Source organism: Carcharhinus amblyrhynchos, chromosome 31, assembly GCF_965287045.1.
Source record: "Carcharhinus amblyrhynchos chromosome 31, sCarAmb.v2.hapA, whole genome shotgun sequence".
Lineage (NCBI taxonomy): Eukaryota > Metazoa > Chordata > Chondrichthyes > Carcharhiniformes > Carcharhinidae > Carcharhinus > Carcharhinus amblyrhynchos.
The window spans coordinates 23472659-23596269 of record NC_137354.1 but is presented as its reverse complement, the minus strand read 5'-3'; the positions used below and the strand labels follow the sequence as shown (position 1 = coordinate 23596269).

Below are 123611 nucleotides of genomic sequence, written 5' to 3'. Positions count from 1 at the left end.
CTCTCCGCGCCCCCCCTCCCTCTCTCCCGCGCCCCCCCCTCTCTCTCTCCCCTCCGCCCGCCCCCCCTCTCTCTCTCCCGCGCCCCCCCTCTCTCTCTCCCGCGCCCCCCCTCTCTCTCTCCCGCGCCCCCCCTCTCTCTCTCCCGCGCCCCCCTCTCTCTCTCCCGCGCCCCCCTCTCTCTCTCCCCGCGCCCCCCCTCTCTCTCTCCCGCGCCCCCCCTCCCTCTCTCCCGCGCCCCCCCTCCCTCTCTCCCGCGCCCCCCCTCCCTCTCTCCCGCGCCCCCCCCCCCTCTCTCCCGCGCTGCCCCCCCCCCTCTCTCCGGTGCCGCCCCCCGTCTCTCCCGTGCCGTGCTCTCACCACCCCCCCTCACTCGTACAGTTCTGGCCCCCTCGCTGGTTCCCTCTCCCCGGTGGCCACCTCCCCCACCAAGTCTGCCCCCGCCAGTTCTGCACCCCTCCCCCTCCCTGGTTCTGCTCCCACCCCCAGTTCCTCCCCCCGTCCCTGTTCTGCCCCACCACCCCGAGTTCCGCCCCCATTCTCCTTCAACCTCTTCTCATCCCCCCCCCCGTCCTTCCCCTTCCCTGTCCTCCTTCCCCCATCCCCCCTCCACCCCATCTTCCTTCCACCCCTGTCTCCCCCCCACTCCTCTCTCCTTCCCCCCCCCCCACTCCTCTCTCCTTCTCCCCCCCACTCCTCTCTCCTTTCCCCCCCCACTCCTCTCTCCTTTCCCCCCACTCCTCTCTCCTTCCCCCCCCCACCTCCTCTCCTTTCCCCCCCACTCCTCTCTCCTTTCCCCCCCACTCCTCTCTCCTTTCCCCCCACTCCTCTCTCCTTTCCCCCCACTCCTCTCTCCTTTCCCCCCACTCCTCTCTCCTTCCCCCTCCCACTCCTCTCTCCTTTCCCCCCCACTCCTCTCTCCTTTCCCCCCCACTCCTCTCTCCTTCCCCCTCCCACTCCTCTCTCCTTCCCCCCCACTCCTCTCTCCTTCCCCCCCCACTCCTCTCTCCTTCCCCCCCCACTCCTCTCTCCTTCCCCCCCCACTCCTCTCTCCTTTCCCCCCCTACTCCTCTCTCCTTCCCCCCCACTCCTCTCTCCTTTTCCCTCAACTCCTCTCTCCTTCCCCCCACCACTCCTCTCTCCTTCCCCCCCCAACTCCTCTCTCCTTCCCCCCCCCACTCCTCTCTCCTTTCCCCCCCACTCCTCTCTCCTTTCCCCCCCGACTCCTCTCTCCTTCCCCCCCCGACTCCTCTCTCCTTCCCCCCCCCGACTCCTCTCTCCTTCCCCCCCCCACTCCTCTCTCCTTCCCCCCCCACTCCTCTCTCCTTCCCCCCCCCCCACTCCTCTCTCCTTTCCCCCCCACTCCCTCTCCTTTCCCCCCCACTCCTCTCTCCTTTCCCCCCACTCCTCTCTCCTTTCCCCCCCCACTCCTCTCTCCTTTCCCCCCCACTCCTCTCTCCTTTCCCCCCCCACTCCTCTCTCCTTTCCCCCCCCACTCCTCTCTCCTTTCCCCCCCCACTCCTCTCTCCTTTCCCCCCCAACTCCTCTCTCCTTTCCCCCCCAACTCCTCTCTCCTTTCCCCCCCAACTCCTCTCTCCTTTCCCCCCCAACTCCTCTCTCCTTTCCCCCCCAACTCCTCTCTTCTCCCCCCCCCCAACTCCTCTCTCCTTTCCCCCCCACTCCTCTCTCCTTTCCCCCCCACTCCTCTCTCCTTTCCCCCCCACTCCTCTCTCCTTTCCCCCCCACTCCTCTCTCCTTTCCCCCCCAACTCCTCTCTCCTTTCCCCCCCAACTCCTCTCTCCTTTCCCCCCCAACTCCCTCTCTCCTTTCCCCCCCCCCACTCCTCTCTCCTTCCCCCCCACTCCTCTCTCCTTCCCCCCCACTCCTCTCTCCTTCCCCCCCCACTCCTCTCTCCTTCCCCCCCCACTCCTCTCTCCTTTCCCCCCCCAACTCCTCTCTCCTTTCCCCCCCCAACTCCTCTCTCCTTTCCCCCCCAACTCCTCTCTCCTTTCCCCCCAACTCCTCTCTCCTTCTCCCCCCCACTCCTCTCTCCTTCTCCCCCCCACTCCTCTCTCCTTTCCCCCCCACTCCTCTCTCCTTTCCCCCCACTCCTCTCTCCTTTCCCCCCCAACTCCTCTCTCCTTTCCCCCCCCCCACTCCTCTCTCCTTTCCCCCCCCCAACTCCTCTCTCCTTTCCCCCCCCCCAACTCCTCTCTCCTTCCCCCCCCACTCCTCTCTCCCCTCCCTGTCCCCCCAGCTGTGCTGTGTGTTAGAGAGCTGGGTGGATGCTCTGTCTAACACCTCCCTCTCCGTCTTCTCCTTGCAGAATGTCGAGCGGCCCAAGATTGGTACAAGATGATGTTCAAACAGATTCACAAAATCAGCAGAGGTACAGTGCTCCGGGACGAGTGAGGGTCCTCACTCCCAGTGCCTCCGTCCCTCATTCTGTAACACCTCGTTCACCGTCTCCCAGTACGATGACTCGGAGGAGAGCTCGGACACTCGATCCGGTGCCGAGGCTTCTCTCTGGAAAAGAGTGATCTGGAGATCTTTCTAGAAGCTTCGATCGGGCAGCCAGTGTGGGAGAGACGAGGGTTCACGAATATGTCTGTGTGGAGTTGGCACATTCTCCCCGTGTCTGCGTGGGTTTCCTCCGGGTGCTCCGGTTTCCTCCCGCAGTCCAAAGATGTGCGGGTTAGGTTGATTGGCCGTGCTGAGAAATTGCCCCACGGTTTGCACATTCTCCTCGTGTCTGCGTGGGTTTCCTCCGGGTGCTCCGGTTTCCTCCCACAGTCCAAAGATGTGCGGGTTAGGTTGATTGGCCGTGCTAAGAAATTGCCCCTTAGTGTCCAGGGATGTGTAGGTTAGAGGGATGAGTGGGTAAATGTGTAGGGATATGAGGATAGGGCCTGGGTGGGATTGTGTTCGGTGCAGACTCGATGGGCCTCTTTGTGCACTGTAGGGGTTCTGTGATCTAATATAAGGTGATGGCTAAAGAAAATCCAGCAGTGAGTTGGGGAGAAAGGGCTTCCCCAGAGGGTGTTTAGAACGGGGAACTCTCCCAGTGTGAGTGGCTGACTCGGATGTGAGAGATATATTGAAAGGGAAGCTGGATAGGGAACGGAGAGAGGATTAAAAGGATGAACCGGGTGATGTGGTTAGAGGTCATGTGAGCACCATCACCAGCACTGACCCGATGGGCTGAATGGCCTCTCTGCTATTTAACTGGAGATTTTTCTCCACCTTACACAGATGATAATATTTGTCCGGTAGCGGCAGTTGGGATGTTCTCACTCTCCTGAGTTCCCCTCACCTCAGCCCTTACCCCTGCTCCTCAAACTGTGACCCCTCATTCTGGAATCCCCCTCCACTTCCATTGGGAACATTCTTTCTGAATCTACCCTGTCTAACCCTGTGTGAGTTTTATAAGTTTCTAGGAGACCCCCTCTCACTCTTCTAAACTCCAGTGAATGTAATCCTAACCCACTTAGTCTCTCCTCGTCCAACAGACCTTCCATTCCAGGGATCGGCCTGGGAAACCTCTACTTGGAACACACTGAGACCCTCCCCCACAGGGGGAGACACACTCGGAGCGAGACCCTCCCCCATGGGGTGAGACATACTCGGAGTGAGACCCTCCCCCACAGGGGGAGACACGCTTGGAGTGAGACCCTCCCCCCACGGGGTGAGGCACACGAGGAGTGAGACCCTCCCCCACAGAGTGAGGCACACTAGGAGCAAGACCCTCCCCCACAGGGTCAGACACACTCGGAGTGAGACCCTCCCCCACAGGGGGAGACACACTCGGAGTGAGACCCTCCCCCACAGGGTCAGACACACTCGGAGTGAGACCCTCCCCCACAGGGTCAGACACACTCGGAGTGCACTGAGACCCCTCAGTGTTCAGTTAAACTGGCCCCAGCCTGTGTGATGTGGTTGTGTAGAGTCTGCCCTGTTACTCTGGGATGCTGTTCGCTGAGTTATACTGGGTTTGATTCCGCTCTGTTCACCTTTTCCTTCAACCACTCGCGTCTCCCTTATCCGAACGCTTTCTTTTCTGCTCCCTTTTCAAGTGACTTCTTTCCTGCTGTTTGTCTTCCCATTTCTCAGTCTTCATTATTATTTTCTCCTCTGTGTTTTGTGTCTCTCGTTTTGCTGTCTTTCCACTCAGACACTCCTGAGGAGAATCCGTACCATCCCACATACAGCTTTCCCGAACTTCCTGATCGCCAACAGAAAAGCAAAGGTATCGTGTGTGTGTGTCTGGGAGCGTGTGTGTGTGTGTGTGTGTGTGTGTGTGTGTGTCTGGGAGCGTGTGTGTGTGTGTGTGTGTGTGTGTGTGTGTCTGGGAGCGTGTGTGTGTGTGTGTGTGTGTGTGTGTGTGTGTGTGTGTGTGTGTGTGTGTCTGGGAGCGTGTGTGTGTGTGCACGCGTCTGGGAGCGTGTGTGTGTGTGCACGCGTCTGGGAGCGTGTGTGTGTGTGCGCGCGTCTGGGAGCGTGTGTGTGTGTGTGTGCGCGCGTCTGGGAGCGTGTGTGTGTGCGCGCGTCTGGGAGCGTGTGTGTGCGCGCGCGTCTGGGAGCGTGTGTGTGTGTGCGCGCGTCTGGGAGCGTGTGTGTGTGCGCGCGTCTGGGAGCGTGTGTGTGTGTGCGCGCGTCTGGGAGTGTGTGTGTGTGTGTGCGCGCGTCTGGGAGCGTGTGTGTGCGCGCGCGTCTGGGAGCGTGTGTGCGCGTGCGCGTCTGGGAGCGTGTGTGCGCGCGCGCGTCTGGGAGCGTGCGTGCGCGCGCGCGTCTGGGAGCGTGCGTGCGCGCGCGCGTCTGGGAGCGTGCGTGCGCGTGCGCTTCTGGGAGCGTGCGTGCGCGCGCGCGTCTGGGAGTGTGTGTGTGTGTGTGTGCACATATCTGCATCTGTGCGAGAGTGGGATGAGGCTTGGAGTGTTTAAACCCTGAATCCACAATTGTTCCAAGCTGCTTTTCTATCTGATGTTTCATGTTTAGCTGGTTTACTCTCAGCTCCTTGCTTGGTTGTGATTTGTCTGTAGATGATGCATTTAACCTATAACTCTCCAACGAAATGGAGTAATCTTAGCGGAGCATTGCTGTGTGACAGTGAGATCTGTCTGGTTGAGTAATGAGCTTCCTGACTGGATGTACAATGACTGGGATGCCGACCATGCTGGCTGAATGAGAAGCCGTGTGAGAACTGGGTGGGCTCCTGGCATTGGGATGGCTGCTTATGAAAAGGACAAACAGGGATTAGATGGGATGAATGGCCTTTTTCATTGCTGCCGTTTTTATGCAATTCTATATTTACTCGTTTCCCTTCCCCCGAACAAACGTAAATGGGTCAAAATGAGGAGATACCAAAGGGTTTGGGGAGGAGAGGGTGGTTCACTGCTTGAGATATCTGTATCTGAATTTCCTGGGTCCAGTGCAGCTAAGTGACACGGTGTTACAGTAGTTAGCACTGCTGCCTAACAGTGCCAGGGACCCAGGGCAGCACGGGTAACATAATGGTTAGCACTGCTGCCTCACAGCGCCAGGGACCAGGGGCGGCACGGTGACACAGTGGTTAGCACTGCTGCCTCTCGGTGCCAGGGACCCAGGGCAGCACGGTGACACAGTGGTTAGCACTGCTGCCTCTCAGCGCCAGGGACCTAGGGGCGGCATGGTGACACAGTGGTTAGCACTGCTGCCTCTCAGCGCCAGGGACCCAGGGCAGCACGGTGACACAGTGGTTAGCACTGCTGCCTCTCAGCGCCAGGGACCCGGGGCAGCACGGGTGACACAGTGATTAGCACTGCTGCCTCTCAGCGCCAGGGACCCGGGGCAGCACGGGTGACACAGTGATTAGCACTGCTTCCTCAAAGCACCAGGGATCCGGGTTCAATTCCCAGTTTGGGTCACTGTCTGTGTGGAGTCTGCACATTCTCCCCGTATCTGCGTGGGTTTCCTCCGGGTGCTCTAGTTTCCTGTCACAGTCCAAAAGACGTGCTGGTTAGGGTGCATGCTAAATTCTCCCTCAGTGTACCCTAACAGGCGCCGGAATGTGGCGACTAGGGGATTTTCACAGTTGCTTCATTGCAGTGTTAATGTCAGCCTATTGTGACACTAATCGATAAACTTTAAAACTTCTTCTCAATCGGGCAAAGAGGGAAATAGGACAGCGTTTGACACCCATCCCTAATTGCCCTTGAACTGGGAGTCTCGATTAGTTAGGCTGTGGTCTGGAGTCACGTGTAGGCCAGACCAGGTAAGGGTGGCAGATTTCCTTCCCTAAAGGGGCACTCGGGCCTCTGAAGACCTTCTTGTTTTCGTTGAATTAACTGAATTCAAATTCCGGAGCTGCCGATGTGGGATTTGTTTGGGCGATTTGTCCAGACGTTTGGATTTTTGGACTCTATTTTGGTCTCGGTCAGAGTTAGGGCCGACAGAATTCAGCCCCCCCTGGGATTGGGAGGGCAAATAAAATGAAGGGTCAGGGCCAAGGAGGGTGGGGGTTGTTCCTTGCCAATGCTAGTGGCTGTCGCTGGGTATTGGCTGTGATTCCTCGTGCAGTTGAATAGCCCGCTCTTCTTCTAACTTGCCTGTGCATGGCTGACCCTCGTGCTTTGAGTCAGGAAGCAGTGGTTTGTTCCAAAGAGTTTCAATCTCCTTTCTTTCCCCTGCCCGCAGCAGATGAAAATCCTTACCGACCCAGCTACACATTTCCCGAGACGACACCCAGCCCAAAGTCTGAAGGTAACAGGGGAGAATGGGCGCTGCCATCCATTACACCTGCCCCCATCGCCGTCCCCTCCCCATGGGTTTCGTTAAGTTGCTAACTGAGCTGGCCTTCGCTGTGCTTGCATCTAACAGATGTGGTTGTGCTAACATACTAACGGTGGCACAGTGGTCAGCACTGCTGCCTCGCAAAGCCAGGGGGCTGGGGTTCGATTCCAGTCCTGGGTGACTGTCTGTGTAGAGTTTGCATGTGGTTTTTCTCTGGGTGCACCAGTTTCCTCCCACAGTCCAAAGATGCGTAGATTGGATGGATTGGCCATGCTAAATTGCCCCTTAGTGTCCAAAGATGTGCAGGTTAGGCGCATTGGCTGTGCTAAGTTGTCCCTTAGTGTCCAAAGGTGTGCAGGTTAGGTGGATTGGCCATGCTAAATTGCCCCTTAGTGTCCAAGGATGTGCAGATTAGGTGGATTGGCCATGCTAATTTGTCGCTTAGTGTCCAAAGATGTGCAGGTTAGGTGCATTGGCTATGCTAAGTTGTCCCTTAGTGTCCAAAGGTGTGCAGGTTAGGTGGATTGGCCGTGCTAATTTGTCCCTTTGTGTCCAAGGATGTGCAGGTTAGGTGGATTGACCATGCTAAATTATCCCTTAGTGTCCAAGGATGTGCAGGTTAGGTGGATTGGCAGTGCTAAATTGTCCCTTAATATCCAAAGATTTGATTTGATTTGATTTATTATTGTCACACGTATTAGCATACAGAGAAAAGTATTGTTTCTTGCGCGCTATACAGACAAAGCATACCGTTCACAGAGAAGGAAAGGAGAGAGTGCAGAATGTAGTGTTACAGTCATAGCTAGAATGTTGAGAAAGATCAACTTAGTGCAAGGTAGGTCCATTCAAAAGTCTGACAGCAGCAGGGAAGAAGCTGTTCTTGAGTCGGTTGGTACGTGACCTCAAATTTTTGTATCTTTTTCCCGAAGGAAGAATGTGAAAGAGAGAATGTCCAGGGTGTGTGGGGTCCTTAATTATGCTGGCTGCTTTGCCAAGGCATCTGGAAGTGTAGACAGAGTCAATGGATGGGAGGCTGGTTTGTGTCAGGGATTGGGCTACATTCATGACTCTTTTGTATATCCTTGCAGTCTTGGGCAGAGCAGGAGCCCATACCAAGCTGTGATACAACCAGACAGAAAGCTTTCTATGGTGCATCTGTAAAAGTTGCTGACATGCCCAAATTTCCTTAGTCTTCGGAGAAAGTAGAGGTGTTGGTGGGCTTCCTTAACTATAGTGTTGGCACAGAGGGAACCAGGACAGGTTGTTGGTGATCTGGGCACCTAAAACCTTGAAGCTTTTGACCTCGTCCTCCTCATGGAAGTAGACAGGGACATGTTCTCCATTATGCTTCCTGAAGTCGATGACTATCTCCTTCGTTTTGTTGACATTGAGGGAGAGATTATTATTGCCGCACCAGTTCACTAGATTCTCTATCTCATTCCTGTACTCTGTATCATCATTGTTTGAGATCCGACCCACTACGGTGGTGTCATCAGCAAACTTGAAAATCGAATTGGGGGGGAATTTGGTCGCACAGTCATAGATGTATAAGGGGTATAGTAGGGGGCTGAGAACACAGCCTTGTGGGGCACCAGTGTTGAGGATGATCGTGGAGGAGGTGTTGTTGCCGATCCTTACTGGTTGTGGTCTGAGAGTTAGGAAGTTCAGGATCCAGTCACAGAGGGAGATGCTGAGGCTCAGACCATGGAGTTTGGAGATGGGAGAGATGTGTAGATTAGAACATAAGAACATAAGAAATAGGAGCAGGAATAGGCCATCTAGCCCTTCGAGCCTGCCCCGCCATTCAATAAGATCATGGCTGATCTGTTGTGGCTCAGTTCCACTTTCCCGCCCTCTCCCCATAACCCTTAATCCCCTCTCTTATCAAGAACCCATCAACCCGCTTCTTAAAAATATTTAGCGAGGCAGCCTCCACCACTTCAACGGGCAGAGAATTCCAGAGATTCACCACCCTTTGAGTGAAGAAGTTCCTCCTCAACTCCGTTCTAAACCGCCTCCCCTTTATCTTGAGGCTGTGCCCCCTAGTCCTACTGTCTTTTTTGAGCGGGAAGAGTCTCTCCACCTCTATCCTATCCATCCCATTCATCATCTTATATGTCTCAATGAGATCTCCCCTCATTCTTCTAAACTCTAACGAGTACAAGCCTAGTTTATTCAGCCTCTCCTCATAGCTCAATCCCCTCAACTCCGGTATCAGCCTAGTAAACCTCCTCTGCACTCCCTCCAGGGCCAAAATATCCTTGCGCAGGTGCGGCGCCCAAAACTGCACACAGTACTCCAGCTGCGGCCTCACCAATGCCCTATACAGCTGCAGCAAGACCTCCCTACTTTTATATTCAATCCCCCTCGCTATGAAGGCCAGCATCCCATTCGCCTTCCTGACCACCTGCTGCACCTGCAAGCTGGGTTTTTGCGACTCATGCACAAGGACCCCGAGGTCCCTCTGCACCGTCGCCTGCTGCAGTTTTTCGCCCCGTAAGTAATAGTCCTTCCTACCATTCTTCCTACCAAAGTGGACCACCTCACACTTGCCAACATTAAATTCCATTTGCCATTTCCTGGCCCATTCGCCCAGCCTATCTAGATCCTTCTGCAGACTCTCCACACCCTCCGCACAATTTGCCTTTCCCCCAGTCTTGGTGTCATCAGCAAATTTCGACACCCTGCACTCGGTTCCCTCCTCCAGATCATCTATATAAATGGTAAATAGCTGAGGCCCCAGCACCGACCCCTGGGGCACCCCACTAGTCACCAACCGCCAATCCGAATAGCACCCATTGACCCTCACTCTCTGCCTCCTATTTGACAACCAATCCTCTATCCACGCTAACACCCTACCCCCAACTCCATGTCCCCTGACCTTCTGCAATAACCTCTTGTGAGGTACTTTGTCAAACGCCTTCTGAAAATCCAGAAAGACCACATCCACCGGCTCTCCTCTATCCACTGCCCTAGACACATCCTCATAGAACTCCAGTAAATTTGTCAGACACGACTTCCCTTTAATGAAACCGTGTTGCGTCCGCCCTATCAAGCAATTCCCTTCAAGATGCCTCGCAATTTCCTCCTTAATGACGGATTCTAACATTTTACCTACCACAGACGTTAAACTAACCGGCCTATAATTCCCCGCCTTTTGCCTGGCACCCTTCTTAAACAACGGCGTAACATTAGCCGTTTTCCAATCTTCCGGCACTTCCCCGGAATCCAGCGACGTCTGGAAAATAACCACCAAGGCATCCACTATCACCTCCGCCATTTCTTTCAGAACCCTCGGATGCATTCCATCCGGTCCTGGGGACTTGTCCACAATCAGCCCCTCCAGTTTGTCGAGCACCACCTCTCTAGTAACAGTAATGTCATTAAGACCCTCCATACCTACCACCTTTCCATCGCTAACACCCGGTGGACTGGCCATTAGGTGGATTAGGTGGATTGGCCATGCGAAATGGTCCATTAGTGTCCAAAGATGTGCAGGTTAGGTGGATTGGCCATGCGAAATTGCCCCTTAGTGTCCAAAGATATGCAGGTTAGCTGGATTGGCCATGCTAAATTGCCCCTTAATGTCCAAAGATGTGTAGATTAGGTGGATTGGCCATGCTAAATTGCCCCTTAATGTCCAAAGATGTGTAGGTTAGGTGGATTGGCCATGCTAAATTGCCCCTTAGTGTCCAAAGATGTGCAGGTTAGCTGGATTGGCCATGCTAAATTGCCCCTTAGTGTCCAAAGATATGCAGGTTAGCTGGATTGGCCATGCTAAATTGCCCCTTAATGTCCAAAGATGTGTAGGTTAGGTGGATTGGCCATGCTAAATTGCCCCTTAGTGTCCAAAGATGTGCAGGTTAGCTGGATTGGCCATGCTAAATTGCCCCTTAGTGTCCAAAGATGTGTGGTTTAGGTGGATTTGCCATGCTAAATTGCCCCTTAGTGTCCAAAGATGTGTGGTTTAGGTGGATTTGCGCTGTGGGGATTCTTTATTCCCAGGTAATCAGCAAGTAGTTACAGAAATAGGGGCATCTCGGTTAAGCAAATCACACAAGGATGGGATTTCTCTTTGAATCCCAGCTCTGTTAGTGGAGGTTTTGTTCTAAGGAATCAGCAAATATTGCCGGATAAAAGCAAATTACTGCGGAGGGTGGAATCTGAAACCAAAAGAGAAAATGCTGGAAAATCTCAGCAGGTCTGGCAGCATCTGTAAAGAGGGAAAAGAGCTGACGTTTCGAGTCCAGATGACCTTTCGTCGAAGCTAAAAGGCACAGAAAGTGGGAGCTATTTATACTGCGGGGGGAGGGAATGAAAGATGAGTCATAGCCACAGAAACCAGGGAAAGCAGTTAATAGCTGTCCCCAGAGAGAATACAGAGTGTGAGTGGCCGAGAAGATAAAATGAAGGTGTTGGGGGCGAGGGGAATGGATGGGACAGAGGTAAGATTTAGAAAAGGAGAAGCAAAGGGGGAGAAAAGGGGTGCATTTTCTCTTTGTGGTGGGAGCAACATTGCTGTATCATTTGGCCGGGTAATGCTAAATTAAGCTGTATGAAGTTGGCCGAATTCGGGTAACGCTGTGCATCTTGTTGGCTTTGGTTCTCTGCGCACACGCGGTGAGACACAGCGAGCGTGTGACAGCGGTTGAGTGCTTCCCTTGACCTTTCCCCTGGCGTGGACTGTATTTCATCTTGATTCGACTAGTTTGAAGGAATTAACTTTGCTGCTTGGAAATATAAGTTCAGACCCAAATAACCCAACACGAGATCGGGTTGTATGTTTAACGATAAAAGGGGCCTTGATTAACCAATCCACGTTGCGTGATTGTTTTGTTATTAATGGGTTTAAGCATCACGTGGTCCTGATCTGCACGGGGGGTGGGGGTGGCGAGGGTGTGCCCTGTTTTTCATACTGGACTGGGAAAGGAAATGGGTCAAATTTAAGGCCTTTTTCCCCCCCCACTTCCTTGCTTGAATGTGTGTGTACGTGCAGAAGGAGGGGAGGATCGGCCTTGAGTGTGAGGCCCCTCCGAGCCGAATAGCTCGCAGGTGGAGTGCTCCCTTTTGTTGTGCACCCGGGAAAAGCCCCTTGGCTTTAGGTGGGAGAAGGGGTTTCTGTGTGGGCTCCATGTTAGCACAGCTGTCCACGTTCTCCGTTCATTTCCGCTTCTCCGTGTGTCCCTTTCTCAGATGTGTGTTCCTCCTTTTCGATTAGCTGCTGCTTGTTCTCATCATCCATTTTCGTTCCTTGTTTCCCATTTCTTCCTTCAGAAAAGATCACTTACACCCCAACCTATGTCTTCTCTGAGGTTGCCCAGAGGGAGATTCTCGAAGGTACCTTTTTTCCTCCTCTTCTCAGCTGCCTCGCGTGCCCCTGGAGTCCCCCCCCCCCCACCCCTTCCCGTAATCTCCTCTGCATCGTGATCAGAAACTGTTGCCCAACCTTAGGGGTAACGGGGGTGAGGGACTTCACTCCCGTGGAGAAGTGCGGGTGGGGAGTGGGGGGGGGTAGCTGGAGCAGCCCTCCTAAGAGCAGAAGCGGTCAAGGGGAGATTTAATATTGGTGTTCAAAATCGGGGGCCCAAAGGAGAAACTTAGTCGGTAACTACGAGGACACGGTGGCACGGTGGTTCGCACTGCTGCCTCTCAGCGCCAGGGACCTGGGTTCGATTCCCAGCTCGGGTCACTGTGCGGAGTCTGTGCCCTCTCCCTGTGTCTGTGTGGGTTTCCTCCGGGTGCTCTGGGTTTCTCCCACAGTCCAAAGATGTGCGAGTTAGGTGGATTGGCCATGCTAACTTGTCCCTTAGTGTCCAAAGAAGTGTAGTTAGGTGGATTGGCCATGCTAAATTGCCCCTTAGTGTCCAAAGATGTGTAGGTTCAGGGGAATTGGCCATGCTAAATTGTCCCTTAGTGTGCAAAGATGTGTAGTTAGGTGGATTGGCCATGCTAAATTGCCCCTTAGTGTCCAAAGATGTGTAGGTTAGGTGGATTGGCCATGCTAAATTGTCCCTTAGTATCCAAAGATGTGTAGGTTCGGGGGAATTGGCCATGCTAAATTGTTCCTTAGTGTGCAAAGAAGTGTAGTTAGGTGGATTGGCCATGCTAAATTGCCCCTTAGTGTCCAAAGATGTGTAGGTTAGGTGGATTGGCCATGCTAAATTGTCCCTTAATGTCCAAAGATGTGTAGGTTAGGTGGATTGGCCATGCTAAATTGCCCCTTAGTGTCCAAAGAAGTGTAGGTTAGGGGGAATTGGCCAGGGTAAATTGCCTCTTAGTGTCCAAAGATGTGCAGGTTAGGTGGATTGGCCATGCTAAATTGTCCCCTAGTGTCCAAAGATGTGTAGGTTAGGTGGATTGACCATGCTAAATGTGCAGGCTTATGGGCAGGTGCGGGTGGGTGAAGTGGGCCTGGGTGAGGTGCTTTTTTTGGAGAGCCAGAGCAGACTGGATGATCTGAATGACCTCTTTCTGTACATTGGGGATTCTACGACACTGATATAGGGTTGCCTGGAAAAGAACCAGATGGGAGATGAGGGAACTGTTTTACTCAGCAGGTTTGGATGAGAATGCCTTGGCTGAAAGGGAGCTGAATGGATTCAGGAATAACTTTCAAACAGGAATTAGACATTTGACTAGCGAGTGAGAAAAGATGATTGACTGGCTGTAGTGATGCAGGGGATTTGCTGGTGATACTGTGAAGAGGGCAGTGAGGAAGTTCAGAAGGACGTAGACAAGTTGGTGGAGTGGGCTGGCAGGTGGCAGATACAGTTCAATGTGTGAGGTGATGTATTTTGCTAAGAGGATCATGGAGAGACATCATCATCTACGGGGTAAAATTCTTAAGCGGGTGCAGAAGCAGAGGGAGCTGGGTATAAATGTTAATCACTGACGGAGAGAGCAGTTAATACAATATATGATATTCTGGGCTTTACTAATAAGGGTGCAAAGCACAATAGCAAGGAGGTTATGCTGAATTTGTACAAGATGCTAAACCTCAGCTGGAATATTTTGTATATTTCTGGGTGCCACACTATAGGAAGGATATGAACACATTGGAGAGAGGGCAGAAGAGGTTTGCAAGAATGGTTCCAGGAATCTAAAGCTTTAGTTACATAGATTGGAGAGAAGGCGGCTAAGGGGAGATTTGATAGAGATTTGGGTGGCACAGTGGGTTAGCACTGCTGCTTCACGGCTCCAGGGTCCTGGGTTCGATTCCCGGCTCGGGTCACTGTCTGTGTGGAGTTTGCACATTCTCCTCGTGTCTGCGTGGGTTTCCTCCGGGTGCTTCGGTTTCGTCCCACAGTCCAAAGATGTGCGGGTTAGGTTGACTGACCAGGCTAAAATTGCCCCTCAGTGTCCTGAGAGGTGTAGGTTAGAGGGATTAGTGAGTATAATATGGAGAGATATGGCTTGGGTGGGATTGTGGTCAGTGTGTGTTCGATGGGCCGAATGGCCTCTTTCTGGACTGTAGGGGTTCTGTGATTTCTAGATGCCCCACATTGTGAGGGGGCTGGACAGGGAGAAACTGTTCCTGTTCGATCGAGAGTGAGAGGGCACAGATTAAAAGTGATTTGCGAAAGAAGAAAATGTGATGTGAGAAAAACGAGTGGTTGGGTTCTGGAATGTTCTGCCTGGAGGAAGCTTCAATCGAGGCATTCAAGAGGGTATTAGAATGATTATTTGGATAGAAACAATGTACGGGGGAAAAGGCAGGGGAATGGCAAAGTCAACAATGGTCTTCTGGAGAGCTGGTGCAGACCTGATGGGCTGAATGGCCTCCTCTTACACCGTAACAATACCGTGACTCTTTCAAAGGGCTGGTACGGGCATTGTGGGCCGAGTGGCCTCCTTCCCCACGATGTGAACCCAGCGAGCTTGGGGCGGTTAAGCCTCCTGTCGAAGGAGACTTGGCTTTAGGTGAAGCCCAAAGTAAGTCAGGTCTCGGGGAACGGGTAAGGGGTGGGGCCAACTGTGGGATCACAGCTTCAATCCGGAGTTCAGCCGGATAAACACCGAGCAAAGATAAACATTCCTCGTTCGAGCGCAGGCGGGAAGTGGAAAGGCGATGGCGGGAGGCGGCCATTTTCCAAAGACGTGCTTGGCTGGGGAATCTCCAGCTCTGGGAGGTTTAGAAGTTTCTGGAAGGTCCAGGGCTAATTGCACGGTTGGTGACCCCTCTGATCTTTCCGCTTTGTACGCAAGGCCGTGTGTTCAGGTAGTTTGCACGCGTTTTCCAGTGGGGAGCAATGGCCAATTTTAAATGACCCAGGAGATGAAGGGAAGGTCTTGGGGGGGGAGGGGGGCCATCAGTTAGTCAGGAATGTGTGCGAAATGCTCCAGTTCACGACATCGGTCTTCTCATTATCATTTGTTTTACTTTCAGATGACGATTTGGAGTATTACTCCCCACGCTACCATTACTCTGAGGACAGTGAGTATCATCCTCCTCGTTCAATCTCCGAGCAGGACGAGGCCATTCGGCCCCTTGAAGAGGCCCCCCCCCCCCTACTGTTCAGTACAATCGCAGCAGCCTCAGTAATCCCAATTCATTGGGATTGGGAATTATCCACGATTAGTTTGCACGTTAAGTTGGAGACCATCGGGAAACTGATAGAATTGGGAAGACTGTTAGCTTGACGCTGTGCCCAGTTTCACAGCCAATATTGAGGGAGTTGCAAAATTGCCAATCCCGTGGGTTTTGTTTTACTCATTCATGGGCGTCGTTGGTTGGCCCAACATTTATTGCCCATCCCTAGTTGCCCGAGGGCAGTTGGGCGGCTCCAGATTCACATTAGGCCAGACCAGGTAAGGACGGCAGATTGCAAAGAACAGCACAGCCTGGGAAACAGGCCCAACGAGCCCGCGCCGCCATTTTAACATCGAGTCCCCCCTCCACCCATGATCCTTGTCTATGCTTATGGCGTTCCACATTGAGGGGAGACTAATTTAGGGACAATTTGTTAACACCAATCAGCCTAAGAGCACATCTTTGGGGGTGTAGGAGGAAACCCACGCAAGCACGGGGAGAATGCGCAAACTCCCACAGACACCAACCCAAATCCATGTGTCTGCACAGCAAACAGTGATAGTCACTGAGCTGTCGTGCGAACCATTTGGGTTTTTCCGACAATCAACAATGGTTTCGTGGTCATGAGTAGAATCTTGTAAATAGACTGAGTCTGTACTCGTTGGAGTTTAGAAGGCTGAGGGGGGATCTTATAGAGACGTATAAGATAATGAAGGGGATGGATAGGGTAGAGGTAGAGAGATTCTTCCCGCTTAGAAAGGATAGCAGGACTAGAGGGCACAGCCTCAAGATAAGAGGGGGGACAGTTTAGATTGGAGTTGAGGAGGAACTTCTTCACTCAAAGGGTGGTGAATCTCTGGAATTCTCTGCCCGTTGAAGTGGTGGAGGCTACCTCGCTAAATATATTTAAGTCGCGGGTAGATAGGTTTCTGATAGACAGGGGAATTAAGGGTTATGGGGAGAAAGCGGGAAAATGGAACTGATCCACTTCAGATCAGCCATGATCTTATTGAATGGCGGGGCAGGCTCGAGGGGCTAGATGACCTACTCCTGCTCCTATTTCTTATGTATTTTTTATTGAATTCAGATTCTACCATCTGCCGTGGTGGGATTCGAACCCGGGCCTCTAGAACATTAGCTGGTTTTTCTGGATTAATAATCCAGTGATAACACCACTCGGCCGTCGCCTCCCCACTTCTCTGGTAGAATCATAGCACCCTTACAGTATGGAGGGAGGCCACTCGGCCCATCACCCTCCACTTCTCCACCCAGGCCCTATTTGCCATGAAAGTTAAAGGGTTTTCTGATTGGTTTATTGGAAGCAACCAATAAGAGGCTGCAGTCTGAACCGATCACACCTCTCGATATAATTTCTCGAACTGTCCAATCCCTTATTGCGTTCCGGCTCCAGTGAAAATGCAGTGAAAGCGCACAAAGGCACGGAAATCTCTTAAATTTACGCCAACTTGGAATCATCTAGTGATGTGCGGGTGAGAGAGGTTTTTCCCTCTTGTGAGGGAATTTGGAGTTTGTGGGGAGTGGGTTCACTGTTTTAAAAATAAGGGGTTGCCTATTTAAGACGGAGATGAGGAGAATTTGCCTCTCTTGAGGGTTGGGGAGTCTCCGGAACTCTCTTCCCGGAGAGGCAGTGGAAGCTGTGAATTTTCTGATCTGGATATATTCTTGATTAACAACGGGAGGAAGGTGAGACTAAAATTAGATCAGCCCCTGATTTTGCTTGAATGGTGGAATGGGCTCGAGGGATTGAATGGCCTATCCGAGTTTGTATGTTCACACCGAACAGATGGAACTCGATTTGGGATTTCTTTTCCCTTCCAGTTCCCATGAAAATGTATTCCCCAAAGTTTAACCCATGTCACGCGGCAGGTCAGGCAGCCGAGGATGGAGAAATAATCATTTTCCCGTATTTTTATGCCAGCCCGTGAATAAAAAAAATGAAGCCAGTGGCTTGCTGGAGATATTCTCGAGTGTAATGCTGAATTTGAGCATTCTGGGCCTACCCCGGAGCGCGATGACTGCCCAACTGCTGATGGCACTGGTCGTCAGAGACATGTCAGTGGGAAAGGCCACTCAGCTCATAAGAACATACGAAACAGGAGCAGGAGTAGGCCATCTAGCCCTTCGAGCCTGCCCCGCCATTCAATAAGATCATGGCTGATCTGTCGTGGCTCAGTTCCACATTCCCACCCTCTCCCCATAACCCTTAATCCCCTCTCTTATCAAAAACCCATCAACCCGCGTCTTAAATATATTTAGCGAGGTAGCCTCCACCACTTCAACGGGCAGAGAATTCCAGAGATTCACCACCCTTTGAGTGAAGAAGTTCCTCCTCAACTCCGTTCTAAACCGCGCCCCCCCCCCTCTATCTTGAGGCTGTGCCCCCTAGTCCTATTATCCTTTCTGAGCGGGAAGAGTCTCTCCACCTCTATCCTATCCATCCCATTCATCATCTTATACGTCTCAATGAGATCTCCCCTCATTCTTCTAAACTCTAACGAGTACAAGCCTAGTTTATTCAGCTTCTGCTCATAGCTCAACCCCCTCAACTCCGGCATCAGCCTAGTAAACCTCCTCTGCACTCCCTCCAAGGCCAAAATATCCTTGCGTAAGTACGGCGCCCAAAGTGTCAAAGTGTCATCAGTGTCAAAAACTAGGGTCTAAACATTCAACAGGAGGAAGGAAGAGAAATATTGCACTGGATCAACAGGGGGTGCTGTTCTGGGAGGGGGTCGATGAACCACATTCTGTAAAAGGGACAGGGGTAGACCACTCGGCCCCTTCGAGCCTGCTCCAGCTTTCCTGATGATCGCCATTAGAACACCTACAATGCAGAAGGAAGCCATTGCCTGCACTGACAACAATCCCACCCAACCCTTTCCCTGTAACCCCCACATATTTGCCCGACTAATCCCCCCGACACTAAGGGGCAATCAATCTAGCACGGCCAATCCAGCTAACCTGCGCGTCTTTGGAGTGTGGGAAGAAACCGGAGCACCCGGAGGAAACCCACGCAGAGAACGTGCAAACATCTCACAAACTGTGGTTCAAGGCAGGAATCGAACCTGGGAGCCTGGAGCTGTGAGGCAGCAGTGCTAACCACTGTGCCACCGTGACGTGACTGTGGCCGCCACAATGCCATGAAGCTTGGAATGAAACATTGCCCCGCGTCAGTGTGCAGTTTTGGTCACCGCACTTGCGGAAGGATATATTGGCCTTGGAGGGAGTGCAGAGGAGGTTCACTAGGCTGATACCGGAGATGAGGGGGTTGGACTATGAAGAGAGACTAAATAGACTGGGTCTGTACTCATTGGAGTTCAGAAGGATGAGGGGGGATCTTATAGAGATGTATAAGATAATGAAGGGGATGGATAGGGTAGAGGTAGAGAGATTCTTCCCGCTTAGAAAGGACAGCAGGACTAGAGGGCACAGCCTCAAGATAAGGGGGGTGCAGTTTAGATCGGAGTTGAGGAGAAACTTCTTCACTCAAAGGGTGGTGAATCTCTGGAATTCTCTGCCCGTTGAAGTGGTGGAGGCTACCTCGCTGAATATATTTAAGTCACGGGTAGATAGGTTTTTGATAGACAGGGGAATTAAGGGTTATGGGGAGAAAGCGGGAAAGTGGAACTGATCCACTTCAGATCAGCCATGATCTTATTGAATGGCGGGGCAGGCTCGAAGGGCTAGATGGCCTACTCCTGCTCCTATTTCTTATGCTCTTATGTTCAGTACTATCTGGTTATGTGAAATATGTACCATTCCCCATTGCGTTTCCTCACTCTGAATTTGAGGAAAGTATGAGACAGCATGCAATAACAGAACAAATTAGCTGTTTAATTAATTTCCATCGCGAGTGGCTTGACGTAGCTGACTTCAGCCGTAATGATTTAATATTTTGGTTTCTTTGAGACGTGTCAAATGGAAGTTAATCCTGTTGCCAGAGTATTGTCACTAGCAACCCAAATATGCATGGCAAGACCTGGGGCGGCACAGTGGGTTAACACTGCTGCCTCACAATGTCAGGGACACTGGGTTCGATTCCCGGCTCGGGTCTGTGTGGAGTTTGCACATTCTCCCCATGTCTGCGTGGGTTTCTTCTGGGTACTCCGATTTCCTCCCGCAGTCCAAAGACGTGCGGGTTAGGTTGATTGGCCATGATAAGTTGACCTTAGCGTGAGCGGATTTGCACATTCTCCCCGTGCCTGCGTGGGTTTTCTCTGGGTGCTCCGGTTTCCTCCCACACCCCAAAACCGTGCTCTTAGGCTGATTGCTGTTAACAAATTGTCCCTAAATTGGTCTCCCCTCAATCTGGTTATAATTCTGTAAACTTGCACACCTTTATTGTGGAGTCCAATAGGCGTAGACAATGGTCATAGGTAGAAGAGGGTGCTCACTGAATGTTACAATGGCGGCGCGGGCTAGTAGGGCAGAAGGGCCTGTTTGCTGTGTTGTTCTTTGAATAGAGCGTGGGGGAGGATTGTGGTTGGCGCAGGCTCGATGGGCCAAATGGCCTCCTCCTGCACTGTAGGGACTCTACGATTCTGTTCTCTCAGCAGGAAAGTGAATTTGTTGCAATTGGGCACGCTGCCATTTCCTGGTTCCTCCCCCCCATCCTGTTTCCCATTAGCTTTTATCTTTCCTTCGTTCTCTTCATTAAGCATCGATTCCCTGCTTTGGCATTACTCCACGGTATCTTGAGACCAGGCCCAGGCTTATTTATTAGTATTAAATTAACATAGCTCTGTAATGGAACCATCGCTCTCTCCCTCCCTCAAGCAGTCACGGCCTCCTTATTTACAGAGATTGTCCAAAATTAGTTTTCTCCTCGGACTAACTAATTCTCTGAAAAGCGAATGCGTTCTTAGCGAGCGTGGGCTCCGGGGAGTGCTGTAGAATCAGGGTCTTAAGTGTCTTTTCTCCGTTTGTGACAGAGTGGGTAAACTGGGGCTGTTCTCCCTGGAAAGACGGAGAATGAGGGGAGACTTAATAGAAGGGTATGGATAGGGTGAACAGTGGGAAGCTATTTCCCAGGTCGGAGGTGACGATCATGAGGTTCAAGGTGAGAGGGGGGCGAGGTATAACTCAGATATCAGAGGGACGTATTTTACACAGAGGGTGGTGAGGGCCTGGAATGCGCTGCCAAGCAGGGTGGTGGAGGCGGACACGCTGGGATCGTTTAAGACTTACCTGGATAGACACATGAGCAGACTGGGAATGGAGGGATACAGAAGAATGGTCTAGTTGGACCGCGAAAAACTGCAGCAGGCGACGGTGCAGAGGGACCTGGGGAGTCCTTGTGCATGAGTCGCAAAAACCCAGCCTGCAGGTGCAGCAGGTGGTCAGGAAGGCGAATGGGATGCTGGCCTTCATCGCGAGGGGGATTGAATATAAAAGTAGGGAGGTCTTGCTGCAGCTGTATAGGGCATTGGTGAGGCCGCAGCTGGAGTACTGTGTGTAGTTTTGGTCGCCGCACTTACGCAAGGATATTTTGGCCTTGGAGGGAGTGCAGAGGAGGTTCACTAGGCTGATGCCGGAGTTGAGGGGGTTGAGCTATGAGGAGAGGCTGAATAAACTAGGCTTGTACTCGTTAGAGTTTAGAAGAATGAGGGGAGATCTCATTGAGATGTATAAGATGATGAATGGGATGGATAGGATAGAGGTGGAGAGACTCTTCCCGCTCAGAAAGGACAGTAGGACTCGGGGGCACAGCCTCAAGATAAAGTTGGGGGGGGGGGGGGAGCGGTTTAGAACGGAGTTGAGGAGGAACTTCTTCACTCAAAGGGTGGTGAATCTCTGGAATTCTCTGCCCGTTGAAGTGGTGGAGGCTGCCTCGCTAAATATTTTTAAGATGCGGGTTGATGGGTTTTTGATAAGAGAGGGGATTAAGGGTTATGGGGAGAGGGCGGGAATGTGGAACTGATCCACTTCAGATCAGCCATGATCTTATTGAATGGCGGGGCAGGCTCGAAGGGCTAGATGGCCGACTCCTGCTCCTATTTCTTATGTTCTTATGACCCATGAGCGGTGCAGGCTTGGAGGGCCGAAGGGCCTGTTTCCTGTGCTGTATTGCCCTTTGTTCTTTGAACTTAACCTATGGCTCAGTGACAGGAACGCAATGGGTTAGACCATTCCCGTCAACATCACGTGTCACCAAGCAGTTAGTGCGGCCAATTGAGTTAAAGTTTTTTTTAAAGTTTAGCGTCACAATTCGGCTCGCATTAACACTGCAGTGAAGTTCCTGTGAAAATCCCCTAGTCGCCACACTCCGGCGTCTGTTCGGGTACACTGAGAGAGAATTTAGTATGGCCAATGCACCCTAGCCTGCATGTCTTTGGCGGGGGGTTTAGGAGCATCCGGAGGAAACCCACACAGATACGGGGAGAATGTGCCAACTCCACGCAGACAGTGACCCAAGCCGGGAATCGAACCTGGGTCCCTGGCGCTGAGAGGCAGCAGTGCGCTGCAGTTTGAGTTCTTTCTAACCCAGAAGAATGAAGACTATTTATTGCCCCTTTTGGTTGCCCCATTGAAATAGAGTCAGAGAGATTTGCAACATGGAAACAGGCCCTTCGACCCAACTTGTCCATGCTACCCCTTTTTCTTAACCACTAAGTTAGTCCTGATTGCCCACGTTTGGCCCATATCCCTCTATACCCATCTTCCCATGTAGCTGTCTAAATGCTTTTTAAAGACAGAATTGTACCTACTATCTCTGGCAGCTCATTCCAGCCACTCAGCACCCTCTGTTGAAAAAAAACTGCCCCTGGACCTTCTTGTATCTCTCCCCTCGCACCGTAAACGTACAAGATCAGTTAACTCCAGAGACGAGACCTCAATTTTCTTGGTCTGTCGAACTGGCAGCTGGGAGGGGGGTGTTGGCGGAAGGGAGGTGTAATTACTGCTGAGCTTTCTCCCCCTAACTGATTCCGTCTCCTGTCTGCAGTGAAAAGTCAGACCATTGTCCCTCGCTCCAAAAGTACCGGAGACACCATCGACTCGGAGATGCTTGAGCGAAGGTCAGCCACACTGCCTCTACCCACCCGTTCGTCATCGCTGAAACCGTTCTCTGAAAGGTAGAGTCTGCACTTGTCACTGTCTTACCCTTCATCTGGCTTCTCTTGCTTGTGAAAAGTCTGACAACACCAGGTTTTAGTCCAACCTATTCATTTGATAATATACTCGCAAGCTTTCGGGTTAGTCCCTTCGTCAGGTGAATGGAGAGTTCTGGCCTCAGACAGAGCATATAAAGCACAGACAGTTTAGAGATTACTGATTAGAATGCGAATCCTTACACCTAACCTGCTGTTCAAGACCTGAAGTGGCTGATAATGTGAGTGGAAGGAGCACTGATCACAGTTTAAAGAGATGTGTATTGTCTCCAGACAGTACAGTAAGTGAGGTTTTGCAAACCCAGGCAAGTCACGGGGGTTACAGATAGTGCGTCTTGCTTGGTCAGCTAGCACGCTCACCTCCTGAATCAGTTCAAATCCCACTCTAACCAGGGCTCTCTGCTGCCGGGACTGCAGAAATATTGTGATCTGATTCAACTTATTGTTGTCACGTGTATTGGGATACAGTGAAAATTATTGTTCCTTGTGCACTATACAGACAAAGCATGCCATACATAGGGGGCAGAATGTAGGGGTACAGCTAGGGGTCTGATGCTTGTTTGAGGTCTTTATCCATTCAGTTAAACATAGTGAGTAACCCGTCAGATCTACAAAGGCCTGTTGCAGACATCCAACAGAAAGGTAACCCTTGAATAGATGTACTTACCTGAGTGTGGAGCCAAGAGGGGCAGGAGCTGGCCTTTCTCTGCAATGCTGATGACAAACACTGATACAATCCCTCTCACACCCAACAGATCTCACACTTCCTCCTGATCCAATCCCTCTCCCAATTGTCCCCCTCTCACTCATTCCTCCCAGTCGCTCCCCCCCAATTTGATTTATTATTGTCACGTATTGGGATGCAATGAACAGTATTGTTTCTTGCATGCTACACAGAGAAAGCATAGAGTACGTAGAAGAGAAGGAAAAGATTTGGTGCAGAATTTAGTGTGACAGTCATAGCGAGGGTGTAGAGAAAGATCAACTTAATGCGAGGTAGGTCCATTCAAAAGTCTGACGGCAGCAGGGAAGAAGCTGTTCTTGAGTCGGTTGGTACGTGACCTTAGACTTTTGTATGTTCTACCCGACAGAAGACAGTGGAAGAGAGAATGTCTGTGGGGTTCTTAATTATGCCGGCTGCTTTTCCCGAGGCAGCGGGAAGTGTAGACAGAGTCAATGGATGGGAGGCTGGTTTGTGTGATGGGATTGGGCTACATTCACAACCCTTTTGTAGTTTCTTGCAGTCTTGGGCAGAGCAGAAGCCCATACCAAGCTGTGATACATCCAGAGAGGATGCTTTCTATGGTGCATCTGTAAAAGTTGATGAGAGTCAGAGCAGACGTGCTGAATGTCCGTCGCCTTTGTTGTCAAGGGTTGACTTCCCATAGAACCATAGAAAATTACAGCTCAGAAACAGGCCTTTTGGCCCTTCTTGTCTGTGCTGAACCATTTTTTGCCTAGTCCCACTGACCTGCACTTGGACCATATCCCTCCACACCCCTCTCATCCATGAACCCATCAAAGTTTTTCTTAAATGTTAAAAGTGACCCCGCATTTATCCGGCAGCTCATTCCACACTCCCACCACTCTCTGCGTGAAGAACCCCCCCTAATATTCCCTTTAAACTTTTCCCCTTTCACCCTTAACCCATGCCCTCTGGTTTTTTTTCTCCCCTAGCCTCAGTGGAAAAAGCCTGCTTGCATTCACTCTATCTATACCAATCTCATCTTATACACCTCTATCAAATCCCCCCTCTACGCTCCAGAACCATAGAACCATAGAAATTTTCGATATTTAAACTGAGGGGCCTGTTGGCCCTCTAGAGTGAATTGAACAGGCCTGTGGTGTTTTCCCTCACGTCCTGATCATTATTTACCCCTTAACCAACATCACTAAAACAGATAATTTGTCGCGTTGCTAGTTGTTGGATCCTGCTGTGCTTGAATTAGTTGCCTCGTTTTCCCACACTTCAGGAGGAGTTCATTGGCTCTCCTGATGTCATGAAAGGCTCTGTGTAAATGCAAGTGTGTCCATTTTTTAAAATAAAACCTGTAAATGTAAGCTCTACCTACAAGACGATCAAAGGATTAGATAGGGTGGACAGTGAGAGCCTTTTTCCTCGGATGGTGATGGCTAACACGAGGGGACATAGCTTTAAATTGAGGGGTGGTAATTATAGGATGGATGTCAGAGGTAGGTTCTTTACTCAGAGGGTAGTAAGGGCGTGGAATGCCCTGCCTGCAGCAGTTGTGGACTCGCCAACTTTAAGGGCGTTCGAATGGTCAGTGGATAGGTATATGGATAACATTGGAATAGTTTAGGTTAGAGGGTCATTAGACTGGTTCCACTGGTCGGCGCAACATCGAGGGCCGAAGGGCCTGTACTGCGCTGGAATGTTCTATGTTCTACCTGGATTGTGTAATGGTGTTTGCAGGTGCAGCAGGTGATCAGGAAGGCGAATGGGATGTTGACCTTTATAGCGAGGGGGATAGAATATAAAAGCAGGGAGGTCTTGCTGCAACTGTACAGGGCACTGGTAAGGCCGCAGCTGGAGTACTGTGTGCAGTTTTGGTCGCCACACTTGCGCAAGGATATTTTGGCCTTGGAGGGAGTGCAGAGGAGGTTCACTAGGCTGATACCAGAGATGAGGGGGTTGGACTATGAAGAGAGACTAAATAGACTGGGTCTGTACTCGTTGGAGTTTAGAAGGCTGAGGGGGGATCTTATAGAGACGTATAAGATAATGAAGGGGATAGATAGGGTAGAGGGAGAGAGATTCTTCCCGCTTAGAAAGGATAGCAGGACTAGAGGGCACAGCCTCAAAATAAGTGGGGGGGCAGTTTAGATCAGAGTTGAGGAGGAACTTCTTCACTCAAAGGGTGGTGAATCTCTGGAATTCTCTGCCCATTGAAGTGGTGGAGGCTGCCTCGCTGAATATATTTAAGTCACGGGTAGATAGGTTTCTGATAGGGGAATTAAGGGTTATGGGGAGAAAGCGGGAACGTGGAACTGATCCACTTCAGATCAGCCATGATCTTATTGAATGGCGGGGCAGGCTCGAAGGGCTAGATGGCCTACTCCTGCTCCTATTTCTGATGTTCTTATTGCTCATATTTTGCGCTTTTGGACTGGCTTTAGCTGCTATTGGTTTATAAACGAATCATAGAATTTCACAGCACAGAGGGAGGTTGTTTAGTCCATTGTGTCTGCACCGGCTCCCGAAACAGCTCATCGTGGAAATCCCTACAGTGCAGAAGGAGGCCATTTGGCCCATTGAGCCTGCAAGGCCACCCAGCTCGTCCCGTTCTCCTGCCCTTTCTTCATAGCCCTCTAAGTTCATCACTTGCAATAATAATCAGATAATATAATCAAAAACCTAGAATAAAATGTAGAGGGACAATACCACTTTCGTAAAATCCCCCCCTCCTAACGTAGTAAGACATCAGTTGGGCCTGTATATGTGCAGTAACTTCCAAGTCCTAATTGCAAGAATCATCTCCACAATGCTGAGAGATTTCCCCACTGGAGAAACAGACTTGTTAGAACGAAGAAAATTACAGCACAGAAACAGGCCCTTCGGCCCTCCAAGCCTGGACCGACCATGCTGCCCGACTGAACTAAAGCCCCCTACCCTTCCGGGGAATGTATCCCTCTATTCCCATCCTATTCATGTATTTGTCCAGACGCCCCTTAGAAGTCACTATCGTATCTGCTTCCGTTACCTGTCCCGGCAGCGAGTTCCAGCCTCTGTGTAAAAAAATCTGCCTTGTACATCTCCTTTAAACTTTGCCCCTTGCACCTTAACATAAGAAATAGGAGCAGGAGTCGGCCATCTAGCCCTTCGAGCCTGCCCCACCATTCAATAAGATCATGGCTGATCTGAAGTGGGTCAGTTCCACTTTCCCCCTCTCTCCCCTTAATTCCCCTGTCTATCAGAAACCTATAGAACATAGAACATTACAGCGCAGAACAGGCCCTTCGGCCCACGATGTTGCGCCGACCAGTTTTTTTAAAAAAAAACACTGACCCACTAATCTAAACCAATCCCTTTTCGTCCATAAACCTATCCACAAATCTCTTAAACGCCCCCAAACTAGGCACATTTGCAACTGCAACAGGCAGGGCATTCCAATCCCTCACCGCCCTCTGGGTAAAGAACCTACCCCTGACATCCGTCCTATAACTACCACCCCTTAATTTAAAGCCATGCCCCCTCGTGCTAGCATTCTCCATCCGAGGAAAAAGGCTATCACTATCCACCCTATCTAAACCTCTAATCATCTTATATGTTTCAATAAGATCCCCTCTTAGCCGCCTTCTTTCCAGCGAAAACAACCCCAAATCCCTCAGTCTCTCCTCATATGACCTCCCCTCCATACCAGGCAACATCCTGGTAAACCTCCTCTGCACCCTCTCCAAAGCCTCCACATCCTTCCTGTAATGTGGGGACCAGAACTGCACACAGTACTCCAAGTGCGGCCGCACCAGAGTAGTGTACAGTTGCAACATGACGCTGCGACTCCTAAATTCAATCCCCCTACCAATAAACGCCAAGACACCGTACGCCTTCTTAACTACCTTATCTACTTGATTCCCAACTTTCAGGGATCAATGTACACATACACCTAGATCTATCTACCTACCTATCTATCTATCTACCCGTGACTTAAATATATTCAGCGAGGCAGCCTCCACCACTTCAACAGGCAGAGAATTCCAGAGATTCACCACCCTTTGAGTGAAGAAGTTCCTCCTCAACTCTGATCTAAACTGCCCCCCCCCCCCCCCCCCTTATCTTGAGGCTGTGCCCTCTAGTCCTGCTGTCCTTTCTAAGCGGGAAGAATCTCCCTACCTCTACCCTATCCATCCCTTCATTATCTTATACATCTCTATAAGATCCCCCCTCAGCCTTCTAAACTCCAACGAGTACAGACCCAGTCTATTTAGTCTCTCTTCAAAGTCCAACCCCCTCATCTCTGGTATCAGCCTAGTGAACCTCCTCTGCACTCCCTCCAAGGCCAAAATACCCTTCCGCAAGTGCAGTGACCAAAACGGCACACAGTACTCCAGCTGCGGCCTCACCAGTACCCTGTACAGTCGCAGCAAGACCTTAAACCTGTGCCCACCCACCCCCATTAACCCTGGGGGGGCAAAAACTTCTGTCTATCCACTCTGTCCATGCCCCTCATAATCTTATCAACACTGTTGACCAGTGTTTGCATGCACTCAGATAATATATCACCCAAATATTTATCCAGCTTGAAAGAGCGTGGGTTTTTCACATGGTGGCCTTGTTGTTTTACAGCTACAGGGTCTTGGAAAGATCCAGTTTCCATTCTGGCTGCAGCAGGATTGTTTCTGTGTAGCCAAGGAATCCCCAATGAGTTTGTGTAGCCTCTGCTCGAGATCAAAGGGCAGCTTTTCTAAGGAAGAATTAAAGAGGGCCAAAAACAGGCCAAGGATGTTCTTCGTTTCCATAGATACCACAGTTGAGTTTTTTTTCTTTCCCCCCTCCTTGTTTTCCAGGAATGACTGGACACCACTAGACAAGAAGGCAGATACAAGGCGGTACCGCGCGGAACCCAAGAGCATTTATGATTACGAACCCGGAAAGTCTTCAGTGCTCGCTCACGAGAAAACGGTACAACGCCGAGCGCTTCTGATCCTTGCTGCTTAAATCGCAAACGCGTTTCTCTTGTCTCTGCCCCCTGCCTAACCCAATAACAAATTTCAAACTTTGTTAGTCTGCATGTCTAGAGGGTAAAGTAAAACTGCATGGGGTGGAATGAAATCTCGATCGGTTCAAATACCCTCGTCTTCAGCCACTGGAAAGAAAATTGCGCACTGTCATACAGTGCAAAAAAAGGCCCTTCAGCCCATCGAGTCTGCTCCTATAATAACCCAAGTTTAAGTTTTTTGAGTTTGTTTATTTGCATCACAAGGGTTTGAGACCAGGGAGAGATCAGCACCGGTCTGATTGAACGGCATAGCAGGTTCGAAGGACTAAATTTTCCTCCTCCTGCCCCCCAGTTCCTCGGTAGGTTACATTAACACGGCAATGAAGTTACTGTGGAAATCTCCCCGTCGCCACACTCCTGTTCGGGTACGCGGAGGGAGAATTTAGCATGACCCAGCAAGTCTTTCGGACTGTCGGGGGGAAACCGGAGCCCCCGGAGGAAACCCATCCAGACGAGGGGAGAACGTGCCGACTTCACACAGGCAGCGACCCAGGCTGGGAATCGAACCCGCTTTCCTGGTGCCATGAGGCAGCGGCGCTAACCGCTCTGCCGCCGTAACACTAACTACCTCTAAAGTGGCGCTAATCCCATTTTCCTTGTCCCATAATTCCTGAAATTTACGGTGGTTCAGGCGCTCACCAGTTAAAGGAGCCATGCTGATTGGTCCGTTTTAGTCATGGGGGCACAGGTTCAACCAATCGTAAATTAGGGGACAAAAGCAAAATCCTGTGGATGCTGCGAATCTGAGCTCAAGGCTGGGAATGTTACCAATAAAAGCTCAGTCAATCAGGCAGCACCTTTAAGGTCAGTGACCTCTCCTGTACTAATATTTATTGGCTTAAAAAGGCCACCAATAAATGGCCAGCTACAGTCTCCAAAAAAAAGCCAATCTGAGAATCTTCTTGCCCACGTTTTTGTTTTTCAGTGGTCGCTTTAAATGACAATTATAACACAAAAGCCACATTCTGGAAATCCTCTCCAAACTGAACAACAAGCCCGTCTTAGATCCATATGGCCAAAAATCTGCCCTTTTGTGTGAGTCCAGATTGTACGGGGACTTGGGTCCAGATGGTTCTTCAGGAGGGCAGCAGCTTTGGCGCAGGGCCCAGATGGTGATTCTCTCAGAGTGCCCACTGGCAGAGACTCACTGCCGTCAGCAATCAGATAACCAACCAGCCAGGTATCAGCCATCCCTTCCAGCCACTGACCGCAAGCACAGAGAAGGTGGCTAACAGTTTCTCTAAATGGCATACATGTGCCCAGTGCCTGACTGGGTGTCCTTTACCATGGCACCTTCGTTACCAGAAGCAGACTGCAAGGTCACACTTATAAGCTACCATTGTGGGACATCACCTGATTTTTAGAACCGTAGAATCCATGCAGAGCAGAAAGAGGCCATTTGGCCCGTCAAATCTGCACCGCCTCTCCAAAATAGCCCTTACCCATAACCCCCCACAGTTACCATGGCCAATCCACCTAACCCAGAACGCTACTGGGACTTGATGGTTTGAGTTACAAGGAGAGGTTGGGTAGATTGAGATTTTTTTTTCCCCTGGAGCGTAGGAGGCTTACGGGTGATCTTATCAAAGTTTATAAAATAATGAGGGACACAGGTTGGCTAGATTGTCAATATAACAACATAAGAACATAAGAAATAGGAGCAGGAGTAGGCCATCTAGCCCTTCGAGCCTGCCCCACCATTCAATAAGATCATGGCTGATCTGAAGTAGATCAGTTCCACTTTCCCGCTTTCTCCCCATAACCCTTAATTCCCCTGTCTATCAGAAACCTATCTACTCGTGACTTAAATATATTCAACGAGGTAGCCTCCACCACTTCAATGGGCAGAGAATTCCAGAGATTCACCACCCTTTGAGTGAAGAAATTCCTCCTCAACTCCGATCTAAACTGCACCCCCCTTATCTTGAGGCTGTGCCCTCTAGTTCTGCTATCCTTTCTAAGCGGGAAGAATCTCTCTACCTCTACCCTATCCATCCCCTTCATTATCTTATACGTCTCTATAAGATCCCCCCTCAGCCTTCTAAACTCCAATGAGTACAGACCCAGTCTATTTAGTCTCTCTTAATAGTCCAACCCCCTCATCTCTGGTATCAGCCTAGTGAACCTCCTCTGCACTCCCTCCAAGGCCAATATATCCTTCCGCAAGTGCGGCGACCAAAACTGCACACAGTACTCCAGCTGCGGCCTCACCAGTGCCCTGTACAGTTGCAGCAAGACCTCCCTACTTTTATATTCTATCCCCCTCGCTATAAAGGCCAGTATATCTTTTTCAAAGGTAGGGGAGTCTAAAACTCGTGGGTGTAGGTTTAGGGTGAGAGAGGAAAGGATCCAGAGGGGCAATTCTTTCACACACGGTGGTGAGTGGAACAAGCTGCCAGAGGTAGTAGCAGAGGCAGGTATAATTTTGTCTTTTCAAAAGCATTTAGACAGTTACATGGGTAAGATGGGTATCGAGGGATATGGGCCCAATGCGGGCAATTGGGACTAACTTAGTGGTAAAATCTGGGCAGCATGGACAAGTTGGGGGCCCTGTTCTGTAAACCTTTGAGTCTATCTGTGGACACTGAGGGGCAATTTAGCATGGCCAATCCACCTAACCTGTACCTCTTTGGACATTAAGGGGCAATTTAGCATGGCCAATCCACCTAACCTGTGCCTCTTTGGACATTAAGGGACAATTTAGCATGGTCAATCCACCTAACCTGCGCCTCTTTGGACATTAAGGGGTAATTTAGCATGGCCAATCCACCTAACCAAGCATGTCATTGGAACTGTGGGAGGAAACCCACACAGACATGGGGAGAACATGCAAACTCCATACACAGTCAGTGACCCAAGGCTGGATTTGAACCCTTGGACCCTGTGCCTCCCCAAACCTGAGGAGGATCTCGCCCCTAATCTGTTCCACCATCGAACAAATTATCGCGAGCCATAACCTCGCCCCACACTGATCACAGCCATGGCTTTGGAATCTTGATCTATTTCTCCTCTGGAGAAAAAGGATGATTATACTTGAAATGGAGCTTATTTTTTAAACGCGCTAGCCTTTACTGGTAGCCAAGGAAAAATTCAAAGTCCTCCGCTTTGCAGAAAGGAGTTCAATGGTAATGGGTTCACGTGCAAAAATGAAACTTCGAAACCACATTGAATTATAAGTTCTCATTCCATTTAACAATTGCACTATTCATTAGATCAAATCCTATTCCGAACGCAGCCCCCAAAAAGAAATCACGTGCAAATATTTTGCACACGTGTCTCATATTGAGTTCCAAATTCTGCAAGATCTTGTCAATAAGCTGCGCTGTGAAAGATCAGTAAAGAAGTGGCTGATAGGAAGACTTGGGGGATCATTCCCTGTTACAGGAGCATGGCCACCATTCTGGGACTTTGGATTTTCAGAGGGGAGACCGTTTGATTTGCACCATCTTTGCCTGCCCGCTGCTTGTGGACGTTGGTGCTGGGATCGAGGATTTCCTTTGATGCTTGTCACGGTGATTGGATCTTCCTGTTTTGCATGCAGCACACCCACACGGACGCAAGCTCTTTGTCTCACATTCTGCCTTCTGTCCTGAATGAAAGCAGCAGACAAATTCTACAGACGCCAGGGAGTGAAACTCTGTACAACGTGAGGGCCGGTTTCACCATCCTTCTCCCACCCACCTCCCCACCCAACACAATTCCCCAGACACTGACTCTCACTGGGTCCCACACACGCTGACTCTCACTGAGTCCCACACACACTGACTCTCACTGAGTCCCACACACACTGACTCTCACTGAGTCCCACACACACTGACTCTCACTGAGTCCCACACACACTGGCTCTCACTGGGGTACGGGTCCCACACACACACTGACTCTCACTGGGTCCCACACACGCTGACTCTCACTGAGTCCCACACACACTGACTCTCACTGAGTCCCACACACACTGACTCTCACTGAGTCCCACACACACTGACTCTCACTGAGTCCCACACACACTGACTCTCACTGAGTCCCACACACACTGACTCTCACTGAGTCCCACACACACTGGCTCTCACTGGGGTACGGGTCCCACACACACACTGACTCTCACTGGGGTACGGGTCCCACACACACACTGACTCTCACTGGGGTACAGGTCCCACACACACACTGACTCTCACTGGGGTACGGGTCCCACACACACACTGACTCTCACTGGGGTACGGGTCCCACACACACTGACTCTCACTGGGGTACGGGTCCCACACACACACTGACTCTCACTGGGGTACCGGTCCCACTCACACACTGACTCTCACTGGGGTACGGGTCCCACACACGCTGACTCTCACTGGGGTACGGGTCCCACACACGCTGACTCTCACTGGGGTACGGGTCCCACTCACACTGACTCTCACTGGGGTACGGGTCCCACACACACTGACTCTCACTGGGTTCCACACACACTGACTCTCACTAGGGTACGGGTCCCACACACGCTGACTCTCACTGGGGTACGGGTCCCACACACACACTGACTCTCACTGGGGTACGGGTCCCACACACACTGACTCTCACTGGGGTACGGGTCCCACACACACTGACTCTCACTGGGGTACGGGTCCCACACACACACTGACTCTCACTGGGGTACGGGTCCCACACACACTGACTCTCACTGGGGTACGGGTCCCACACACACTGACTCTCTCTGGGGTACGGGTCCCACACACACTGACTCTCACTGGGGTACGGGTCCCACACACACTGACTCTCTCTGGGGTACAGGTCCCACACACACTGACTCTCACTGGGGTACGGGTCCCACACACACACTGACTGTCACTGGGGTACAGAGGTCCCCAGTGGCATTCACCAGAAACAGCGTGTGTATCTACTTTGTCCAGATCCCACTCTGTTCATCTGGCTTCCATCTTGCAACTCTAGATATTTCTGCATGCCTTCTTGTCTCGCAGCACGTTGGGTTCAGCCCCTTTTCGGCTTTGAACCCTGACCCCTCCCCCCCCAAGTGCATGATGGTAGATAGACCGAATCGTGACCTCGATTTGACTGAGATTTTTACACCAGAAGATGGCCGATGATGGCGACAGAGACCCAGGGCAGTCTTCCATCCTGGCTAACGTCACAGCCCACAATAATAAGCAGAATGAGTATCGTTCCAAGTATGACGAAGGCCAAGCAGGAAGAGACGTAAGTGGACTTTGCATTTGCGTGATCTTTGGGTATAGTCTTCACTGGACTCCTTCATCATTCTCCCAACAACCCATGTTGTTAGCTTGCTTACGTCTCCATTGCCCCATCATGTGTGGGGGTGTGATTATTTGAACCTTGCTTCTCAATTGGTAAGTAGGGTAATTGAATGGGTAGAGTTGGTGAGTTTTGTATTGAACTGCCTCGGAATTGATTGATCCTCTTCGCATTGAGGGGTTGGATCGCTTCCCCCATCTCTGTGTCGCCTCGCTGATGGTTCAGTTGCAATAACTTGGGGAAACATTCGAGAGGAATTGTGCGATGGATTGTGGGTTAGAGAGCCCTGAACCCCCCCCACTGCTCGAAGCTATGGTGACAATGTTTAAAGTTGATTTATTGGTGTCAAAGATAGGGTTACAGTAACACCTCAATGAAGTGACTGCTCCTTTGTCTCGAGTTCCTGGTTCTTGGAAAACCTCCTGCTTAAAACCTGTTTCTGTGCTGTTAGACGTCCTCGCAGAGAGGAGAGGAACGGTTCGCAAAGGCCGAGGGGTCTCGACAGGGAGGGTGAAGGAGAAGTTGCGGAATTTGCCACCGAGAATTTCCGCTGCAGAAAGCGAACTCGTGCAGGACGGTGGCTGGAGAAGGGGAACAGTGTCCTGATCTCCATACAACATGGGTTGAGCTACAGGGCAGAGTTGTCCTATCATTAAATCTCAATGTGGGCCTCACCCCCACCAGGAGGATGATGAAACAATACTTAAAGGGAGGGGGAGATCTGTGGAGGCCAAGGAAACACCTGTGGGTGCTAAGCGCCCGAGATAACGTGGCAATGGAGTTTTATAAGACTATTAGATATTGGAGCAGAATTAGGCCATTTGACCCATTGAGTATTACTTACTTACGTGGCGAAAAACTGCAGCAGGCGACGGTGCAGAGGGACCTGGGGGTCCTTGTGCATGAGTCGCAAAAACCCAGCCTGCAGGTGCAGCAGGTGGTCAGGAAGGCGAATGGGATGCTGGCCTTCATGGCGAGGGGGATTGAATATAAAAGTAGGGAGGTCTTGCTGCGGCTGTACAGGGCACTGGTGAGGCCGCAGCTGGAGTACTGTGTGCAGTTTTGGTCGCCGCACTTACGCAAGGATATTTTGGCCTTGGAGGGAGTGCAGAGGAGGTTCACTAGGCTGATGCCGGAGTTGAGGGGGTTGAGCTATGAGGAGAGGCTGAATAAACTAGGCTTGTACTCGTTAGAGTTTAGAAGAATGAGGGGAGATCTCATTGAGACGTATAAGATGATGAATGGGATGGATAGGATAGAGGTGGAGAGACTCTTCCCGCTCAAAGGACAGTAGGACTAGGGGGCACAGCCTCAAGATAAAGGGGGTGCGGTTTAGAACGGAGTTGAGGAGGAACTTCTTCACTCAAAGGGTGGTGAATCTCTGGAATTCTTTGCCCGTTGAAGTGGTGGAGGCTGCCTCGCTAAATATTTTTAAGACGCGGGTTGATGGGTTTTTGATAAGCAAGGGGATTAAGGGTTATGGGGAGAGGGCGGGAAAGTGGAACTGATCCACTTCAGATCAGCCATGATCTTATTGAATGGCGGGGCAGGCTCGAAGGGCTAGTTGGCCGACTCCTGCTCCTATTTCTTATGTTCTCATGAGTCTGCACTGCCGTTCAATCATGGCTGATATATTTCTCAACCCCAGTCTCCCTGTAACCTTCGATCCCCTTATTAATCAGGAATCTATCTCTGTCTTAAAGCTACGAGAGGACACAGGTTTAAGGTGCTGGGGAGCAGGTACAGAGGAGATGTTAGGGGTAAGTTTTTCACTCAGAGGGTGGTGAGTGAGGCTGCCGTCGGTGGTGGTGGAGGCGAACTCGCTGGGGTCTTTTAAGAGACTTCTGGATGAGTACATGGGATTTAATGGGATTGAGGGTTATAAATAGGCCTGGTAAGTAGGGATATGATCGGCGCAACTTGTGGGCCGAAGGGCCTGTTTGTGCTGTAGTGTTCTATGTTCTAAGTACACTCAATGACCTGGCCTCCTGTGGCAATGAATTGCACAGATTTGCCACCCTCTGGCTGAAGAAATTCCTCCTCATCTCTGTTCTAAAAGCCTTTACTCTGGGGATGCGCCCTTGGATCCGAGTCTCTGCTACTAATGGAAGCATCTTCCCCACGTCCGCTCCATCCAGGCCTTTCAGTTTTCTATAAATTTCAATGAGATCCCCCTCATCCTTCCAAACTCCATCGAGTACAGACCCAGAGCCCTCAGATGCTCCTCGTAAATCAAGCATTCATTCCCGGGATCATTCTCATGGACCTCCTCTGGACCCTCTCCAGCACATCCTTATATACGGGTCCAGGATTGCTCACAGAATTTCCCATGTGATTTAACCAGAGCCTCAGGAAGATTTAAGCTTGTGGATGTGGCTTGTGATGGATCTCCTGGACTTAGGGCTGTGTGAGAGTCTGAAGGGAACACCAGCAGTGGGTCAGAATGGGACCGAGAATGATGGCCTTGAATATATCTGTGTTTCTGACATAAAACACAACATCAAAAATCTCCTCCCCATCCAACCATCTGAGGAGGATTCCATGAATAAAACACTCTTACAGACAGTCCAGTTGAACTAAGAGATGCAAAATTGAATCAAAGTAGTGGCCTCACACTCACTCATTTATTGATTAGTGTCACAAGTAGGCTTACATTAACACTGCAATGAAGTTACTGTGACAATCCCTTAGTTACCACGCTCCAGCGCCTGTTCGGGTGCACTGAGGGAGAATTTAGCATCTAACCAGCACGTCTGTTGGACTGTGGGAGGAAACCGGAGCCCCCAGAGGAAACCCACGCAGACACGGGGAGAATGTGCAAACTCCACACAGGCAGTGACCCGAGCTGGGAATTGAACCCAGTTCCCTGGCGCCGTGAGGCAATAGTGCTAACTACTGTGCCACCCATAGTTAATGTTGAAGTCACTCATAGTCATCGTTGAAGTTAAGGCCCTGAATGTGGGATCGAATAGTAGGAATTTCCTGGAATTTGGGATTGGAAAGCAAATTCAGAAGATGCTTCGACCTCAGACTTACGAAAATATCTTTTGCCATCGGAGAAAGCTTTCCAGGTTTTGAACCAATCATAATCTGGAACTTGCTGCCTTCTGAGCATCTTGTGTGCGTGGGTTTACTCCGGGTGCTCCGGTTTCCTCCCACAGTCCAAAGATGTGTGGGTTAGGCCATGCTAAATTGCCCCTTAGTGTCAGGGGGATTAATGCATGAGGTTATGGGGATGGGGCCTGGGTGGGATTGTGGTCAGAGCAGACCCGATGGGCCGAATGGTCTCCTGCACTGCAGGATTCTGTGATCTACGATCTCCTGTTGGTAAACACCAAGTGATTGGCTGAAAAGAGACATATTAGCCTTGTCACTTAGAGGAGACGCTGTCTCGAACATGCCTGTGTGTGGTCCGGGGGACACTACGCAAAAAACATGGAGCTTGAATATAAAACTGCGCCATAGGATGGTTTTATGGGAGTGGAGCAGAGTGGGGTGACGATTGGTTCAAATGCTGGGATCTCTCATTGAGTGAGTTTCCACACTGCGGAGTGAAGATAGTCGGGAATGTTTGGGTCCCAGTGATGTGGTGGTGGTGTTGTGTAAGGTGCAGTGTGATCCCCTGTTGGTGAGCGATGTTAGGGAGGGCTTGCCTTGGCCCACTGGCTTGTTTCAATGCTTTGGGCTGGCGGGTGCCCGAGGCTGGTGAGGATGGCAGCTCGGGACGTGGCGTTTGCCGTCTCTGCTCACCACTACTCTCTGCGGCGGTGATGAACTGCTGAGTGGTGTACTCCCAACAAGGGGTGAAAAGATCATCAGCACTTTGCAAACTCTCGGAGCTTTGCAATGAAAGATCCTGATAGAAAATTGAAAGGCTCGGAGCTCCAGTTTACAAGGAACGATGTGACCCAGACACCTGATGGGAATTTTGCATCCGGTTTGATAATTGGCCATCCTGGACATTTTCCCACAATGATTCCTTCCTTGGCTTTCCAGAAGGTGTTGAACTGGGCAGTGGTGTGGTTTCATAGGCATTTGCAAATGTAATTTGATTTATTATTGACGCATGTATTAATATAGTGAAAAATATTGTTTCTTGCGTGCTAGACATACTGTTCATAGAGTACATAGGAGAAGGAAAGGAGAGAGTGCAGGAGTTACAGTCATAGCTAGGGTGGAGAGAAAGATCAACTTAATGCGAGGTAGGTTCATTCAAAAGTCTGATGGCAGCAGGGAAGAAGCTGTTCTTGAGTTGATTGGTATGCGTTCTCAGACTTTTGTATCTTTTTCCTGACGGAAGAAGGTGGGAGAGAGAATGTCCGGGGTACGTTGGGTTTTTAATTATGCCGGCTGCTTTACCAAGGCAACCGGAAGTGTAGACGGAGTCAATGGATGGGAAGCTGGTTTGTGTGATGGATTGGTTTGTGTGATGGATTGGGCTACATTCACAACCTTTTATAGTTCCTTGCGGTCTTGGGCAGAGCAGGAGCCCATACCAAGCTGCGATACAACCAGAAAGAATGCTTTCTATGTTGTATTTGTAAAATTTAGTGAGAGTTGTGGCGGACATGCTGTATTTACCTAGTTTCTGAGAAAGTGTTGGCGTTGGTGGGCTTTCTTAACTATAGTGTCAGCACGGAGGGGACCTGGACAGGTGATCAGGACACCTAAAAACTTGAAATCGTACCCGTGGCTATGTGACCTGGACAGCAAGTATTGTGAGAACAGCCAGATGAGGAGGTTATGACAATGGAATCCAAACCTTCTCAAACAACAGGAGGTGATTATAGTGAGGAGTGAGCGGGGAGTCTGCCTGATTCTCTCTCCACTTTCACTTTGTTAACAACCTGTGGGCAAAGGAGCTGCCCGCCCAGAACAGTATTCGCGTTGAATATTCGATGGGTGTGGGGTGTGACAATATCATGTAGCCACTCGTTCTCGGTGAGCTGCACAGATTTTCTGTGCCGTTCCAACAGGAATGGAGCCTCTCTCCAGTACCTCTGATATCTTTCAAATCATCTCGCATTCCAGAATATCAGCCTCTGTTTCACTCACTGCTTTCTCCCCGCTGTGCATTAACCCTTGATCTCTCCGTCCGTTTGAGTGGGGTATGACGTGACCTCTGAACAGTGCATTTGACATCACCAAACATCACTGATGTAAATTTGAACCAGCAGTTTTTCTTTCCTTAAGAAATTAGATCCAACTAAGTTATTTTGTAAATTTTATGTTAACATGAGGGATGGCAGTGCTGGAGATTGGAACAGTTTCCATGTATCAGCATCAGACAGGATGGGTCTGCACGGGGTTAGATACAGAGTAAAGCTCCCTCTACACTGTCCCCCATCAAACACTCCCAGGACAGGTACAGCATGTGGTTAGATACAGAGTAAAGCTCTCTCTACACTGTCCCCCATCAAACACACCCAGGACAGGTACAGCATGGACTTAGATACAGAGTAAATCTCCCTCTACACTGTCCCCCATCAAACACTCCCAGGACAGGTACAGCACGGGGTTAGATACAGAGTAAAGCTCCCTCTACACTGTCCCCATCAAACACTCCCAGCACAGGTACAGCACGGGGTTAGATACAGAGTAAATCTCCCTCTACACTGTCCCCATCTCAAACACTCCCAGGATAGGTACAGCACGGGGTTAGATACAGAGTAAAGCTCCCTCTACACTGCCCCCCCCCCCCCCCCCCCATCAAACACTCCCAGGACAGGTACAGCACGGGGTTAGATACAGAGTAAAGCTCCCTCTACACTGTCCCCCATCAAACACTCCCAGGACAGGTACAGCATGGGGTTAGATACAGAGTAAAGCTCTCTCTACACTGTCCCTCATCAAACACTCCCAGGATAGGTACAGCACGGGGTTAGATACAGAGTAAAGCTCCCTCTACACTGTCCCCCATCAAACACTCCCAGGACAGGTACAGCATGGGGTTAGATACAGAGTAAAGCTCCCCCTACACTGTCCCCCCATCAAACACTCCCAGGATAGGTACAGCACGGGGTTAGATACAGAGTAAAGCTCCCTCTGCGCTGTCCCCTCATCAAACACTCCCAGGATAGGTACAGCGTGGGGTTAGATACAGAATAAAGCTCCCTCTACACTGTCCCCATCAAAACCAGAGACAACTGGGCTCAGACAATTTAATTTGTTTTATTAAAGAATTCACAGATCTATTGGCCGATTCTGATGTGTGTTTGGTCTCGAATGCCCGTGAGGAGGTTTTTGCAGACTCATTCCCACTCCTGCTGGCCTCTGTATACACCATGCTGTTCTCTCGTCTTTATTCAACCCTCTTCTTTCTCCTCCACTCCCAATGCTGTTACCTCCTTCAGAAGCGGGATATTAGTCCGGAAGAAATAGATTTAAAGAATGAGCCTTGGTATAAATTCTTTTCGGAGCTGGAATTCGGAAAACCGGTAAGTTACCAAAGGTGAAAATCAGCCGAGTGTTCGCTCTCTCTCTCAGCTGCAGTTGTTGGAATCATTTCACCAGAGTCAAAGTGTTATTCAGACACAGAATGAGTCATTTTATTCATTTAATCAAAACTATTATCAATTACTGGGGTGTGTTCTGGGTCAATCTCAGGTGCTGACTTGACTTTGCCTTAGGACCCCAGGGTGAGGGGTGAAGTGGAGTTTGCCATGTGAGAGTGTAAGGTGAGTACTCTAACTCGTTTTACCCTCTGCCTGGTCCACACTTTACAAGAAGGTGAGGTGTTTATTTACCACCTGGTGCCCAACATCGAAGGGTCTGTGAATTCCAGTTCCATAGAATCGTAGAAACCCTACAGTGCAGAAAGAGGCCCTTCGGCCCATCGAGTCTGCACCAACCACAATCCCACCCAGGTCCCATACCCATATATATTTTACCCACTAATCCCTCTAACCTATGCATCTCAGGACACTAAGGGGCAATTTTTTAGCATGGCCAATCAATCTAACCTGCACATCTCTGGAGGAAACCGGAGCACCTGGAGGAAACCCACGCAGACACGAGGAGAATGTGCAAACTCCACACACAGACAGTGACCCGAGCCGGGAATCGAACCCAGGTCCCTGGAGCTGTGAAGCAGCAGTGCTAACCCACTGTGCTACCGTGCCGCCCGAGACGGGGAGATTCTGACAGGCGGTTGGATTTATTTCTGTCCAGAATGGTGCTGGGAAACCAGCTCAAGGTGGTGTTCAAATACTGAGCTCCCCCCATCCCTGCAGTCACTAACGCAGCCTCATTGTAGCTCACTCTCGGCTGCGCTCACACTCTGGTCAAAGCCCGGATGTGGAGATGCCAGCGTTGGACTGGGGTAAACACAGTAAGAAGTCTCACAGCACCAGGTTAAAGTCCAACAGGTTTATTTGATAGTTTGAAGGTTTCGGAAACGCTGTTCCTTCGTTAAGCGTGTGGAAAGTTCTGATCGCAAACAGAGCATATAAAGACACACACACACGGTTTACAGAATACTGATTAGAATGTGGGTCTTTACAGCTAATCAAGTCTTAAAGATGCAGACAATGTGAGTGGAGATAGCAGTAAGCATGGGTTCATGTCTTGGGTTCATGTCACACTATCTGTAACCCCTATGACTTGCCTGAACTTGCAACATCTCACTAACTGTCCTGTCTGGAGACAATACACATCTCTTTAATCTATGCTTAATGCTATCTCCACTCACATTGTCTGCACCTTTAAGATTTGATTACCTGTAAAGACTCACATTCTAATCAGTATTCTGTAAACTGTGTGCGCCTTTATATGCTCTGTTTGAGATCAGAACTCCCCACTCACCTGACAAAGGAGCAGCATCTCCGAAAGCTCGTGGGTTTACTATCAAATAAACTGGTTGGACTTTAACCTGGTGTTGTGAGACTTCCTACTGTGACAAAGCTGGGACCAGTTAGAACATAGAACATTACAGCGCAGTACAGGCCCTTCAGCCCTCGATGTTGCGCCGACCAGTGGAACCAATCTAATGACCCTCTAACCTAAACTATTCCAATGTTATCCATATGCCTATCCACTGACCATTTGAACGCCCTTAAAGTTGGCGAGTCCACAACTGCTGCAGGCAGGGCATTCCACGCCCTTACTACCCTCTGAGTAAAGAACCTACCTCTGACATCCGTCCTATAATTACCACCCCTCAATTTAAAGCTATGTCCCCTCGTGTTAGCCATCACCATCCGAGGAAAAAGGCTCTCACTGTCCACCCTATCTAATCCTCTGATCATCTTGTATGCCTCAATTAGGTCACCTCTTAACCTTCTTCTCTCTAATGAAAATAACCTCAAGTCCCTCAGCCTTTCCTCGTAAGACCTTCCCACCAAACCAGGCAACATCCTGGTAAACCTCCTCTGCACCCTTTCCAATGCCTCCACATCTTTCTTATAATGCGGCGACCAGAACTGTACGCAATACTCCAAGTGCGGCCGCACCAGAGTTTTGTACGGTTGCAACATGACCTCACGGCTCCGAAATTCAATCCCTCTACCAATAAAAGCTAACACACCGTACGCCTTCTTAACAACCTTATCAACCTGGGTTCCCCTCTGTGCGAGGTGGGCACAGGCTCGATGTGAAGGGCAGTGAGGCTGGCTGCAGTGTAGGACCATCCCGAGTTTGGAAAATACCCCGTGTGTTTCCCCTGAACCCCATGATGACGAGGGGGATGAGCCGGTGAAGGGGTTGTGGGGCAGGGTTCACTGCCAGGGTCTGTGTAGGGCAGGGGGTGGTGGGTCTGATGGCCAGGGTTAGAAATGAGGAGGGTGGGGATTAACACCCACCAGGCTACCGAGTTATACTCCGCATATTTGACACCTTCAGGGGAGAACTTGTGTGCGTTCGAACAGCACCTAAGCTGGGGCTGAAATCCCCCTGTGTGTAATGGTCCCTATCTGGGGTCCCGCAGTGCACTCCCAGCCACTGTGGTAGATACCGGAATTCATTCAAAATCCAATTGGAGCATTCGGCTGCCAGTGGCATCACGCAGCATCCGGTTAAGAAAAAAGAAATAAATTCCTATGTTTCCGTTTGGAAAGATGCTGATAAACGCAGCCTGGAGAGACAGTTACAGTGATTGTGGAATGACCTTGTCAAGCTTTCCTCTGTGTTAGTGAGTTCTCCTGTCTGTTCTCGCCAGCATAGATAACTCTCTTTAATATTTCTTCCTTGCCTGTTCTGAATTGCCTCTGTATAAAGTGGGAACCAGGAGGTCAAAACCATTGCCCGGCACCTTGCTTTGCCGATCGTGGTAACTCTGCCCTGACCTCTCAATGTGTGCCACCAAGCAATGGCAAGGAAGTGCCCTCATGCAGTCTGAATGTTAAAATATCTCAGTGTGATAAAATACAGCTTTCTCTCTGTCGCTACCCCTGTCCCCACCCACTGCACTTCAAACCCAGTCACTCGACACAGAACTAAACCCGGGTTTCTAATCTCTGGGCCACAGAGAAAGATCACAATCTCTGGCTAACTGGATACTGCACTTGCGATGTGTGCACATACGTGTGTCTGTGCAGAGTATGGTGTGTCTGTGTGTGTGTCTGTGTGTGTGTATGTGTGTGTGTGTGTGTGTGTGTGTGAGGGCAGGGGGCGTGTGTGTGTGTTTGAGGCCAATTGGGGGGTGTGTGTGTGGGCTGGGGGGTGTGTGTGTGTGAGAGAGGGGGCAGGGTGTGTGTGTGAGGCCAACGGGGGGGGGGGGGGGGGTGTGTGTGTGTGTGTGTGTGTGTGTGTGTGAGAGAGGGATGGTGCGTGTTTGGAGTGCACACGGTGAGAATTCTCACTGTGCTTTTAACGGGTTCTGCCAATGGTTACTCAGCTGAGACACCGCAGTGAATTTTGCTACAGACGGGCACTGTGATACCACCAGACCTGTGCCGCTTTCTATTTCTCTGATGGTAGCCATGGGTCACCATCCTCGCCCCAAGTGTGAATGTCAGGGAGCTATTCGACCATGGAGGCTTCACAGCAGGAAGGTTGACCTGTCCACATCCACCCACAGAGACACCACCTGCCCCCTCCCTCCCTTCCCTCCCCCTCCCTCACCTCCCCTCCCACCCCCACCTCACCTCCTCCCCCCCCCCCCCCCCAATTAAAAATCAGGCTATCAGTGTCCCCTAGACTGAGACAGCCAAGCTCGACCAGGTATCCTATCAGTCGCCCCCCCCAGTGAGGCTGGCTCTGTGTCTCCCCCACGCCACCCCAATGCACCATCAGTGAGCTCTTTTTGATTTTGATCTCCTGGATCCCACCTATCTTTGTGATGCTCTGTCCTGTTCACCTTCTTCATTTCCTTCCTTTTGCTCTTCATCAGCCTCCAAAAAAGATTTGGGATTATACGCCTGGAGAATGCTCTATCCTTTCTGGAGAGGATAGAAAGGTAACTCGTGCGGTGATTTCTCTGCTGTGTTGACCCTCCTTTTGTCCCATTGCTCTAACTCAATGCACAGCCTGTGAGAGGGGGCAGGTTAACTCCCCATCTTGTGGCGTTTTCAGGGGCTGGTAATCCTTCCTTCTCCTCCAGGGGCTGACTAACCTGTCCTTTCCTGATTTCAGCTTGGGTTTCCGTTCTAACACGTACACTCAATGTTGTGTCTCTGGTTCTCCGATCCTTCCAGATACTGACAGAATGCTTTGATATAAAACTCCTGTGGCTGTGTGTCTATAATACATAGAATCATCGATTTGGTAAGATGTAGGTGGAGGCCATTCAGCCCATCAAATTTGCACCGACTCTCCAAAAGAGCATCTTCCCAGACCCTCCCCTGCCCTATCCCTATAACCCTGTACATTTAAGAACATAAGAAATAGGAGCAGGAGTAGGCCATCTAGCCCTTCGAGCCTGCCCCGCCATTCAATAAGATCATGGCTGATCTGTCGTGGCTCAGTTCCACTTTCCCGCCCTCTCCCCATAACCCTTAATCCCTTCTCTTATCAAAAACCCATCAACCCGCTTCTTAAAAATATTTAGCGAGGCAGCCTCCACCACTTCAACGGGCAGAGAATTCCAGAGATTCACCACCCTTTGAGTGAAGAAGTTCCTCCTCAACTCCGTTCTAAACCGCCTCCCCTTTATCTTGAGGCTGTGCCCCCTAGTCCTACTGTCTTTTTTGAGCGGGAAGAGTCTCTCCACCTCTATCCTATCCATCCCATTCATCATCTTATACGTCTCAATGAGATCTCCCCTCATTCTTCTAAACTCTAACGAGTACAAGCCTAGTTTATTCAGCCTCTCCTCATAGCTCAATCCCCTCAACTCCGGTATCAGCCTAGTAAACCTCCTCTGCACTCCCTCCAGGGCCAAAATATCCTTGCGCAGGTGCGGCGCCCAAAACTGCACACAGTACTCCAGCTGCGGCCTCACCAATGCCCTATATCCGCCTAACCTACAATCTTTGGACACTAAGGGGCAATTTAGCATGGCCAATCCACCTAACCTACACATCTTTGGACACTAAGGGGCAATTTAGCATGGCCAATCCACCCTAACCTACACATCTTTGGACACTACGGGGCAACTTAGCATGGCCAATCCACCCTAACTTACAATCTTTGGACACTAGGCAATTTAGCATGGCCAATCCACCCTAACCTACACATCTTTGGACACTAATGGGCAATTTAGCATGGCCAATCCACCCTAACTTACAATCTTTGGACACTAAGGGGCAATTTAGCATGGCCAATCCACCTAACCTACACATCTTTGGACACTAAGGGGCAATTTAGCATGGCCAATCCACCCTAACCTACACATCTTTGGACACTAAGGGGTAATTTAGCATGGCCAATCCACGTAACCCCCCACACTTTTTTTTAATTAGTGTCCCAAGTAGGCTTACGTTAATACTGCAATGAAGTTGCTGTGAAAATCCCCCAGTTGCCACCCTCTGGCGCCAGCTCGGGTGCACTGAGTGAGGATTTAGCTTGGCCAATCCGCCGAGCCAGCACGTCTTTTGGACTTGCGGGAGGGAATTGGAGGAAACCCACGCAGACACGGGGAGATGTGCGGATTCCGCACAGTCGGTGACCCAAGCCGTGAATCAAACCCGGATCTCTGGTGCCTCTGAGGTAGTGCTAACCACTGTGTCACTGTGCTTTGGACTCTACAGGGCAATTTTTTAGCATGCCCAAGCCCCTAACCTGCACGCCTTTGGAGTGTGAAACTGGAGCACTCGGAGGAAACCCAGGCAGACACGGGGAGAATGTGCAAACTCCACACAGACAGTCACCCAAGGCCAGAATTGAACCCTGGTCCCTGGAGCTGTGAGGCAGCAGTGCCAACCCCTGTGCCACCCCTAATCGCAGGCGCATGATGCATCCCTTGTGCTTATCGACTGTGGAAGCAGCCCTCGCCAACGGGAGATGGCAGATGAGCTGGGTGCAACTGGGCTAATTGGTGCCCTACACCGGGGACTTGCTGGGGGTGGGGCAGTTGATGGCGATTGCCTCCCAGAACGGAATCCCCTGCGTTCTGGAATGTTCTACCTTGATGAAGTGTCGGGATTGCCGCGTGCTGATCGTGTGTTGCTGGGTTGGATGGGAGAACAGAAACGGAATAAAATGCTCCATAAACGGAGACACGGCCTTGTAGAAATCTCGGTTATATCCGTTAAATTATCGTTGGGCGTCGGTGATTTTTATAAAAGCAAGATCCCGCGGATGCTGGAATCTGAAAACTAAAACGGAGAACTGCTGGAAAACCTCAGCGGGTCTGGCAAGCATCTGTGGGGAGAGAATAGATGTGGAGATGCCGGTGTTGGACTGGGGTAAACACAGTAAGAAGTCTCACAACACCAGGTTATAAAGTCCAATATTTGGTCGCAAAATCTTTGTAAGAGCTCTGACGAAAGGTCACCCAGACTTGAAAAGCTGCCTCTACTCTCTCCCCACAGATCTGTCAGACCCGCTGAGATTTTCCAGCAGTGTTTATATGTCATGATGTGTATTTGCTTGTATGTGTGTGTTTTTCCTTTCTTCAAATGTTGAGGGTTTGAGAACAAAAGTAGGATTTATAAGCCGCAGTTATTTTGCACTGAGGTTATCAGCTGGGTTTGATGTGTGTGCGGACTCATTTAACACTCCTCCCGTTGTCTCGTGTTACTTTCCCTGCGCAACTTCTCTAATGTGACAAGGCTGTAGCGGGACCCTAGCCCACTCCCCCACCTCAATTCTCTCTCTTCCCTCCTGTCTCCGATCAGAATCAGCTGGAGAAGGACCTGTACCTGTACCAGGCAGAGCTGGACACAGACTTGGAGCAGATGGAGAAGATATTCCGGAACCAGGAGAGCCGGATCTGCAAGGTATCCTCAACTTTCTCCAGGATCAATGGGTCACTGCGTGCATTAACCCCCCCCCTCCTTCCACTGCTGAGACTGAATGTCACACCCTACCCCTCACACACGTACACACGCTCACACACGTACACACGCTCACACACGTACACACTCACATACACGTACACACTCACACACACACTCACATACACACATACACTCACTCACACACACTCACACTCTCATACACACACTCACATACACACACTCACATACACACACTCACGTACACACACTCACGTACACACATACACACACACACACATACACTCACACACACACATACACTCACACACACACTCACACTCACACACTCACACACACTCTCACATACTCACACTCACATACTCACACACACACACTCACTCACACACACACACACACAAAAATCAATCAATCAGTGTGGGATCTGGAGGCAGTTGAAGCTTAATAAGCTTCTAATCACTTGATAATTGGCATATGATTGGCCAAAGCACAGTGGTTAGCATTGCTACCTCACAGCGCGAGGGACCCAGGTTCGATTCCGGCCTCGGGTCACTGTCTGTGTGGAGTTTGCACGTTCTCCCAGTGTCTGCCTGGGCTTCCTCTGGGTGCCCCAGTTTCCTCCCACTGTCCAAAGATATGCAGGTTGGGTTGATTGACCATGCTAAATTGGCCCTTAGTGTCAAGGGGATTAGCTGGGTAAATATGTGCAGTTAGTTAATTAGTCACAAGTAAGCCTTACGTTAACACTGCAATGAAGTTACTGTGAAATTCCTTGAGTCGCCACACTTTGGCGCCTGTTCGGGCCAATGCACCCTAACCAGCACGTCTTTCAGAAGGTGGGAGGAAACCGGAGCACCCGGAGGGAACCTGCGCAGACACGGGGAGAATGTGCAAACTCCATATTGCCAGTGACCCAAGCCGGGAATCAAACCCGAGCCCCTGCTGACCGCTGTGTCACCGTGCCTTGGCCCAACACGTGCCAATTAGGGGAGTAGGGCGTAGATGGGATTGTTGTCATTGCAGGCTCGATGGGCTGAATGGCCTCCTTTGGCACTGTGGGGGATTCTATGGAGAATCTGGGTGGCACAGTGGTTAGCGCTGCTGCCCTCACTGCGCCGGGGAACTGGGTTCGATTCCCAGCCTTGGGTCACTGTTTGTGTGTGTGTGGAGTTTGCGCATTCTCCCCGTGTCTGCGTGGGTTTGCTCCCACATATAAGACGTGCTGGTCAGGTGCGTTGGCTGTGCTAAATTCTCCTCCAGGCCACCCGAACGGTGGGTTCCCTCCCACAGTCTGAAGGCGTGCTGGTTCGGGTGCGCTGGCCGTGTTAAATTCTCCCAAATGGGCGACTCGGTGATTTTCACACTCACTTCATTGCCGCGTTAACGTGAGCCGACTTGTGACACAGTAAATAAGCTGGAGTCGGCTATCGTGAGTGCCTCCTGTTTGGACGGTGCTCCCCTCTCTCTGCACCAGGAGAAGGATTAGAACGCAATTAGATTTGTTTGTTTGTTTTGCGAGTGACAATTTGAACCTCTTGGTCAGCGATATGAAACTGCTCTTCCTGCGTTAGTTCCCCGCAGGAATGGGCTTCCAGCCCTTTTGTTGGCTGCGTTTCAGAGTGGAGACTGGCTCCAGATTTTGTTTCCACTGTATCGCAGATGCAATTTTGTACGACCCTGTGTGTGTGCGCGTACATGCTTGTATGTATATTTTTTTTTTCCCTCAACTGCTTCCTGTTGTTTTTCTTGCTCGTGGGCCAGTCCCAGTCCCATCCACTTACAAACCTCCCCCCACCCCACTCCTCACTTTTCCACCAAAACTGGGTTTACTGCGCCAGCTTGACGTACGAGTGGAGAGTGAGAGGTTGCCGAGATGGAGCTGCAGATGGTAATTCTCCCCCCCCCTGTTATCCCCCTTCCCCACCCCCCTGCCACTTGTCCGTGTAGCCTGTGCGATTAGGACTTTCAGATGAGTGGAGCTGAGCTAAGCTCTCTTTCCCCCCCCCCCCATCTCCAAGTCATCATTTATTCAGTGAACAGCAGCAGCAGCTGTTGAGAACAATGTTTGTGTGTCGCTTTTCCACCCGGTTTCAGCTATCAAACTGAACTCTGCTTTGGAACAAAGAGCCAGATCTGATGTGTTCTGTGAAAGGGCAAGGATTGGGTGCGGGGAGGGGAGGTTGCATTCGGAGACCGCGTAATATAACCTACGGCGACAGGCGCGATCTCTCCGAAACGAGGACAGCGACTCCACCTCTGTGTTTTAAGCGGGGGACAAGTTGTTCGACAGCGGAGATTTTAGTTTTTAGAGGAAAAACGTCCTGGCTCTGAGCCCTTGCGCTGTGCAAGTGCTCCAAATCCTTCCGAGGGTTTAGCTCAGTGGCATACAAATGATTCATTCCTGAACAAAAGGGGAGAGAGACAGAGAGAGAGAGAGAGAGAGAGAGGGGCCAGGCAACACACTGGCTGTTGTTCAATCTGTCACACCCACTCTCCCCACTATCCACCCATCACCCACCCTCAAGAAACTTCTCAAGACACTGGGTTCATTCAGCCAGGCTGGACTGTTAATGTGGTGGGTGAGTTCGGAAGCAACGCTGCACTCCAACCGGTGAAGTTCACTCTGATCAGGGCAGTTAATTTCCCCCTCCTTGCCACTTTCTTATCTTTGGCTTTATTGACGGGCGTCTCTCTGAGTTGACACTAACCCTCGCTCGTTGTGTTGTTGTTGTTCTTGCAGAGCGCCGCACTGAATTCTCCCCTGGAAATCTCACCTGAACGCTCCAGTTAGTAAGTAACCCGGAGTGATTCGAGCGTTCGTGTTTTCGCCTGCGTCGCTATTGTCACCCTGAATCTGAGCCGTACTATTTAATTAACTGAATTCTAATTGCACTGAGCATCCCCCAGATGCGATGAGAGGTGTGTGTAGCTGGGCAAACCCTCCGTACTCTATGAACAGTATGCTTTGTCGGTATAGTGCACGAGAAGCGATATTTTTCACTGTATATACTAATACACGTGACGATAATAAATCAAATCCGAGACAGCTCTCCTCTGAGCCTCCCCCAAACGTGATGAGAGGTGTGTGTGTGTAGTTGGGCAAACCCTCTGTACTCTATGAACAGTATGCTTTGTTGGTATTGCGCGCAAGAAGCGATATTTTTTACTGTAATATACCAATACACGTGACAATAACAAATCAAATCCGAGACAGCTCTCCTCTGTCGCTTACTGCTGGGAACAGAACTGGAGGAAGGTGTATTTGTGTGTGTCTCTCTCTCTCTCTCTCTCTCTCTCTCTCTTCCCGCCACTGTTCTTCTGCTTTGCATTTTGCAGGGTTGGGAATTTGAGGGGAGGTGGAGGTGACCCACTCCCCACCCCCCGCCACCCTCCACACCACCCCCTCCCCTCTGTCCCCGGGGATGCCACCAAAAAGAAGCTGGTAAATTTGCAATGCAAACTCCAGTTTGATCCTAAATTTGCAACAGGGCGCTGCTGGAACGCCATTAGTCTTTCCCTCTGTGGCACAATGAGGTGATGCCTTCACATCTCTCCGGCTCTCTCTCTCTTTCTACTCCCCACTCCAAGACTGTCCCTCTTTAACGAGCTGCTTTCTCAGGAGAATGTGTCTCTTGCCAGACGAACTGTGGCAATCTCCAACTCTTTCCTGTGCTGCGAAGGAGCTGTTTATTTTTGCTGGAAGGCTTAGGGATTATAAGTAAACAGGGTGGGACTCGTTCTGCTCTCAAAGGGGTTGCTTTTCTGCTTTTGAAGTGTTTCCGATTCATTCCCCAGAAGAGAAAAACAAAACAGGGGAAATGAGAATACTGGCCTGAACTGGTCTTGTATACTTAAGAACATAAGAAATAGGAGCAGGAGTAGGCCATCCAGTCCTTCGAGCCTGCCCCGCCATTCAATAAGATCATGGCTGATCTGAAGTGGATCAGTTCCACTTTCCCGCTTTCTCCCCATAACCCTTAATTCCCCTGTCTATCAGAAACCTATCTACCCATGACTTAAATATATTCAGTGAGGCAGCCTCCACCACTTCAATGGGCAGAGAATTCCAGAGATTCACCACCCTTTGAGTGAAGAAGTTCCTCCTCAACTCTGTTCTAAACTGCCACCACCTCCCCCCCCCACTGTATTTTGAGGCTGTGCCCTCTAGTCCTGCTGTCCTTTCTAAGCGGGAAGAATCTCTCTACCTCTACCCCATCCATCCCCTTCATTATCTTGTAAGTCTCTATAAGATCCCCCCCTCAGCCTTCTAAACCCCAATGAGTACAGGCCCAGTCTATTTAATCTCCTGAACTGGTCTTGTATATTTAAAACGGGGAATGAGTCGCAAAAACCCAGTCTGCAGGTGCAGCAGATGATCAGGAAGGCGAATGGGATGCTGGCCTTTATAGCGAGGGGGATAGAATATAAAAGCAGGGAGGTCTTGCTGCAACTGTACAGGGCACTGGTGAGGCCGTAGCTGGAGTACTGTGTGCAGTTTTGGTCGCCGCACTTGCGCAAGGATATTTTGGCCTTGGAGGGAGTGCAGAGGAGGTTCACTAGGCTGATACCGGAGATGAGGGGGTTAGCTTATGAAGAGAGATTGAATAGACTGGGTCTGTACTCGTTAGAGTTTAGAAGGATGAGGGGGGATCTTATAGAGACGTATAAGATAATGAAGGGGATGGATAGGGTAGAGGTAGAGAGATTCTTCCCGCTTAGAAAGGATAGCAGGACTAGAGGGCACAGCCTCAAGATAAGTGGGGGGGCAGTTTAGATGAGAGTTGAGGAGGAACTTCTTCACTCAAAGGGTGGTGAGTCTCTGGAATTCTCTGCCCGTTGAAGTGGTGGAGGCTACCTCGCTGAATATATTTAAGTCATGGGTAGATAGGTTTCTGATAGACAGGGGAATTAAGGGTTATGGGGAGAAAGCGGGAAAGTGGAACTGATCCACTTCAGATCAGCCATGATCTTATTGAATGGCGGGGCAGGCTCAGAGGGCTAGATGGCCTACTCCTGCTCCTATTTCTTATGTTCTAATACCATCGTCTGATCTGGTCTTGTACATTTAAAACTAGGAATTAAAGAGGACAGGCCTGAACTATTTTTTTCTCTTCTGGCCCTGATTTTAATAATCATTCATATTTGAGAAAAGTAGCCTAACGGGAGTGCACACTGTGACAATGCTGTTGCTCTGTGGTACATTACATAAAGCTGGAACAGGCCTGCTTGGAGAGCTTGAGCAAGTCCCTTTGTAAATCAGGTCAGTCGGTGCCTGGAGCAGAGAATAATGGCACAAATATTGCCTCTACACGGAGTACGCTTTGTGACATTTTATTACACTGATGGCGCTTTATAAAATAAGTTGTTGTTGAAGGCCTCAGGCCTGACTCGCAGTCTGCACTGGAGTATAAACTAACCCAGCAGAGCACTGCTGCTACACAGAACTGTGGGATTAAATATAGGAGAGGATAAAATCATCCTTTTGCCATTCCCCACTCTTAACCAAATTAGACTCGAGCTAGTTAAAGACAGCTAGATATGGCGGCATGGTGGCGCAGTGGTTAGCACTGCTGCCTCACAACGCCAGGGACCTGGGTTCGATTCCAGCTGAGGGTAACTCTGTGGAGTTTGCGTGTTCTCCCTGTGTCAATGTGAGTTTCCCCCGGGTGCTCCGATTTTCTCCCACAGCCCAAAGATGTGCAGGATTGGCCATGTTAAACTGCCCCTTAGTTTCCAAAACTGTGTAGGTTAAGGGGATTACTGGGGAAAATCCATGGGGTTACAGAGATGGGGCCTGGGTCAGATGCTGTCCCGGAGAGTGTAGCCTCGATGGGCCGAGTGACCACCTCCTGCACTGTTGGGTTGCTATGAGATGCATCTTCCATTGCGTTGCACTCTGTTGTATTACCTAACGATAGACAGAATAAACAGGCCATTCGGCCCAACAGATCTCTGCTGGGATTTATGCTGCACATCTGCCTCCCCTAACTGGCGGCATGGTAGCACAGTGGTTAGCACTGCTGCTTCACAGGGTCCTGGGTTTGATTCCTGGCTCGGGTCTGTGTGGAGTTTGCACATTCTCCTTGTGTCTGCGTGGGTTTCCTCCGGGTGCTCCAGTTTCCTCCCACAGTCCAAAGATGTGCGGGTTAGGTTGATTGGCCATGCTAAGAAATAGTGTCCAGGGATGTGTAGGTTAGAGGGATTAGTGGGTATAATATGTGGGGATATGGGGGTAGGGCCTGGGTGGGATTGTGTTCGGTGCAGACTCGATGGGCCGAAGGGCCTCTTTCTGTGCTGTAGGGTTTCTATAATTTCTATGGACCTTTATCCACACCATGGTAAATAACCTGCTGACATTTAAAGGGTTAACCACGACTTGGGGTGAGAACTGTGAACCGAGTGACAGAAGAGAGACAAAGTAAGGTCAGCGAGAGGGAGGGAGTGCAGGGTGGAGGGAGCAGTGATGTTGAACGTAAGACGCTGTGTTAATGATGTTGATCCCAGTGTGTGCTGGATTGGAGAACAGTGCTGGAAAACCTCAGCGGGTCTGACAGCATCTGTGGAGGGAGAACAGAGCCAATGTTTCGAGGCTGGATAACCCTTTGTCACTCAATAAACCATCCTTTAACTCCTGGAGATGAAAGGTGTGGCTGTGGGTACCCACATGGGTTCCAGTTTGCCTGTCTCTTTATAATTTGTGTGGAGCATTCCCTGTTCCAGTCCTTTTCCAGCCCCTTCTCCTCCTTTATCTATACATCGACCACTGTTTAGTTACTGCTTCATCCTCTTGTCTGAACCTGTAAAAAAAAAAAAATTTACAGGAAAGTTTATTTATTAGTGTTGCGAGTAAGGCTTACATTAACACTGCAATGAAGTTACTGTGAAATTCCCCTGGTTGCCACTCTCTGGCACCGAGGGAGAATTTAGCACGGCTAATTCACCTAACCAGCACATCTTTCAGACTGTGGGACGAAACCCATGCAGACATGGGGAGAATGTGCAAACTCCACATAGACAGTGACCCGATTGAACAGGATGTTGCCTGGTATGGCGGGAAGGTCTTATGAGGAAAGGCTGAGGGACTTGAGGTTGTTTTTGTTGGAGAGAAGAAGGTTAAGAGGTGACCTAATTGAGGCGTACAAGATGATCAGAGGGTTTGACGGCGAGAGCCTTTACCTTTGGATGGTGATGGCTAACACGAGGGGACATAGCTTTAAATTGAGGGGTGGTAATTATAGAACGGATGTAATGCTGCAACTTTATAAGACCCTTGTCAGACCCCACTTGGAGTACTGTGCGCAGTTCTGGTTGCCTCATTACAAGAAGGATGTGGAAGCTATTGAGAGGGTGCAGAGGAGACTTACACAGATGTTGCCTGGATTGGGAGGCATGCCTTATGAGGATAGGTGGAGGGAGCTCGGTCTCTTCTCCCTGGAGAGACGAAGGTTGAGAGGCGACCTGATAGAGGTTTATAAGATGTTGAGAGGAATAGATAGGGTGGATTCTCGGAGGCTATTTCCCAGGGCTGGAATGGTCGCTACGAGAGGACACAGGTTTAAGGTGCTGGGGAGCAGGTACAGAGGAGATGTCAGGGGTAAGTTTTTCACTCAGAGGGTGGTGAGTGAATGGAATCGGCTGCTGTCGGTGGTGGTGGAGGCGAACTCGTTGGGGTCTTTTAAGAGATTTCTGGATGAGTACATAGGATGTAATGGGATAGGGAGTTATAGATAGGCCTGGTAGGTAGGGATATGATTGGCACAACTTGTGGGCCGAAGGGCCTGTTTGAGCTGTAGTGTTCTATTAAAACCCTCTGCTTAATTGACCATGGCCTGTTGAAGTTTTTCCCAGGGCTGACCTCTATCAGGGGCCTGTGTTTTGGGATCAGCTTGTCCCTCTCTGTCTCTGTTATACTTGGCTTATTCCGACTCCATGACAGACATGGTCAGCATTAACCACCCGGCTATTTTAAACCATTGGTTGATTTACTCCTGAAAAGTTTGGCATTTGGTCCTTTGCCATTTGATGAGCGATCTCTTACACCTTACCCCCGACAAATCTTAACATAATCCCACGTGCGGCCTATCGTACAAATGAGGAATAGAACATAGAACACTACAGCACAAACAGGCCCTTCGGCCCACAAGTTGCGCTGATCATATCCATACCTACCAGGCCATAGAACTATCTGTAACTCCCAATCCCATTAAATCCCATATACTCATCCAGAAGTCTCTTAAAAGACCCCAACGAGTTCGCCTCCACCACCACCGACGGCAGCCGATTCCACTCACTCACCACCCTCTGAGTGAAAAACTTACCCCTAACATCTCCTCTGTACCTGCTCCCCAGCACCTTAAACCTGTGTCCTCTCATAGCGACCATTTCAGCCCTGGGAAATAGCCTCTGAGAATCCACCCTATCTATTCCTCTCAACGTTTTATAAACCTCTATCAGGTCGCCTCTCAACCTTCGTCTCTCCAGGGAGAAGAGTCCCAGCTCCCTCAACCTATCCTCATAAGGCATGCCTCCCAATCCAGGCAACATCCTTGTAAATCTCCTCTGCAGCCTCTCAATAGCTTCCACATCCTTCCTGTAGTGAGGCGACCAGAACTGCGCACAGTACTCCAAGTGGGGTCTGACAAGGGTCTTATAAAGTTAAATGAACATTATAAAGTTAAATTAACATTATGAATGTTATATGAATTTCGATGCTGGTGTGATGCCGGCTATATGAGCACCATGTCCCAAACACTGTTAGATTGGATCAAACAGCACGTCCTTTTACCTGTTCACGATAGGCAAGGCCCTACACCCGACCAGACCACACTTGACAAAATTCAAAGCATCGACTGCGATTTTCTGAACCCCTCCCCTCTGTCTCGCCCGCCCCACTGCTGGAGAGCCTGCACCAGGGTGGGTGACTCCAGCAGGACGAGAAGACCCACTGACGGCAGTGGTCGGAAGATTCTGCCCAAAACCCCCAATGTTAGAAGCGATTCTGCGAGTGGGCAGCACTTGTTAAACAATCCTGACTGTGCTAAGAATTGGTTGGTGGGGAGCGGTACAAAATGAGTTCAAAGGACTAAACGTGACCTACTTAAATTTAGGGTGACACGGGGGCACGGTAGTTAGCGCTGCTGCCTCACGGTGCCAGGGGATCCAGATTCAATTCCAGCCTCTGGTCACTGTCACTTGCACATTCTCCCCGTGTCTGTGTGGGTTTCCTCTGGGTGCTCCTCCCACCGTCCTTAAATTTGCAGGTTAGGTTGATTGGCTATGCTAAATTGTGCCTGGGGAACTGGCAAGGTGAGGTCCCAGGATAGAGCCTGGGTGGGATTGTTGTCTAAATTGCCTTTTGAGTGTGTGGGTTAAGGAGATTAGTGGGGTAAATAAATGTGGTTAGAACGATGGGGCCTGGGTCGGGTGACCTGTCGGAGGGTTGGTCTAGATTTGATGGACTGAATGGCCTCTTTCTGCACAGTCGGGATTCTGTGATCATAATGAATGGGAGAGCATGTTGGATGGGCGGAATGGCCTCGGGCTGCTTCTTGGATCAGACTTCTTATGGCCAGTCCACCGTTTTTGAGGAAAGATAATCCCTGTAGTTAGTACCCAGCAGGAGCCATCGAGTGAGGGAGATGCGTTACCCAGTTGCGGACCACGTTTTTACACTTTGTCACTTTTATTCAGAATTGAGCATCGTAATACAGGGAGGATAGTGTGTGACACTGGTGGCAATTATTATCGGGCATTTTGTCCCTTCTCAGGGTCTGACTTCTGTTCAGCAAAGTGTTGTGAGGAAATGTTGGTGATAAACAAGTTATATGTCAGTAATGTGCTCGGGAAAAGCTTAGTTGCGACAGTAATGAGATTCCACGGTTGCAAAGCAACTTGAGCCTGTAATCAGATTCAGAGTCGCTGAGTTTAATGGTGAGAAAATCTAATACCCCCATCAGATGGCGGGGGCAGAGGGGGGGCGGGGTTAGAATTGATTCTTTCTCCTCCGGGCTCCGAGTCTCAGATACGGCCCCGGGAGAGGACTAAGTGGAAGGAGTCTCGGCAATTTATATTGTATGAAGGATCTGTGATATTGGCCTTACGTAAGCTGGGAGGTCCGGCATCCTCTCCAGAGAACGGTCTACAATTGATGTTTTTGCCCGCACGTACAGTGAAAATCAAACCCAGCTAAATCCCCATCAAACCTGTAAGGAAAACTTCCCAACGCTCTTTGTCCCCACGGGAGAGAGTTTGTACTAGTGCGTTCTGGGTGAGGGTTAGGGCCAGTCCCAGATTACACTCAAAACTGTGCGGGATGTTATTACCAAAGGGTGGCACAGTGGGTTAGCACTGCTGCCTCACAGCACCAGGGACCCCGGTTCAATTCCAGCCTTGGGTCGCTGTTTGTGTGGGGTTTGCGTATTCTCCCTGTGTCTGCGTGGGTTTCCTCCAAAGATCTATCGTTTTCAGTCAGGGAATAGATACAAAAGCCTGAGATCACATATCAACCGACTCAAGAACAGCTTCTTCCCTGCTGCCATCAGACTTTTGAATGGACTTACCTTGCATTAAGTTGATCTTTCTCTACACCCTAGCTATGACTGTAACACCACATTCTGCACTCTCTCCTTTCCTTCTCTATGAACAGTTTGCTTTGTCTGTATAGCGCACAAGAAGCAATACTTTTCATTGTGTATTAATATACCTGACGATAAATCGAATCAAATGTGAGGGTTGGGTTGAGTGGCCATGGTAAATTGACCCTAGCATCAGGGGGAATTAGCAGGGTAAATATGGGAATAGGGCCTGGGTGGGGGTTGTGGTTGGTGTAGACTCGATAGGCCGAATGGCCTCCCTTAGTAGAATCCCCACAGTGCAGAACAAGGTGGAATTTGAATTCAGTAAAAAATAAAATGTACTGATGGCCATGAAACCTTTGCCGATTGTTGGAAAAACCCACCTTGTTCATGAAATGTCCTTCAGGGAAGGAAATCTGCCATCCTTACCTGGTCAGGCCTATGTGTGACTCTAGACCCACAGCAATGTGGTTGTCTCTCAACTGCCATCCAAGGGCAACAAGGGATGGGCAATAAATGCTGGCCAACAGCGATGACCTGTCCCATGGATCCTATTGACTGAATGGCGGAGCGGGCTTGATGGGCTGAATGGCCTACTCGCGTTCCGATCTGAAGTTGGTGATGGTGGCTGATTTTGACTTTGGATGTATGTCACCATGGAGGCATGGGGCTGAAAATATCCCGTTCCAGAACCCACAGAATCCAAGCAGGATCAATCCAGTGTATTCATAAAGCCTGGGCCTCAGAAGAAAAATAAGGGGCTTGCATTTATATTTTCATACACTTTCCAAGTATATGAAAATGTATTTTACTAGATGTGGCCTGGTAGAATGAAACCCATCAGAAGGCCCTCCTGGGCACCTTGGCCGCACGAGGGCTTTGGGGGGGAGGGTGGAATGCAGAGACGGGGCAGGTGGGGGTAGGAGGTGTGGCGTTGAGTCAGCCTGCGTTGGAGTAAACAAAATCATTCATCCAGCGAGGGGGGGGGCAGGGTGCCGGGAAGGAAATGTTGAAGAAAAGGCAAACTCTGGAGTCCCACTGGCAATCCCCCCCCCCCCCAAAACCCCGATGGACAGTACCCAGACCTTCTGATGACCCCCAACTCAATGGTTTACAGTCCTGGTCAAACAGGGACGGAATGGGACGGTAGCACAGTGGCTTAGCACTGCTGCTTCACAGCTCCTAGGTTCGATTCCCGGCTCAGGTCACTGTCTGTGTGGAGTTTGCACATTCTCCTCGTGTCTGCGTGGGTTTCCTCCCACAGTCCAAAGATGTGCGCGTTAGGTTGATTGGCCAGGCTAAGAAATCGCCCCTTGGTGTCCAGGGATGGGTAGGTTAGAGGGATTAGTGGGTGTAATATCCCTGGGTGGGATTGTGTTGGGTGCAGACTCGATGGGCCGAAGGGCCTCTTTCTGCACTGCAGGCTTCTAGGATATGCTTCTGTGACGTGGAACTACAAGCGTTAAGTCTTCTTTGAAGAAAAACTGGATTAAATGACTCGCTCAGAATTGGATTAGTTGGCAGGAATTTCAGTTTCCAGTGTGCCATCCTCCTGGTGCCCACCGTTAGTGATATAAATAGTCTGAGGATAATGCCCTCCCCTGTAATGTGTGCCCATCTGCTCACGCATTTGAATGGCCCTGTCTTTGGAGACCAAGGCTGTCAGGACTGTTGATCAGCTGGATCCCTCCCTGCTGATATGCTCATGACCCCATCCTTGTACACATCCCTTCTCAAAGCAGGTGGCAGAGGCGGTCACTCTGTATCGAAGCTCTTTTGAATTGTCCCTGCCCTTCAATCACCAGAAGGCCAGCCAGGCACACAACAAGAACATTGCACAGAACTTGCATTCGTCTAGCACCTTTCACAGCTGCAGAGAACCCCCCCCCCCAAAACTCTCACGGATTTTAAGGCGTGTAGCAATATCCCACATCAATGTGATAACGGGCCTTTGGTTGACAGGGAGAGCGCCCTGCTCCTCGAAAGAGAGTAACAAGTCTCACAACGCCAGGTTAAAGTCCAACAGGTTTATTTGGCAGCACGAGCTTTCGGAGCACTGCTCCTTCATCAGGTGGGGTAAGGGCTCACTCTCCTGCTGAAGGAGCCTGAAACTCTGAAAGCTAGTGCTAGGGCGGCCCGGTAGCACAGTGGGTGAGCACTGCTGCTTCACAGCTCCAGGGTCCTGGGTTCGATTCCCAGCCTCGGGTCGCTGTCTGTGTGGAGTTTGCACATTCTCCTCATGTCTGCGTGGGTTTCCTCCCACAGTCCACAGATGTGCGGGTTAGGTGGATTGGCCATGCGAAGAAATTGCCCCTTAGTGTCCAGGGATGCGTAGGTTAGAGGGATTAGTGGGTATAATATGTAGGGATATGGGGGTAGGGCCTGGGTGGGATTGTGTTCAGTGCAGACTCGATGGGCCGAATGGCCTCTTTCTGCACTCTAGGGTTCTATGATTCTATGAGTCTGCACCGATCCTTTGACGGAGCATCTTACCCAGGACCATCCCCTGTCCCATTCCCTTAACCTTCTGCTAATCCACCTAATCTGCACACCGTTGGACATTAAGGGACAATTTAGCAAGACCAATCCACCTAACCTATACATCTAATGTGTTCAAGTTTCTATCATGAGTCTTGAACCCTTGACCTTCGAACCCTGGTGTTACTGACCAAGGCAGAGTTGCTGTGTGATGGGTTTGTGCTAATCATTTTGGTGGCTTCCATTTATTTAGAATCCTACGGTGCAGAATGAGGCCATTCAGCCCATTGAGTCTGTCCTGACCACAATCCCACCCAGGCCCTATCCCCATAACCCCAACCATTTACCCTACTAATCCCCCCTTGACACTAAGGAGCAATTTAGCACAGCCAATCCACCTAACCCGCACATCTTTTGGATTGTGGGAGGAAATCTTAAGAAACCCACGCAGACATGGGGAGAATGTGCAAACTCCACACAGACATTGACCCGAGCTGGGAAAGGAATCCGGGTCCCTGGTGCTGTGAGGCATCAGTGCTTACCACTGTGCCACCGTGATGGTAGTTATTGTGTTTAATTGTTTTGTTTTCTGCTTGTGTGTTCCTGGGCAACGAGTGCCTTAGTTGAAAAACGCGGGCCAGGTTCTCTCTGTGCCTCTTGCCCTCGCTGCAGAGGGCACTGGCTGTAGTGCCCCAAGTGTTATGCCAGTGAGGAAGCTCAGTGAGTTGGAGCAATGGTGTACTGGCCTTCATTAATCGAGGGATTGAGTTTGGGAGTCGGGAGGTAATGCTGCAACTTTATAAGACCCTTGTCAGACCCCACTTGGAGTACTGTGCGCAGTTCTGGTCGCCTCACTACAGGAAGGATGTGGAAGCTATTGAGAGGGTGCAGAGGAGATTTACGAGGATGTTGCCTGGATTGGGAGGCATGCCTTATGAGGATAGGTTGAGGGAGCCCGGTCTCTTCTCCCTGGAGAGACGAAGGTTGAGAGGCGACCTGATAGAGGTTTATAAAATGTTGAGAGGAATAGATAGGGTGGATTCTCGGAGGCTATTTCCCAGGGCTGGAATGGTCGCTACGAGAGGACACAGGTTTAAGGTGCTGGGGAGCAGGTACAGAGGAGATGTCAGGGGTAAGTTTTTCACTCAGAGGGTGGTGAGTGAGTGGAATCGGCTGCCGTCGGTGGTGGTAGAGGCGAACTCGCTGGGGTCTTTTAAAAGACTTCTGGATGAGTACATGGGATTTAATGGGATTGGGAGTTACAGATAGGCCTGGTAGGTATGGATACGATCTGCGCAACTTGTGGGCCGAAGGGCCTGTTTGTGCAGTAGTGTTCTATGTTCTAAGACTGAGCAGATCCTGCCAGCTTGGGGTTAATGCTGAGACTCTGAATTATAAAAGGCCCTTGACCCATAATCCCGGGAAGTGTTGTTTAGACCGCGGTGTCTTGTTTTAATTTTTAGCTTTGCGACATTGAAGACACTGATGGTAATCTTTTGACTGCATTCCAAGATTTTTTATTTACTGGGTTAAGTGGACCAATTGTTTGAGTTACTGTGTCTCTCATTTGTTTGGAAACATGACCTATTAGCTGCAAATTACACCCTCAAATGAACCGCAAATTGGACAGGGGCCATGACAGTGACTGCTCGCAAGATGAATGTTGTTTGTACTCCACCTAGTACTTTAGATGATTAGAGGGGTCCTTGTGTCAAAGGCACTGTTATTTGCGTGTGTAGCAAAACACAAGATCTGCTCAGGACTCTCGCCCTCAAGAAGCTGAAGAGATTGCGTGTTTGCAAGGAGTAGCTTCCCAATGTGACACCAGTTGGATCTGAGTGGCTCTCCCTCTGACTCGCATGTTGTCAGTTCAAGTCCCGTTACAGACGTTGAAAATAAAGAAAGGCGTGTCTCACCCCCCCTTCCCCTCCCTTCCAGAACCCCCATCCTCATTTTCACCCCGCCTCCGCATTCAAAGGTCCACCCTCTGCCATGTCCGCCAACTCCAGCGTGATGCCCCACTCCCCTCCCCTCACCTCCCCCTCTCCGACAGCATTCCACAGGGATCCGTCTCCGTGACACCCTGGCCCAGTCCTCCATAATACCAAACTCCTCGTTCCGATCCCACGACACCGTCCCTTGCAATCGTAGAAGAGAACAATGCACAGTACAGCACAGGATCAGGCCCTTCGGCCCACCAAGTCTGTGCTATCACAGATGCCTCTCTAATCTAATATTTTCTTGCCTCTATGTGATCCGTATCCCTCTATTTCCTGCCTATTCATGTATCTATCCAGCTGCCTCTTGGACATTGTTATAGAACCTCCTTCCACCACCACCTCCGGCAGACATTCACCACCCTCTGTATGAAAAACTTACCCCTTACATCTGTTTTAAACTTTCTCCCTCTCACTCTCAATCTATTCCCCGAGTAATTGACCCTTCGACCCTGGGATAAAGACTCTGACTATCCATTCTATCCAAGCCTGTCATAATCTCGTAAACCTCTATCAGGTTCCCCCCTCATCCTCCGACGCACCGATCAAAACAATCCAAGTTTGTTCAATATTTCTTCATAGTCCATATCCTCCAAACCAGGCAACATCCCGGTAAATCTCTTCAATACCTTTTCCAAAGCATCAACATCCTTCCAGTAGTGTGGCGACCAGAATTGTACACAATACTCCAAATGCGGCCTAACCAAAGTCTCATACAACTGGAACATGAGTTTCCAATTCCAAAACCCCCCCACCCAACCGATGAAGGCCAGCATGCCTTACGCCGCCTTGATCACCTTGTCCACCTGAGTTGCCACCTTCAGGGAACTGTGGGTCTACACGCCTAGATCCCTCTGTGTGCTAATATTCCTAAGGGCTCCACCATTTACTGTATACTTTCCTTCTGCAGTAGACCTTCCAAATCGCATCATCTCACATTTGTCTGGGTTAAATTCCATCGGCCATCTTTTGGCCCAGGCCTTGGTTTATATCCTGTTGTATCCTCTGACAATCCTCCTCACTATCCGTTACTCCCTCAATTTTTGTGACATCTGCAGATTTACTAATCAGACCACCTACGTTTTCCTCCAAATCGTTGATATATATTACAAACAACAGAGGCCTCAGCACTGATCCTTGTGGAACACCATTTGTCACAGACCTCCAGTTAGAAAAGTCGACTGCTACCCTCTGCTTTCCATACCCAAGCCAGTTTTGAATCCACCTTACCAACTCACCTCCACTCCCCGCCTCAACCTCTGTATCAGTCTGCCATAAGAAACCTTACCGAAAGCTTTACTAAAGTAGATGTAGGTGCCCCTTTGCATCCTCGCTGCGTTTCAAAGTGACTTGGTGCAGACTCGATGAGCTCGATGGCCTCCTTCTGCCCTGTAGGGATCCTACGGTTCACTTTATTTAAAAAAAACAGATCATCTGGTAATTATCACCTTGCTGTTTGTGGGATCTTGCTGTGCACGAAACAGCTGCTGCGTTTCCCACATTACAACAGTAACTGCACTTCAAAAAGCATTTCGTCGTTGGCGACTGCTTTGAGGTGGCGATTGGTGCAGTCGTAGAACATTACAGATGTTGTGCCGACCTGTGACGCCAATCTAAAGCCCGTCTCACCCACACTATTCCAATGTCATCCATGTGTTTATCCAATGGCCCTTTGAACGCCCTTAATGTTGGCGAGTCCACCACTGTTGCAGGCAGGGCATTCCACGCCCTTGCTACCCCCTGAATAAAGAACCTACCTCTGACATCCGTCCTATAATTACCACCCCTCAATTTAAAGCTATGTCCCCTCGTGTTAGCCAACACCATCTGGGGAAAAAGGCTCTCACTGTCCACCCTATCTAACCCTCTTGTATGCCTCTATTAAGTCACCTCTTAACCTCCTCCCCTCTAACGAAAACAGCCCCAAGTCCCTCAGCCTTTAGAGACTCTTTTTTTTTTCCCTTTCTGACTGCTTTTTGTCCTTGGTTGCAGTTCCTCTCACTTGGGAGGTCAGATCACAGAAAGACGCCAGTGATTTTCCAAGATGCATTTCCGTTACTCTTCCTGCCGCTCATTATATTCCTCTGGAGTTTACAGGGATGCGCAGTGACCTCAACGAAACCTGTGAAATTCTGAAGGGGTTTGCCAGGGTGGACGGAGAAATTGTCCCCGCTGGTCAGGGGAGCAGTCTCAGGATAATGGGGTGATCGTTTACGACTGAGATCAGGGAAAAAAAATTCTTCATTCAAAGTGGTCTGAATTTTCGAGTTATGTGCTGAGTGTGTTGTGGATGTGTCATTGTTCCCACAGAATCCCAACAGTGCAGAAGGAGGCCATTTGGCCCGTCGTGTCTGTACCAACTCTGCGTATGAGCACCTTACCCATGTCCTGTCCTCTGCCCTGTCCCAGTAACGCTGCGCATTTACCATGGCCTATCTTGGACACTAAGGGGCAATTTAGCATGGCCACCTAACCTGCACCTCTTTGGACACTAAAGGCCAATTTAGCCTGGCCAATCCACCTAACCTGCACCTCTTTGGATGCTGTGGGGCAATGTAGCATGGCCAGTCCCCCTAACCTGCATATAGAACCATAGAAAATTACAGCTCAGAAACAGGCCTTTTGCCCCTTCTTGTCTGTGCCGAACCATTTTTCTGCCTAGTCCCACTGACCTGCACTTGGACCATATCCCTGCACACCCCTCTCATCCATGAACCCATCCAAATTTTTCTTAAAAGTGAGCCCGCATTTATCCAGCAGCTCATTCCACACTCTCCCCACTCTCTGCGTGAAGACCCCCCCCCCCCTCTAATATTCCCTTTAAACTTTTTTCCTTTCACCCATGCCCTCTGGTTTTTTTTTCTCCCCTAGCCTCAGTGGAGAAAGCCTGCTTGCATTCACTCTATCAAAATCTTATACACCTCTATCAAATCTCCCCTCATTCTCCAGGGAATAAAGTCCTAACCTATTCAATCTCTCTCTGTAACTCAGCTTCTCAAGTCCAGGCAACATCCTTGCGAACCTTCTCTGCGCTCTTTCAACCTTATTGATATCCTTCCAGTAACTAGGCGACCAAAACTGTACACAACTGTGTATCTGGACGAGGGGAGGAAACTCCAGCACCCAGAGGAAAGCCATGAAGAGAACATGCAAAGCCCATGCAGTCAGCCAAGGTTGGAATTGAACCTGGGTCCCTGGCTGTGAGGCAGCAGTGCTATCCGCTAGGGCACTGTGCCGCCCTGTCTGGGATAGGCCGACCTTTGGGTGTATCTGGGAATTTAGGTGATGGGGAAAATGGAGTTGAAGCAGCCACGATCGTACTGGAGACACACCGGGCTGGGTGGGTGGCGCTGTCCATATCCGCTCCTATTGTGTCCATGCGAAGAGGCTTTGTGAGAAACATCAGCTTCTTTATTCTTTCCCAATACCTTTCTAAGTCACTGATGCTTTCTTGGCTGGAGAATTGCGGTCAATCCTGGGTGCCACACTTCAGGAAGGATGTCAAGGCCTTAGAATGGATGCAGAATATACTTAATGGACTGGAACCAGGAATGAGAGCTTCGGTCATCCGGAGAGACTGGAGAAATGGTTCCCCTTAGAGTGGAGATGGTTAAAAAGAGATTTAATACAAATTTTCAAAGTTAGGAAAAGTTTTGATAAGTGTTAGGGGAGAAACTGTCTTCAGTAGGAGTGGTAGTAATGTGGAAACTTTTTATTCATTCGTGGGACATGGGTGTCGCTGTCTGGGCCAGCATTTATTGCCCATCCCTAGTTGCCCTTGGAGGGCAGTGGAGAGTCGATCACATTGCTGTGGCTCTGGAGTCACATGTAGGCCAGACCGGGTAAGGACGGCAGATTTCCTTCCCTAAAGAACAATATTGAACCAGATGAGTTTTTCCAACAATGGTTTCATGGTCATCAGTAGATTCTTTTTTTTAATTGAATTCAAATTCCACCATCTGCCGTGGCGGGATTCGAACCCGGGTCCCCAGAACATTCGCTGAGTTTCCGGATTAATAGACTAGCGGTAATACCACTAGGCCATCACCTTCCCATTAGGCCATCGCCTCCCCTAGATGCAGGAGTGAGCCATTCGGTCCTTTGAGCCTACTCTGCTATTCAATAAGATCATGACTGATCCTTGGCCTCAATGCCATATTCCCACTTTCTCCCCATAGGGTGACAGGGTGGCACAGTGATTAGCATTGCTGTCTCATTGCGCCAGGGACCTTTGTTCCAGGGACCTTGGTTCAGTTCCTTGGGCCACTGTCTGCAGAGTCTGCACGTTCTCCCCATGTCTGCGTGGGTTTCTTCTGGGTGCTCCGGTTTCCTCCCGAAAGGTACATTGTCCGTGATAAACTTTCCCTCCGTGTAACCGAACAGGAGCCGGGGTGTGGCAATGAGTAGATTTTCACAGTAACTTCATTGCAGTGTGAATGCAAGTCTGTTTGTGACACTGATAAATAATGTCTTAAAATATCCTCAATGCCATTAAAATCGGGGGGAAAATCTATCTCTTTCTTGAGTGCTGTGTTTGTAATCAGTGACTCTATCTCACTGCATCTCATCCAGTCCGGTTAGAATTTTATACATCCTTCTAAACTCCAGTGAATATTAGAACATAGAACATTACAGTGCAGAACAGGCCCTTCGGCCCACGATGTTGCGCCGACCAGTTAAAAAACAATGACCCACTAACCTAAACCAATCCCTTTTCATCCATAAACCTATCCACGGATCTCTTAAACGCCCCCAAACTAGGTGCATTTACAAATGCAGCAGGCAGGGCATTCCAATCCCTCACCACCCTCTGGGTAAAGAACCTACCCCTGACATCCGTCCTATAACTACCCCCCCTTAATTTAAAGCCATGCCCCCTCGTGCTAGCTTTCTCCATCCGAGGAAAAAGGCTATCACTGTCCACCCTATCTAAACCCCTAATCATCTTATATGTTTCAATAAGATCCCTTCTTAGCCGCCTTCTTTCCAGCGAAAACAACCCCAAATCCCTCAGTCTCTCCTCATAGGACCTCCCCTCCATACCAGGCAACATCCTGGTAAACCTCCTCTGCACCCTCTCCAAAGCCTCCACATCCTTCCTGTAATGTGGGGACCAGAACTGCACACAGTACTCCAAGTGCGGCCGCACCAGAGTTGTGTACAGTTGCAACATGACGCTGCGACTCCTAAATTCAGTCCCCCTACCAATAAACGCCAAGACACTGTATGCCTTCTTAACAACCTTATCTACTTGATTCCCAACTTTCAGGGATCTATGTACATATACACCTAGACCCCTCTGTTCATCCACACTATTCAAAGTCCTCCCGTTAGCCCTATACTCAACACATCTGTTATTCCTACCAAAGTGAATTACCTCACACTTCTATTGGCCCAGTCAAACCAACCCCTCCTCATCAAACAGTCCCACCGACCCCTGTGTCAGTCTAGAGAGTCTCCAGTGCACTTCCCCATGGCAAAAATACCCTCCCTCAAGTAGGGAGGCCAAAACTGCACACACCACTCCAGATACTTGGCAGAGGAATCCCAAGGGAATAAAGGCTTGATTTTGCCACGTGCAGTGAGTTGGGATCTGGAAGGTGTGGCCTGAAAGCAGATCCGATGGGAATTTAATTGGATAATCATAGAAACCCTAGAGTGCAGAAAGAGGCCATTTGGCCCATTGAGTCTGCACCGATCACAATTCCACCCTACCCCCATATCCCTACATATTTACCCACTCATCCCTCTAACCGACACATCTCAGGGCACTAAGGACAATTTCTTAGCACAGCCAATCAACCTAACCCACACATCTTTGGACTGTGGGAAGAAACCCATGCAGACACGGGGAGAATGTGCAAATTCCACTCAGACAGTGACCCGAGCCGGGAATCGAACCCAGGACACTGGGGCTGTGAGGCAGCAGTGCTAACCCACTGTGCTGCCACAGGGAGAATGTGCAAACTCCACTCAGACAGTGACCCGAGCCGGGAATCGAACCCAGGTCCCTGGAGCTGTGAGGCAGCAATGCTAACCGCTGTGCTACCGTGCCGCCCAATAACTACTTGGAGAGGAAAAGTTGAAGAAAATGGGGGAAAGAACAGTGAATTGAGTCTAATTAGATGGTTCTTTTCAAAGGGTTAGAACATGATTGATGGGCTGAATGGTTTTGTGAACTCCAGGATTCTATGATGCTAAACCCTCTGGGCATTTTCCTCTCCCCCTCAGTTTACAGAGAGAGTGCTCAAACATCTTAGCTTTGTGCATTGAACCTGAAAAGCCACAAAATAAATGCCTTTCGGTCCTTGATAATGTGCTGAAACCTTGAGTTGTTTATATCATCGGCTGTTTCTAACTGCCTATGCTGTGATTATACCCTCAGGCTTAACTCTTGCTAAAACTTCCCCTAGGGAGAGCCTAGGGGGCGGCACAGTGGGTTAGCACTGCTGTCTCACAGCGCCAGGGACCCGGGTTCAATTCCTGGCTTGGGTCACTGTTTGTGTGGAGTTCGCACATTCTCCCCGTGTCTACGTGGGTTTCCTCCGGGTGCTCCGGTTTCCTCCCGCACTCCAAAGATAAACAGGTTAGGTGGATTGGCCGTGGTAAATTGTTCCTTATTGTCCCAAGAAATGCAGGTTAGGGGTGTAAATATGTGGGGTTATGGGGGATAGGGCCTGGGTGGGATTCTCTGTTGGACAGTCGGTGCAGACTCAATGGGCTGAATGGCCTCTTTCTGCGCTGTAGGGATTCTATGATTCAATCAAAAGTTTTTGCTGACAGACTGACATCTTGGTTTTAAAACTCTCATCCTTGTTTCTTCCCATCTCCGTAATCGTATCCCGCCCCACAACTATCTCTGACACGATGGCACACTGGTTAGCACTGCTGCCTCACAGTGCCAGGGACCCGGGTGGAGAAGGAGGCCATTCAGCCCACCAACCATGATCCCACCCAGGTCCTATCCCCTGAAATCCCATGCATTTACCCTAGTTTGTCCCTCTGATATAAAGGGGCAATTTAGCATGGCCAATCCACCTAACCTGCACATCTTTGGACACTAAGGGGCAATTTAGCATGGCCAATCCACCGAACCTGCACACCTTTGGACACTAAGGGGCAATTTAGCATGGCCAATCCACCGAACCTGCACATCTTTGGACACTAAGGGGCAATTTAGCATGGCCAATCCACCTAACCTGCACATCTTTGGAGACTAAGGGGCAATTTAGCATGGCCAATCCACCTAACCTACAGGTCTTTGGACTGTACAGTCCTTTGGAATGGAAGACTCTACAGAAGTACAAGCTTTGTCAATCTTCCCAACAAGCTGACGGTTTTAGCTAGAACCATAGAACCCTTCAGTGCAGAAAGAGGCCCTTCGGCCCATCGAGTCTACACTGAACACAACCCCACCCAGGCCCTACCCCCATATCCCTACATATTTTACCCACTAATCCCTCTATCCTACTCATCCCTGGACACTAAGGGGCAATTTCTTAGCATGGCCAATCAACCTAACCCCCACATCTTTGGACTGTGGGACGAAACCGGAGGAAACCCACACAGACACGAGGAGAATGTGCAAACTCCACACAGACAGTGACCCGAGCCGGGAATCGAACCCAGGTCCCTGGAGCTGTGAAGCGGCAGTGCTAACCCACTGTGCTTCCGCGCCACCCTATTTTAATGTTATTGACTGTGAGTAGACATGGAAACTGGAAACTCAAGTAAACTCCTGAGTCATTCTGGCAACCTCTCCCTCCCATTGATATTGAAAGGTCTCTACTGAGACTAAACACAACTCAATAAATGCACCAGTGCACCCTCCAGTTTTTAGTTCCACAGCAGAGCTCATAGATAAAATCTCTGTTGATCCGATAATTGTTGTCTTGGCTGAAACAGAAATAGGCGCACAAGTGTGGAAAACATAAGAACATAAGAAATAGGAGCAGGAGTAGGCCATCCAGCCCTTCGAGCCTGCCCCGCCATTCAATAAGATCATGGCTGATCTGAAGTGGATCAGTTCCACTTTCCTGCTTTCTCCCCATAACCCTTAATTCCCCTGTCTATCAGAAACCTATCTACCCGTGACTTAAATATATTTAGCGAGGCAGCCTCCACCACTTCAACGGGCAGAGAATTCCAGAGATTCACCACCCTTTGAGTGAAGAAGTTCCTCCTCAACTCCGTTCTAAACTGCTCCCCACCCCCTCAATCTTGAGGCAGTGCCCTCTAGTCCTGCTATCCTTTCTAAGCGGGAAGAATCTCTCTACCTCTACCCTATCCATCCCCTTCATTATCTTATACGTCTCTATAAGATCCCCCCTCATCCTTCTAAACTCCAACGAGTACAGACCCAGTCTATTCAGCCTCTCCTCATTGTCCAACCCCCTCATCTCCGGTATCAGCCTAGCGAACCTCCTCTGCACTCCCTCCAAGGCCGATATACCCTTCCGCAAGTGCGGCGACCAAAAATGTGGAGGACTTTGAGAAGAGAAAAGGAAAGGACCAACTGTTAAAAGGTCAAGTTGCAAATTGCCACCAGGGAACAGGGAGTCATTCCATTTCTCTTTTCCCCCAACCCTTGGGGAGGGTCAGTGGCCTTGATGTGAGGAACGGAATGTGGCAATCTGATTTTGCTGTGTGCCCAGGGAGTTTTCTAAGTACTTTGCTGTTCAGTGAATGAGTCATTTGCAATCATACCACCCACCACCCCCCTTCTCACAGTATAGCCAAGCTCCACACAATCAAACCACTGACTGATAAAAGGTCATTCAGCGTCTCTGCTGAAAATCCCAAAGCACCCGTGAGTCATGCCACATTTGGAAGGAGCCGGTTTTTTGTCATTTGCACAAATGTCAGAGGTTGGGTTTTGTCCCTTTGCTGATGGGTGGCACAAGAGCAGAACTAAACGGTCGCCTGTGTGTGCCTGTGCTTTGTTTCCCAGCTTTGGCAGTTCCCATGCCGTGCGGAGGCAGTCGGAGACGGGCACAGGGGAGCCACTCAGCCAGGAGAGCGAAAGGCAGATCTACAAGACGGTTCTGGAGGGCGGGGATATTCCCTTCCAGGGGCTGAGCGGTTTGAGCAAGAGAACCTCCAGCTCGTCGTCAACCAAAGGTGAGAGAACGCCGTGCCAGAGTTCAGCAAGCCTTCACCCACAGGGACTGGCTGATAACTTCATTGGCAGTGGGTATGAGATGTCCACTAGGTTCCCAATCCAGGTACTCGCTCCTGGTTTTGGGTTACGTCCCCCTCCGTTGGATTCACTCTCAAACTCCTGCTCCAATCATTTGCTCCTGGGAAGACCCCAGAAGAACCAATCCCTATTGCCAGGAGCCTGGCAGTTTCCATTTGCCGCACCCTCACCTCACCCCTCCCCACCGAGTGGCACAGCCAATTAGTGTCGCAGGGTGGGGTTTTCCAACAGCACTCCACCCCAAAACCGGGAAATCCTGCCCGAGGGTCAATGGACCTTTGCATGGTCTGCACCCCCCACCCCACCAACCAACCGACCCTCCCTCCTCTCCCCTTCCCTGACCATCCCCTCCTCTCTCTCCTTTCCCTTCCCTGTCCCTGACCCTTCCCCTGCACCCCCCCCCCCCCCCCCCCGGCCCTCTCCCTCCTCACCCCCCCCCCCCCCCCCACCCCCCGGCCCTCTCCCTCCTCACCCCCCCGGCCCTCTCCCTCCTCACCCCCCCCGGCCCTCTCCCTCCTCACCCCCCCCCCCCCCCGGCCCTCTCCCTCCTCACCCCCCCGGCCCTCTCCCTCCTCACCCCCTCCGGCCCTCTCCCTCCTCACCCCCCCCGGCCCTCTCCCTCCTCACCCCCCCCCCGGCCCTCTTCCCCCAACTCCTGGCCCTCTCCCCCACCCCCATCCCACCACCGGCCCTCTGACCCTCTCCCCCTCCCCAGCTGCTGGCCCTCCCCCACCCCCTGGTCCTCTTTCTCCCTCCCCCCCCCCCCACCCCGGCCCTCTTTCTCCACCCCCCCCCTCCCCCCCGGCCCTCTCCACCACTCCCCCTCCCTCCCACCTACCCCCGGCTCCGTCTCCCTCTCCCCCCGGCCCTCTCCCCCCGCCCACTACCATTCCCACGGTAGGCAGGATGAGAAAATTCTCCGCGTGGAACCTTACAGCGGAGAAAGAGGCCCTTCGGCCCATCATGCTTGTACCGGCCATCTATTCTAACCCCCATTTTCCAACACTACGGTAGCTTTAAGTTCTCGTGTAAAATGTTGTGAGGGTTCCCGCCTCCGCCACTCACTCAGGCAGCGAGTTCCAGATTCCCACCACCCTGTGGGTGGAGAAGCTTTCCCTCAAAATCTCCTTTCCTCCCCCCCTCCCCTGACCGTAACCCTGTGCCCCCCTGGTTATTGACCCCTTTGGGAAAGGTTTCTTTCTTTCCCACCTGTGTCCTGCGTTCCTCATAATTTTGTGCGCCTCGATCAGGTCCCCTTCTCTGCCGGAAGGGAACCCCCCCCCCCCCCCCCCCCCCCACCCCCCCAGGCCCCCCAGCAGCCCCTCTCCATAGCTGAAGTTGTCCGAATGTCCACGTGAAATGGGACTAAAGACTTTTTTTTTAACGTACAGTTCACTCACCCCGCCAGATCTTTCCCAATCCACTATATGCGGAGACCATAAGGCCAAGAATGGGGGTTTGAATCCCAGGACTCGGTGACAATCCGTTCGCGCCTGGGTCGACCTTACGCTGCCTTCCGACTTGTGTCCTCGGAAAGCCCTCCCACCTTTTACTTTGGCGCGCTTTTTGCCTTTGCCCGGTGTCGCGAGGGGTCACGCGTGCCTCGGATGTGTCTAAAGTTGGTGACTGATGCTTGACCCCCCCCCCCTTTTCTAACGCTTGTTTCTGTTCTGTTACTCCGCACGCCTCCCCCCCAGTGGATTTTAAAGGTGGGAAATACCACAGCGTTTCAACTACTTCACTTTATTGTACGGCGGGTAACTCTAGTAACATGCTAGGTAATAGATGTAAGCATAAAAAGCCTCTCTCGGCAGCCAAGGCCTGCATTTCCGAAATCCTCCCTTCCAAATTCAAACCCAAGCTACTCGTAGAGAGTATCCGCGCCCCGCGTCGAGAGGGCGACAACTCCTCGCCGCAGAAAGCCCAGAGCTGCGAGAACCTCCTCGAAGCCCACCGCGCGCTAGCCAGCGAGCGAGTGCTGGCGGCGGAGACTGGACGGAGTGTCGAGTCCCTCTTGCTGACGGGGGACCAGCAGCCCGGCCTTTGCCCGAGCGGCCACTGGAGGCCGCAGGAGCCGCCCGTCGCCCCCAGAGTCCACCAGCCCGTGCAGCGGGGCGGCCGCCCCCCGTCGGCAGGAGTGCCCCCCACCTCGGCGGCGAGCGGCGCCGCGCGTCGGTTGGACTGCGAAGCGAGAGGCCGCCGGACGCGGGATTCCAGCCGACCCGAGCCGGACGGCGCCCCCGAGTGCTCGGTCTCCTCCAGAGTCAGCGAGTTTGAGCAGATAATCCAGAGGTCCCGCTCGCTGCCCGCGCTGGACGCGACCTCGGGCTCCGCGCCGTGCAGAGGCCCGGCGCAGCCTCCCTCCAAGTCTTTCCTGCAGCCGGCGCACTCTGCGGAATCTCTCCTGGAGCCCCCGCCGCGACGCTACGCCAAGGAGGAGCCCCTCGTCCGCATTACGGTCCGCAGCCCTTCCGCCTCTTGCGGCGAGGCAGAAGGCGCCACGCCGGAGCTCGTGGAGTCGTCGCCGCCGCCGCCGCCAAGCCCGGTCGACTGCCTCTCCGTCCTGTCAGCCGGCAGCTCCAGCAGCAAGGAGGAGCCGCCTGCGGGCGCCCGCAGGGCGAGCCAGTGCAAAGGGCCGTGCCCGGCCTCCTACACCCGCTTCACCACCATCCGCAGGCACGAGAAGCAGACGGCGGCCTCCTCCTCCTCCTCCTCCTCCTCCTCCTCGGACCCCGGGCTGGCCACGCAGCACCTCCCTACCTCCCTCTCCAGGAACCTGTACCTCCTGAGCCCGAGGCCGTTCCGACTACAGAAGGCCCTCCCGCACAGGCCCAGACGGCCTTTAGTCCAGACGGACTCCGCCAGCCAGACCCAGGCAGAGCCCAAGGAGGGAAGCCAGCCGGCCAACCGGGGGCCGCCAACCGCTGACGTGCCGTCCCTCCCCCGGCGCACGTCCTCCTTCCGCGTTTTGGAAAAGCTGGACCACTCGGCTGCCTCCGGACAGTGCCACGATAACGGCGTCTTCCAGCCTGACCCCTCGGGCGGGACGGCTAACGGGAATCTCGCTACTTTCCCCGCCCGCGACGGGGTCGACTCAAACAACAATCGGCAAAACGGACTTGAGACGTGCCCGAAAGGTGGACTTTCCAGTGATGGACTGGCGTCCTGTCTGCTGTGGTTCCCTCGCTGTGTTTCTCCTCCCTCCCCCCAGTTTGTGCACTTTGTTTCTGTGACGTTCTAGTCTGTCCTTTTCTCCCTCCCCCCCCTTCCAATCCCTGTGTGACATTTCACTGTACAAATTGGTGCATCGGTTATTGGCCGCCTGTTAGATAGTTTGTCCAGGAGGAATTAGTCACGTGTTATTGAGAAAGATTCAGAGTCAGACTTTTGAGTAGAACATAGGAAAAACTACAGCACAAACAGGCCCTTCAGCCCACAAGTTGCGCCGATCATATCCCTACCTACTAGGCTTAACCCTCAATCCTATTAAATCCCATGTACTCAACCAGAAGTCTCTTAAAAGACCCTATCGAATTTGCCTCTACCACCACCGACGGCAGCCGATTCCATTCACTCACCACCCTCTGAGTGGAAAAACTTACCCCTGACGTCTCCTACTCCCCAGCACCTTAAACCTGTGTCCTCTCGTAGCCACCATTTCAGCCCTGGGAAATAGCCTCCGAGAATCCACCCTATCTATTCCTCTCAACATCTTATAAACCTCTATCAGGTCGCCTCTCATCCTTCGTCTCTCCAGGGAGAAGAGACCGAGCTCCCTCAACCTATCCTCATAAGGCATGCCTCCCAATCCAGGCGACATCCTTGTAAATCTCCTCTGCACCCTCTCAATAGCTTCCACATCCTCCTTGTATTGAGGTGACCAGAACTGAGCACAAGTGGGGTCTGACAAGGGTCCTATAAAGTTGCAGCATTATCTCCCGACTCCTAAACTCAGTCCCTCGATTGATGAAGGCTCGTACACCGTACGCCTTCTTAACCACATCCTCCGCCTGCGAGGCCGATTTAAGAGTCCATCTGTAGCTCTTACCCCTGCTGCTTGCAAGGCGTACAACTAAATAGCTTAATCCAGAGAGAAAACAGAGCTGAGAATTCTGACCATCATTAGTACAGACACTTACAGAAGCAACCCCCCCACACACGCCAATAAACATGTGCACATAAATCCATGTGCCCAGAGTCATGCATATGTCATAGTTGACTCTAAATCAGCCATAACAGGGTGTCTTCTTTGAACCATCTGTTCGTGTTGAGCTGTGCTGGACACATTCAGCCACACATTCCCTCTCAACAGACAACACAGATATATACACAAGGACACACACACACACTGGGAGCCGCACACTCGCACAGAGACAAGGTTACACTCACTTTCGCTCTCCCAGACGCATGTGCGCACACTCACATGCACACTCTCATTCGCACACACGCGCTCACACAGGTGAATGCACTAGCACTCGAACACAGAGGCAAGGTTACATTCACTTTCACTCTCCCAGATGCGCGTGCGCACACACACACACACACACACACACACACAAGCACACATTAATGAACTCACACATACACATACACACACAGGCATACACCCACACAGGGACACGGACACACACACAGAGGGACCTCGATGCTTGCACACACACCGAGACATTGACAATCTCATACTTACATATGTACCTTGAAACACACGCACAGACACAGACATGCATATACACATTGACACACACATGCACTGACATTGACATGTGCGCGCACACACAGACATTGGTCGGCACGGTACCACAGTGGTTAGCATTACTGCTTCACAGCCCCAGGGACCTGGGTTCGATTCCCACTTGGGTCACTGTCTGTGTGGAATTTGCACATTCTCCTCATGTCTGCGTGGGTTTCCTCTGGGTCTCCAGCTTCCTCCCACAGCCCAAAGATGTGCGGGTTAGGTTGATTGACCGTGCTAAAAAATTGCCCCTTAGTGTCCAGGGATGTGTAGGTTAGAGGGATTAGTGGGTATAATATGTAGGGATATGGGGGTAGGGCCTGGGTGGGATTGTGTTCGGTACAGACTCGATGGGCCGAAGGGCCTCTTTCTGCACTGTAGGGTTCTATGATTAACACACGCTTACACACAGGCACATGGGGCCACATTTTCAGTCCCAGTTTGAGTAGTCAAGAGTCAGAAAATGTTCTAACTCTGCAAACCTCTCTCAAGTGTGAACTGGAGTCAGGCCTGCATGGAACAGCATGGAGGCAGGCACAGGGGCTACTGGGTGGAGTGGCCCATTTCAGTGCTATAGGACTCTGTTCCAATTAGCATCAAAATAGCCAAACAAAAAAATGGCCCTCTAGTTCATGCCCCTCAACAGCACTCACCCAACACTGCCAATGCCCCATGTGTGTTAGCACAACCCTTTGCACCCTCCAGCTCACCCCACTATCCATCCATTCCCGTGGCCCCTCATATCCTGCATGCCAACTTGGGCGACTCATGCCAGTCCTTTCCCCACACTCGCCACTCTTTACCCTTGCATCTTCCATACTTCTCCATCTGGAGGCAGCTCCTTGGTACGTTTAATTGAAGACAGTCTATCCAATCCACCCTCCTTATCAAAGAACAAAAACAGCCCAGGAAACAGGCCCTTTGGCCCAACGAGCCCGCGCCGCCATCTTAACACCACCAGGCCCCCCCTCCACCCATGACCCTTATCTAATGTTTTATGGAAATCTTCAAGTGTCTGAATCATCCCCTCTTTCACCAGGGTCTGGCTACCATCTTCTTCCTTTGCCAAGACAGTTGCCAATTATTCTGAACTTTTCTTCCTGATTCCAGGCGTAAATCCCCCTTTTAGCTCCCTACTCATAGAACCCTACAGTGCAGAAAGAGGCCCTTCGGCCCATCGAGTCTGCACCCAACACAATCCCACCCAGGCCCTACCCCCATATCCCTACATATGATACCCACTAATCCCTCTAACCTACACATCCCTGGACACTAAGGGGCAATTTCTTAGCACGGCCAATCAACCTAACCCGCACGTCTTTGGACTGTGGGAGGAAACCCACGCAGGCATGAGGAGAATGTGCAAACTCCACGCAGACAGTGACCCGAGCCGGGAATCGAACCCAGGACCCTGGAGCTCTGAGGCAGCAGTGCTAACCCACTGTGCTACCGTGCCGCCCATCAACCCTACTCCTCCTTTTTCCACCTTTTTAATATTTAAATGCCAATAGAAGACTTCGGGATCCCCCTTTATTGTTGTACCATAGACTCCCTACAATGCAGAGAGAGGCCATTCGATCCATCAAGTCCGAAATGGCATCCCGACCACACCCTTTTCCCGTAACCCCGTGCATTTAACATGACCAATCCGCCTCACCTGCACATCTTTGGACCCTACGGGGCAATTTAGCATGGTCAATCCACCTAACCTAACATCTTTGTGGAGTGTAGGAGGAAACCAACCCCCCACCCCCCTGCAGACATGGGGAGAATGTGCAGACTCCACACAGACAGTGACCCCCCCCCCCCAGGCTGGAATTGAACCCGGTTCCCTGGCGCTGTGAGGCAGCAGTGCTAAAACCAATGGACCACCACCTCTCTGTAACTTCCTGGCACATTTCTCCCTCTGCATCCACCCAACCCCCCCCACGAGTTGGTGGCCTAAGACTGAGGAACGTAACCGCAGATTAATCGTTCCTGAGCTCTTATTTACCACACTCTGTACATTCACACACATGCGCCGTAACCTAGAGTTAGACCTCACGGCATTCTCCTGCACTGATCCCATCTAACAAGTACTCAGCGCTAGCTCCCCCAGTATTAGTGAATATCTTGGCTTTTCGTTTGACGTTGGCAGTAATGGCATTTGTATAGCCGTTATACTCTGCCGCGTTGCAAAGCATTTAAAACACTTCTCGGGAGTGCCCTCAGACAGGCATGATACTGAGTCACGGAACGAGAAAGACATTTGGAGAGGAAACTCAAGGAAGGAAGTAGGTTGCTGGGAAGCTCTTAACAGAAGAGAGAGATGGAGAGCTTGAAGAAAGAAATTTCAGGGCGAAGGGTTTTGACATTGCAGCTGCCCAATGGCAGAGTGATTAAGATCCAGGAAGCTCGAGAAGGAATTGGAGGAGGGCGGAGAAGGAGATGCTGGAGGAAGTTACAGAGATAGGGGGCTGGCGGGACCAGGGAGGGGTGCTCCGGTTTCCTCCCACAGTCCATAGATGTGTGGATTAGGTCGATTGGCCATGCTAAATTGCCCCCCCGAGTGTCAGGGGGATTTGTAGGGTGAGCAAGTGGAGTTACAGGAATATGGTCTGGGTGGGATTACATAAGAACATAAGAAATAGGAGCAGGAGTCGGCCATCTAGCCCTTCGAGCCTGCCCCGCCATTCAATAAGATCATGGCTGATCTGTCGTGGCTCAGTTCCACATTCCCGCCCTCTCCCCATGACCCTTAATCCCCTCGCTTATCAAAAACCCATCAACCCGCGTCTTAAAAATATTTAGCGAGGCAGCCTCCACCACTTCAACGGGCAGAGAATTCCAGAGATTCACCACCCTTTGAGTGAAGAAATTCCTCCTCAACTCCGTTCTAAACCGCCCCCCCCCCCCCCTTATCTTGAGGCTGTGCCCCCTAGTCCTACTGTCCTTTTTGAGTGGGAAGAGTCTCTCCACCTCTATCCTATCCATCCTATTCATCATCTTATACGTCTCAATGAGATCTCCCCTCATTCTTCTAAACTCTAACGAGTACAAGCCTAGTTTATTCAGCCTCTCCTCATAGCTCAACCCCCTCAACTCCAGTATCAGCCTAGTAAGCCTCCTCTGCACTCCCTCCAAGGCCAAAATATCTTTGCGTAAGTACGGCGCCCAAAACTGCACACAGTACTCCAGCTGCGGCCTCACCAATGCCCTGTACAGCTGCAGCAAGACCTCCCTACTTTTATATTCAATCCCCCTCGCGATGAAGGCCAGCATCCCATTTGCCTTCCTGACCACCTGCTGCACCTGCAAGCTGGGTTTTTGGGACTCATGCACAAGGACCCCGAGGTCCCTCTGCACCGTCGCCTGCTGCAGTTTGTGGTTGGTGCAGACTCGATGGGCCGATGGGTCTCCTTCTGCACTGTGAGGATTCAATTGAAAAGATAGAATCCCTACAGTGCAGAAAGAGGCCATTCAGCCCATCAAATCTGCACTGACTCTTCGAAGGAACAGCATACCCAAGCCCTATCCCTGTCACCCCCACATATTTACCCCACTAACCTACACATCTTGAGGCACCAAGGGGCAATTTAGCACGGCCAATCCACCTAACCCACATGTCTTTGGAGCACCCGGAGGAAACCCATGCGGAGAGAACGTGCAAACTCCACACAAACAATCGTCTGAGCCTGGGATTGAACCCGGGTCCCCGGCACCGCGAGGCAGCAATGCTAACCACTGTGCCACCCTATAAGAGCGAGGATTTTCGAACTGAGGCGTTTCCCCTACGTTTCAATCTGTGTCCCGAGCTGAGTTTTTTTTTCAGTTTGATGCGAGCAGTGTGGACAGTCAGCAGTGGATCAAATGAGAGCTGTGTAATCCAGGATCTGACCCAGCCTGAGCCCTGTTTAGCCCTCTCTGCTACACCAGATAGGCCCTGGAGCTTTGCGGGCGAGTTAGAGTAAAGCCAGGGATCTGCGGAGAGGCGGAGGAGAGAATTTTCGTGAAGTGAGAGTCTGTAGCAGGAGGCAACTGGGGAAGGGGAGATTGAATGTGAAAGTAGCCACGGATAATTATTAAACGATTCCTGTGACATATCATAGAGAGATCAGGGCCTGACATTTTGCAGACAATAATATGCGAGGTGGAAGGGAGTGTTTGGTGGATTAATTCTTAATTCTCAAACATTTGCATGCTTGCACTAAGTTTTGCCCTCTCAGTGCTCGCGAGCTCAAACCTGCTCCTAATTTTTACTACTTAACTGGTCGACAACGACAAGCTCTTGAGGCTTTGAACAGTTTGCAAGGGGTTTAAGTTCACGAGCACGCACCTTTTGTAAAGGTTTTTCTTCTCCCCCTGTCACGTAAGCTTAAACCGACGCCTCCTACTAACGGCACGGGTGGATTAACCTTGCTCTGTGTTGTCTTCAAGTAGAGTCAGACTCCCCAAGGCTGTCCGCTCCGGTCGAGCGCATGGAGACCCCGGAGGAGATGAGCCGCCGCCGGCAAGAAGACAAGGAGGTGGGTCCCCGACCTCCGGGTCAGAGGTCAACTGAGCGTTGCCAAAAAAAAAATCCTAATTTCTTGTTGAAAAAAGTTAAATTCCTCTGAACTGGTCTTTGTGTTTGGAAAGGGCGGCGGGGGGGAGGCCTGGATGAGAAATATTGAACTGTGAGTTTGCAAACAGGGTAAGCGACCACTTTCTATTCAGCTTGGTAGCCTCTTTTATAGCAGCAGGTCGCTGATAACTGGCCCTGTGTTGTACTTGTTGCCTCAAACAGGGTTGCAACGTGCAAAGGGATGGATGGTTGGGTACATGTGATGGGACTCGCGGACGCTGAATCGCTCCCACCACAGTTGACCGTCTTGGAAATGGGAAATATTGAATAGAGTGGACACGGAGAGGATGTTTCCACTCATAGGAAAAAGAACTAGAACCAGAGGGCGCAACCTCAGGCCAAAGAGATGACCCTTTAAAACAGAGAATTCCTTCAACCAGAGAGTGGGGAATCTCTTTGCCACAGAAGGCTGTGGAGGCCAGGTCATTGAGTGTCTTTAAGATAGATAGGTTCTTGATTAATAAGGGGGTCGGGGGCAATGGGGAAAAAGGAGGGGGGAGAATGGGGATGAGAAAAATATCAGCCATCATTGAATGGCGGAGCAGGCTCGATGGGCTGAATGGTCGAATTTTGCTCCGATGTCTTATGGTCTTGAATTGAAAACGGTGCAAAAAATATTTAGCGGAACTGAGAGGTCCTAATTATAAGGGAAGGATGAATGGACTGGGCTACTCCCACTTAAAAGAGGGGTAACCGAGTAGAATTCTGTAAAGCTATTGTGAAATATTTTGGAAAAGTAGAGAATATTTCCACTTGAGGAGCAAACGATCTATAACAATATGTTACGTAATTGTGAAGAAGCTCGGAAGTAGCCCCTTTGCTCAGAGAACATGGAATTTGCAATTCAGTAAACAGTTAAGGTGAATGCTATACGGGTGGCACAGTGGTTAGCGCTGCTGCCTCACAGCCCCAGGGACCCGGGTTCGATTCCAACCTCGGGTCACTGTCTGGAGTTTGCACATTCTCCCCATATCTGCGTGGGTTTCCTCCGGGTGCTCCGGTTTCCTCCCACAGTCCAAAAGACGTGCAAGTTAGGTGATTGGCCGTGACAAATGCGCAGGAATACTAGGATAAGGTCTGGGTGAGATGGTCTATCGGAGAGTCAGTGGGCTGAATGGCCTTCTGCAATGTAGGGGTTTGCCTGGTGTTTAATATCTTCCTAAAGAATCGGCCACTGGGAGTCTCACAGTCTTGGTGACACCAAGTGAAGGAAAGTAGGTGTTTGGAAATTGCAGGAATGTTTGGGAATTGGACAGTGTAACGTCATTGTAGCAACATACTAATTGATTCACTCTGTGACAACAAGAAATCCCAGGAGGGATTATTGCGAAAATATGAAGAAAATGATGTGTCTGGGAAATGACGGAGAAATTGGGAGGGAGTCCTAATTGACATTCTATTGAATACTTGGAGCAGCGAGTAAATTAGATATTGGGATAGCGGTCGAGGTTAGTATTGAGCTGACATAACGAGGCAATCCTGCCACGTCATCAATCATTAGTGAGCACACATTTAACATAAGAACATAAGAAATAGGAGCAGGAGTCGGCCATCTAGCCCTTCGAGCCTGCCCCGCCATTCAATAAGATCATGGCTGATCTGAAGTGGATCAGTTCCACTTTCCCGCTTTCTCCCCATAACCCTTAATTCCCCTGTCTATCAGAAACCTATCTACCCGTGACTTAAATATATTCAGCGAGGTAGCCTCCACCACTTCAACGGGCAGAGAATTCCACAGATTCACCACCCTTTGAGTGAAGAAGTTCCTCCTCAACTCCGTTCTAAACTGTCCCCCCCTTATCTTGAGGTTGTGCCCTCTAGTTCTGCTGTCCTTTCTCAGCGGGAAGAATCTCTCTATCTTATCCATCCCCTTCATTATCTTATACGTCTCTATGAGATCCCCCCTCAGCCTTCTAGACTCTAACGAGTACAGACCCAGTCTATTCAATCTCTCTTCATAAGCTAACCCCCTCATCTCCGGCATCAGCCTGGTGAACCTCCTCTGCACTCCCTCCAAGGCCAAAATATCCTTGCGCAAGTGCGGCGACCAAAACTGCACACAGTACTCCAGCTGCGGCCTCACCAGTGCCCTGTACAGTTGCAGCAAGACCTCCCTGCTTTTATATTCTATCCCCCTCGCTATAAAGGCCAACATAGAATAACACTGTGTATGGTTCAATGGGATTCTGTGTGATAGTAATTGTCACCGCAGTACCCAGGATTTTGTAGCTGTTAGGAGGGATTTTAAAAGAAGGTTTGAGTGATTTCAGGGGTGTGAACGGAACATCCCCCGCCCCCCCCCCATTGGAACAGTAAAGGTTGGGAGGTGATGCAGTTTCTGTTTGGAGAATTCTAACAGGATTAGACAGTTGTGACGAGATGCTTGCCCTGGCCCTGAGCTTCAGGACCAGAGTTCCAACATTCACTTCCAGACTGACCCTGTGTGGCAACATTTTAGTGAGCGAGTGGAACAGGCACCCCAGGGGGCAAAGGGGATGCTGAGCGTGGGACTCGGGGGGGCATGTCGCTTGTATGGGATGTGATGTGTGGGACCAAGGCTCCCAAACCTCTCTGCCACCTGTGTCACCTCCAGTCTAGGTCTGTCGCAGAATCGTTGATGAAGATTGGCTGGTTTGATTAACCCGTTGTTCCGTTATCCTTGTATTGTGGGACCGTCAGGAAGGTGAGCGAGATCAGAGAATCCCCACAGTGCAACAGGAGGTCATTTGGCCTATCAAACCAGCGCTGACTCTCCGACAGAGCACCTTAAACAGGCCCCCCCACTCTAATCTCTCTAACTTGCCTAGTTTGGGGGCGCCTAGTTTGGGGGCGTTTAAGAGATCCGTGGATAGGTTTATGGACGAGAAGGGATTGGTTTAGGTTAGTGGGTCATTGTTTTGTAACTGGTCGGCGCAACATCGTGGGCCGAAGGGCCTGTTCTGCGCTGTAATGTTCTATGTTAACTTGCATATCTTTGGACACTAAGGGGCAATTTAGCATGGCCAATCCACCTAACCTGCACATCTAGGGCAGCACGGTGGTTATCACTGCTGCCTCCGGATCCGGGTTCAACTCCGGCCTCGGCTCCCTGTCTGTGTGGAGTCTGCCCGTGCCTGCATGGGTTTCCTCCGGGAGCTCCCAGTTTCCTCCCACACTCCAAAGATGTGCGGGTTAGGTGGATTGGCCGTGCTAAATTGTCAGGGAATTAGCAGGTTAAATGTGTGGGGATACGGGAATAGGGCCTGAGTGGGATTGTGGTCGGTGCAGTCCCGATGGGCTAAATGGCCTCCTTCTGCAGTGTAGGGATTCAATCTTTGGACACTCGGGTGATTTAGCATGGCCAATCCACCTAAACTACACCTCTTCGGACATTAAGGGACAGTTTAGCGTGGTCAATGCACCTAACCTGCCTGTCTGTCAGACTGTGGGGGGAAATGGGGGCACACAGAGAAAATGGGAGAACATGCAGACTCCACACAGTCAGTGACCCGAGCCGGGAATCGAACCTGGGTCCCTGACCCTGTGAGGCAGCAGCGCCAACCACTGTGCCACCCATGAAAGACGAGACGAACCTTGACCTCGCCTCACCCATGGACTGCACAATTGGTGTTTGTTTTTCCCAAACCATATTTTTGCCTTTTGCGCTGAAGTCATGAGGATGGAAGGATTGGATTAAACTGGTTGCTCTGTCCACCCAGCTCAGCGCACTGTAACTGCACGTCATTGCAGGAGTCGGCCATCTAGCCCTTTGAGCCTACCCCGCCATTCAATAAGATCATGGCTGATCTGAAGTGGATCAGTTCCACTTTCCAGCTTTCTCCCCATAACCCTTAATTCCCCTGTCTATCAGAAACCTATCTACCCGTGACTTAAATATATTTAGTGAGGCAGCCTCCACCACTTCAACGGGCAGAGAATTCCAGAGACTCACCACCCTTTGAGTGAAGAAGTTCCTCCTCAACTCTGATCTAAACTGCCCCCCCCCTTATCTTGAGGCTGTGCCCTCTAGTCCTGCTGTCCTTTCTAAGCAGGAAGAATCTCTCTACCTCTACCTTATCCATCCCCTTCATTACCTTATATGTCTCTATAAGATCCCCCCCCTCATCCTTCTGAACTCCAATGAGTACAGACCTAGTCTATTCAATCTCTCCTCATAGGCCAACCCCCTCATCTCCGGTATCAGCCTAATGAACCTCCTCTGCACTCCCTCCAAGGCCAATATATCCTTGCGCAAGTGCGGCGACCAAAACTGCACACAGTACTCCAGCTGCGGCCTCACCAGTGCCCTGTACAGTTGCAGCAAGACCTCCCTGCTTTTATATTCTATCCCCCTCGCTATAAAGGCCAACATAGAATAACACTGTGTATGGTTCAATGGGATTCTGTGTGATAGTAATTGTCACCGCAGTACCCAGGATTTTGTAGCTGTTTAGAGGGGGGATTTTAAAAGAAGGTTTGAGTGATTTCAGGGGTGTGAACAGAACATCCTCCCCCCCCCGCCCCCGGAACAGTAAAGGTCGGGAGGCGACGCAGTTTCTGTTTGGAGAATTCTAACATTCTCCCTGAGTGTTGACCTCCAAGTGTAAATGCACCAGACTGGACTATAATTGGAGGCTTCAGCAGGTGGGATGGGGGTCTCTCTCACTGCCTGTGGTTAGCGGAAGGAGCTGCAGCAAGCTCCCTGGCGCTGATGGAACCTGCCTGTGGCATAACTCCGCGCAAACCTTTGTAGTTTCAGTTTGCACCGGATTTTGTTGTGGGACGCTTTCGGTTCGATTCTCACTAAGCTGCCTCAAAGCAGAAGGAGTTAGGGGATGGTTACCAAGCTGAGGATACAAGTGGGTGAAGTAGGACTGAGCAGCCTTGGAGATCTCATTTATCAACGAGATGTTCCGTCTGACTGAAGCCAGATGAGGGATATCTGCACCGTCTCTACTTTCTGGAAAAAAAAATGTGTTTTGGCAAGAAAAATTGGCTTTTTTTTTTGTTTTGTCTCTCTCTCTTTCTCTCTCTTGAATCAGCAGAAGTTTTTATGATCCCGTTTTATGCGATTTTCTGATAGAGACTGTTAGAAGAGCAAAGACGGATTAGGCGGGAACAAGAGGAAGCTGATATTGCAGCCAGGAGGCACACTGGGATCGCTCTCACACATCACCAGTTTATCACTAATGACAGATTTGGGGACCTCCTTGACATAGACGAGGGAGCAAGGAGGAGATCTGGGTCAGAGGTCGGTTCCGCTCGCCTCAGTGCACACATTGACCCAAAGCAGTACATGCCATTTCTCTATGCGGTGCTGTTCAGTGTCCAGCTTTACGTGGGAGTCCATGCACTAACCCGGCAATAAAAGCTTCATAGCAAGCATCTCCGCATGACTTAAAACCTCTCTCAGCTCACCCTTACTGCTGCGTATTTGCATAGTGTGTGGATGCATATATGCTGTGCATGTGCATAGTGTGCATGTGCATGTATGTTGTGTGTATGTGTGCAAATGTATGCTGTGTATGTGCATAGCGTGTGTGCATGTGCATAATATGTGAGCATGTGTATGTGCACAGCGTGTGTACACGTTGGTGTGCATAGTGTGCGCATATATGCTGTGTATGTGCTCTGTGTGCGTGCACATGTATGCTGTGTATGTGCACTGTGTGTGCGTGCACATGTATGCTGTGTATGTGCACTGTGTGTGCGTGCACATGTATGCTGTGTATGTGCACTGTGTGTGCGTGCACATGTATGCTGTGTATGTGCACCGTGTGCGCGCACATGTATGCTGTGTATGTGCACTGTGTGTGCGCGCACATGTATGCTGTGTGTGTGCGCGCACATGTATGCTGTGTGTGTGCGCGCACATGTATGCTGTGTGTGTGCGCGCACATGTATGCTGTGTGTGTGCGCGCACATGTATGCTGTGTGTGTGCGCGCACATGTATGCTGTGTGTGTGCACAGTGCGTGTGCACAAATTTAAGGTGAGTGTGCGTGCGCACATGCAGTGTGGGGGGGGATGCGTGTGCAGTGTGGGGGGGATGCGTGTGCAGTGTGGGGGGGATGCGTGTGCAGTGTGGGGGGGATACGTGTGCAGTGTGGGGGGATGCGTGTGCAGTGTTGGGGGGGGATGCGTGTGCAGTGTGGGGGGGCGGTGTGCGTGCGTGCGCACGGCACCTGTGTTGCGTTGCCCAGCATTTTTCAAAGCTCCACCCCCATGTTTACCCTCTCTTTCTCGTGTTGTTGATTGGAAAGTCTGATAATTCTCTTCATGCCTCACTAACTCCATTTCTTTCTGGCATTTAGCCTTTGTGAGAGCTGGGTTTGAAGGTAACAGGTCTCACAAAGTTAGAAACTCTCTAAAAAAAAAAATATGTCTGGCAGTTTGGAAAGAATGCAACTCCCTCCAGCAAACCCACCCCGATTGGAGTCCGCTGCGTTCCTGTTCCCCACCCGAGAGTCAGCCCAAGTAGTTTAGCTTTGGCTGGCTACTGGCCTGGTAACGGCACCGTGATGTGGAGATGCCGGCGTTGGACTGGGGTAGACACAGTGAGAAGCCTCACAACACCAGGTTAAAGTCCGACAGGTTTATTTGGTAATAAACTCACAAGCTTTCAGGGTTTGCTCCTTCCTCAAGACCTGACAAAGGGGCAAGCCCCAAAAGCTTGTGGGTTTTGGACTTTAACCTGGTGTTGTGAGACTTCTCACCGTGATGGCATCACGCCCAGGTTGTGCCCTGTTACCATAGTGTCCCTGTCTGTATGGATTACCAGACAGCGATCAGGAGCGCACTGATCTCGCCTCCCTGGTACCGAGGGTAAGTGCGGTGAGCTTCCTGCCACACAGTCTGATCCCACACCGACCCGGCGACTGAACCGGAACCGTCCTGCCCCTGTGTGGGGCAGTGTAGTGCCAGGCCCAAAACACACACAGCCGTTTGCTGAGGAGACTGTGATTCTTTGTGGCGATTATTCTCAATGGAGTCTTCAGTAATCTGACTGGGGGGGGGGGGGGGCAGATCAGTTAGCTCAGGGGGCTCGTGGCCAGAGTGTGACGTGGAACGATGCCAGGAACACAGGTTCAATCCCCCGTGCCAGCTGTGCCCGTTTTTGAGGCCATCCTTTCTCTGCATTTGGGGATTGGTGCCCCCCGAGCTCTATACAACCAATCCTCTCTTCTCTCCGAGCCTCATCGCCCTCTCCCCACCCCTCTCTGTCCCCCTCTCCCCACCCCCCGTCCCCCTCCACCCCCTCTCTCTGTCCCCCTCCACCCCTCTCTCTGTCCCCCTCCCCCCCTCTCTCTGTCCCCGTCTCCCCCCCTCTCTCTGTCCCCGTCTCCCCCCCTCTCTCTGTCCCCGTCTCCCCCCCTCTCTCTGTCCCCGTCTCCCCCCCTCTCTCTGTCCCCGTCTCCCCCCCTCTCTCTGTCCCCGTCTCCCCCCCTCTCTCTGTCCCCGTCTCCCCCCTCTCTCTGTCCCCGTCTCCCCCCCCCTCTCTGTCCCCGTCTCCCCCCCTCTCTCTGTCCCCGTCTCCCCCCCCCTCTCTGTCCCCGTCTCCCCCCCCCTCTCTGTCCCCGTCTCCCCCCCCTCTCTGTCCCCGTCTCCCTCCCCCTCTCTGTCCCCGTCTCCCCCCCCCTCTCTGTCCCCGTCTCCCCCCTCTCTCTGTCCCCGTCTCCCACCCTCTCTCTGTCCCCGTCTCCCCCCCTCTCTCTGTCCCCGTCTCCCCCCCTCTCTCTGTCCCCGTCTCCCCCCCTCTCTCCGTCCCCGTCTCCCCCCCTCTCTCTGTCCCCGTCTCCCCCCCTCTCTCTGTCCCCGTCTCCCCCCCTCTCTCTGTCCCCGTCTCCCCCTCTCTCTGTCCCCCTCTCCCATTCTCTCTCCGTCCCCCTCTCCCATTCTCTCTCCGTCCCCCTCTCCCATTCTCTCTCCGTCCCCCTCTCCCATTCTCTCTCCGTCCCCCTCTCCCATTCTCTCTCCGTCCCCCTGTCCCATTCTCTCTCCGTCCCCCTGTCCCATTCTCTCTCCGTCCCCCTCTCCCATTCTCTCTCCGTCCCCCTCTCCCATTCTCTCTCCGTCCCCCTCTCCCATTCTCTCTCCGTCCCCCTCTCCCATTCTCTCTCCGTCCCCCTCTCCCATTCTCTCTCCGTCCCCCTCTCCCATTCTCTCTCCGTCCCCCTCTCCCATTCTCTCTCCGTCCCCCTGTCCCATTCTCTCTCCGTCCCCCTGTCCCATTCTCTCTCCGTCCCCCTCTCCCATTCTCTCTCCGTCCGCCTCTCCCATTCTCTCTCCGTCCCCCTCTCCCATTCTCTCTCCGTCGCCCTCTCCCATTCTCTCTCCGTCCCCCTCTCCCATTCTCTCTCCGTCCCCCTCTCCCATTCTCTCTCCGTCCCCCTCTCCCATTCTCTCTCCGTCCCCCTCTCCCATTCTCTCTCCGTCCCCCTCTCCCATTCTCTCTCCGTCCCCCTCTCCCATTCTCTCTCCGTCCCCCTCTCCCATTCTCTCTCCGTCCCCCTCTCCCATTCTCTCTCCGTCCCCCTCTCCCATTCTCTCTCCGTCCCCCTCTCCCATTCTCTCTCCGTCCCCCTCTCCCATTCTCTCTCCGTCCCCCTCTCCCATTCTCTCTCCGTCCCCCTCTCCCATTCTCTCTCCGTTCCCCCTCTCCCATTCTCTCTCCGTCCCCCTCTCCCATTCTCTCTCCGTCCCCCTCTCCCATTCTCTCTCCGTCCCCCTCTCCCATTCTCTCTCCGTCCCCCTCTCCCATTCTCTCTCCGTCCCCCTCTCCCATTCTCTCTCCGTCCCCCTCTCATGAACCTGTGCTTAGTGGCTGCGCTCAGTCTAGAAGCTTTAGGGCAATCCAGAAGTACATCAAAGTTAAATAAAGACCCAAACAGCCTGTTTTGGTGCTGTAGATAAAGGCAAAATATTGCGGACGCTGGAATCCGAAACAGAAACACAAAATGCTGGAAAATCTCAGCAGGTCTGACAGATCCTCGCCTCCACAGAGCTGCTGAGATTTTCCAGCACTTTTTGTTTTGGATTCCAGCATCCGTCAGTTCTGGCGAAGGGTCGCCCAGGCTCGATACGCTGGCTCTTGTTCCCTCCCCAGGGACGCTGTCAGAACCGCTGAGATTTTCCAGCATTTTCCTTGCGGAAGCTCATTTGTTTCCCCTGCTGCGTAAGGCTGATTGCTGGAAGGGTATCCCAGTCCCTGGCGGGCTTGTCCGCCATCGGGTTAAAGGCATCAAAGCTGGCCTGCCCGGGCCTGTAGTTAGGCCCTGGATTCCACCCCCAGACAGGAGGGGATTCGCTCAGCTCCTGTAGATGGCCAAAATCCGGCTGTTTGTGCCAATAAAACCCTGCCCAGCTAATTGGCAACAGAGTGCTGTGCAGATACATGGATTTGGGTCGGTGTCTGCGGGAATTTGCACATTCTCCCCGTGCTTGCGTGGGTTTTTCTCCGGGTGCTCTGGTTTCCTCCCACACCCCAAAAACGTGCCCTTAGGCCGATTGGTGTGACAAATTATCCCTAAATTAGTCTTCACTCAATCTTCCCCAACCGGCGTAGACAAGGTAGAGGAGGGCACTCACAATGTTAAAATGGTGTTTCCCGGGCTGTGTTGTTCTTTGAAAGGGGAAATAGGTTCAAAGACGGGTTGGAGTTGATGCTCCTCGATCGGTGACGCTGGTCCTCGCTCTCGATGGACGGGTTACCCTCACGTTCACCACCCCCCCCCACTTTGCTTGCACCCCTCGGACGACAGAGCTCGCGCTGCTGAGCACAGGGTTGGCCATCGCCACCGCGACACTGGTTCTGCCGAGATGCATTCTTTGCTGGAACAATTAATTCTTCTCCAATCTTGAAAGATCCAGCGCTCACGCCATTCATTTTGAGACGTGTATTAACCATGACATTTGGCTCTTGCTTTTGAAAGCTACTGCTTTGTCTCAATTTGCATTGTCCCGATGATTTTCGGTTGATGTGTGTTGAATTCTACTCTCTTGAGACGCGAATGGTCTATAAAACGGCGGCAGTAGCAGCAATGTGTTGACGGGATAATGACACAGCGGCGATGATACTTAAGGTTCTTGCTGGATTTGCACGACTTCCAAAAAACCTCTCCGTTTTAATGCAGCCTTTATTCTGTGTGTTTCGATCTGGATTGGAGGAAGCAGACAAGATATTTTGGAGTGTTTTTAATCCTATTACCCCCTCCCCTCCATCCTGCCTCCCTTCCTTGAAACTATCAAATCTTATTTTTAAGAAAAGGATGCTTAGCTGCTATCAGTCATGATCTCATTGAATGGCGGGGTGGGCTAGATGGTCTACTCCTGCTCCTATTTCTTATGCCTCACAGTGCCAGGGATACGCAGGGGTTCGACTCCAGCCTCGGTACACCGTCTGCTTGGAGTCTGCACCTTCTCCCTCGTGGATTTCCTCCGGTTTCCTCCCACGGTTAGTTGTCTTGGCCGCGCTGAATTGCCCTTTAGCATCAGGGGGATTAACATAGTCCAGAGACTATGGGGCCTTCTGCCCCATGCTTCTAGTAAATAGTGGGGGTTACAAGGATGGGGACCTGGGTGGGATTGTTATTGGTGCAGGCTCGATGGGCCAAATGGCCTCCTTCCGCATGGTTTGGGGTTCTGTTTTATGAGTGTGCCAGTTCGTCACCTTTGATCGGTCCACCTCTCTGATTGTGGTACTGGGCAGAAAGCTCCTTGCTTCTGGTTCCCCGGGCTAGGCTGAGTTACCCGATCATAGTCGATACAACATCGAACTCTGACAGTGCAGAAGGAGGCTATTCAGCCCGTTGAGTCTGCACCAACTCTCTGAAAGAGCATCTTACCGCTCTGCCCTATCCTGTACGTTTACCATGACTAATCCACCTAACCTGCACATCTTTGGACACTAAGGGGCAATTTAGCATGGCCAATCCACCTAACCTACACATCTTTGGACACGAAGGGGCAATTTAGCATGGCCAATCCACCGAACCTACACATCTCTGGACACGAAGGGGCAATTTAGCATGGCCAATCCACCTAACCTGCACATCTTTGGACACGAAGGGGCAATTTAGCATGGCCAATCCACCTAACCTGCACATCTTTGGACACGAAGGGGCAATTTAGCATGGCCAATCCACCTAACCTACACATCTTTGGACACGAAGGGGCAATTTAGCATGGCCAATCCACCTAACCTGTACATCTTTGGACACGAAGGGGCAATTTAGCATGGCCAATCCACCTAACCTACACATCTTTGGACACTAAGGAGTAATTTAGCATGGCCAATCCACCTAACCTGCACATCTTTGGACACGAAGGGGCAATTTAGCATGGCCAATCCACCTAACCTGCACATCTTTGGACACGAAGGGGCAATTTAGCATGGCCAATCCACCTAACCTGTACATCTTTGGACATGAAGGGGCAATTTAGCATGGCCAATCCACCTAACCTACACATCTTTGGACACTAAGAGACAATTTAGCATGGCCAATCCACCTAACCTGCACATCTTTGGACATTAAGGAGCAATTTAGCATGGCCAATCCACCTAATCTGTGACCCTAACGTAGGATCATGCAAACTTCACAGAGACAGTCACCCCAAGGCCGAAATCGATCACGGGTCCCTGGCGCTGTGAGGCAGCAGTGCGAACCCACTGTGCCGCCTTGAACTGAGTGGCTTGCTGGGCCATTTCCGAGGGCGGTTTAAAAATCAGTCACGTTGCTGTGGCCCTGGAGTCACGTGTCGACCAGGCCAGGTAAAGACGGTAGATTTCCTTCGCTAAAGGGATGTTACTGAAACTAGCTGGGTTTTTATGAGAATCGATGATAAATTTGGTGGTCCCCATTACCGAGGCCAGCTTCATATTCCAGATTGGTTGGTTGTGGGATTTGAACCCATGTCCCTCAGAGCATTAGCTGGGCCTCTGGATTACTATTCCAGTGACAATGTCACTCTCCCTGGAGAGCTGGGAATCCTTAATCATTGAGTATATTCAAGGTTAGTGAATACTAAAGGAATCAAGGAGTGCGCAGGATGGCGTAGGTTTGCTGAACTCTTATTAAATGATGGAACAGGGCTAAAAAAACAAGATTGGCCTAGTGTTTCATGTTGTTAGTGTGTGCTTAAACTGGACCAGATACTGGGCAAGACGACAGCTCAGTGACTATCACTGTTTGCTGTGCAGACACATGGATTTGGGCCGGTGTCTGTGGGAGTTTGCGCATTCTCCCCGTGCTTGCGTGGGTTTTCTCCGGGTGCTCCGGTTTCCTCCCACACCCCAAAGATGTGCTCTTAGGCTGATCGGGGGTAATAAATTGTCCCTAAATTAGTTTCCCTCAATGTGGGATTGCCATAAAACAATAGATAAGGGTCATGGGTGGAGGGAGGGGGAGCGGGGACTGGTGGTGTTAAAATGGCGGCGCGGGCTCGTTGGGCCAAAGGGCCTGTTTCCCGCCGCTGTTTTTGTTCTTTGTTCACTTTGTGCCTCAAATAAATGTTGCTAAATCCACTCTTAATCTGTGATCAAATAGAAACACTTGACCAAAGGCCCAACGTTTGAATGGTCTAGTTGGACCAATGAGCGGTGCAGGCTTTGAGGGCCGAATGGCCTGTTTCCTCTGTGCTGTATTGTTCTTTGTTCTTGTAACGCAATTCCTCACACCCAAAGGAACAAGGCAACTTTAAGTTTTGTGTAAAATGCTCCGCTAGAACCTTAAGTACCTCGTGCTTGTGGAAGTCACTAGGTGCCTGATCAACAACTCATCGTGGTTTTGCCCTCGATGCCCTCATGAGCGTGTGGCTTGAACTCTGTGCTGTGATACAAGCTTTGCCATTTTTTTTTCCCAGTGGGTTTAAAATCCGGTTTCAGCCGCTGTGTTGCGACTGTGGATGGATGAGGTTTTTTTAACAACTGTTCCCAGGGTGATGGTTGCCTCATTAACCTGTGCCACGTGTCTCCTTTTACAGATGTTGCCAGCCAGGGCAAAGTTCGACTTTAAGGCGCAGTCTCTGAAGTGAGTTCAAAAGAAGTACAATCCGTTTGACCTCTGAATACAGGGCGAAAGTGCAGGCGCTAGACGAATGCAGCACTCAACACTCATCAAGTACTCGCACACCACCTTGTGTCGGGTGCAACATGCACAATTAGGTTCTCTCTACTTAGTCCCAGAAATGTACCACCTAATCTGCACATCCCTGGACACTAAGGGGCAATTTAGCATGGCCAATCCACCTAACCTGTATATCTTTGGAACTAAGGGGCAATTTAGCATGGCCAATCCACCTAATCTGCACATCTTTGGAACTAAGGGGCAATTTAGCATGGCCAATCCACCTAACCTGCACATCTTTGGACATTGAGGGGTAATTTAGCATGGCCAATCCACCTAACCTGCACATCTTTGGACATTAAGGGGCAATTTAGCATGGCCAATCCACCTAACCTGCACATCTTTGGACACTAAGGGACAATTTAGCATGGCCAATCCACCTAACCTGCACATCTTTGGACACTAAGGGACAATTTAGCATGGCCAATCCACCTAACCTGCACATCTTTGGACACTAAGGGACAATTTAGCATGGCCAATCCACCTAACCTGCACATCTTTGGACATTAAGGGGCAATTTAGCATGGCCAATCCACCTAACCTGCACATCTTTGGACATTAAGGGGCAATTTAGCATGGCCAATCCACCTAACCTGCGCATCTCTGAACACTAAGGGGCAATTTAGCATGGCCAATCCACCGAACCTGCACATCTTTGGACACTAAGGGGCAATTTAGCATGGCCAATCCACCTAATCTACACATCTTTGAAGTGTGGGAGGAATCCGGAGCACCCGGAGGAAACCCACACAGATATGGGGAGAACGTGCAAACTCCACACAGACAGTGACCCGAGGCCGGAATCGAACCCAGGTCCCTGGTGTTGTGAGGCAGCAGAGCCACTGTACCACTGTGTCACGGAGGATCCCAGACTCGCCCCAGTTATACCCAGTCGGAACCTCGTCCCAGCCTGAATAATTCAGTTTGTTGATGTCCTTTTGTTCACTGTTTATATTAGTCAGGCTGAATTGAATTCAGACCAAAGGCTTTGTGAAGCCCATGTGTGGAACAGCTGGGATTTCCCCCTCACTGTGGGATTGAGCTTGTCTGTATTGCGTTGCTCCCACCACGGGGATGGGTTCACTGGAAACACATGGGAATGTCAGAAGAAGGGTTTTTCCCTGTTTTCAGCACAGACCAAAGATTCATTCCGGATCTGTGCACCGGACCACAGTTGACCTTTTCAGGTTTTGTTATCTTTATTCTTCCACGGGATATTGGCCCATTTATTACCCATCTCAAACCGAGCGGCAGTTTCAGAGTCAACTACGTCGCCGAGGGTCTGGGGTCACACGTAGGCCGGACCGTGTCACCAGATTCCCTTCTCTAAAGGGCATTAGTGACCCAAGATGTTTTTTACAAGAATTATTAAATCATTAGGCTTTTAATTCCAGACAGAATCATAGAATCCCTACAGAGCAGAAGGCCATTCAGCCCATTGAGTCTGCACTGAGCAAAATCCCACCCAGGTCCTATCCCTATAACTGCACATAATTAATTCGCTAATCTCCTGACACTAGGGTCAATGTAGCACGGCCGATCGACCTAACATCTTTGGACTGTGGGAGGAAACCAGGGCACCTGGAGGAAACCCACGCAGACACGAGGAGAATGTGCAAACTCCGCACAGACAGCCCACCATCTGCCATGGTGGGATTTAAACCCGTGTCCCCAGAGTGTAAGGCATGGTGGCATAATGGTTAGCATTGCTGCCACTGTGTTAGAGACCCAGGCTCAATTCCAAACTTGGGAGACTGTGCAGAATCTGTACATTCTCCCCATGTCTGCATGGGTTTTATCCAGATGCTCTGGTTTCCTCCCACAGTCCAAAGATGTGCTGGTTAGGTGGATTGGCCATGCTAAATTGTCCCTTAGTGTCCAAAGATGTGTTGGTTAGGGGGATTGGCCATGCTAAATTGCCCCTTAGTGTCCAAAGATGTGCAGGTTAGGTGGATTGGCCATGCTAAATTGCCTCTTAGTATCCAAAGATGTGCTGGCTAGGATGATTATAGTGGGGTATATACACGGGATTACAGGGATAGAGCTTGGGTATGATGCCCTGTTTGAGTGTCAGTGCAGACTCAGTGGACCAAGTCGCCTCTTTCTGCACTGTAGGGATTTACCTTGGGTCCCTGGATTCCTAGTCCAATGACAATACCACCACACCACCTTCATCATGGTAAGAACTCTCTGCTTCCAAGTGCTGGCTCTCGGTACCTCTGCGAATGGCCCTGGAGGCACTAACTAGAGTGTTGTTGGTCTTAGGGAGCTGCCGTTCCAGAAGGGCGACATTGTCTACATATACAGACAGATCGATCAGAACTGGTACGAAGGAGAGCATCATGGGCGAGTTGGCATCTTTCCCAGATCGTACATCGAGGTAACCCTAAGCTCTGAGGTGTGACTGAGTGCACGTTAGCGTCCTTCGCGGCCAATGTTGACCTCTGACTTCCTGATTACAGCTTCTCCCGCCAACGGAACGGGCCCAACCCAAAAAGGCGCCACCCTTGCAGGTGCTGGAATACGGCGAGGCCATATCTCGCTTCAACTTCAATGGCGACACCCACGTGGAAATGTCTTTCAGGAAGGTAGGAAACTCTCTGGGTTCTTTTTTTTTCAGGATTGTTAAGGTTGATCAGCTGTTCAGAGTGCGAGGGATGTCGGAGTTGGAGGATAAAGCATATTCCATTCTGGGAGCCCTACTGAGGCCTCAAGTCTGGCAAACCAAAACTCCATCTCCACTTCCCAGCAACTCTCCCAACCCCGGAGGAACAGCCAATAAGGGTGTCAGTGTGATGTAATTCCATTTCTCCTCCTGAGACAGCAGAGGAAGATGACTACCCTGTGCTAAGTGAAGATTAATTTAGTGCCTTTAAGAACATAAGAAGTAGGAGCAGGAGTAGGCCATCTAGCCCTTCGAGCCTGCCCCGCCATTCAATAAGATCATGGCTGATCTGAAGTGGATCAGTTCCACTTTCCCGCTCTCTACCCATAACCCTTAATTCCCCTGTCTATCAGAAACCTATCTACCCGTGACTTAAATATATTCAGCGAGGTAGCCTCCACCACTTCAACGGGCAGAGAATTCTAGAGATTCACCACCCTTTGAGTGAAGAAGTTCCTCCTCAACTCCGATCTAAACTGCCCCCCCCCCCTTATCTTGAGGCTGTGCCCTCTAGTCCTGCTGTCCTTTCTAAGCGGGAAGAATCTCTCTACCTCTACCCTATCCATCCCCTTCATTATCTTATACATCTCTATAAGATCCCCCCTCATCCTTCTAAACTCCAACAAGTACAGACCCAGTCTATTCAGTCTCTCCTCATAGTCCATCCCTCTCATCTCTGGTATCAGCCTAGTGAACCTCCTCTGCACTCCCTCCAAGGCCAATATATCCTTCCGCAAGTGCAGTGATATTTTGGCCGCTTGAAGTTTCCTCCTCTTCGTTCTTGAGGCCTGGGCTCTGTGCCAAGACTGGCGTTTATTTCCCATCTCCAACTGACCTTGGTGGTGAACCTCCTCTTTGAACCGTAGCAGCCCGTGTGGCGAAGGTGCATGCGCGATGCCGTTGGGTAGAGTGCCACGATGATAGTGAATATGGTTGTGATGTAAAGGGTAGCACAGTGGTTAGCACTGCTGCCTCACAGCTCCAGGGACCTGGGTTCGATTCCCAGCTCGGGTCACTGTCTTGTGTGGAGTTTGCACATTCTCCCCGTGTCTGCGTGGGTTTCCTCCGGGTGCTCCGGTTTTCTCCCACAGTCCAAAGATGAGCAGGTTAGGTGGATTGGCCATGCTAAATTGCTCCTTAGTTTCCAAAGATGCGTAGGTTAAGTGCATTAGCCATGCTAAATGCCTAGGGTTACAGGCAGAGTGTGGGCCCGAGTGCCTCTTTCGGAGAGTCAGTACAGACTTGATGGGCTGAATGGCCACTTCCTGCACTGTAGGGATTCTACGATTGGTTCTGTGGCCAACCACTGCCCATTCTTAAAATTAAAATTGGCCCTTAGTTGTCAGTCTAACTCGCTTGGTTATGGGATGGCTGGAGGCTAGAAATGCTTGAACGAGGGAAGGAGTTTGGGTTGGAGGTGCAGAATGCTATGGCTCCTTTATCCTTCTCCTGACCCTCTCTGGGAGGGATTGAGTTTGGATGCTTGCCTGGAATGGGAAGTATTTCATATCCCCAGAGCAACATGAAAAACTCACTGCTGGTTTTGGAAGATTAGGTTCGATTTATTTTAGGCCTGTGACAATTTGAGGCAGTTAGCGAGGAATCTTCTTGCTGCAGTCAGGGAACTCTGTACCACAGGGAGTTGAAGGAATTTGAAGGCAAAAAAAGATCAACAAAGGATTCCAACGATTTGATAATAGGGTGTTTACTCATTCCTGGGACATGGACGTCACTGGCTGGGCCAGAGTTTATGGCCCATCCCTTAGTTGCCCGTGGTCAGTTGAGCATCAACCACATTGCTGTGGCTCTGGAGTCACATGTAGGCCAGACCAGGTAAGGTTGGCAGATTCCCTTCCCTAAAGTGACCCAGATTGGGTTTTCCCAATTGGGCCATCAGTAGATTCTTAATTCCAGATATTTTTTGTTGAATTCAAATTCCACCGCCTGCCGTGGCGGGATTCGAACCCGGGGTCCCCAGAACGTGAGCTGAGTTTCTGGATTGTTGGCCTAGCGATGATACCACAAGGCCTTGCCCTGTGACGAAGCTGATGTGTTAACTCCAGCCTGTGCTGTGGATTCCCGGTGATAACTCACACGTTCCTCTGTCTCCGCAGGGCGAGAGGATCACGCTCGTACGGAGAGTGGACGAAAACTGGTACGAAGGCAAAATCTCGGGCACGAGCCGCCAGGGCATCTTCCCCGTCACGTACGTGGACGTGATTAAAAGACCCCGAGTGAAGAATGCGGTCGACTACCCCGATCCCCCGAGCTCTTACTCTTCAAACCGCAGCTCAACAAGCTCTCCTCAGGTAGTCTTCCTCTCCCTAACCAAAGCTTTGGGCACCACCTACTGCCAGATGTGCTGTATTACACCCAGGCCTCCAGGCCTGGCCTCCCTCAACATCATCATCAACCCACATCATCCCTCAACAATAGTCATGATGTGGAGATGCCGGCGTTGGACTGGGGTAAACACAGTAAGAAGTCTGACAACACCAGGTTTCAGTCCAACCGATTTATTTGATAGTAAACTCACAAGCTTTCGGGTTAGCCCCTTCATCAGGTGAATGGAGAGTTCTGGCCTCAGACAGAGCATATAAAGCACAGACAGTTTAGAGATTACTGATCAGAATGCGAATCCTTACACCTAACCTGCTGTTCAAGTCCTAAAGTGGCCGACAATGTGAGTGGAAGGAGCACTGATCGCAGGTTAAAGAGATGTGTATTGTCTCCAGACAGTACAGTAAGTGAGGTTTTGCAAACCCAGGCAAGTCATGGGGGTTACAGATAGTGCGACATGAACCCAAGATCCCTGTTGAGACCGTCTTCATTCTCCAAGGCGGCCTTCACGACAGCGCAGAGTCGCTGAGCAGAGACTGATAGCCAAGTTCCGCACACATGAGGACGGTCTCAACCGGGATCTTGGGTTCATGTCGCACTATCTGTAACCCCCGTGACTTGCCTGGGTTTGCAAAACCTCACTCACTGTACTGCCTGGAGACAATACACATCTCTTTAACCTGTGATCAGTGCTCCTTCCACACACACATTGTCAGCCACTTTAGGACTTGAACAGCAGGTTAGGTGTAAAGATTTGCATTCTAATCAGTAATCTGGAAACTGTCTGTGCTGTATATGCTCTGACTGAGGCCAGAACTCTCCATTCACCTGACGAAGGGGCTAACCCGAAAGCTTGTGAGTTTACTATCAAATAAATTGGTTGGACTTAAACCTGGTGTTGCCAGACTTCTTACTGTGTTTACCCCAGTCCAACGCCGGCATCTCCACATCATCTCCCTCAACAACACAGTAAGAAGCCTGGCGACACCAGATTTAAGTCCAACCAGTTTATTTGATAGTAAACCCACAAGCTTTCGGGGTTTGTCCTTTTTTTGTTTGAAGGGCAAACCCCGAAAGCTTGTGAGTTTACCATCAAATAAATCGGTTGGACTTAAACCTGGTGTTGCCAGACTTTTTACTGTGTTTACCCCAGTCCAACGCCGGCATCTCCACATCATGACTCTCTCAACGACACCACCCCTTCATTTGATTTGGTTTGTTATTGTCACATGCAGTGAAATGTATTGTTCCTTGCGCGCTATATAGACAAAGCATACCGTTCATAGAGAAGGAAAGAAGAGAGTGCGGAACGTAGTGTTATAGCTGGGGTGTAGAGAAGGATCAACTTAATGCGAGGTAGGTCCATTCGAAAGTCTAACGGCAGCAGGGAAGAAGTGTTGGTTACCTGAAAGGAATGACCTCTTTACAGAGAGCCCTCTGATCTCCCCTCGCCTTGTATTTTTGACCCCACGCCACCATCCCTTTTTTGCGGGAGCGGGGATTTCTATTTAATTCAGACCCCTTGACATCGAGAGCCAGAATGTTCTGACGGTGCTGTGCTTGGATTAATGAATGTAAGTTGGGGTATCACTGTCTTGATGGGGGGAGCAGTGGGTTGGATTGGATTTAACCCCCTGCCATGCTGGAACGCGGCTCCCGAGCTTTGAATAGTCCTCCTTGTATCCTGTAAGACGGAGCATCGATATTGTGGGGGGGGAGGTTAACGGATTTGACGTGCCCTCACTGGCTCTGATGTCCCTGGACGCGGAACGTTACTCGGGATTCGGACTGCTGACTAGGGTTTCCCTGCGGAATGGTGTATGTGGTGGGAAGTCTCACAATACCAGGTTAAAACCCAACAGGTTTATTTGGCAGTAAACGCCACTAGCTTTCAGAGCGCTGCTTCTTCGTCGGGTGAGTGGGAGTTCTGGGCATATAAAGACACAAATTTACAGAACAATGATTGGAATGCGAGTCTTTACGGCTAATCACGTCTTAAAGGTACAGACAATGTGAGTGAAAAGAGAGTTAAGCGCAGGTTAAGGAGATGTGTATTGCCTCCAGGCGGGGCAGTTAGTGCGATTTTGCAAGTCCATGCCAAAGATGTGCAGATTAGGCAGATTGGCCATGTTAAATTGCCCCTTAGTGTCCAAAGATGTGTTATTGACCATGCTAAATTGCCCCTTAGTATCCAAAGATGTGCAGGTTAGGGGGATTGGCCATGCTAAATTGCCCCTTAGTGTCCAACGATGTGCAGGTTAGGGGGATTGGCCATGCTAAATTGCCCCTTAGTGTCCAACGATGTGCAGGTTAGGTGGATTGGCCATGCTAAATTGCCCCTTAGTGTCCAATGATGTGCAGGTTAGGGGGATTGGCCATGCTAAATTGCCCCTTAATGCCCAAAGATGTGCAGGTTAGGTGGATTGGCCGTGCTAAATTGCCCCTAGTGTCCAAAGATGTGCAGGTTAGGTGGATTGGCCATGCTAAATTGCCCCTTAGTATCCAAAGATGTGCAGGTTAGGTGGATTGGCCATGTTAAATTGCCCCTTAGTATCCAAAGATGTGCAGGTTAGGTGGATTGGCCATGTTAAATTGCCCCTTAGTATCCAAAGATGTGCAGGTTAGGTGGATTGGCCATGTTAAATTGCCCCTAGTGTCCAAAGATGTGCAGGTTAGGTGGATTGGCCATGTTAAATTGCCCCTAGTGTCCAAAGATGTGCAGGTTAGGTGGATTGGCCATGTTAAATTGCCCCTAGTGTCCAAAGATGTGCAGGTTAGATGGATTGGCATGTCCAGGCAAAATACCAGACTAAAGTCCAGCAGGTTTATTTGGTAGCACAAACCACTAGCTTTCGGAGCGCTGCTCCTTCATCAGGTGAGTGGGATTTCTGTTCACAAACAGGGTATATAAAGACACAAACTCAGTTTACATCTCCACTCACGTGGTGGGACACAGCTTGTGATGCCCTTAATAGTCGAGCAGCTGATGGCTGTCTCGAGGCTGACACACACAGAATGACTAGGCAAGGTATTGGAGAACTATTGGCCTCTGCAGTGGCTTTCAGGACAGGAGGGAGTAAAGTTTCTGTGTATGATCCATGAGTTCAAAACTGCGCCAGGTAGTCAGGCACCTGATGACAGGTGAGCAGAGACATTTTCACATCAGTGTTAAAAATCTTTTATATAACAGTTGGCACAGTGGTTAGCACTGCTGCCTCAGAGCGTCAGGAACCCGGGTTTGATCCTGGCCTTGGGTGACTATGTGGAGTTTGCATGTTCTCCCCATGCCTGCATGGGTTTCCTCTGGGTGCCCCAGATTCCTCCCACAGTCCAAAGATGTGCAGGTTAGGTGGATTGGCCATGCTAAATTGCCCCTTAGTGTCCAAAGATGTGCAGTTTGGTGGATTGGCCATGCTAAATTGCCCCTTAGTGTTCAAAGATGTGCAGGTTAGGTGGATTGGCCATGCTAAATTGCCCCTTAGTGTCCAAAGATGTGCAGGTTAGGTGGATTGGCCATGCTAAATTGCCCCTTAGTGTCCAAAGATGTGCAGGTTAGGTGGATTGGCCATGCTAAATTGCCCCTTAGTGTCCAAAGATGTGCAGTTTGGTGGATTGGCCATGCTAAATTGCCCCTTAGTGTCTAAAGATGTGCAGGTTAGGTGGATTGGCCATGCTAAATTACCCCTTAGTGTCCAACAATGTGCAGGTTAGGTGGATTGGCCATGCTAAATTGCCCCTTAGTGTCCAAAGATGTGTGTGTTGGGTGGATTGGACATGCTAAATTGTCCCTTAGTGTCCAAAGATGTGCAGGTTAGGTGGATTGGCTATGCTAAGTATGCGGGGTTACTTTGATTTGATTTATTATTGTCAGTGTACAGCACACAGTGAAAAGTATTGTTTCTTGGCGCGCTATACAGACAAAGCATGCCGTTCATGGAGAAGCAAAGGAGAGAGTGCAGAATGTAGTGTTACAGTCATAGCTGGGGTGTAGAGAAAGACCAGCTTAATGCCAGGTAGGTCCATTCAAAAGCAGAAGTTGTTCTTGAGTCGGTCGGTGCGTGATCTCAGACTTTCGTATCTTTTTCCTGATGGAAGAAGGTGGAAGAGAGAATGTCCGGGGTGCGTGGGGTCCTTGATTATTATGGGGACAGCACGGGGGGGGGGGGGGGGGGTGGACCTGGGTAAGGTGCTCTGTCAGAGAGCAAATACAGCATTGATGGGCTGAATGGCCTCGTTCTGCGGGAATTCTATGATGCTCTGAAATTCTTCTTCTCTTTCTCGTGTTCAAGTTTCTCCCCAATGTGTTTATATCTGTGTCTTTCGACCTTATTTTAGTTGCCTGGTTATTTATTGACGTTTTTGAGCTCTCTGCTTATCTGTTGACTTTTTGTTTTTCCTTCTCTCTTCTTGTTTGAAGTTCTCCGTTAATTGCGCTCCCCCCAGACCATCTCCGCCGCCTCCTCAGCCTCACTATCGCAGAGTGCTCTCTCCAGATCTTCAAGCTGTCACCTCCGACTGGATTACCCTGACGATGGGCGTGTCCCCCAGCCCCACGCCCCTGGCAACCCCTCCGCTGCCCCCCCTGCCCGAGGGCTTCTCCTCCGACGGAAACCACCTCAGCGCCTCGCTGGCCACCAGCCCTTCCCTCCCGCCCAGCTCCCCTCCCTCTCGAGAGTGGGGAGACTCCGAGTCGAACAGGTCGCCTTTGCCCCCGCCTCGCTCGCAGCAGTCACTGCGGAGTGTCACGTTCAGCACCCCTCTCGGCGAGGGCCTTGCCCCCTTCGCCCCCTCCCCCACCCTCAGCAGCTACAGCTCGTCGCCTCCGGTGGCCTCGCCGCCTCCGCCCAGTCCCATCAACCTGACCGATAACGCCTGGGTCCTGAGCGGCGGGCGGTGCCGGGGGGATGCGGCGGATCCTTTAGCCGCCAGGGTGCCGAACCGTGGTGGTCTCGCCGGCCTGGCACCTGAGCCAGGGAGGTGCAGGGGCCCAGAGGGCACCGGGCACCGTGAAACGTCCAGGGAGCTCCTCAAGATTGCCCGGGGGGATGCCACGCAGGAAGTGGAGGGCAGCACCAGCAGGAAACCAGCAGAACCAACAGAGAAGGCCGCTGAGGTGTGTCTGTAAGCTCCAGTGTCACGGAGCATGGTGTGGCCTTCACAAGAGTGTTGCAAGCCAGTGCCTAATGTTGAAAGCCGAGTTAGAACTTGCCTCACTAACTGGTTGACTACTTGGAGATGCAGAATGACTGGTTTTCCACTAACTCTTTGTGTTCTGCTCCACTTTCCTTCCAGAGTATCTCACCCTCACCTCCCCCCCAAACCTCGACTCTGTCCCCATCCCCACTTCCTCAGCGGGTATCATTCTGGTATCTCACCCTCCACCACCCACAGCTGGACGGAGGGCCAAGTACAGCCATGCGATCGCCTTCATCAGCAGCCCCGACACCTGGACTGATGATCAAACAGCGACTGTAGCGTTTCGTAGAAACACAGAGAATAGGCACAGGAAGAGGCCATTCAGCCCTCTGAGCCTGCTCCGCCATTCATTCCGATCGTGGCTGATCATCCAACCCAAGAGCCTGAACAAAGAACCCGGGAAACAGGCCCAACGAGCTCGCGTCGCCATTTTAACATTGAGTGTCCCCCTCTACCCATGACCTTTGTCTACGCCTATTGGGGAAGATAGAGGCAAGACTAATTTAGGGACAATTTGTGACGCCAATCAGCCTAAGAGGACGTTTTTTGGGATGCGGGAGGAAACTGGAGAAAACCCACGCAGGCACGGGGAGAATGTGCAAACTCCCGCAGACACCAGCCCAAATCCATGTATCTGCACAGCAAACAGTGATAGTCACTGAGCTGTCGTGTTGCCCGTCAGTTGGTCCAGTTTAAGCGTACACTAACGACGTGAAGCACTGGGCAACTCTCAAAGCAACATCCAAGAGCAGCCCTCGCACGACCCACCACGTGTATGCCCCTCGTTGGCCAACAAGGTGGACCGACGCACCTGTAAAGTACCTGATCCCACACTTCCCTCCCATATCCTTTATCCCCTTGGTTCCAACAGCTATATAAGAACATAAGAAATAGGAGCAGGAGTAGGCCATCTAGCCCTTCGAGCCTGCCCCGCCATTCAATAAGATCATGGCTGATCTGAAGTGGATCAGTTCCACTTTCCCGCTTTCTCCCCATAACCCTTAATTCCCCTGTCTATCAGAAACCTATCTACCCGTGACTTAAATATATTTAGTGAGGTAGCCTCCACCACTTCAACAGGCAGAGAATTCCAGAGATTCACCACCCTTTGAGTGAAGAAGTTCCTCCTGAACTCTGTTCTAAACTGCACCCCCCCTTATCTTGAGGCTGTGCCCTCTAGTCCTGCTGTCCTTTCTAAGCAGGAAGAACCTCTCCACCTCTACCCTATCCATCCCTTTCATCATCTTATACGTCTGAATAAGATCCCCCCTCATCCTTCTCAACTCTTAACGAGTACAAGCCTCTCTTCATAGCTCAACCCCCTCAACTCCGGTATCAGCCTAGTGAACCTCCTCTGCACTCCCTCTATAGCAAGGGCAGCCTTCTTCAGATAAGGAGGCCACATCTGGCATCCAATACTCCAGGTGTGTCCCTCACCATAATTCAGCAAGACATTCCTGCTGCTGTATGGGATTCCTTTCGCAATGAAGGCCAACAAAGCCTTTTTCGACTGCCTGCTGCACCTGCATGCTTATCTTCAGTGACTGGTGCACAAGAACACCCAGCTCTCATTGTATATTCCCTGCTCCTAACTTACGGCCATCCAGATAGTAATTTGCCCTCTCTGGAGGCACTGCTTAAGCAGAGAGCCACTCACTGTATCGTTTGATCCTTCCCTGAGTCTGTGCTGTCAGGGAGGTGCATGTGTTACTGTGTGGACTGTACCAGCATGGTAACTGGGAGCTGTGTGGTGTCGTGAGAGGTGGATAGTCTTGTATTTGCCATTGTCGGAGAGGAGAATCCTTGTTTGATTTAGTGAAATTTCAGAATCTCGGGCCCTCCTCAGCCTGAGGTGCCTTCTCATTCACACAAAATTGTTTGATTTTGCTCTCCAACTAACGGGTGGTCCACTTATCTCTGGGAGGTGTGTGGGGGGAATGTATTTTGTCTCTTTAACCCTGTACCAATAGTTGTTGGCTGAATAAAACCTGACATTGTAATGTGTCCTGTAGATTGGTAGGACCTTGCTTTTTCTGTAAATTGGTAAATGACGATCCACAGGGGAAATGCTTGTATTCTCGTGTTGCTCACTCCGATTCACCCCCGTGCTTTCCCTCTCCTCGTCCCCTTTCTTACTCTCTCTCTATTTCCTATAATTCCACACTCTGTTGCTCTCTCTCTCTCTTGTTTTCATGGATCCTCTCGCTCTGCGTCCTCACTCTGTGCTCACCAGAGTCCCTTTCTCTGACTCTTGCACACTCACCGTCTCTCACTATTTTCTCTCTCTCTATTCTTTATTCAAGTTCTGGCTTGGTGTTCCTTTTTCTCACCTCGCCCCCTTTCCCCACCCACCCTTTCCCCCATGCCCCCTGCCCCCCTCTCCCTCCCCCCCGCCCCCCTCTCCCTCCCCCCCTGCCCCCCTCTCCCTCCCCCCCTGCCCCCCTCCCCCTCCCCCCCGCCCCCCTCTCCCTCCCCCCCGCCCCCCTCTCCCTCCCCCCCGCCCCCCTCTCCCTCCCCCCCGCCCCCCTCTCCCTCCCCCCCGCCCCCCTCTCCCTCCCCCCCGCCCCCTCTCCCTCCCCCCCGCCCCCCTCTCCCTCCCCCCTGCCCCCCTCCCCCTCCCCCCTGCCCCCCTCCCCCTCCCCCCGCCCCCCGCCCCCTCTCCCTCCCCCCGCCCCCCCGCCCCCTCTCCCTCCCCCCCGCCCCCCGCCCCCTCTCCCTCCCCCCCGCCCCCCTCTCCCTCCCTCCCCCCTGCCCTCCTCTCCCTCTCCCTCTCCCCCTCTCCCTCCCCCCTCTCCCTCCTCTCCCTCCTCTCCCTCCTCTCCCTCCCCCCCGCCCCCCTCTCCCTCCCCCCCGCCCCCCTCTCCCTCCTCTCCCTCCTCTCCCTCCTCTCCCTCCTCTCCCTCCTCTCCCTCCTCTCCCTCCTCTCCCTCCTCTCCCTCCTCTCCCTCCCCCCGCCCTCCTCTCCCTCTCCCTCTCCCCCTCTCCCTCCCCCCCGCCCCCCTCTCCCTCCTCTCCCTCCTCTCCCTCCCCCCCGCCCCCCTCTCCCTCCCTCCCCCCTGCCCTCCTCTCCCTCCCCCCTGCCCTCCTCTCCCTCTCCCTCTCCCCCTCTCCCTCCCCCCCCGCCCCCCTCTCCCTCCTCTCCCTCCCCCCCGCCCCCCTCTCCCTCCTCTCCCTCCTCTCCCTCCCCCCCGCCCCCCTCTCCCTCCCCCCCGCCCCCCTCTCCCTCCCTCCCCCCTGCCCTCCTCTCCCTCTCCCTCTCCCCCTCCCTCCCCCAGCCCCCTCTTGCTCATACCTGTGCCCCCCTACCCTCTTCCCACCACAGTCCCCCCCCACCTCTGCGGGGCCCCCCTGTGGCGCCCTCCCCTCACCCCCGTCCCGTGACTCGCCCTCCTTCCCCCTCCCCCTCCTAACCCCCTACCCCCACTCTGGGTCTGTATGCCGGTCCCTCTCTCTCCCTCTCTCTCTGACAATCTGTCATGTTTCCCTCTCTCTCTCTCTCTCTCTCTCTGTCTCATCCTCGCTCATTCCCTTTCTCCCACGCTCTCTCGCTCAACCTCGCCCTGCCTCTGACAGCAAAATACTGAGATGATTTTGTGTCCTTTCAAACACATTAGCTTAACTCGAGAAATGATAGTGGGGTCGCCGGACGGTATTCCAGGAGTCCGACTGTCTTTTCTGATTCTCCGGTTAACAGCTTGAATTCCGCCTCTCTGGTGGTAAGTGCCAGTTTGATTCCCTGCCTTTAGTTGTGCGCAGTCCCCCAGTGGAGTTATCCTGACGGGGATGGAGACTGGGATATTGGCTAATGGCTCAGAGAGAGAGAGGAAGGGTTACTCCGAGAGCGTCTCCGCTCCGAGGTTCTGTGGATCAGTTCGCGGCGGATGACTGAGCGACGTGGAGCGAGGGTCGCCTGGGGTTGGAGCGAGCCTGTGGATCCCAGAGAGCTCCCATTGACCCCCAGTACCTCGTCCAGTCGGGTTTACACCCCAGAGGGCGCCTGTAGCTTGGCGCAATGCCATCATCGTTCACTGCGATGGCCCCAAATTCATTTGGCTCCTGCCAAAGCACCCCCCCCTCCCTCACCCTCAACCCCCTCCACCCCCTCCCCCACACCCCACCCCAACCGATCTGCTCACTGGGCTGCATTTCTATAGCTACCTCTCATGATCTCAGCACATCCCATCGTGCTTTGCTGCCAGCGAGGTGGTTCTCACACACGCCCGCTGCTGTAAGGGGGCACCAGCTTTGCGCACAGCAAGATCCCACGACCGATGAGGTTTTTAAAGGGGCGGGGGGGGATGATCACTAACCAGGAGACAGCGGAGAGCGCCCCCCCCCGCCCCTCCCCGATCTTCAGAAGCGTACCCCAGGGATATGTGCTGAGGCTTAATGTCCAGTGGTGTGCCGGGGGGATGGGGGCGGGGTGACAAATAATAAACGTGCGCCAAGAGAGAGAGAGAGGAAACGTAAAATGGCTGACTGTGTGGAGTTTGCACATTCTCCTCGTGTCTGCGTGGGTTTCCTCCGGGTGCTCCGGTTTCCTCCCACAGTCCAAAGATGTGCGGGGTTTGGTTGATTGGCCTGGCTAAGAAATTGCCCCCTTAGTGTCTAGGGGTGAGTAGGTTAGAGGGGATTAGTGGGTATAATATGTAGGGATATGGGGGGTAGGGCCTGGGTGGGGTTGTGTTTGGTGCAGACCCGATGGGCCGAAGGGCCTCTTTCTGCCCTGTAGGGTTCTATGATTCTGTGTCCCTTAGTGTCAGGGGGATTAGCAGGGCAAATCTGTGGGGTTACGGGAGATAGGGCTTGGGTGGGATTGTGGTCGGCGCAGGATCGATGGGCCGAATGGCCTCTTTATGCACTGTAGCGCAATGACATCACCACTCACTGACCCCAGACTTGTCTGGCCTCCTCTCCTGGGATTCTATGAAAATGTATGGTGTTGTTGTTGTTGTTTTGTGTCTAAATCTCTTGAAATGTTTCCGCAAGGAATTAACTTCTCCACGTGTATCTCAACCCTTCCCTTCCATCTCATCCCATCCGGTGGCTTAACCTGCCTCATGTTGAGTTTTGGTCATTCTCTCTCTATTCATTGCTCGGAACTCTCTCTCTCTGCGCGCTCTCTATCCCCGTCTCCTCCTCCTGCTATCCGTCGCTTGTCATGACTCTTGTTCGATAATGCCTCTCGTTTCGCCCTCTGTCTGAAGCCAATAACCCATGCTGCCAATTTTTCCTCCACTTATCTGCTTGCCAGTCACAGCCTGTCCATCATTCATTGCGGGGACCAGATCTCACAGACTCTGAAAAGAACTACGTGGTAAGAATTGATCTGTATCTGCGTCACAGCTGGCCCTGATAGGGGCTCTTAGTACATCGGAGCTTGGAAACCAATGAACTAATCTTGGTAATGGCGTAGAGATTGGATTCAAGCTGTACTTTGCGATGTGCGTTACACGGTAGATGTTTAGTGCTGGGGTTATGAATCTTAAGTTGGTTGGTTTGTGTACTGTGTTTGGACTGTGTGGTCCACGTAGAATCCTGTGCTTTAGATTAAATGCATGACTACTAATAGAAATCACTAACTACTGCTACTTGGTGCCACACTTATAATCCTTGAATTAAATCTGCCATTCTTCTCTGTCTTGCCTGTTTTTCCATGCTTACCTCTGGACTACTCTACACTCCGATTTCCTGGATCTCCGATTTTTCTCCCCCCCTCCGTTAACTTGCTGGAACCCCGCGGTGCGTTTGGAATGCTCCCCCTCCGCCCTTCCCCTCCTCTCTCGTTTCTCTCTGCTCGCTTGCCCCCCACCCCCCCGCTGCACCCCCCCCTACGGACGCGGACCCTGACAGGAGGCGGTCTGCAATGAGATCATGAGCATTGCAGAAAAGTCCGTGCATTACTGCAGTAACCTCTCCTACCCACTTCACGCTCCGCACAAGGTGTCTCCCCATGACAGTAAACAATCTCTCATCATTTCCCAGCAACCCCGGGGCCAACAGCGCGGGACCAGCCAAGAGAGGACGCACGCGACCACGGCCCTGTGAGTAACTTGGGTTTCTAATCCGTCAACCTTTCCTCGGTCAGTGGCCCACGTGATGTACGCGGCACAAAATCCACAGCTAATTTCTTGTGCGACGTAGTTGGCGATTGCCTTTGGCATTCTGAACTTAGGAGGGGCAGAAAAACCTTTAGTCAATGGCCTTACCCTGATTCTGCTCTGCCGTTCCGCTGTGGGTGGCGTAGTGGTTCGCACTGCCGCAAGAGGGTCGCGGGTTCTACTCCGGCCTTGGGTGACTGTCTGTGCTCAGACTGCACGTTCTCCCCGTGACCGCGCGGGTTTCCCCCCACACTCCAGAGGTGTGTAGATTAAGTGGATTGACCATTCTAAATTGCCCCTTAGTGTCCCAAGCTCTGTAGGTTAGGTGGATTGGCCAAGCTAAATTGCCTCTTAGTGTCAAAAGATGTGAAGTTTAGATGGATTGGCCATGCTAAATTGTCCCTTAGTATCCAAAGATGTGCAGGTTAGGTGGATTGGCCATGCTAAATTGTCCCTTAGTATCCAAAGATGTGCAGGTTAGGTGGATTGGCCATGCTAAATTGTCCCTTAGTGTCCAAAGATGTGCGGGTTAGGTGGATTGGCCATGCTAAATTGTCCCTTAGTATCCAAAGATGTGCAGGTTAGGTGGATTGGCCATGCTAAATTGCCTCTTAGTGTCAAAAGATGTGAAGTTTAGATGGATTGGCCATGCTAAATTGTCCCTTAGTATCCAAAGATGTGCAGGTTAGGTGGATTGACCATGCTAAATTGCCCCTTAGTATCCAAAGATGTGCAGGTTAGATAGATTGGCCATGCTAAATTGCCCCTTAGTATCCAAAGATGTGCAGGTTAGATAGATTGGCCATGCTAAATTGTCCCTTAGTGTCCAAAGATGTGCGGGTTAGGTGGATTGGCCATGCTAAATTGTCCCTTAGTATCCAAAGATGTGCAGGTTAGGTGGATTGGCCATGCTAAATTGCCTCTTAGTGTCAAAAGATGTGAAGTTTAGATGGATTGGCCATGCTAAATTGTCCCTTAGTATCCAAAGATGTGCAGGTTAGGTGGATTGACCATGCTAAATTGCCCCTTAGTATCCAAAGATGTGCAGGTTAGATAGATTGGCCATGCTAAATTGCCCCTTAGTATCCAAAGATGTGCAGGTTAGATAGATTGGCCATGCTAAATTGCCCCTTAGTATCCAAAGATGTGCAGGTTAGATAGATTGGCCATGCTAAATTGTCCCTTAGTGTCCAAAGATGTGCAGGTTAGGTGGATTGGCCATGCTAAATTGTCCCTTAGTATCCAAAGATGTGCAGTTTGGTGGATTGGCCATGCTAAATTGTCCCTTAGTATCCAAAGATGTGCAGGTTAGGTGGATTGGCCATGCTAAATTGTCCCTTAGTATCCAAAGATGTGCAGTTTGGTGGATTGGCCATGCTAAATTGCCCCTTAGTGTCCAAAGATGTGCAGGTTAGGTGGATTGGCCATGCTAAATTGTCCCTTAGTGTCCAAAGATGTGCAGTTTGGTGGATTGGCCATGCTAAATTGTCCCTTAGTGTCCAAAGATGTGCAGGTTAGGTGGATTGGCCATGCTAAATTGTCCCTTAGTATCCAAAGATGTGCAGGTTAGGTGGATTGGCCATGCTAAATTGTCCCTTAGTGTCCAAAGATGTGCAGGTTAGGTGGATTGGCCATGCTAAATTGCCCCTTAGTGTCCAAAGATGTGCAGATTCGGGAGATGAGCCGTGCTATATGTGCAAGTTTACGGGGATAGGAAGGTGGAAAGTAAGACACTCTGTCAGAGAGTCGGTGCAGACTCAATGGGCCGAACGGCCCACTTCTGTACTGAAGGGATTCTGTGACTCTTCAGAATTGTCTCAAGTGGAGGCAGGTTTAGGTTTTGTTTAGAAGTTTGCCGTTGTACATATTTTAATTTTAACCTTTCCTGGGGCGCGGGCATCACTGACATTTCCAATGAGCGTCTCACTCCACCATTTCAGAGAGGGCGGTTAAGAGGCAACCCTCACTGCTATGGGCCTGGAGTCACGTGTAGTCCTTCCAGCACCCCCCTCGCCCTCACCGATCAGTGATTTTGAAAGGAATTTGAACGGGCCCGAGGTAAATAAACAACAGTGGAGGAATGGGATTCATCTGGATTGCTCTTACAGAGAGCTAGCATGGTTTCAGTGGGCAGAGTGGCCTCCTGTATCCTGGTGACCATCGGAAACAAGAGATTTGGTATCTTTTTGGACATTATCCTGTGTGTGTTTCCATGGACCCAGGAGAAGGAACACCTCCCTCTGTTTCCCTGTCTGTTGAGTGGGGTAGGATGTGCAGAGGAGGGACAGGGAGTGTCTGTTTCCGTGTTGACATTAATCAGAAGCATTGCTGTTGACAGTACCCAGTTATGGATCTTTTACATGTTTTTATTTTACACGCTCTCTCTTTTAAGCTTCCAAGCCTTGTACAGCTACATCCCACAGAATGAAGATGAGTTGGAGCTTAGAGAAGGAGATATAGTGGACGTAATGGAGAAATGTGACGACGGCTGGTTTGTGGGTGCGTATCGGATCTCAGTGGAACACACCACGTGGAGGATGAATGAATTGGGGGGGGGGGTGTTGGATGATGAGGGACGGGACAGTAGTACAGTGGTTAGCACGGCTGCTTCACAGCTCCTGGGTTCGATTCCTGGCTCGGGTCACAGTTTGCACATTCTCCTCGTGTCTGCGTGGGTTTCCTCCGGGTGCTCCAGTTTCCTCCCACCAGTCCAAAGATGTGCGGGTTAGGTTGATTGGCCATGCTAAGAAATTGCCCGTTAGTGTCCAGGGATGTGTAGGTTAGAGGGATTAGTGGGTATAATATGTAGGGATATGGGGGTAGGGCCTGGGTGGGATTGTGTTTGGTGCAGACTCGATGGGCCAAAGGGCCTCTTTCTGCACTGTAGGGTTCTATGATGATATCATGGCTTTGTAAGATTCAGGTTTACCCATCACAGCTGATTGTAAAGACCTTGGCATCCCTTGTCATTCTTTCATGGGATATGGGAGTCACTGGTGAGGCCAGCATTTGATGCCCAGTCCTAACTGCCTCTGGGTTGAGTGATTTACTAGGCCATTTCAGAGGACGTGACGGTGCACGGTGGTTGGCACTCATTCCCCTCAGCGCCAGGGACCCGGGTTCGATTCCAGCCTCGGGTCACTGTCCGTGTGGAGATTGCACAGTCTCCCCGTGTCTGCATGGGTTTCCTCCGGGTGCCCTGGTTTCCTCCCACAGTCCAAAGATGTACAAGTTAGGTGGATTGGCCGTGCTAAATTGTCCCTTCGTGTCCCATGACAGGGGAATTTGTGGGGTAAGTATTTAGGGTTACAGGGATAAGACCTGGGTAAGATTCTCTATCAGAGAGTCAATCCAGACCCAATGGGCTGAATGTATTATAGGGATTCTCTGATCCTGCATTGCTGTGGGTCTGGAGTCACGTGTAGGCCAGACAGGGGCAAGGACAGCAGATTTCCTTCCCTAAAGGACATCAGTGAAACAAATAAGAAATAGGAGCAGGAGTAGGCCATCTAGCCCTTCAAGCCTGCCCCGCCATTCAATAAGATCATGGCTGATCTGTCATGGCTCAGTTCCACATTCCCGCTTTCTCCCCATAACCCTTAATTCCCTTGTCTATCAGAAATCTATCTACCCGTGACTTAAATATATTTAGCGAGGTAGCCTCCATCACTTCAATGGGCAGAGAATTCCAGAGATTCACCACCCTTTGAGTGAAGAAGTTCCTCCTCAACTCCGATCTAAACTACCCCCCTGCTTATTTTGAGGCTGTGCCCTCTAGTTCTGGTTTCCTTTCTAAGCGGGAAGAATCTCTCTACCTCTACCCTATCCATCCCCTTCATTATCTTGTAAGTCTCTATAAGATCCCCCCTCAGCCTTCTAAACTCCAGCGAGTACAGACCCACTCTATTCAATCTCTCCTCGTAAGCTAACCCCCTCATCTCCAGTATCAGCCTGGTGAACCTTCTCTGTACTCTCTCCAAGGCCGATATATCCTTAAGCAAATAAGGGGACCAAAACTGCACACGGTACTCCAGTTGCAGCCTCACCTGTGGGTTTTACGACCTTGGTTCCATTTGATTTTTAATTCCAGATTTTTATCAGATTTAAATTTCACCGTCTGCCATGGTGGGATACGAACCTGGGTCCCCAGGGCACTATCCTGGGTCTCTAGATTCCTAGTCCAGTGAGAATACCACTGTGCCACCACCTTCCCTCGAATTGAGTTCCACCAGGGGAGAGTTGCCAGGGGGCTTTGGTTTGGCATCTCGTTGAAAAGTGGCAATGCAGCACTTTAGGGCGACACGGTAGCACAGTGGGTTAGCACTGCTGCTTCACAGCTCCAGGGTCCTGGGTTCGATTCCCGGCTCGGGTCACTGTCTGTGTGGAGTTTGCACATTCTCCTTGTGTCTGCGTGGGTTTCCTCCGAGTGCTCCCACAGTCCAAAGATGTGCGGGTTAGGTTGATTGGCCATGCTAAAATTGCCCCTCAGTGAGCTGAGATGTGTAGGTTAGAGGGATTAGCGGGTAAATGTGTCGGGATATGGGGGTCGGGGCCTGGGTGGGATTGTGGTCGGTGCAGACTCGATGGGCCGAAGGGCCTCTTTCTGCACTGTAGGGTTCTATGTTCTATGTTCCCTGCAGTGTTGCATTGAGGCGCACACTCATCATCTTCTCTAGCTTCTGCTGTGTATCTCGAACCTTTCCGACTGACTGATCGAACTAAACTGACACTGCTTGGTATCACAGCTTAGTACGTCTCCTGCTCTGCCCTAGACCACAAGGAACTACAAAAGGTCATGAGTATGCCCAGTCCAAACGAAACTCCCATCCACTGACTCTCTCTATACTTCCTGATGCCTTGGCAAAGCAGCCAGCAAAAATAAGGAGCCCACGCACCCCGGATATTCTCTCTTCCGCCTTCTTCCATCGGGAAAAAGATACAAAAGTCTGAGGTCCCGTACCGACCGACTCAAGAACAGCTTCTTCCCTGCTGCTGTCAGACTTTTGAATGGACCTACTATATATTAAGTTGATCTTTCTCTACACCCTAGCTATGACTGTAACATTACATTCTGCAGTCTCTCCTTTCCTTCTCTGTGAATGGTATGCTTAGCGTGCAAGGAACAATACTTTTCACTGTGTGTTGATAACAAAGAACACAGCAGAGGAAACAGGCCCAACAAGCCCGTGCTGCCCATTTTAACACTCAGCGAATGCCTCATCCCAATCCTCCTCCTACCTACAACTTTTGTCTACATCTCATGGACTCCGCAATCAGTGTCAATACTTGTGACGAACAGTAAATCAAATCAAAACTTGACACCAAACATAGTCGGGGCGTTTAACTGATTTTGTGTTTTGTCTTCCCAAACAGGAACGTCCAGGAGATCTAAACAGTTTGGTACCTTTCCCGGCAACTATGTAAAACCGTTGACTTTGTAATGTCTGGGCCAGAGGGATTCACGGAGTGGACTGCAGAGGAACAAATAAATGCCGTTTGCGGAGAATCCTAGAGCTGCGGATTGGATGGAATCAGCTTGGCATAAACATTCTGCTTTACAATATGAAGTGTCTTTACTTTCACAACAGATATGGAACACACTTAGAGAGAGAGAGGAAGGGGTGGTACGTGTACAGAGGGTACGAGGTTGCTGAACACAGGAATGTGTTGATGGTGTTGGCGGTTGAGGGGCTTGCTCTGTCCCCCCCCCCCATGGCAGCTCAAATCGCCATCAGGGGGTTAAAGCTGAACTTTCCCCCTTGTTTTATTATTATTATTATGGACTGTGCCCACGGATCAGAGTTGGCCAAGTGAAATGATGCATAGTCTGTGGCTGCGATGCAGGAAGGAGGTTTGTGTGGCTGAGTTTCTGATGGGAATAAGGGGTGCGATTAGAAGCCAGAGGAGGGTGGGGGGGGGGGCTTTTCACAATGTGGAGAATGGACTGGGAGCTCCAAATGCAGAAGAGTTTATCGCCACTTGTATCCATTTCCAGCCTGATGTCCTCTGATTATCTCTTGTAATCTCTCCCTTTCTACGATACATATTTTTGGATTGCTTTATTTTATTAAGAACGGAGAAACTTAGCACAGCGAGAACATGAGCAAACCTCGTGTTGCCAGTGGGGAACTGTCCCCTCCTCCCCAACTTTAACAAACATATCACAGCTATTATTTTGGGTTGAAGCTTTATTTTTAAGGACAAGTTTCTTTTTAACACGTTTGTTAACTTGTTGACGTTCACTTAACGCTGCAACACTAATAACGTTTTGTTTTTGCACCCTGTCACACAATATATATAAAAGGAGAGCGCCCCTCGTCCAAGGGGCTTTGGCCCTTGGCTGGGGTAAAAGCTTTGTGTAAATATGTACATTAGATTTTGTACAAAACCCGTGTACTTATCCTGTATAGAAAATAATAATTTAACAAACAGAAAAAGGAATATAAATGGCCGACTGATGGCAGAGAAAATAACACTCCTCGGAGCTCTTTTGCAATTCACCCAGAAGAAAAAGGAACTCGGTATCGTTATCTGAGGGGAAGTACTTGGCACATGCAAACTTGGTGTGTTTCTTTAAGGAACTTGCCACCCCGCTGGGCAGTTTTCCTGCCCCCGTTGGCACAGGGGTGCAACAGCTAAAAAAAAAAGGAAAAAAAATCACTTTCTGTTTAACATAGAGAAACCTCCGCTCCCACCCCAACCCGTCACAGCGTGGCAGCAAGTCCGACTTGGCTTCACATAATCAAAACACACACTCACGCGTTTTATTTACCAGTTTCCTGTGAGCCGCACAACTTTATAACCGAACGTAGCGGCCCATCTTCTGTTAAGCTGTTTTCTTTATTGCGGTGCTTTGTGATTTGATAATGAAGACGAGAGTCTATTTACTGCTGTGGTTGAAAAACAAAATGCAATATTTAATAAACTTTATTCAAGCCACGGATGTGCCTTGGAATAGGTGTGTTTCTGTTTTTATTTGGGCCATAGCAGCGCAGAATCCACCTTGGTGGGTCTATCCTGTAACCAAAAATCCCAAAGGGAAACTTGGCAAGCTAGAACATAAGAAATAGGAGCAGGAGTAGGCCATCTAGCCCTTCAAAGAACAAAGACAAAGGACAAAATCAGCCCGGGAAACAGGCCCTTTGGCCCAACAAGCCCACGCCGCCATCTCAACACCACCAGTCCCCCTCTCCACCCACGACCCCTGTCTAATGCTTTATGGCCATCCAGATTGAGGGAAACTGATTTAGGGACAATTTATTCCTGCCAATCAGCCTAATAGCATATCTTTGGGGTGTGGGAGGAAACCGGAGCACCCGGAGAAAACCCACGCAAGCATTGGGAGAATGCGCAAACTCCCACAGACACCGGCCCAAATCCATGTGTCTGCACAGCAATCAGTGATAGTCACTGAGCTGTCGTCTTGCCCGGTATCTGGTCCAGTTTAGGCACACACTAACGACATGAAGCACTAGGCCAATCTCAAACAACCAAGAGCAGCCCCAGTACGACCCATCGTGTGTACGCCCCTCGTTGGACACGAGGTGGACCGACTTAAAACCTGTGAATGAAAAGAGAAAGAACATTATTATTATACCATACCCATTTACATTACCAGGGACGCCCCAATGCTAATGACCCTTATCTACAAGGTTCTCCTGTATCCACCCATCTGCAACTCGGTCATGTGCCTGTCTAAGTTACTCTTAAAGGACTCTAGCGTGTTTGCCTCCACCACCTTACTTGGCAGAGCATTCCATACCCCCACTACCCTCTGTGTGAAAAACCTCCCTCTAATATCTGTTGTACCTCTCCCCCCTCACCTTAAGTCCACGGCCCCTTGTCCTACGTGTCTCTATTATAGGAAATAGCTTACCTCTGTTTACTCTATCTATACCCTTCATAATCTTATATACCTCTATTAGATCCCCCCTCAGTCGGCGTCTTTCAAGGGAAAACAGCCCCAATTTCTTCAATCTTTCCTCATATGTCTCTATAAGATCCCCCCTCAGCCTTCTAAACTCCAACGAGTACAAACCCAGTCTGTTCAGCCTCTCTTCATAGTCCAACCCCCTCATCTCTGGTATCAGCTATCACAACAATTTTTTTTCTTTGTATTGTTCTATGTTCTATGTATTATGAGATGTATAAGATAATGAAGGGGATGGATAGGGTAGAGAGATTCTTCCCGCTTAGAAATGGTAGCAGGACTAGAGGGCACAGCCTCAAGATAAGGGGGGGACAGTTTAGATCAGAGTTGAGGAGGAACTTCTTCGCTCAAAGGGTGGTGAATCTCTGGAATTCTCTGCCCGTTGAAGTGGTGGAGGCTGCCTCACTAAATATATTTAAGTCACGGGTAGATAGGTTTCTGATAGACAGGGGAATTAAGGGTTATGGGGAGAAAGCGGGAAAGTGGAACTGATCCACTTCAGATCAGCCATGATCTTATTGATGGCGGGGCAGGCTCGAAGGGCGAGATGGCCTACTCCTGCTCCTATTTCTTATGTTCTTGTGCTCTTATGAGAGGATACATGTGCTGAAGTTAGGAGACATAAATCCCAAGATCCCAATTTTGGGGATTTTAATTAGTAAATTCAATTCTATTTTTAATATTTAAAAAAAGATTATTTAACAAAAGAAAACTTAAATACACACAATTACATTTATACAGTTAAAATTAATCTTGCAGAACATTTGCTTCCCACTACCCTCCCCCTCCTCCCACCCCCCAAAAAAAATTCTACATGGTTAGATTCACACTTTTGGCATCAGATCCTAGCTATTTACTATATCAAAAATGCCAGTAATATAGAAAGATAGAAGGCCATTTGGCCCTTTAAACCTGCTCCGCCATTTATTACAATCATACCTGATCACCCAACTCTACAGCCTATAGAATTCTTATCCCTATGGAATTCCTATAGTACAGAAAAAGGCCATTTCGCTCATCGAGTCTGCACCGATGACAATCCCACCCTATCCCTGTAACCCTACTTATTTACCCTGATACTTCCTTCAAAATTAGGGTCAATTTAACATGGCCAATTAATCTAACCTGCAAATTTTTGGACTGTGGGAGGAAACTGGAGCACCCAGAGGAAACCCACGCAGACACGAGGAGAACATGCACACTCCACACAGACAGTGACCCAAGTCAGGAATCGAACAGTGAGGCAGCAGTGCTGACCACTGTGCCAATATTACCACAGTGCTCCCACTGTTGCTATTGGGAAAATAAGTCACACATCTGTCTCAGAATTCCAAAAGATTTAGTACAGAAACAGAAAATGCTGGACAGCCTCAGCAGGTCTGACAGCATCTAAGGGGAGAGAACAGAGCCAATATTTGATTCTTACGAAGAGAGATTGGACCTGTACGCGTGAGAGTTTGGAAGAATATGCAGAGACCTAATTGAGGTATATCAGATAGACCTGAAGCCGGTTACAATTCAGGATGTACTGGGAAGCTAGTTAGCTCAGTTAGCTGGATGGCTGGTTTGTGATGCAGAGCAATATGAACATAGTGTGTTCAATTCCTGTGGTGGCTGAGATTATTCATAAAGGTTCAACCTTGTCTCTCCCCTGCGGTGTGGCGATCTTCAGGTTAGATCACCAGAGGATGAAGGAGTACAATATCAAGGGTAGGAGTCTTAGCAGTGTTGAGGAGCAGAAGGATCTTGGGGTCCATAGGACTCTTAAATCGGCCTCGCAGGTGGAGGATGTGGTCAAGAAGGCGTATGATGTACTGGCCTTCATTAATCAAGGGATTGGGTTTAGGAGCCGGGAGGTAATGCTGCAACTTTATAAGACCCTTGTCAGACCCCACTTGGAGTACTGTGTGCAGTTCTGGTCGCCTCACTACAGGAAGGATGTGGAAGCTATTGAGAGGGTGCAGAGGAGATTTACAAGGATGTTGCCTGGATTGGGAGGCATGCCTTATGAGGATAGGTTGAGGGAGCTCAGTCTCTTCTCCCTGGAGAGACGAAGGTTGAGAGGCGACCTGAGAGAGGTTTATAAAATGTTGAGAGGTATAGATAGGGTGGATTCTCGGAGGCTATTTCCCAGGGCTGAAATGGTCGCTACGAGAGGACACAGGTTTAAGGTGCTGGGGAGCAGGTACAGAGGAGATGTCAGGGGTAAGTTTTTCACTCAGAGGGTGGTGAGTGAGTGGAATCGGCTGCCGTCGGTGGTGGTAGAGGCGAACTCGCTGGGATCTTTTAAAAGACTCCTGGATGAGTATGTGGGATTTAATGGGATTGGGAGTTACAGATAGTTCTATGGCTTGGTAGGGTGGATATGATCGGCGCAACTTGTGGGCCGAAGGGCCTGTTGGGGTGTAGTGTTCTACGTTCTATGTTCTAAGTCATCTCCTCTCACCCTATAGCAAGCTATGGTCATCTGAGACTCTTTATAAGATTATAAAAGGGGATTGACAAAGTCAATGTGGAGAGGATGTTTGCTCTTGTAGGGCAAATCTGGAATGAAAGGTCATAGTTAAGAAGGGAGTTAAGAAGGGCTAGAAGAGGGCATGAGATGACTTTGGCTGATAGGATTAAGGAGAATCCTAAGGCGTTCTATAGGTATGTCAAGAACAGAAGGTTGGTTAGGGCAAGATTAGGGCCAGTTACAGACAGTAGGGGGAAGTTGTGTGTGGAACCGGAAGAGATTGGAGAGGCATTGAACCATTATTTCTCTTCGGTGTTCACGCAGGACGATATGAATGTAGCTGAGGAGGTCACTGGGGTGAAGGGGTGTAAAATAGAAAGTATTGCAGTTGATACAGAGGATGTGTTGGATATTCTAGAAGGGTTGAAAATAGATAAGTCCCCTGGTCCAGACGGGATTTACCCTAGGATTCTATGGGAGGCAAGAGAGGTGATTGCAGAGCCACTGGCTCTGATCTTCAGGTCGTCGTTGGTCTCTGGTATAGTACCGGAAGATTGGAGGACAGCGAATGTTGTCCCATTGTATAAGAAGGGGAACAGAGACTTCCCTGGGAATTATAGACCAGTGAGTCTTACTTCTGTAGTGGGCAAGGTTTTAGAAAGAATTATTAGGGATAGGATTTATAGTTATTTGGAGAGTAATGAATTGATTAGAGATAGTCAGCATGGTTTTGTAGCGGGAAGGTCGTGCCTTACTAACCTTATTGAGTTCTTTGAGAAGGTGACCAAAGAGGTGGATAGGGGTAAGGCAGTAGACGTGGTATATATGGATTTTAGTAAGGCGTTTGATAAGGTTCACCATGGTATGCTTCTGCAGAAAATGCAGATGTATGGGATTGGTGGTAATTTAGGTACTTGGATCAGGAATTGGTTAGCAGATAGGAGACAGAGGGTGGTGGTTGATGGTAATTATTCATCATGGAGTTCGGTTACGAGTGGTGTGCCTCAGGGATCTGTTTTGGGGCCACTGCTGTTTGTAATCTTTATTAATGATCTGGATGAGGGTATAGTTGGGTGGATTAGTAAGTTTGCTGATGACACCAAAGTCGGAGGTGTGGTAGATTGTGAGGAAGGGTGTCGAAGTTTGCAGGGTGACTTGGACAGGTTGCAGAGCTGGGCCGCGAGGTGGCGGATGGAGTTTAATGCGGAGAAGTGTGAGGTAATCCATTTCGGTAGGAATAACAGATGTGTTGAGTATAGGGCTAACGGGAGGACTTTGAATAGAGTGGAGGAGCAGAGGGATCTAGGTGTATGTGTACATAGATCCCTGAAAGTTGGGAATCAAGTAGATAAGGTTGTTAAGAAGGCGTACGGTGTCTTGGCGTTTATTGGTAGGGGGATTGAATTTAGGAGTCGCAGCGTCATGTTGCAACTGTACACAACTCTGGTGCGGCCGCACTTGGAGTACTGTGTGCAGTTCTGGTCCCCACATTACAGGAAGGATGTGGAGGCTTTGGAGAGGGTGCAGAGGAGGTTTACCAGGATGTTGCCTGGTATGCAGGGGAGGTCCTATGAGGAGAGACTGAGGGATTTGGGGTTGTTTTCACTGGAAAGAAGGCGGCTAAGAGGGGATCTTATAGAAACATATAAGATGATTAGAGGTTTAGATAGGGTGGATGGTGATAGCCTGTTTCCTCGGATGGAGAAAGCTAGCACGAGGGGGCATGGCTTTAAATTAAGGGGGGGTAGTTATAGGACGGATGTCAGGGGTAGGTTCTTTACCCAAAGGGTGGTGAGGGACTGGAATGCCCTGCCTGCTGCAGTTGTAGATGCGCCTAGTTTGGGGGCGTTTAAGAGATTGGTGGATAGGTTTATGGACGAAAAGGGATTGGTTTAGATTAGTGGGTCAATGTTTTTTTTTAAAAATAAGACTGGTCGGCGCAACATTGTGGGCCGAAGGGCCTGTTCCGCGCTGTAATGTTCTATGTTCTATGTTCTATAGTTGTAGGAAAGCCTCTCCACTTAGTCCCTGATACCAATCTCTTCTCCGAGCCCCTTTGGAAGTGTCAGGTCCAGAATTGGACAGAATGATCCTGAGGAGTGATGTATAGAGCACCCGTGTCCTTCTGATAGTGTGGCGACCAGACCTGCATGCAATATTCCAAGTGCAGCCCAAGTTTTATGTAGCTGCAACATAACTTGCCAACTTTTACACTGGATGGAGGCGAGCATGCCATACGCCTTCTTGACCACCTGCGTTGCCACTTCCAGGGATCTGTGGACCTGGACGCCCAGATCCCTCTGCGTGTCAACTCTCCGAAAGGTTCCGCCATTCTCACTCTGAATTTGATCTCCCAAAATGCTTGCTCTTTGAGGCAGATTAAAAATCTAAAGGAAAAGTGTGAAGCGATACATTTTGCAGGAAGAATCAGGAGAGGCAATATCGACCAAATTGGGCAATTTTAAAGGGGTTGCAGGAATAGAGTGTCTTGGAGGTGGAGGTGCACAGCTCAGTGAAGATGGCAGGACAGAATAGGCTTTGTAGGAACCTACATAGGTTGGATATACCCGGATTGTCTTCACTGGAAAGATGGAGGCTAGTTGGGGTTTGTGGTGGGGAGAGACCTGATAGAAGTTTATAAAATTACGAGCAGCGTAGACAGTCAGAGGCTTTTCCCCAGGCTGGAAAGACCGACGACAACAGGTTTAAGGTGAGAGGGGAGATCATAGAATCATAGAAACCCTACAGTGCAGAAAGAGGCCCTTCGGCCCATCGAGTCTGCACCGAACACAATCCCATCCAGGCTCTACCCCCCATATCATTACCAGCTAGAAAAGGCAGGGCTTGTCTGAGTGATTCCTCACCCTGGTCCCTTTGCAGGCAAAGTGGGTTCGCACTGCTGCTTCACAGCTCCAGGGTCCTGGGTTCGATTCCCGTGCTCGGGTCACTGTCTGTGTGGAGTTTGCACATTCTCCCCGTGTCTGTGTGGGTTTCCTCCGGGTACTCCGGTTTCCTCCCACTGTCCAAAGATGTGCGGGTTAGGTTGATTGGCCATGCTAAATTGTCCCTTAGTGTCCAGGGATGTGCAGGTTAGAGGGATTAGTGGGTATAATATGTAGGGATATGGGGGTAGGGCCTGGGTGGGATTGTGTTTGGTGCAGACTCGATGGGCCGAAGGGCCTTTTTCTGCACTGTAGGGTTCTATGATTCTAATTGGTTACCTGGGGCAGATGACCCTCTCTGCAGTTTTACCCTTAAAGGGGGCAAACAGCACAGAGATATTTTCACTGTCTGGAATGGCGTGTCTGTTCCTAGAGACAGAGAGTTCAACACTTGAGCAAGTTGGACGTTTGAGGATGTGTTAGATTTGATGACTGGATTGAAGGACTTTGCATCTTTCCCACGCATCGCTCTGTTTTCTCAAACTGCTTCTTAAGTGACACTAATAATGTCTCCTTCAGCATTTTGGGAGATCAGATTCAGAG

At 50.7% G+C, this 123611-nt stretch overlaps 1 protein-coding gene across 1 annotated transcript; it reads left to right on the top strand.

The window, feature by feature from the left end:
- Nucleotides 1-2328: 2328 nt before the first annotated feature.
- Nucleotides 2329-116696, top strand: LOC145360407 (sorbin and SH3 domain-containing protein 1-like). Its single transcript, XM_080215606.1, has 26 exons — nt 2329-2387; nt 4170-4244; nt 6671-6736; nt 12041-12103; nt 15153-15200; nt 22258-22387; nt 27950-28064; nt 39774-39857; nt 43748-43813; nt 46635-46736; nt 49495-49544; nt 70754-70923; nt 72700-74242; nt 79546-79670; nt 80154-80239; nt 85400-85567; nt 93297-93343; nt 95705-95819; nt 95902-96027; nt 98219-98413; nt 102862-103557; nt 107255-107356; nt 108895-108957; nt 109494-109684; nt 112134-112240; nt 115115-116696. Exons 1-26 carry the CDS (start codon nt 2354-2356, stop codon nt 115180-115182), a joined length of 4635 nt encoding a protein of 1544 aa, XP_080071732.1. The 5' UTR covers nt 2329-2353; the 3' UTR covers nt 115183-116696.
- Nucleotides 116697-123611: the final 6915 nt, after the last annotated feature.

Coding starts and splice junctions, on each gene's coding strand:
- LOC145360407 (XM_080215606.1), top strand. CDS start 2,354: ATGATGTTCAAACAGATTCACAAAATCAGCAGAG. Junction 12,104..15,152: donor CCAGAGGGAGATTCTCGAAG/GTACCTTTTTTC, acceptor TTTTACTTTCAG/ATGACGATTTGGAGTATTAC. Junction 108,958..109,493: donor ACTCTGAAAAGAACTACGTG/GTAAGAATTGAT, acceptor GGACCCTGACAG/GAGGCGGTCTGCAATGAGAT.